Source organism: Notamacropus eugenii, chromosome 6, assembly GCF_028372415.1.
Source record: "Notamacropus eugenii isolate mMacEug1 chromosome 6, mMacEug1.pri_v2, whole genome shotgun sequence".
Taxonomy (NCBI): domain Eukaryota; kingdom Metazoa; phylum Chordata; class Mammalia; order Diprotodontia; family Macropodidae; genus Notamacropus; species Notamacropus eugenii.
The window spans coordinates 279,494,472-279,638,650 of record NC_092877.1 but is presented as its reverse complement, the minus strand read 5'-3'; the positions used below and the strand labels follow the sequence as shown (position 1 = coordinate 279,638,650).

Sequence of the window (144,179 nt, the reverse complement as noted above, 5' to 3'; positions counted from 1 at the left end):
CTTACTACTTGCTAGTACATATAAGAATTTAATGGAGGTTAGATTAGGACTAACCTAAAATCGTGGGATTTGACAGCAATTTGTTATAGATTAGAGGATTACTAATTTATTTACTTGTTATTTGCCTTAAGATTCAGTTTAATTACAACTTTTTATTCCAAAATCATTTGTTTATCATCATCTGTTTTATAAATGGGGATTAATGTCTATACGAAGCTTGAATACTTGAATTGATGATGCTGAAAGCAGTTTTTGTACCTGGAGAGGGGAAATCTCTAACAGAGACAGATTTCTAAGGTTTGCCACATTGTAGTCCAATCTATCTCTGCAAACTTATTCCATAATGCTTGATTAATTATATATATATATAATGTATTATATTATATATAACATATATTATATATTATTATGTTATATATTATTATATATCAATATATTATATTATATATGTATATATTACATTAATTTATCATATTAATATATAATATATAATAATGCATTATTATATAATGCATATGTATTATATTATATCATATTATATTATATATCATTATATAATTACATTATATATAATATATGTTATATATTATATATAATATGATATATAACAATATATAATAATATATCATATATCATATTATAATTACAACACAATGTAATATAATATATTGTATTATATATTAGTATATTATGTATTAATGTAATATATATTATATATTGATACAATATATTATGTATTATATATTAGTATATTAATATAATATATTGTTATGTTATATATAATTATATATACATTATATAATATATTATACATATATTACAACAATATATTATGTATTATATATTAGTATATTAATATAATATATTGTTATGTTATATATAATTATATATACATTATATAATATATTATACATATATTACTATGTACTATATATATATATATATATACTATAATATAAATACTAGAATATTGCATTGCCTCTATTGATTTGCAAATATAAACTATTTTTTTTAACAAAGAGACAATGTTCCTCCTCCTATCTTTAGATAAAATGATGTAGCAATAGAATAGATTATTACATTGTGAGAATTTCCAAGTGATAACAAGATGTGACACTTAGAATAATTTTAGTTAGTGTTATCACTTCTGCTTGAATGTGGAAGAGTAAGTTCAATTGAATGATCAAAAAAAATCATTCAACATTTACCGTGTGTTAAGGATGGGGAAAGATTATCTAGTAAAAATATGAGTGAATTTCAGCATTTCAAAAATTAGAGAATTTGTGATTTGATCTGAAAATCAATTTTTATTTAGTTGTCAGTGTTTATTCTCATACAAAATGTTTTGTTGTCCCTCAAGGTTTTCCTGACTCTAGGGCTGGTATTTTATCTACTTCACTATATAGCTCCAGTGATAACTACATACTTATCATTTCTTTTCTATTGTTTGGTATCTAACACCGTATTTATTTATTTATTTATACTATTTTTATACCTTTTCCCTATTTACAATAACAAACATTTTTGTAATAAAACATAAGCCAAGTTATTTTTTTCTTTTCATTAGTATTACCATCACTCTTTTAATCTTGAGCAGAGGTCTATCCTTTTGTTTACTCACTCTTTTCTCACAGGCAGTACAACTTCAAAAAGCTTTTTTAGCATTTATCATTTGCCTAAGCTCACTGTGCTTTTTACTGCTTCTAATAATATTTAATTTTTAAATGATTTTCTATATCCAATATATAATAGCAAGATTAAATTTCCTTGGCAACTATTTAAAATCTAATAAAAGACATTCAAAGGATAGCATTTTAAGACATCATTTAGTTTCCATAGCTTTGTCTCCAAAAAGCTTCTTTATTGGTCCATTTATTGTTATTAATTATTCCTTTACATAGTCTTAATCATACATTCTTTATGTATTTATTTTCTGTTCTATACTATTTTAAAAATTATTTCCACATTTTAAAAATAATTCCTCATGCATATCAATTAGCTATATTGAATCATTCTATTACACAAATATACTACAATTTATCCGGTCATGTTTTTCCTACTGGATAATTAAAATTGTTATCATTCTTTATTTTTCAACTCCCTGCAATTCTAATAAATGTTGCTATCAACATCTTTAAGCAGAATGCTCATTTAATAGCTGGTTTTGACAATATTTTCAGGTTCTTTCCAACAATGGATTTAATGTATCTGGTGTTTCTAACTCTCACTGTGTAGTTTTTATTACTGTATTTATTATTTTATTGCATATTACATATATTACAAATTTTATGTTATATATGATTATATTATATATAATCAAAATTTTGTTTGTTAATTATATATTTAATATGTGATATAAATCTATATAATATATATTAATACTATTAAATATGTTACAAATAATAAAAATATTATTTTATTACTATATTTATTACTTTTTTACAAAAAAGATACATTCTATAAATCTATAATTGTACAAGCAATGAATTAGTGTGTTGGTTTTTCCATAACCTCTCCTGTATTGATTTATGTTATTTTAAATTTAATTTGCCAATTTCATGGTTATAATTGGTATGACAAAGTTTTAATTTGCTTTCTTTTGATTATAAGTGAGCATTTTTTTCAGATGAAATTTTGAAATTTATATACTTTTGGAACATAATTTACACATTTTGCCCATTTATCCATTATTGACCTTTAACTACCCTTTTATAGTTTAATAAGTTCATTATATATTTTATATGACATTATGCATTAATATTTACTGTAATTGCTCAATTGGTTAGTTTTCTTTATATACACGTTTATACAGGTATGTATGTATGTCCATGTACAATTTATATGTATGTGTGTAAATATGCACACACACATATATGCATACTATGTATGTATATAGTATAGATAGATAGAGAGATAGATAGATGATAGATAGATAGATAGATAGATAGATAGATAGATAGATAGATAGATAGATAAAATGGCAAAATGATTTAAAAAATGAGAAACAGTGAAGTCATAAGCACAATAATTTTAGACCATACATAAACTACAGCTGGCCTTTTGTTTTCTAAATGTGAGAATCTTGTCTGATGGGGGAAAAAGTGGATATATATGACATAAATAGCTAAATACTATCAATCTTACTCTTTTTATTCATAAAATGAAAGGAATAATTTATTACAATATGGTTCACTGTTTCTTTTTCAGGAGACAAATGAAGTCATTGACAGAATGATTTTATCATGTATAAAATAACCATCATTTTCATATTAAGATCATTTCATATTTAATTTACTCATTTAATATTTAAAAACTCATGACAAATATCTGCAAAAAATCATTATAAAAATAATTGCATTTTATGTGCCAACAATATTTTTTAAAACTAAGTACAAAAATTCTATAAATAATTTGATGAAAGTCTTCAAACTCAATTCATATTTATTTAACATATTGATAATAAAATGAAGGACTAAGAATAGATGATACAATATACTGGATATATATATATATATAAGAAATATATTGGAATACATTATTTAGGAATAAAGATTGGGAGATGTCAAAGACTCTTGTACCACACAACTGCTATATCTTGAATAATTTTAAAAGTTTTCTAATATATATATATATATCATATGGAGAAATGCAGCCATGTATATTTTATATTTGTGTATATACACATATATACACAAATACATATACACACACATTCTCTCTTACACCCTTAAAAGAAAGTGAGTATATTATAGTACACAGATAATAATTTTTATTGCTATTGGAGTCATTCCTACATTATGTGTTTTTGTACTGTCACATCATACTAATTAAAGCAAAGACAAAAAAATGTGGAAAGCTAGAAAGCATAAAAGTGAAAAATGTAACTGTCATGTGGTAGAAATACCTTAATGTGGATCTATTCAAACAAATTGAGGACAATGAAAAATAATAATTTCAGAAAGAAAAAACTTTAATGATTTCACACCAGTTTAACAATTTAATCAAATTAACATGTAAAGATCAATAGAATATAGAAAGCCCTTGTTCATGAAATACTATATTTACTAGACAAGTACAAATGGCAGCTACATGAATGTAGAGCATCAATACATTTGTAAACACTTAGAAAAAATGTGTAAAATCTTGTGTAGTATAAAATTATTTGCAATAGCTGTACAAAAAGCCAAAAGAGACAGTAGAGGCAAAGTCAGTTAAAGAAAGATTGCTGAGAAACCCAACTGCTCAATTTATTCCCCAGGGCATTTGAAAATGAAAATGACATATAAATAATAGGAGAAAAATTTCTCCAAACAAATTTATAATAATTTATAAAACATATTTATAGGTATCAATTTATACATTGATAATATATGTGTTCACTATGCATTTAAGCATTAATTTTAAATATGTTATTTCCTTTCCCTTTGCCTATCCAGAGAGTTATCCTTTTTTATCTAAATCAGGATATGCAGATGTAGATTGGTGGTGATATGTATTAAAACAGAGAACATACAAATTGATGATCTCAGATTCGAGTATTTAATAAAATGGAAGACCGAAAAGAGAAATAGTTTTATCTACTGTAGATCAGTTTTCCTTTAATGGTAATCATCAGAGTTTACAGTCTCAGAAAACTGAAACATATGTTTCTACTCTCTTTAAAGGAAAATTTTACTTTACATTTGACTTTTCAGAAATTCAGATATTTCACATGTTAAGGGATTTCAATCTTCCCATTCACATTTGTAATGCACTTGTAATGCATTTGTAATGTATGTAAGCACACTAAATTACAATGCTAAATATACTTCATCTTTCCCTTAGTGTTCCATTCAGATCCAGAAATAAATTTGGCAGGGCAAAATAGTCAAGATAGAGGAGTCTCTTCATGTGAATGTTGCATACATATAGTAAGTATGCATACTATATATGTAGAGTACACTATGATTGCTGTGGGGTAGAAGGAACTGGATATGGTGTTTAATAGGATTAATAATACCTGGAAAAATTAATTGAATCAGACCAAGTACAAATAGATAGAATCCTTGCTTGATATGAAATAATTTATAGAGAATGAAGGAAATTTTTTTCAAGATATCTGAAATAGGCGACCATTCAAAATATTTTAAGTCATCGATGGTACTATAATTTATTAGTGCGCATTAATAGAATGCAAGATCCTTGCATTCATATTTTTACACTGGAAGGTTTTAGCAAATAGTATGGTACTTAATAAATTCTTGTTGAAATTAAAATTGAGTCAAAATTGGTACCTTCCCACTCCTATTGCTTTTTAATTTCCAAGAAATAATAATGGGGAGGGGATTCTGTCTAGATGATGTAGTAGTTCACAAAACTTCCAGCTCTTCAAATTTCCTCCACAAAACAAAAAAAAAACAAAACAAAAAAACAAAAACAAAAAACCAGAACATCACTGCAGAGGGAATGTAGAGCGACAGAAATAAAGAAAAGTCAGAGTAAAGCAGTTCTAAGACAACTTGAGAACCCCCCCCCCCCAGAAAGACCCAACCTGTAGAAGTGGATTTTCAGTCTGAATAAAGATTAAACACTTCTAGACCTACTCTATGGAATCAATAAACAAGTTGTGGGGGCCACTGGGGTTGAAAGGCAGCCTCAGACAAGGACAGTGTGACAGCTGAGTAGGAGAAGATTCAAAGACCTTCCATGGTTAAAGAATGCCCCGTTTTCAACTCCAGAGGAGATAGGAAGGTTGTTTGCAGTCTTGAGTGGTACTACAGGGAGGAAAACCAGTTGTGGTGCAGCCTGACTGGGGGCCCTGTCTGTGGCTTAGGAGTGGAGAGGACAGCCTAAGGTTGAACCCTTGGACAGACCTCAGAAAATAACAATGAGAAAGACCTGAGACTTGGGACATAATTCCCCATACCTTGGAACTATAACTTAATTATACTAATAACTGTTAAAAACAAAGTAATGAAAAAAATAAGTAAGCAAAGGAGAAAGAACCCAACCATAGATAGTAACTATGGCAATAGAGAAGATCTGGTTTCATCTTCATAGGAAGAAAATAGAGTTGAAAATAGCCACTCTTTTTTCAGTGAGAAACATCAAAAGATCACAAGCACAGAAAATTCTCAGAAGAACTTTAAAAGGACTTTAAACTTCAAATAAGTCAAGGAAAAATTAGAAAAAATGAATAAACCAAGAAAATCAGGAAAATTATGAAAAGAAAGTCAACCAACTTGAAATAGAGAATGAAGTACTTAAGAAAGAAAATAATTCCTTAAAAACTAGAATTTGTCAAAGGGAAGATAATGTCATTTTAAGACACCAAGAAAAGAAGAAAATCAAAAGAATAAAAAAAATGGAAGAGGTGGAATATGTCATCAGAAAAACAACTAATCTGGAGAACAGTTCAAGGAAAAATAATATAAGAATAGTTGGATTACTTGAAAATTATGATAAAAAAGGATGTTGAAGCAATATTACAAGGAATTATCAAGGAAAACTGTCCTCAAGTTCTAAAACAAGAAGATAAAGCAGAGATAGAGAAAAAAAAAAAACCTACAATAGTGATTACCAACTGAAAGAGATCCCAGGAGGAAAACTTACAGGAATGGCATAGTCAACTTTCAAATCTAAAGGGGAAAATTTTGGAAGCAACAAGAAAATATAAAAAAAAAATAAATACCATGTAGCTACAATAAGGATTGCACAAGACCTTGCAGCTGCTTTGCTGACAGACCATAGGTCTTGGAACACTGTACTTCACAGAGCAAAAGAGCTGCAGTTAGTACCAAAAAAAATTATACAGAAGAAGCTAGTAAGCTAGTGGGCGTGACAGGTAGTGTTGCTAACCATTCTCTCATAGGGAATGGGTTAAGGAAGTGTATAATGTATCTAGAAAGGTATAATGTCTTCTAAATTGAGAAAGAAATAAGAGGCCAAAGAGATAAGGCAGGGGGAGAGGATAAGGAAAGGACTTTTGAAGAAATAAAACTACAAAATCAGTCCTCACACACTGTGGCTGTTACTGTGAATAATCTTCTCCTGGTTCTGCTCACTTCACTCAGCATCAGTTCATATAAGTTTTTCCAGGTTTTTCTGAAGTCTGCCTTTCAGTCATTTCTTATAGCACAATAGTATTCTATTATATTCCATTCAGTCACAGCAAGAGAGACCTTTCCCATTAATCTCCCCAGCCTCCCAAGCTAAAAGATTACTATATACCTTCTTCTGGCTCCAGTATTCCAGGATTTTTCCTGGGACAGTATTTTGTGGGTTTTTCAAGGTCAACAAAGGAGGGTGAGAGCACTTACAGTTTATGCTGCCATCTTGGTTCCCAGAAGTTTAAGCAGGTGACTTTCAAACATTCAGTCTGTGGGTTGATAGCTCCAGGAGTAGCCACTGTTACTGCCACAAGCCCTACACTTCTCTCTCAAAGATTTCTGCCCGACTCCTGTCCTGTGCTAAGTAGTTTGTGAATTAGCACTACCATTTGGTAACTCAGACCACCCAGGACTGTTCCCACTCCACTATAGCTGAGCCTGCACTGGTGTCAGGATTTTCTTCTTTTAAATAAAAAACTGAATCTGACTGCAACGTGCTCTAAAGCTGCAGAAAAAATTCATGTAATTATGCTTTTGTTTTTAAAAATATATACTTTCCAAGTAATTGTCATTTGCCAATGAACTTGTAATTAAAGAAAGATACTTCTTCAATCCTTACACACATTGACAATGCCTAATTTCACTCTTGGAATTATTTCTTCCATGGAAGTAGTTCACAATTCAATCCATGCCTTAGGTGGTTAGTCTTTATAAGTTCTTGTGACTGTAACTGTTTATAATCTGGTGTCCTTTCTTTTACTGAAGAACTTCTATAAATATAAGTAGGATGGTATTCTTGTTGTTTACCATACTCAGACTCCATTTCCCATCTCTGCTTAACACAGATCGTCCTCTTTGGCTTTATTTTCCTCCTCACATAGAACTCTTAGGATCTTTAAGTGCCTTAAATACTCAGATCATCTGTATGCACCTAAATGAGACCTTTCCTGATTACCCAGCTGCAAAAAGCTTTTCCACAAACATTACTACACATAAATATGTGTATATTTATATACACACACATAGAGTATATGTATATAACCTCAACTATACATATGTGTACATGTTTTCTCTTCTACTATAATGTGACATCATTGAGAAGAATTATTTCCATTTTTTTCTTCCAAAACCTCAGTTCTTAGCAGAATGCCTATTACCTAGTAGGTCCTTCATTGATTCTTATTGATTTACTGATGAAAAATATCAGATCATCAAGTCTGTCCTCAAAATATTTTTATAGCTTATGAGGATATGACAGAGGTTTTGTTTTCCTGAATTAATAATCAAGAACCCAGAGAAATCTCTAATCTACAGTGAAAAGTTTGAGCAGGATTTTAGCAAAAGCTAAAGAGGAAAATTTCATTTATACTAACTTTTCAGAAAATGTGTACACACATACATGTATATATGTATGCATGTACATATATATGTCCTGTATAAATATGAAGTTCAACACTGACAAAGAGGGACAGGTAATATGTCACTCATGTATTCTGGAGTATCATTAGATAACCTATAGAGATATCATTCATGAAACAGTAGAGTAAAAAATCAAGGAATAGATAGAAATATTGTCAGTTCCAAAAATTCATATTGCAAACATAGGTTAATAGCAAGATTACTAACATGGGTTAGTAGTAAGATTTACTAATATAGGCTAGTAATAGGCAGTAGAAATTCATATATTAAATCAATCTTAAAGTGGTGTCTTGGGATAGAATTTCAGCGGTAAGTCAGAACATTTTTCTGCTTTCATCAGTGCATATTACCATATTGGTGCCAGAAGGAAAGGGGAAAATATATTAAGGAGCAAAAGGAAAATAAGTACAAGTAAATACGTCAGTATTGGGAGTAAAGTTGTTGAGAAATGTGATGATTATGGGAATCAGAGTAATTTTCTTGTGAAAGTATCACTGCCACAATTAAAAGCAAAATCTTTAAGGTTATAGCAGGTTTTAATAACATTGAATTAGAATAACACTGAATATGCTAAGATATTGGCCAGATACACTTCCTAATAATAATAGTAATAGGTTACAAAGCGATAAATGCAAAGCTGTGTTTTTTAGTGTGTATGAGCTTTCAATAAGAACCAGAGAGGATTATTCTGAATAAGTAGCACCCATCAAAGACAGAGAGACAAGTTTGTCTAGAAATCACAGACTGTGAAAACAAGTAATTCTAAAATTGGAAAAAACAAATGGAGATAGATGAGGATTGATGCAGATGATGACATCTGTGTCTTTAAGAATGAAAACTAGACTATCTCAGTGTTTATAGTTTATTCAAGTTCAAATATTATTTCCTCTAGATCATATCATATCAACTGAAGTTGCAGTTCCAATGACCGTGTTCTTTTCTTAGACTCATACCTAGAGAACTGTACTGTTTCAAAGCAGATTGACCTATGAGAATTTTCTTCAGCATGGGTTGCATGAATAACATTTCTTCTTGTCATTGCCAACCTCCACCTCTCCATGTGTATGTCATTTGAACCTAACGACTAGGTATTTAGGAATCACATTCATGCAACAAAAGAGTCACCTATAACTTAACTCAAAATAAGAGACTATCAATTGTCAATGGTACTGAAAGAACATTTTTTTCCCTCCCATAAGCATAAATGTTCCATCTTATAATAGGATGAGGGCTGCCTATTTTCCCATAGCATGGATTTTCTCTAAAAAGCAACAAAACCATAAGCCAGACTTAATTGACTCCTACTGAAACTTCCTGGTCACATATGGGGAAAAAAAATCCCACCCACATTAATCCATCAAACTTGGTGGCTATCTAAAGACCATTTAAATTATGACATTCTGTCCTACTGTTTCCACTAAGGGTTCTGCATGTTATGGGAGCTAAATGCCACTGTATCCTTATTTCATATCCTTCTTATATCAGAGGAAAATAAACTTCTTTTGTTAACTATTCAGTCAGTTAAAAGTACTTCATTTCATCCTAAAATAAGATAGGGCATAAATGTTTGTAACCTGCAACTTTGCCAAAGTTCTTTATTATTTCAAGTAGATTTTTACTTGAATCTCTAGAATTTTCTAAGTATATCATCATATCTTCTGCAAACAGTGATAACTTAATTTCTTCTTTGCCTCTTCTAATTCCTTCAATTTCTTTATCTTGTCTAATTGCTACAGCTAATGTTTCTAGTACCATATTGAATAATAGTGGTGATAATGGACATCCTTGTTTCACCCCTGATCTTATTGGAAATGCATCTAACTCATCTCCATTGAATATATTGCTTGCTGAAGGTTTTAGGTAGATACTGATTTTTATTTTATGGCAAGTTCCATTTATTCCTATGCTTTCCAGTGTTTTCAACAGGAATGGGTGTTGTATTTTGTCAACAGCTTTTTGTGCATCTATTGAGATAATCATGTGGTTTCTGTTAGTTTTGTTGTTGGTATGATCAATAATGCTAATAGTTTTCCTAATGTTTAACTAGCCCTGCATTCCTGGTATAAATCCTTCCTGATCATAATATAATATTCTAGTGATAAGCTGCTGTAGTCATTTTGCTAATATCTGATTTAAAATTTTTACATCTATATTCATTAGAGAAACTGGTCTATAAATTTCTTTCTCTGTTTTGACTCTTCCTGGTATAGGTATCAGAACCATATTTGCATGACAAAACATATTTGGGAGGACTACTTCCCCAATTTTCCCAAATAGTCTATATAGTATTGGAATTAAGTCTTCTTTAAATGTTTGTAAACTTGTAAATCCATCCGGCCTTGGAGATTATTTTTTAGGGAATTCATTGATGGCTTGTTCAATTTCTTTTTCTGAGATGGCATTATTTAATTATTCAACTTTCTCTTCTCTTAATCTGGGCAATTTATATTTTTTAAAGTAATCATCCATCTCATTTAGATTGTAGAATTTATGAGCATACAGTTGGATCAAGTAATTTCTAACAATTATTTTAATTTCCTCTTCATTGGAGGGAAATTAACACTTTTCATTTTTGATATTGGTAATTTGGCTTTCTTCTTTCTTTTTTAAACCAAATTGACCAAAGTTTTATCAATTTTATTGTTTTTTTTCATTATACCTACTCTTAGTTTTATATATTATTTCAATAGTTTTCTTAATTTCAGTTTTATTAGTCTCTCTTTTGGTTTTCAGTGTTTCTAATTTGGTATGTACTTGGTGATTTTCAATTTGTTCTTTTTTCTGGCTTATTCAGCTGAATGTCCAATTCACTGATCTCCTCTTTCTCCATTTTATTGATGTAGAAATGCAAAGATATAAAGCTTCCCCTAAAAAGTGCTTTTGCAGTATCCCATATGTTTAAGTAGGTTGTCTAATTATTGTCATTCTCTTGAATGATGTTGGTGATTGTTTCTATGCTTTGTTGTTTAATCCACTGATTCTTTAGGGTTAGATTATTTAGTTTCCAATTAATGTTTGGTCTATCTTTCCAAGGTCTTTTATTACATATAATTTTTATTCCATTATGATCTGAGAAGGATGTATTGAGTATCTCTGCCTTTCTGTACTGAATTGTGAGGTTTTTCATGGTCTAGTACATGGTCAATTTTTGTACATGTGCCATGTACTGCTGAGAAAAAGGTATATTCATTTTTATTCCCATTCTATTTCTTTCAGAATTCTCTCATATCTACCTTATCCAGAAAGATAACTGAAATCTTCAGGGTCATATAGCAAGAAGAAGCATTCCCAGAGGAATTCAAAAATGCCTCTATTGTCCATCTCTATTAAGAAAAGTGAAATAATTAACCAAATGGAAAAGGAGATTCAAAAACTCAGTGAAGAAAATAGCTCTTTAAAAATTTGAATGGAGCAGATGGCAGCTAATGACATCATGAGAGACCAAGAAATAAGAAACAAAACCAAAAGAATGAAAAAATGGAAGATAATATGAAATATCTCATTGGAAAAACAACACATCTGAAAAATAGAGCCAGGAGAGACAATTTAAAAATTATGGGACTACTTGAAAGCCACAATCAAAAAAAGAGCCTAGGCATCATCTTTCATGAAATTATCAAGGAAAAGTGCCCTGATATTCTGGACCCAGAGGGCAAAATAAATATTGAAAGAATTCCCCAGTCACCTCTTGAAAGAGATCCAAAAAGAGAAACTCCTAGGAATTTTGTAGCCAAATTCCAGAGTTCCCAGGTCAAGTAGAAAATATTGCAAGCAGCTAGAAAGAAACAATTTGAGTATTGTGGAAATACAGTCTGAATAACACAAGATCTAGCAGATTATACATTAAGGGATCAGAGGGTTTGACATGTGATATTCCAGAAGTTAAAGGAACTAGGATTAAAACCAAGAATCACTTACCCAGCAAAATTGAGTATAATACTTTAGGGGAAAAATGGTCATTTAATGAAATAGATGACTTTCAGGCATTCTTGATGAAAGGACCAGAGCTGAATAGAAAATTTGACGTTCAAACACAGGAATCAAGAGAAGCATGAGTAGGTAAAGAGAAAAGAGAAATCTTAAGGGACTTGCTAAAGCTGAACTGGTTACATTCATACACACACACACACACACACACACACACACACACATATGTAGAAAGAGAGATGGGAAGGCAGAGAGCACAGAGTGAGTTGAATAGGAAGGGATGATATCTAAAATAAAATTAAAGGGTGAGAGAGAAATACATTGGGAGGAGAAAGGGAGAAATGGAATGGGGCAAATTATCTCTCATAAATGAGGCAAGAAAAGGCTTTTTTCAATGAAGGAGAAAAGGGATGAAATGAGAGGGAAAAGTGAAGCTTACTGTCATCACATTTGGCTTAAGGAGGGAATAACATGCTCACTCAATTTGGTATGAAAATCTGTCTTACACTATAGGAAAGCAGGGGAGAAGAGGATAAGAGGAGTGTGAGGATGATAGAAGGGAGGGCAACTGGGAGGAGGGAGTAATTAAAAGTAAACACTTTTGGGGAGGGACAAGGTCAAAAGAGAGAATAGAATAAATGAGGGGCAGGATAGCATGGAGAGAAATAAAGTTATTCTTACATAGCATGACTTTTATGGAAGTCTTTTGAAAAATACATTTATAACCTATATTCAATTGCTTGCCTTCTTGGTGGAGATGTGTGGGAAGGGAGGAAAGGGGAGAAGTTGGAACTCAAAATCTTAGGAACAAATGTTGAGAATTGTTTTTGTGAACAACTGGGAAATAAGAAATACAGGTAATGGGGTATAGAAACTTATCCTGCCCTACAGGACAAAAGAGAAGATGTGGATAAGGGAAGGGAGGGATGTTAGAACGGAGGGCTGATTGGTGATAGGGGAGAATGCTTGGACTTTTGGGATTGGGGGAGGGGAGAGATGGGGAGAAAATTTGGAACTCAGAATTTTGTGGAAATGAATGTTGAAAACTTAAATTAAAAAAGAGGCAAATGAAGAGCATCCTTATAAGGTATGTAATTAAAAAAAAAATCAAAGCAGGTTTCAGGGCATATCCTGGGGGTCAGAACAAATTAGACCAATCTCTTCCATTATCTAAATTAGCAAACCTGTGGAATGAGAATTGATGTCCTGAGTACTGTAAGAGCCTAGATCACCAAAGGATGACTACTGTATTGTTCCATGTTGGACTTGGAGTCAAGAAGACCTGAATTTTTAATTCAACCTTTGATGCTTACTAGCTATGTGATCCTGGAAAAGTCATTTAACCTCTGTCAGTCTCCGTTTCCTCACTTTTAAAATTGGGATTATAATAGCATCTATCTCATAGGATTGTTGTGAGGATCAAGGTACATGAAGACCTTTGCAAGCCATAAAGTGTAAGTGATTATCATTAGGAAAGTGGACATGTACATTTTTAGTAAAATTTTCCTCTAATGTGTTTGGGGGGGAGGGAGTGTTTTCTGTTTAGAATTTGGTTAAATTTTACCAGAATATCCCGTTAATAGAGGTTTAGTTTTATTGCAAATGTAAAAATTATCACTGATATATATCAATTAGACCCTTCATGTATACTTTTATTGGCTTTGTAAATTACATGTGTAAATTTGCACGTAATGTCCTAGAGTTTCCATTTCACAAGCGGTGAAATTAAATAAAATGCAATCAACCCATTAAAGATTTGTTTTATTAAAAAAAACACAACAGAATTTGAAAAATGGAAAAGGAGGTCCAAAAGCTCACTGAAGAAAATAATTCCTTCGAAATTAGAATGAAGCAAATAGAAGCTAATGACTGTACGAGAAATCAAGAAATTATAACACAAAATCAAAAGAATGAAAAAATAGAAGACAATATGAAATATCTCATTAGGAAAACAAACTGACCTGGAAAATAGATCCAGTAGAGATAATTTAAAACTTTGCTGGCCTACCTGAAAACCATGATTAAAAAAGAGCCTAGACATCATCTTTCAAGAAATTATCAAGGAAAACTGCCCTGATATTCTAGAATGAGAGGGTAAAATAGAAATGACAAGAATACACCAAATACCTCCTGAAAGAGATGCCAAAATGAAAACTCCTAGAAATATTACAGCCAGATTCAAAAGTTCCCAGGTCAAGCAGAAAATATAACAAGCTGCAAGAAGGAAATAAATAAAGTATTGTGAAAACACAATCAAGACAACACAGGATTTAGCAGCTTCTATACTAAGGGTTTGGCATATGATATTCCAGAGGACAAAGGAGCTGGATTAAAACAAAGAATCACCTACCCTGAAAAAGCTAAGTATAATTCTTTAGGGCAAAAAAAAAAGGCATTTCAATGAAATAGAGGACTTCTAAGCATTCTTGTTGAAAAGAGCAGAGTGTAACATAAAGATCTTCCCCAGCTATTCATAAGCCACAGGTAGAGCCCATTAAGGGAAGCTTGATTAAGGGAGGCTTGTTTTGTAGGAAGGCCCACACCTCTTTTTACTTGCTATTGAGGTACTGGGTCAAGATGGTCATTATGAGCTAGTTCTGAAAAGTATTTATGTGTTTTTAGGTGAAGTTTTGCTTTGAAAGAAGGTTTGTATGCCAGATGAGACTTTGCGTAGCCATTAGGGAGCCCCCAGCTTTAAAAACCCAAATGTTGGTGCTTCTCTCTCTGGTAACTATGTAAGTATATAATGGTCAGACAGTTGGATCTGTCTATTTATCTGTGATGTATGTATTGCTTAGGGTCAGACAATTAGAAGCCCTATCTCTTGGTCTTTATTTCTCTGCTTGTATTTTCTCTGTTGGTGGAAGTAATTAAAGGAGATGGCTGATCCCTCTTTAAAGTTGTTTTCCTTTTACAAAAACAAATTTACAACCTGTGTGAGCACGTCATCCTCGACATGTCAGGGTGCTTGCTGCTACACAGAGCTCAATAGAAAATTTGACTTTCAAATTCAAGAATTAAGATAAACATGAAAAGGTAAACAGGAAAGAGAAACCAAAAGGGACTCATCAAACTTGAACTGTTTACATTCTTACATGGAAAGATGATATTTTTAACTCATGAGACCTTTCTCAGTATTAGGATAGTTAGAGGGAATATATATTTACATACATACATATATATATGTATATATATATATATATATATATATATATATATACCCATACATACATATATATGTGTATATTTCCTCTATATTTATGCATGCTTGCATGCATGTGCACATATGTGTGGATATGTATACTTGTGGATATGTATGTGCATGTATATGTGGATATGTGTGGATATGTGTGTGTGCATATGTGTATATGTGTATATATGTGTGTACCTATGTATGTGTGAATATACCTATGCTTACACAAACATACACAGGACGCAGGGTGAGGTGAATATGAAGGGAGGATACTTAAAACATGTAATTAACTGTTGAGAGGCATGTATTGGGATAAAGAGAAAGAGAAAGGTAGAATGTAGTAAATCATCTCACATAAAAGAGGCAAGAAAAAGCTTTTATAATGGAGGGATGAGGGGGGAGGTGAGAGGGAATAAGTAAGTCTCATTCTCATCTGATTTGGCTTTCAGAGGGAATAACACACACTCAATTGGCTATGAAAATTTATCTTACCCTCTAGGAAGGTAGGGGGTAAGAGGATACAAGAGGGAGTATAATAGAAGGATGGCAAATTGGGGGAAGGGTAATCGGAGCCAAACACTAGGATGTATAGGCAATGTGGCACAGAAATCTATGTGGCCCTACAGGAAAACAGAGGGCAGAGTGATGGGAGAAGGTGGGAGTGGTGATAGAAGGGAGGACAGGTTGGGAGAAGGGGTGGTTTCAGTACACACTGTCATGGTTTGGGGAGGGGAGAGATGGGGAGAAAATTTGGAATTCAAAATCTTGTGGAAGTAAATGTTAAAAACTGAAAATATATAACTTTTAATAAAAGATGCTCCAAATCTGTAACATTTAGAGAGGTACAAATTGAAGCAATCATGCATATTATGTCACCCTAAAACCATCAGGTTGATAAAATTGCCAAAATAATTTTTGAAAATATTGGTGATACCATAGAAAAGCAGACACATTATCTCACTGTTGGTGGGGCTATTACTTGCTATAGCTGTTCTTGAGGGGAAAATGGAATTTTCTCCCAAAATTTACTAATATGTACACAACATTCAATACATTCATATCCCTTTGTGCTTATATTCCAATGAGATCAAAGAAGAGGGACAATCATATTCATGTACAAACGTAATTTTATAACAATGTATATAAAACATAGCATCCAGAAAGAAACATTTTAGTTGGGGAAATTGTAGGAATTAAGAGAGGTATCACAGAGAAACTCATCAAAGATCCCCCTTCCAAGGATGTTAGTATTGATTTGATTAATATTGACAATGGTAAAGTTAAGAGAGGAAGAAGGAGAAACATATATGCTTTTCTTGTCTTGCTTGGGTTGGAAATAGTGTAGACTCATCATCCACAAGCACTTAGAGGTGGTATATAAAGTGGAGGACAATGATTGGAAGTTAGCTGGCAATAACCAAAGGAAACAGTCTCCTCAGTGTTAGCAGACACCTATGAAATTATCCCAGTCACCCAGAAACATCAGCTTGACAGAAAAATTGGAGAAACATTTTTCAATGTCTAAATTGTCTTTTCTTCTCTAAAGAATTAAGAAAAACGTATTTTACTCCAGTAAAATCATTGTTACAAACTAGAGAACTCTATTTACTGTTGTCATCAGTGTTTTGAAGTGGTTACAGGCAGGACAAAATCAAAACGATACTTCATTTTTTTTTAGTTTGCAAATCCTTGCCTCATAAAATCTTATTAAAAATGGAGTCTACTGATTTGAAAAAGTTAATGCAACTAGTGAGTTTATTCATTTCTCCCTTCAACTCTTTTGTTAAGAATAATTTCCATTGTACTTTGAGGACAAATTCGTTTTCACCAAGGATTTAAGCTCTGTTCCATTTATTCATGGATAGGTATGCAGGTAGCTAGAGAGACTGATACATAATATGCTTTTCATGTATTTTTTTTTTTACCCCTGAAATTTGGAGTCATAGAAGAATGAGGCTGCAATGATCTCTGACAGTGGAGAAAAGGTTATACAGTTCTTTCTGGTCTATGCTTTGAAATTCAACTTGACAAATGGGATGTGAACTAAGATTTTTTTTTTTTCATGAATAAGTCCACAAAAGAGATCCTGTTAAAGCAAGGAAAGCATAATAAGATGGAAATAAAGGGGGAAAACAACCATAATACAAAATCAGTTTTGTAGTGTGATTCCTAAGGGAATTTAACGCCTTTTACTCAATTCAAATCTTAAGCCTCTTATAAATTCTTTTAATTCCAGTTTCCTAAGAAGAGATTAACTGAGCTACTGGGAATTCCTTTTCTAAATTCTTACTTATGTGCTTAATTAGTGTGAAAAAGTATATCATGTTTCCAGTTTGCAATTGAGTAGAGCTTATTTGCCAATTCTTTGTCTTCATAAAACCTTGACCAAGTTAAAATTACTTTTATAATCACATTTTCTGAGCATTGATCTTGGTAATCTTTGACTATTTAAATTTAAATGATGGTAAACATTTATGACACAATGTGGTTACTTTATCTTATCATTAGTATGTCATTAATTTTTGCAATCTATTTGCATAATCTTCAGTTTAGTTTTCTTTGCTGTTATAAAACTCACTAATCTATAATTTGATGGTGCAATTCTAATGAGAGTTAAAGATATTCCCTACACATTAATGGGCCTAACCATTAAGGGAAAGTTGATTAGGGGAGATTTTTGTTGTTGTTTTTGGAAGACCCATACTTTTTGATAATTTCTAATGAAGCACTGTTTCTCAAGGGTTGTGATGCCCTCTCTCTCTGAAAGTGTATAAATACTCTGAGATGAGGCTTTGCTTTGGGGGCTTACTCATTGAAAGTGTTTGCTTGGCCAGACGGGACTCTGGGCAGCTGCTAAGGAGCCCCACAACTTTGAAATCCCAGGTGTTGGTGCTTCTCTCTCTGGTAACTATGTATGTATGTGATGGTCAGACATTTGGATCTGTGTGTTGATCTGTGATGTGTATATTGCTTATGGTCAGACAGTTTGAAGTCTTGCCTGTTGATTTTCACTTCTCTGTATTTTCTCTGAAGTTCAGGATGATGATTTTTCCCTCTGAAATAAGTGAATAAACCATGTGCTTGATTAAAGTGATTGTCCACCCCTCAAAAATTGCTTTCCTTTTATAAAAGCAGATCTAAGAACATGCACAGCAGGCCCTCCATATATGCCAGGGTTCTTGCTGTTACATATAGGTACGCATTTATCAATATAATGGTGAAATATAAGTATAAACATTAAACACTATTGGAATAATCTTATGTAATCTATTAATCACTTTTGATAATAAAGTCATAGGAAGGGAAAAGTTGGATTATGTATACAATTATCAGGGTCAGTAAGGTAAAGTACAAGTTTTCTTTAATACCTCACTCTTAGCCTGGGCTCCTAAATGCTTAAAATATGTCATCCTTTTTTGATAGCACAAGCTTTTGCTTTATCTACATTATTCTATGTATCTACATCACTCATATGAATATGTGTGTGTACATGGGTATACATATTGCTGTCCAGAATGAACCAAAGGACAGACTAGTTGACTATCTAAAAAATTATTTTATGATAAAAGAAAAGAATGGACATTTTTCTTTTCAGTGTGTAATGATCTACTCCTCTGATAAATGTTTAATCTTCTATTTTATATTATAACTTATGACCCAGTACATCAACGCTGTAATTTAATTCATGCTGTGTTCAATGTGAGATTTGACAACAATCAGATCCTTGAGTTTGATATGCCTCCTCTCAGGTTTTCCTATTGTCCTATCTAGATTCATAGAAATATGGATAAAAATACTAAGGTATACAGGTATTAATAGCCACAACACACATTGAATCACAACAATCTTCTTTCCACAATGTGAAAACAATGCAGAAAACAAAAAGGACATAGAGGAGCCCAAAAATAATGGAGAAACAAACAATGGATGCACAGAAATTCCCAAATAATTACTAGACTCTTTTTTGCTTCCTGAGAATATGCTTTCAACCCCCAAGAATCAGTACTGGCCTTGAGATAAATTGTGTTACTCTAAAAGATTTGGACCTTATCCATTTTTCATCCTCTGAAAAGGAATAAACTCACAGACCTATAGAGTCAAATTAAAATAGCTTTGGGAAATAGTCAGGTATAGTGGACAGAGTGTTTAATTTGACATTAGGAATCTTCATATTTAAACCCCACTTCAAATAATTACTAGTTTTAAGCTGATGGACATTCATAAAACATTCCTGAACCCAAATTTCCTCAAAAATTTTGTAGGATGAAAACAATATCTAATTAGGAGTGTTTTGAGGCTATAAAGAGAAAAATGTAAAGAGATTTAGAACCTTAAAAAAAGGTAAAGTTATAGCTGATGTTATTTTATTGTTCTTATAGTTATTACTTACATTGTTAACCTTAAATCACCAGGCCTTCAATCTGGTGATAACTTCATTCACTGAACCTACTTGTGCACTCCTGCTAAGCTCAAAGAGAATGTATAAAAGATAAAATTTTGTACTGGTAAATGATGAACAGCTAGATTTTTGAAGAAAAATAAGTACAAACACTTTTTTTTAAAATTTGAGCCTGTATTATTAACACTTTCTTACAGTTAGACTTTCAAAAGAAGCTCAATATATGAAGCCATGATTTGTAGTGATTACCAATTTCTAAGGTGTAAAAAAATTGAAATTTTAACATGAGTCAAAAGTTGGTTAGAGCTGGCTTCAACATATTCCTATATCTGACTCATGGGCTTGTTTTGAGGACTAAATACCGTAATGAATGAAAGGCAATATTCACTAAATAAGATATAACAGAAATATGAGTTGTAGCTGTTAGTGTTATCTGTTGAAATTATCTCTTTCGATCGCATTCAAATGGAAATGCCCCAGGATCAAGTTGTTGTAACGATTCTATTCTTTTATATTTAGTGTGTGATGAACTATTATACAAGTAGATAAAATAGGTGATTCTAACATCTGAATTAAAGCATTAAAGTGTAAACACATTCTCTGTAGGCTCATTGAAAGCATCTTTTTAAATGATGCAATAGAAGGTAAATCAACAAGGACGACATGTATCTTATCCTATTCTCACCACCTGGTTTTTATCACTTCTTGCTTTCTATATTTGAAAACTTATTTTTTATCCATGGCACTTGGAGATTGTAAATGTTTGTAGCAGAGGAATATTTTTTAAACATCTCATGTTGTAATGAATCAGTGATATATTGGGGTGATTGTGGAAAACTGTCTAGTTGGTGATAATGATTTAATCTCAGTAAATTTCATTATTTTTATTCTTCAGATATTTTGAAGTCCATATTTATAGTATGGAGATCTGTTTTTAAAATTACTTTTCAATTCAGTTTGATTTGATGATGCCATAAGTCCCTTTACTATTTGGTCACAACTTTCTGCTTGTTATTTCTGTACTCAGTATATGTAATCTGTAGGCACAAAAGTAATTTTAAATATAGCTTTCATTCAGTTGTTCAATATGATGTCAAGATAAAAGCTTTCAATATGTATAGTGCCTTTATATTTATTAATTCTAAATAATATTTTGGAATCATTAGAGAAAATTGAAGAGACAAGGGGGTTTTTGAATGTATTTTTAGTGGAGTTGTATAGCTTGATCAAATACAAATTCATGAAATGATTATATCTGCCTGTCTATCTACTTCATCTCTAATTTGAAAAAAAATGTAGTTAGGTCTTTGTTGGAGATAAGAGAGTTAAGACCAGACAGAACCCCAATAGGGATACTCTCCCTCAAACCTGACCTCTGGAAAAAGTATTACATTTTTATTGATTATTGTTCACCTTATTGCCTTAAAAGACAAACAAACAAGGAAATCTTTTTCTTACCCTTTGTGGACATCAAAAAAGTGTAGCAACCTCATTATACTTGGAGACATTTTCTGTATATTTGTGGTATGTGAATAATTTATGACCGAGGAATTGTCAAAGACTCTGTGATAATTAATGAAGGCAGTTAAAAAAGTTAAAGTGATTAGGAGAAGCTTACTCAAATATTACCATTTTATAATGGGTTGTTCTTTTTATCCCTGGGACTTTTGGGTATGCCCTTTTTCTTGTCAATATATTATTTTCTTATAAATATATATCTTTTTAAAGTGATATGTCATCAACACTTTTTACAGTGTTCCTAAACTAATAGGTATTGGAAGGGCTCACTAAGAGAAGAAAGTGAGATTGGTCACCTTGCACAGCCCTCTCTTACTCAAATCAAAGTCAACTGCAAATCATGTCATCATCTTGATGTCATGGTCCTCTTAAAGAATGAAGGACAGACAACCTATGAGTGACTAGCAGCTCCTCTCCTCTCCTCTCCTCTCCCCTCCCCTCCCCTCCCCTTCCCTTCCCTTCCCTCCCCTTACCTCCTCTCCTCTCCTCTCTTCTCCAGACCCAGATGGCTCTGGAGGAGATAGTGAGGTTGGTGACCTTGCACAGCCCTCCCTGACTCAAATCAAAGTCAACTGCAAGTCATATCATCATCTTGATGTCATGGTCTTCCTCAAGAACGAAGTACAAACACAATACAAGAAGGGCTCACCATTGTTCTTATCTTTTGGAAATGATGACTTCTGCTAAGAAAAATTGTTTTTTTCTGTGAGGAATCTACATAAATATTTTACTAGCAATTCATCTGTAATCATAGAGTATCTGAATCAATTATTATGCATCTTATCAGGTCCCCCCACTCTCTATTTTTAAAATAAGTTAGGCATAGTCACTTAATAGTTATAGAACTATTCTGTCTTGCATTATATAAATGTTGTGAAAGGTTTTATTTGTTTGTTTCTTATCTAATACAACTCACATTGTCATTTTGCTAGACTTGACGTGTTGATGTGTAGACCCTTGGAGTTGCATTTCTTCCTAGCTTTGAAAAAAGAAGAAGCTAACTCAAAATCATCACTGGAGGATGGGTTTTTCTCTAAGGACAATGAGGGTTTTAAAAGATCTCTCTTGGGAAGGAGACAAAAGTGGGGTATTGGAAACTGTGCTGCCCGCCCCTTAGACACACAGAATAACTACTTAACTGAAGTGGTTGGTGACAGAGGTATCTTCAGTCCCATTTTTCAAACTTAAGGCTATATTGGAATATATGGGCAGTTTACTCTAAATGGACATGAAGCAACTGAGAAGTAGGGAAGTAAATGTATATGTTTTATCTCAGGCCTTAATTCAGTTAGTAAGAGCTCTAAAGGGGAGAAAAAGATGAGAAATTTGCAGTCCTTATTCCATAGTAATGTCTTACTTCAACACTCATGTATAATTTTATCCTTTCCAAAAATTATTCTCTTGATGAAAATATGTGAAAAATTTAATAGTGATTTTCATGCCCACTCTGTGTTTGACACTTCCCTTCTGGAATAGATTTATTCCCATGATGGCCTTGGAAAGCTCTACAAACCATAAAGGGAAAAGTGCCTTCCAGTGCATGGCTATCATTCTAATTCCTCAGTTTATTGTTCTAGAGTTGTTTTCATCATTGGTTTTGAAGGGTGTTTTGTTTGTTTTGTTTTTTCTTACTGACTAGGGCATCATCAGAAGTCAAGTCATAGGTACACTTCCCAAAGCAGAATTGCCACATACATGGTCTAACAAAAACATTCCGGAAGAGATGATTCTGAGAAGATGACAAAGTAGGTGGGAAAATTCTAAGCTCTCAAGACTTTCCCCTAGAAAAGAAAAAAATAGCACCTCTGGCTGAACAAAGTGTGGGGGAAAATAAATAAATAGGGACCCAACACGAGTCCTCCTGGAGCAATCTGAGAAGATCAAAAGAAAAATCCCTGGACTAGGTTTGGTCCTTGAGAGCAGTAAGCACCTTCAGGCTAGGGTCCATGTTAACCACCAACTTCAAGTCACTTGAAAGACTTGAAGACAGAAAGACCTGGGGTTAGCTGCTTTGGGAGGCTGCCTCAGACTGTGCACCATAACTTTTACCCTTGGGATAGTGAGGGCAGTTAGATGTATGAGTCTGGGAATATCAAGGGGATCTCTTTTGCCAAGGATCTCCAGATCCAGCTCTGCTGCAGAGAAAAGTGGGGTCAGAAGTAACCGGCACAAACCCAGTGAGTGCAGAAGCAGAGGGGCAAAACATCCCTGGCTGTGGACACTTACAGGAAGCTGGTTGTTTGACTTTGAGTCCAGGCCAGAGGGAAGAACTGAAGATTTGGGTCAAGAGGCACCATTCCCCATACCCTAGGACTCAAGGTGATTACAAAAAATAAACTATTACTGCAAAATAATGCACAGGCAAAATTATGAGAATAGAGAAGACTGAGGTTCATCTTCAGAGGAAGATATTGAAGCAAAGAACCTCTTTTCTGCACCAAAGAGTAACATCAAATGGTCACCTACCCACAAAGAAATCCTAAAAAAACTTAAAACAAAACTTTAAAAATTAAATGAGAGAGATTGAAAAAAATGAAGAGCAATCCAAGAAAAACAAGATTATCAAAAGAAAGTCAACCAATAAGAAAAGGAGATCCAGAATCTTAAGGAAGAAAATGACACTTTGAAAATTAGCATTGGGCAAGCTGAAGCCAGTGAAGTTGTAAGAGATCAAGAAATAAATAAAGAAAATATAAAGAATGAAGAAAGTAGAAGAGAAATTGAAACATCTTGTAAGAAAAACAACTGATTTTGAAAACTGATCAAGAAGAGAAAATGTAAGACTAATTGGATTACATGAAAGTTATGATCAAAAAAGAACCTTGATACATTTAAAACATCCCCATCATTCACCAGTAATGTCTAACCTAACAACTGATGGTAGCTGTTGTAACCATGAAAACAATTAGAAATTTTCTACATCTTCTTCATCTCTCATTTACTTCTCAAACCTCTAAAGTTTATTTTATTTTATTTTTTGTTTACTTTTGTTTTTGAGCTTTAATGACTCCATGTATAACATTAATCTTTTGAAATTTGCTTTAAATTTCAATTTTGACTAAAGGAATCTAGATTTTCAGAAATATTTAATTTTTCTCCTTCTTTTCCACATTTTCCATTTAGTTGTCAAATTAATTTTTCTGAAGCACAGATCTAATCATTCATAAACACCAGTGATCTGTATCAACCCCAGAAACAATATAAAATCCTCTTTTTGGCATTCAAAGCCCTGTAGACACTCATGCTCATGGCTTGTTTCCTGTTTGTCAAATGAGATAGTTCATCTCCAGATTCCAGTCATTTTCACTAGCTGTTCCCCATGCCCTGCAATACACTACCTCTACATCACCTATGTTGCTTCAAGCCACAGCTGTAGACATCTAATTTCTATAGCTATCTTTTCTTATCCCTCTCAATGCTAATGCACTCCCACAATTGATTATCTTTAATTTATCCTGTATAAATCATGAGTGTTCATAATTGTTTTTCATCTCTCCACCATTCAACTGAGATTGCTTTGAGTGCAGGGACTATCGTTTGCCATTCTTCATATCCTCAGTGCTTAGGACAATGATTGCCATATTCTAGGAGCTGAATAAAGATGTATTGACAATTTATTATTTTCTTCTTGTGATTTTTTATTGGGCAGTATGACACTCAAGTGATCTGCTGAATAAACCAGCTAGTTATTGATGTAGCCTTTCCCCTAAAGCAAAAGACATTCAATATCTTTGAAATAATATAGTAATATAGCAAGTGAATGCTCCCACATAAATTTGTTTTATTTTTTCTAAATTTTTAGTGGAGAGGATGAATAAACATAAAGGTTGGGCATGAAACTTAAACATGTAAGGAACATGTGAAGCAGTAGGGAATGGGGATACAGGGGTATAAGTAAGCAAGGGAACAGTGTGGAGAGATAGTGTATTTCTTTGATTCCACAGAGACTCCCTCAGTTGGACCTACTCCCTGTAAGGTATTTCTTTGTTATTCATGGTGTTCTTCACCTGTATAGTTATGTTTAAGATTACTATAATGGCAAGCCAAGTAGGATCTTTTGCTGTTTTTGTTTTAGTGTTATTAAGTGTCTCTGATTGAAAAAATGTGATTAAAAAAGATCTTCCCCAGCCATTAATGGGCCTGGGAAGATTTGGAGAAAGGTCTATATCTTTTGTTAATGAGGCACTGGTTCTCAAGGGTTGTGATTCCCTCTAGCTCTAAAAAGTGTATAAAGACTCTGAGGTATGGTTTTACTTTGGGGTTTAGTTTTGGAAGAAGGTTTGTGTGCAAGATGAGATTTTGGGAAGCCACTAAGCAGGCCCCTGGCTTTGAAAACCCACATGTTGGTGCTTCCCTTTCTGGTAACTATGTATGCATGCAGTAATCATCAGACAGTTTGATCTCTCCATTGATCGATGATGTATGTATTGCTTATGTGAGACAATTGGAATTATGTCTGTTGATTTTGATTTCTCTGAAGTTCAGAGTGCTGACTTTTTTCTGCTGAACTAAGTAAATGATACATGTGCTTGATTAAAGTGATTGTTGACCCTCTGAAACTTGTTATCCTTTTAGAAATGCAGATCTAGGAACCTGTGATAGCAGGCCCTCCTGTGTATGTCAGGGTGCATGTTTTTACAGTTACCTATTATTTTGGCAGAGCAGATAGACTACCAGGTCTGAAATCAGGAAAACCTGAGTTCAAATTTGTCCTCCAATACTTACTAGCTGTATGACCCTGAATCACCTCCAAGAGGTAGCTTGGTTCAGTGAATAGAGAGCACTTGACCTGTACTAATGAAAGTCTATATTCAAATTCAGCCTCAAACTCTGTGTGACACTGTGTGATCTCCATTCACTCAATTTCTTCAATTCTAAAATGGGGGCACTAGTAGCACTGACCTTGCAGGGTTCTTGTGAAATTAAAAGAGATAATATTTGAAAAAAATGCCTTTACACAGTGTTTGGTACATGATTGTTGCTATATAAAAATGTTCAGTCTCTTGCTTTCCACCTTCAAACTAGTATAGTTGGACTAAATAGTCTTCAATGAAAGTAATATTATCAGGGCTAGCTGCTTCTCAGTTCAAAATCAAAAGGAAAGTATTATAGTTAGAATCCTTTCTTTTATAAGGGAAGGCTTAAAGCTCTTTTTGCTGCTCTCCTTAAACTACCTCCCACCTATGCATTACCATATTTTATTTATCTTTGTAAGCTCAAATTTTTGTGATACCATACAGATAAGAGAAACTGAAACTGCTCTAGAACTATAAAAACCTAATGAATGAATTCAACTGAAAAATAGGTGTGCACAAGTGTCAATAATGTGGGTACCAAGGCTTGTAGTAATTAAGGAAGATATCAAATTTTGATGAATACAAGACATTCCCCAATTGATAGATGATCAAGGGATATGAAGAGGCAGCTTTCAGAGAATGAAATTAAAGTTATCTATAGTCATATGAAAAAATGTTCCAGATCACTATTGATTACAGAGATGTAAATCAAAACAACTCTGAGGTACCACGTCTCACCTATCAGATTGACTAACATGACAATATGGGAAGATGACACATCTTGCAGAACAGGTGGGAGAGTTGGAATGCTAATTCATTGTTGGTGGAGCTGTAAACTGATCTAACAATTTTGGAGAGCAATTTGGAAGTATGACCAGAGGATTATAAAAATGTGCGTACCGTTTGACTCAGTAATACCACTTCTAGGGCTATATCTCAGAGTTCATAAAAATAGTAAAAGGACCAACATGTACAAAAATATTTATAGAAGTTCTTTTTGTGGTGGCCAAGAACCTCAAATACTCTTTTTGGAAAAATATATAACATGGAAAATAGATTGAGGAAAGTTAGGCAAAGTCGTTCACTCAGAAAGAGCAGAGAAGAGGTATAGGTTTAGGAGGTGATTGTAAAATGAAAACAAATTTTGGAAGAACTTTTGTAAGGTGTAAGATGAAGACTGAGTGGTCAGTAGAAGCTAAATAATAGGAATTTGTAGTGCACACTCAGCATAATAGGAAATCTTCTACCTCCTTCCTTTGACAGTTTATGTGTTGAAATGGAGAGGGCTTATTGTGGAAGTAGTATAACTCTGATGTTTGACAAATAGGTGATAAAAGATTGCAAGTTACTGCAACTCCAAGGACACTATGTTATTTAAATGGCTAAGTATACATATGAAGGTAGAAAAAGAAGAGAGTGAAGTCAGAAAATTTAATGGACTAAAAAGTGTTTAGTGATGGAGATTTCAATGGGGGTGAGGATCATGTATAGGAAAGATAAAATATATTGGAAGGAAGAGTAATAGGAGGTTATGGCTAGGTAGGGGAATAAGAAAGCTTCTAATTAGAGAAATGGAAGAGATGACTAGGTTGGCAAGATCTAGCAGTTTCCATTACTATGTGTAACTAAATTGGAGTGAAAGTATAGGTCCTAGGATATAGTGAAGTTGAAAAAATATGGGTTTGGGTGGTGATTTTCATTAAGATACATTAGTGTTAAAAATGTGTTGATATACACAAAGCTTCAATTGTGTGAACTTCAAAAGAGGAGAGAATACTTAGTAGAGAAGACAAAGAAAGGTTCTGGAAGAAACAATGAAGCGTGTGCAAGGAATATTTTACTTTTCCTCTGGGTTTGGTGTGACTATGGGTATGAGTGAAGGTACAGAGAGTGCCAGAGAGAATGATTAAAAATGAAGTGTTATTTTAGGAAAGTCATCTAAAAGTAATATGGTACAGATGGAATAAGTGTGGGAGAAAGTGGTAAAGGATTAAAGGAAATTTGTTTGCTAGCAGATAGCACAATGAATGGTTCATGGTGTGCATTTAAAAAACGATTATTGACTGATTGGCTGACTGCAATGGAACCAAAGTTCCAGAAACTCCTATGGGAGGACAGGGAATGGTTGGTATAGGACATGGTTAGTAGCATTGATGAAGGATGAGGATGGAAGAGCATGAAGAAAGTCCAGGGAGAAGTTTTCTCTGAATGGTTGTTGATTCATTATTGCTGAAATAGGTAAGAAACAGAAGGCGTAAGTTTAATTATGAGTAGCAGATTCGAGAATAATGATTACCCATTCTATGAAGTATTACAAAGAGTTCTGGGTTATACCTAGGTCTTTTCTTTACCACAGGGGCTAGTGTCAGTTAAACAACACGGAGAAAAGGGTGTTCAGGTAGCAGGCATTGGTTGTTTGGTAACCAAATTTAATTCTGCACTCATGCCAGGACTTGCCAGGTTGATGATTCCTTTTCTCATAATGATTAATTAAGGGTACAAGGAGTACATAGTCTGCAGAAAGGAAAACACATTGGAGTGTATACAAGGCTGTTGTGGTAAATGTTTAATGACCAACGAACCAAAAATAAAAGTATGACAGGCACACTATAAGTTTCATCTCTATCATTATTTTCTCTGTCACTCTCTTAAATATAGACAATAAAACTTTAAAAATCAAGCTATAGTCATAGTGTTTTTCTAATTTTTGAGAAGTAAATGATCATACTGAAAATTTGCAATCTCTTCTTATGAGCCAGTTCAAGATGACTCCATCATACCTCTGGCTAATATAATAACTATCATCAAATATTTGAATGGTTGTGATAAGTAAAAGTAATTACGCTTGACCCTAGCAATAAGAATGATGGACAAATGTTGTATAAAAGTTAATTTTAGGTTCAATGTGAAGAAAACCTCCCAACCATTATATACATACCTATGTAGATACATATCTGAATATATGTTTGTATGTATGTATATTTGTATATAACAAACACGTCTATGAATGTTTCCTCAATAACTAGATTTCAAATGCATACATCATGAATTAGTCAATTACTTTAGATCTCACTTTATTTTTTGAATTGTGCTTACTGGAAATCATAATTTCCTGAAAGAATTGCCCTTATCACTCTTCATATAAAAACTCTACTATCTTGGGCATAAACTAGTATTAAAATTACTGTATATATTCTATTAACTGTGTAATAAAAATACCATAGATTCAATGATTATTTGCAATATTTAACTTTCAAAATTATTACAGTCAAACTGACCTCTAAGTTTCACTGTAACTAAAACTGGCCTCTCTTTACTTCTGAAAATGTAGTTTCGATATTCAATTTCTTCAAGGTACCAAGCAAAGTTTTTCCTCAAGAATCGTCATCTTCTTCACTAGAGAAAAGTTAAAATACTGTAATTAAAATATCAATCCATCCTCTTTTTTCTGTCTTTTCCAACTTTTTTTCAGGCATGATAAGAAAATAGTCACTTCAACTTCTTTCAAGGCATTACTCTTAGCAGTGACTAGCCAGTCACATTTGTCACAGACTTATTTTTATATTTATCCTCAAAACAACATTTAATTAGATTGTTCCAAGAAATAAATTGTTCCTTCTTTTCTATCTTGTTTTTCTTCTCAGATTATATCCACTAACTCTCTCTTCTCAATTTCTCAAAAACTTCCAGTCACAGTTGTTAAATTTTAAATATTCTTTTTGGCCCAAAAAGCTACAGCAATTGTTAACTACAGTCTCTGTTGAATAGGTTTTTATAACAGGAGTTAGACTTCCAAATTTTCAATAACTTTCATTTTATGTACTTATATTAAGAGACTTGCTCAACCAAAAAAAATGATATATCAATGTGGTAGGGAAAAGACTCAGGTACTCAAAGGTCATTCTTGTAGAATACAAATTCTGGCTGATTCAGACACATAATAAAGACTTTGAGTGCAAGTCAAAAAATAGAATATATCTTGTCAGTCATTCAACTAATTAGTCAACTACTCCATCAATAATGGAGTATAATCATCTATCTATAATTAGTAGATAGTCATATCATAATCAATAATCATCTATCAAGTGTCAATTACTGCTCTAGGCACTGTATCTAGGATACAGATACAAGGAATGAAAGGATCACTGCCCAAAATGTTGCCACATTCTAATGTGGGAGCCTTCAAGTACATAAATAGTAGTATACAAAAACATACACAGCAGAAATCTTTTTAAAAATTAATAAATTCAGACTAATTAATTAATTCAAATTAATAAATTCAAACATGCACGCTGTAGTACAAGTGGTGAAAGAAGCATAGTTCTGTATCAGGTGATGTCTAACAATGAGACCAGGATATTTTGAAGACAAGAAATATGAGAACTGCACTTTGAAACATAGTTAATATTGTCTATTTCAATTTAAGTAGATTCCCATAACTATTTAAAAGATGGATAAATCTCAGCATCATAGCTAAAATACTGTAGTAAAATACAAATTAGTTTTAATTATTAGTTTGTCACTTCAGAATTTTTGCAACCCTGTTTGACTTTTCTTGGCAAAGTTACTGGAGTTGTTTGCCACCTCTTCTCCAGCTTATTTTACAGATGAGAAAATGGAGGCAAATAGGATGAAATGACTTCCAGGATCACACAGCTAGTAAATGTTTGAGATCAAATCTGAACTCAGATTCTCTTGACTGTAGACCTAGAATTCTATCTGCACCACCTAGCCTCCATTGTTAGTTTGAGATCATTAGTGGGAATTTATGGAGTATCTAAATAGCTCAATGGATAGAGCACTGGGCTTGAAATCATGAGGACTCATCTTCCTGAGTTCCAATCTGACCTTAGACATTTAATAACTGTGTGTCCCTGGGCAAAGAACTCAACCCTGATTTTCTCAGTTCCTAATCTGTAAAATAGGCTGGAGAAAGAAGTGCAAACCACTCTAGTATCTTTGTCAGTGAAACTCAAAATCAGGTCATAAAGAGTCAGGCATGGCTGAAAAATAACTGAATAGAAAAACACTCATAGAGGGCATCAAGGCTTCATGAATAAAGTGGAGGCTGAGTTTCATCTTCAAGGAAGAGGACTCTATGAGGTGGGGATAAGGAAGGGGTTGAATTTCAGGTCTTAGGTGGGTTATAGTCAGTGCAAAAGCACAGAGATGGGAAATGGAGTTTTGTGAGTGAGTGAGAAACAGAGAAATAAATTATAATGGGAGGATGAAGTGCTGGCCATTGAGGGCTCAAGTCTTAGAGCATGAAATTCATCCTGTGCCTGTCATCAATCCATGTGTAGACTTGGCGAACTGATCCCATAAATATGTGATAGAGAGGGTAAGGTCTTTGGTGACAAACAACTATTTTATAAGACCTCATTAGCTGTGGTTACTGAGAAGACAGTGTTTCAAGCACCTGCAGAAGTAATTTCTTTGCCACATATTCAACATGAATTGGCTGTCTTGATTAGGAAAGTGACTTCATTGTGATTCTCACTTTCCCATGATTGGCTACACTCCCAGTAAATTATAGATTTCTTTTGTACTCACATATACGTGTGTGTGTGTGTGTGTGTGTGTGTGTGTGTGTGTGGCTGGAAGGTTTTTTTTTTCTTCATTAAAAGAAAGTCAAACTTCTACTTTCCTTGATAGTTTCCTGAATTCCTACATTTTTCTTTTTTCTCCATTTTTCAACTTATAAATCTCATTTACCTTCCTTCCTTTCTTGAGCTCTTTATTTAAATCAAATACCTCTTTCTACTATTGTTTAATATGTTCTTAACTATAATTAAAATTATTTTTTCCATCACTGAATGTTCTTTGGAAAGGTTAAATAGAATATTTAATTTGATCTTCATGCTGAGATGGATCTATCTTTTAAATTGTAATATGATTCTACTTAAACTGAAATAGACACTATGCATTGTTAGAAGCAGAGAAAGTCCTCACCTTTTATGTCTTCAAAAGTTCTCTGATGTGGCTCTACAGATCTCTTTTGCCATTTGCACCCATGATGACACAATTTTACCAAACCGCAATTAACAAAAGACTGAAAGAAACTAGGGATTATTTTTATAAAAAAATAGCAATGAATTCTAATCACATTAAGGACAAATACAAGATGAGTTTGAATGTTTTTGCTAGATATAATTCAATCTGTTCAGAGAAAAAGTTTTAATTAGCTCAGATTTCTATGTACACCTTTTATAGAGAGAGATGGACCACCTAAGTTTGGAGCATCATTAATTATAAAGTTAGGAGAAAATTTGGTAAATAGGTCTGGTCCACTCATTTTATAGATGTGAAAACTGAAATCCAAAGAACGTATTAGCTTGGAAAATGTCACCCAATCTGTAAATAAGATGGATGGATTTCACCCCCAAAATCTTCCCTCTGTACCATGGACTACAAAATAACTAAGGTGGTATTATTGATGAAATATTAATGATTGTTATCACTTTGGCATTTTAGGTGAAATTTATCAAATATTTGTGTTTTATCTTAATGATTTTTGTGGCATTTGTAGTACATTTGTGTCCTTCATAATCAATTAAAATTAATTTTTGTTTGATAGGCATTGAAGGACATATTTGCTACTTTTAATTATTATGAAGGACCATGATTTTATTACAAATTTTGCTTATAGCTGTGATTTCTTTGATGTCAGGTTCTCACTACTTCAATTAGGAAAAGAACCTCTAATTACTTCCAATGTTTTAAAGAAAGTTCAATTCCTTTATGATACAGTTTGTCAGATAAACAATATAGCCAAGACAGTTTAAAAGAATAGACTGTTAGTTAGGCAATCTTTGACATATAATGGGGTATTATTTTGAGAGCCCACATGCAAATTATTTTAACTAAAAATAAGTAAACAGTGATTGAGAAATTTTTATGAGCAAAACTGAAATTTGGAGGAAAGATCACTTTTTCCCCTGACAAAATGAACATGTTACAAATGGTTCTTTGTTCTCTAAAGTAAGCCACAAACATTTTCTGAAACTTGATAGATTTAAAATGCTCTTACTTTATAAAGAAAAAACATGGAATAAAAGATACCTTGTTCAATTATTAAGATAAAAAATCAGAAAGATATTAAACTGGGATGATGAAAAAATATTTATATTGAACATAGGTGTTCATTAACACAACATCTTTAATTAGAGGAGAAGGAAGAAGTGTAGATTCTGAAGGAAATTCCTGAACACTCAAAAGGGCATTAGAGGTTGATAGCTCTAATTCTTTATAATATGTAATTTCACTTGCAAAATTATGGTTTATCTTTTCAAATATTTCATTTACACTATACTCACCGCTGTTATCTATGACTAGGATCAGTTTGGTAGCCATAAATGAAGCAAAAAAAGAAAGAGAGATTTTTTCAGAGACAACTGCGAAAGTGTTCAAAGACTGGAGTAAGATTAAAAGGGCAAAGATGAGTTGTATGAGAGTAACAAACACATGGGCAGCTACAGTTGGTAGAATGCTGGGCTTGTAGTCAGGAAGACTCATATTCCTGAGTTCAAATCTGGTCTCACTAGCTGTGTGACCCTGGGCAAGTCATTTAACCATGTTTGCCTCAGTTTTCTCATCTGTAATATGATCTGGAGAAGGAAATACCAAATTGCCATATTATCTTTGCAAAGTAAATCCCAAATGTGATCACAAAGAGTAGGATACAACTAAAACCATAGACATCTAGATATAAATGTTTTATTTTAAATAAAGTCAACACATCCATTTATTTTTGTGAAATGTTCAGTGTACATCCAATGGATATTTCAAATAAAAATATAACAGCTTTAGGAAAGCTAATGCTTTAGGCTTAGCATTATATCAGGAAAAATCCTAAGGACTATGAGTGGCAAGGTGACAGAAAGAAATAATAGGTTATAAGGCTATGAAAATATACCATTGGTTAAAATTGTTACTTGGTTATTATTTTTTTCCTTCTTCTTTTGTGTATGGAGCATTTTTTCCATATGAAGAGGTTTTTGCTTTTGTAGTACAAGTCAGTGATATATGTATTTTTTTATTTTCCTTGATAGCTTAAGTTAATGGAATACATTTATGCTTTTGTCAGCTCCTGTGATCTATCTATTATCTACTATAATGCTGTGGCCAAGTGTTTTCCAGAAGAATATATATTTAATCTTTTAAAAGGCAGCTTACTAAAGTGATTTGTCCCTTTGGTGATGGTAGTACAGATAAAATAAACTCAATATATTCTGGTTTTGCTTGCATGCATGTGTGTCTGTGTGTGTGTGTCTAGTAAAAAGGAGCAGACATGTTTATATATTAATACATATACTAATGTCAATATATGTGTGTGATTTTATTATATTTTTCACTGAATTTAATCAATTATGTCCTACTTACTTTAACTCACACACAAAAATTTTCAGTGCCTTTTTTCAAAGAAAATTAAATAGTTAAGTGAAACCATTGCAGAATGTTCCATCTTCTCATGGCAGCCAAATTATCCCACAGAATGTTAGCAAATACACTTTTTAAAAGGTGAGTATTAAGTTATTTCCTGAGTCATTAAATATTTATGCTGAAAGAAGACCTGAAGGGAATAACAAAAATCAGTATCGTAGGCTCACAGTGTTCTAGAACAAATATGAACATGACTTAAAATTCATTGGGCTGGAGTGATCTCATGGCAACTGCTTTATTAATTATAGTTTTATTTCATTTTTCTCTTTTTATGGCATATGATATTGGACTTGAAATTGCTAATTTTTAGTTTGTTCATTTGTTTTGTAATGTGTCATCATATTACATTTCCCTAAAGCTTTAAGATAGCAAAATATTAACAGGTCATATTTAATTTACAACTCACAATTTTACAGTTAGTCAAAGGATCAAAATTGAAGCTGTGGAACTTGTAAAAGTTCATCTAGTCCAATCATCCAAAATACTGGAAGCCACCAGAGTAGAGGGGTTTAGACTCATGAGAATTTTGTTTAGCTTTATGTGAATTATTTTGAAAATATTAATTAAATTTCAGAAAAATCAGAAGTGTATTTTTACAAAGGAAAATAAATGATTCCAAAAAGGTGAAGAGGTTTTCCCCATATCACATAAGTAGAAAGCAGAGCAAGAAATTAAATGCATGTACTTTTTTAATCCAGTAATCTTTCTGCCACATAATAAATCCATCAATAAGCAGTTTTCACCTACCTAGTAAATTCTATGCATTGTTCTAGACAGTGAGCATGCTAAGACAAAAATGGAATGTCTCTCTCCTCAAAGAGCTTACATTCTATCTGATGCTTAAAATAATAATTTTAATTCAAATTAAATATGACACTTTAACGAATGGACGAAAACTTATAGTGTATCATCTAAAAGAGAAAAATCAAATTGTACAAATATTCCCATGAAAAGATAAAATAAAATACTTGAAGTATCAGGTTTAATTTACATATGATCCTTTAGTATTTACTATATTAATGAACTGAAATAAAAACATCCATCCATGCATATGTATATTAGTAACAGTAAGAGAAAACTCCCTGTTATAATTATCTAATTTTTGCCCACAAGTTATTCCTTTAAAGGTAAGATATTCTTCAGCTCTATCTTATTATCACAGATTGATTCCCCCACCCCTGTTCCTAGATGTGATGGATAGCCTTCACAAATCCCTGGAGGCAATAGAAAGCAAGTTAAAAATGAGAAACAACTTGAAGTGAAATCTGGTGTAAATTCATGATGTATTAAGAAGAATATTGTGAAAATTTTCCTAAAAAGGAAAAATGGAATGAAATTCTGGAAATTATTCAACAGCAAACTGAATGATTTGCATTTCAAATGCTGTAAGCAATAAGGAACAATTTAAAGTTTTTCAGAAGACAAGATTAAGACTGTGGGTCAGGAAGATTATTTTAGCAACTACGTAAAGAATAGTTGGAGAAAGTAGAATCAAGAGGCAGAAAAAGCAAAATACAGGAAAGTTTCCTGGTTCCTGTTGTTATTTTTTTATATTAATATTCCAAGAAGGAGCTACTCTCTACTACAGTGACAACTGTGAGTTTAGGGAGGAGAATGAATTGGAAGATATTTTGGAGGTAAATATTCTTGGACTTGAAAAAGTACTGATTGTTTGTGGAGTTGAGAAAAAGAATTACCTTTGGTTGATTCCAAAATTTCATGCCTCCATTTCTGGGAGCATTGTGCAAATAACATATACATGTAAGTTCTATTCAATGTAATTATTTATTGTTTTCATGCCAGGCATGGTGCTAGATACTTGATTTATTGTTTTTTAATTAAAGAAAGAAATGCCTTCTTGTCCCAAATCAATCATATTGTACAATTGTTGAGAGAAATGACATTTTTATGGAAAATGATGAGTTTGATTTTGCATGTACTGAGTTTGAAATGTCAGCTGGATATATATCTAAGGGAAGATTATCAGTAGGCAGCTGGACAAGACAGGCTGAAACTAAAGTCTAAGATAGATATAGAGATCTATAAAGTATCTCAAATGTTGATATATGAACTCAAAATGTAATTTAAAAGAATTACTTTATTAAATAAAATAACACTATGTGATACATAGTGCATAGGTTTTATATATAAGAACTTATAAGAAACTGAGGAATTTATGAATAATGCAACACTAAGCATTCATTAAACCAACTATATTTGTAGTTGGTAGTGTTTTGAATTTTAAAAAAAATGTGTATATACATGGTGAAAAGTTAAAAGTGTTACAGAATATCAAGTTTTAAAAATAAAATGACAATATAACTACCCATTGTCATTTCATTTCCGTTACAGTGACTAAAAATGTGAGAGAGTAGAATCTTCTATGAGGAGTGCATGTGAAACATTGAAGCGAGTTACATAAGTGACAAGAACTGCTCACCAGAAATCAAATTGAATAAAATGTCCAGAATAAGATTGGCAAATTAGAGGCGATGGAGTCATGGATATTTCACTTCCAATTTTGCTGTCCTGGTGTTGGAAAAGTCAGAGTGAGACAGTTATTAAATGTTTATCTGAAGAAAAAGTCATAAATGGAAAAAGCAGAGGAAATATTTCAAGGGCACATTGATGACAATTTTGAGTGAGTAGAACATTTGATTTCAAAAGTTGTTAATGGACAATTGCTTGCTTCAGTTTCCAGTTTTAAAACCTAGAATGTCAGGGCAAAAATGTCCTGTCAACTAGGAAAATGAAAAGTTGAAAACAGCACGAGTTTTGGTCAATGATTAATGAAGAAACTATATTCAATCTATATGTCTAGAATTGACTAAAGATCTATTTATTAATCTTTATTCCTGTGCATGAGAAGGAAGATGATTGCAAACAGCTTTCTCAAACCAGGTAAATCAGTCTTTGTGGGTTAAGTGACCAATGATTCAGTCAAATGACAGGTATTGCTGATTCTCCCAGTGCAAATAATCTGTTATTAGACTAAGTTTTCTCAGTTGACCATCTGTTTTGTCACATGCAATCTGTAGATTTGCTCTTTATTTAGTGTAAGTGAAATGTGGAATATTTTTCTTTGACACTAACATATGGCTCACTTCATTTTAACATCTAGTTTTATTTGCAGGATACAGAGGGGCAACAGTTTCAGAAATTATCTACTACCACTAAATTACTTGATGGATAGCTGAGTTTCAGAAAGTTGAAACGATTTGTCTTAGATTCACTAGTAAAGTAGAGTTTTGTACCCAGTTTCTGCGAATCCAAACCACATTTTCTAATGGTAGAGCATCATTAGCATTTAGCACTTTAAAGAATTAGTATGATTTAAGAAAGCTCTCTGTTGTGCAGGTGTGTAGAAATTATTTGTACTTGAATATATATGTTATTTTTGTACACTTTCCCTTTTTCTCACAAAATAGTCCTACGGTTTTAAAGTTTTCTTTGTGCTTTTATGTAAATTGTACTAGTAACAGTCATGTAAGATAGGTGGTAACATTATACTTGAGGAAACTGAGGGAGAGAGAGTTTAAGTCACTTGTTCAGGGTACACAGTAATTGTCTGAGATAGCATTTGAACTCAGATCTTTCTGTCACCTGATTCAGAACTCTGGGTCTCTGGGCTGCCTAGCTGCACTCAAACATTGAAGAATGATAAAAATATTATGAATTATTAGTTATTATTTGAAGGGTTAATGCACAACAGTGGGATTTTTGGGTGAAAAGATACAGATTTTTTTTTTTGGTGTAATTACAAATTACTTCCCAAGATGGTTAGACTTTTTCACAGCTCTGCCAATAGTGCATTATTAGCATTTCTGTTTCTTCATAACATTTCCAACATAGACAATTTCCATTCTTACCTTCTCACCAGCTTGATGATTATGAAGAAATACCTAGTTGGCTATTAAAGGAGAATGGTATACATTCTATAATGATTTTTACTCAAGAAAGCATAATTTTACTGGCCCTTCATAATAACTATATTTTCAATTCTTATTGAGAAAATATATTAAAATACTAGAAATAATTTTTAAAAATAGTCAAACAGAGAAATATCACATCTTCAGAGATTATTTTCAGTAAGGGACATTTTACTGAAGATAGCTACTTGTCTACAGTTATCAAGCTTACAGGTTACTCAGTGAATAGAGGGCTAGACCTGGAATCAAGAAGACTTGAGTTCAGATTGAAACTCAGATACTTACTAGCAGTGTGACCTTGGGCAAGTCACTTAACTTTGTCTCCATTCATCATGGATAAAATGAGCTAGAGAAGGAAATGGCAAACCATTTCATTGTATTTGCCAAGAAAACCCCTAATAAGTTCAAGAATAGTTGGACATAACTGAAATGACTGAACAATAACAAAAAACACAGTTGTCACCTTCACCATGATTAAATCAATCTCCTTTAACTTTTAAAGATGCTGTCAGGAATGACTAATTTAATCAAATAAGATAAAGATATCAAAATCAGTAGCCAGTGAATTGAGTACCAAGGATTAGAACAGCACATATATATAACCTGTCTGATCTTTATGAAGGATAGTCATGGTCTGTGGGAAATTAAATTATTAATTTCACCATTTGCAATTATAAGGATATTAATTGAGTTAAATGTCACTACCAAGTCAAGAAGTGGAAAAGAGCTTATATAAAGTATTTGTACTAGGTACATAGAACATAGGAATGGAGGAATGCTGTGTCTGATAGCATACACAGAACTGCTGAGGGAGCAACAATAATAAACTATTAGTAATCTCTAAATTAGGTTCAAGGATAATTAACAAGGTAACATTCTTTGTCTCTTGAAGTTACTGATAGTGGCATTTAATTGAAAATTTGATAATATATGGTAAAATAGCATAGCAATCTAATTTTGAAAGCCATGAGGGTTATTTAAACAAGACCTTATAATTCCCTATCCTTTGTATAGAGTGAGAAAACTCTCAGTTGCAAAATCAATCAACAGAGCAGAATTTATAAGCTCAGAGATAATGTAATGAAATAATTGTTTTTAATTCACAAAGAAAAGTTAACATAGCAGAGTTATTTTCCTACCATGAAAAGTACTGCCATTGGGTTTTTTTTTCAAACGTATTATTTCACATTCACATCAAGTTTTCAGTCACACAGACTGACCTGACAGTTGAAAGGCAAAGGATATAAATATCTCATGCTCAGGCAAACTCTTCTCTACTTAGGAAAGGAACTGCCATTGAACTTATAATACCAAGTAAACAGCTCATTGTTTGCTTTGTGTCTAAGCAGCTGAGATCCAAACCCAATGGGAGGGTTACTAAACAGTTTGTTCTGAGAAAGCTTCCTTTGCATGCACTTGGCGTGGGCTTTGTAAGAAGTGAAAACATGACAAGGTACTTATAGGATTAGAGGCTATCACTCAAAAGACAAATATTAGGCTGGTAGATTTTAAGTCTGCTAGTGAGGGATAGTGAGGGACCTTATTCTGGATGTTCATTTGAAATCCTTTAGGAACTGAACTAGGTGTATTTTGATACCTCAAATGTTTACCATTATCTCAGAAACAGACATTAAAAAATTGATTCAGTTTACTCTTCCTGTATACAAAATTTTCCCCATGAAGAAAAAAGTCACCAGTGGTTCCAACATTCAAAAGAATCTATTTAGCTGAGTTATGAGAAAGAATTAAAATAAAATTAATGGCCACCACATTAGATTATTGAATTATGACTGAGGGACAATTTTGTCTTGATTACTACAAATGCCTCCTCCTTGGTCTTCTTAATTTGTCTTTTACTTCTCCATTCTAACATTCATAGAGTTAACAAACTGATATTCTTAAAGTACAGGTCTGACTGTACTTCACAGAACACTGCCTTACTCAGAAAGCTTCAGTATCTCTAAATTGCCTCTGAGATCAAATATCAACATGTTTGTTTAACATATAGAGCTTTTCCAAGGCCTTATCCAATTTACCTTTCTAGCCTTCTTATTTCTGCGACTCTCACACTTTCTAATCTGGCCAACATGGGTTTATTGCTCTTTCTTCCCCCATCAGTATTCCATCTGAAAACCTTTCTACCTTTGTCCAGGCATTGTCCCATGTCTGAAATGCTCTTCCTTCTCACCTCAGCCTTATAGGATATTATTTTTTTTACTTCAAATCTCAGCTCAAGAAACAACTCCTACAATGTTTTCTTTTCCCTTCAATCACGTTACCCTTTCAAAAATTTATTTGTTTTTATTTTTCTAGTGTTCAGAAGAAAAGTAGCATTGTGTTTGGAAAGAGAAAGATGTATATGCCAGATTTTGCAGAGGTGAACTTAATAGAACTTGATGGTTGAGTGGAAGTATGGAATTAAAGAAGACAGCTAAGTAGTGCAGTGGATAGACTTCTGGACCTAGCTCAGGAACATTCATCCTCATGAGTTCAAATCCAGCCTCAGAAACTTGCTGTTTGTGTAACCCTAAGCAAGTCACTTAACCCTGTTTGCCTGTTTCCTTATGTATAAAATAATCTGGGGAAGGAAAGGGCAAAACACTCCAGTATCTTAGCCAAGAAAACCCTTAAGTGGGATCATGAAGAGTTGAACATTACTGAAATGACACAATAACAGCAAGTGAGATTAAAGAGAGGCAATTATTAAAGATAAACCTCAAGTTGTAAATATGAGACCAGGTGAAAGAGTTCACCAAAGACACAAAGAGTGCAGTCAGAAGAAGATTTACTTGAATTAAATAACATTTGCATTCTAACATGTCTTCTTGAAGGGAATTTTAAATTGATCTCACCCTAAAAAAGATGTTATTTTTTAAAAGGACCCACAAATACAGACATTTTTATATGTGATTCAAAACTGTGACTTGTTACTGTTGCAGATATGTTTGAATAGAAACCAAACTCAATTGATGGATTTAGTCTTCCCAAAGAAAACTCATCTCTTGTGATCTTGAAATTCCTATGAAAAATTTGTAGTTTTCAAATTTAGAATTAATAATCCAATACCATTATGTTCAATGTAACTTTAAAAGGTGGCTTTAGTGTTAGCACTGGCACTACTTAGCGACTGCTGACTTTTATTATGAAAACTGTAATTGCTCCAGTGTGCATTGTTACTGGGCAATAGCCATCTTGAGTCAAGTTCTGTGGATTCAGTGATTACATTTGACTATCAGTTTCAGGGGTCACCAATGGAATGAATCCAATAACAATGGTAAACATGGTCTTTTAACTCTGTTATTCTTAGTAGCTAAAATGATATATAATGTTATTTCAACCCTTAGAAGGACAAAATACAAAGTCTGAAAGTTATCATGGTCTTTGGTATTTTAGTTCATTCCAGAGTTAGTAATTTTTTGAACTAGACTTCTCAAAGACAATCAAGAATTGTTAGGAGAAAGTCAGATTTTTTAAAAGAGGGGAGAAAAAGAATTCCTAAAGAGAACTTCTTATAACCATTTTAGAATGCTGCTCTCTGTACCAGATAATTGTCCTGTTCAAAAAAATATAAGACCTTTAAAAGAGTAAAATAGACACACTAAAACTTGAAATATGTTCAGGTCTTTCCTTATAGATGGAAATTCCTTAAGAATTGAATAGTTTATAATTATCATTTTATGGTTTCAGAGCTAGAGAAACTTCACAATATGCAAGAGAGAAAAAGTTTCATTGGAGAGCCTACTAGATAAAAATGAATACAGATGTGCCAAAAGTATAAATGAAAAAAAAAATTCCTGCTCCACATTTCAGGAATCTCAACTATGTATCTGCTCTAGAAGTTACTGGTCTTCTGGCAAGTAGTTCTACTTGGTTGCCAAAAGAACAAAGAAAAACAAAATCTTTCTACCCTTTTTAGAATAATAGAAGAATGCCTTTCATTATTGCCCACCAAGTAAAATCTTCATCCACTTTAAAATATAGTTTATCCCCCAAAATTTTTTACCATTTTTATATTTTCATATTTATTGTTTTCTGAGTAATAGAAAAACTTTTAGGCTTGCTGATTGATTGATGGATTTATTGATTGTCTAGTTAGAATGGCAATGCAAAATCATTCTAGTCCTCCATTTATTCTACTCTTTGTAATTATATAACCCACCTAGAAGCAAGTTTCGTGAAGCTCTATCATAACAATAAGACATTAATAAATATTCCTATATTTGATGTATAAGAATTTGTGTATATGGCATTACACACATAGTCACCTTTGTACCATTAATATTGGCATTTTTTCACTTTTCACATCACAAATACCTAAAGTAATGAAGTTATAATAATTTTTTAAAAGTATTATAGATTTAGATCTAAAATGGACCTAGAAAGTCATTGAGTACAACCTCCTCATTTTACATATAAAAAAAATGAAGAACAGAAAGGGAAAGTGACTTGCCCATAGTCACCCAGTTTCTAGATGTTTGGCGAAGAATTTGACCTCGGATCTCTACTGACACACAAGCCAATTAGAGTGTTGCCTTGCACACACTAGGCACTCTGTACATGTGTATCAAATTCATTGTTGTTTTCAAGTTTTACTAATGATGAATCAAAAGCAAAACAGACAAGATAATATTTATGACCATGGTATTGACAGTTTTAGAAATAAATTTGAAGTGTAGGGTTGTGGGCACCCTTGCATATTGTCAAAACTTCCATTATCCCCTAACATGGTTTGACTCAGGAGGTATTTTTCATTAGTGTGTCCAAATATTGGGTTTCTGCTTTTTGCCAACATATTCAGCCAATGCTTTCAAAAGGCTTAAAATTTGTCCTTAACAAAGTAGAGACTCTAGGAATGCTGATAGGTTCCAAGAACACTGTAGAGGGCTGAGCTCTGGACCATGGCCCCCTGGTGAGCCTGGAGACGCCCGGGGTTGAGAACCCGCCTTCGGGTGCTGGGAACGCCCCTTATGGAGCTGAGCTCTGCCTCCAGGGCGGAACATGGGAGGAGCTACGGCAGGGTATATAAGGGAGAACACAGGAAGGTCGGGAGGACTGGGGTAAGCAATAAAGTGCAGTAAGCAGCCTCCTCGGGTGTACTGTTTGGTCATTCCCCTCCCCCACAGGAGGGGGCCGGAACCACTGGAAGACTGGTATAGCGGGTGGCTTACAGGAGAGGTAAGCTTCTAGGCGACGGTCGGGGCAGGCCCGGTGCAGAACACCAAGGCAGCTATGTCTACCTCAGTGGCAAGTTTATTCACTTTGCTACCTCACCTCTACTAGGATGTCAAAGTAGATATTAAAATAAGTAGATTCAATATTTTAGCTATGTAAAGAGAATTAAACATTTAAATTTATCCACCACTGAACTGCTGTTCCTAGATCATACCATAACAATAAGTTGATAGTGAGTTCTTATAGACTAGGTTAATGGAGTCCATGCTCCTGTCTAGCAGGCAGGGGAAAAAAAAAACAAAAAACAAAAAACTTTAATTAAAGGAATGCCCAAATGCCCAGTGATAAATCCATTGCAGTATTTCTGGACATTGAAGAGTAATTCATCTAAATATGAAGGAGCGCTACACCAGACAGCTGACCAAAAGGAGAAGAGTTTCTCTATTTCCCCTTTTCTTTTTAGCCAACCTAAATCAAGGGTTAACTGGGAAACATGATAAATTTATATGCCCAGTTAAAAACATAACTTTTCAACAGTTCTTTTAATTTTTTTTAACGTAAAACATGGCTAGCTATATAAAATGAGTGGTCATGATGTTAGCTGTCATTGGAGCTTGATGATACTCCAGTATGTTTTCATTTTATCAGATCACTGTGGATATAGATAACAGAGGAAAGCTAAGATCTGAGGTAATGACACAGGTGCCATTGGCTTAGGTTTAAGTTAGTTGTCTATATTCTGGGATTCTTTTTTGTGTTCTGATAATTACATTTAAATGTTTTAATACTTATTTGATTATTCTACATTTTAAAAATTTGTTGAAAAGCAGTTTTCTTATTTGGCTGGTGATATTTTATTGGAATATACTAAATAGATTCACTTCACAGGAGGGAAATATTTTCTGTGCAGGCTGTCAGGATTGTGCCAGGAAGTGAATCACAAGTTGATGATTATATTTAAAAGGAAAAATAACAGGATGCAGTCAAACATGATCTAGAAGGCAGCGTCTATATTCAGTTTCAATGTGATGGAGATATACGTAGGATTGGGGATTTGAGAATTTCAGAAAGCAATCATGACAAAGGGGATTACTAATGATTAAATCAAATAAATATTTTGATACTAATACAAAAGTTTGGATTGATGTTATCAACTTACTGGAGACAAGGAGAGTAGGGACTAGAAAAGTCCTTATTTGCATGAGGAAATATTAAACCCATTTGAAAGCATGAAAAGCAAAGTAGCAAAGAAAATATACATTGAACACAAGCTAAACAATAATTACTAGAAGAGTTAAAACAAAAAATAAAAAAAGAATTTTAAAAATCATCTAATAATGGAGAGGGGAAAACAAATGAAAAAATGGAAGTAATGAAAGAAAGTTTAGAAAAGAGAATTAATAGCTTGGTTTAAAAATTATACCAAAAATACTCCTTAAATGTCAAATTGGTAATTTTATAAAAGAGGCTTAAAATTTCAGTGAAGAAAGTAATGTTTTAAAAATTAGAGTTGGTCAATTGGTAGCTAATAATTCTGTGAAGCATCAAGAAACAATGCAAAACTTAAAACTCTAAACAAATGGAAGAAAATGTGAGATATCTAAAACCAAAAAAAAGGAGCTGACCTAGCAAATAGATTGAGAAGAGATAATTTGGAAGTATTTTTTTAACAAAAAAGACATTCAGGAGAAAAAGAGAACCTTGAGGTCATATTTTAAGAAATTATAAAAGGAATCTGTTCTGATATCATAGAATCAAAAGACAAAGAAAAAAAGTGATAAAAATCTACTGATCAGCTTCTGAAAGAAATGCCCAAGTGAAAACTCACAGGTGCAAATATGTATTTGTGTAAATATATAATATACATTATAAAATATATACTATATATGATAAATAACATGGTTAATAGATTACACACAGACCTATTTGTGCCTAATGGAAGTCATCTCTTGGGTGAAGGAGGGAAGAAAAGAAAAAACTTGCTTAAAATTTTGTTGTTTATTTGAAAGGAATAGCAAGTTGTACACCAAAGATTTATGATTTCATATGCAATCATATTTTTATTATTTTATGTAATAGAGATACTTATTTTATTCTCTAAATTAAAATAAAATAACTGAAGAAATATCATGTTTCAGCTTTTATTTTAGTTATGGCTTTCAGGTAGTCCAACAGTTGTTAAATGATTTCTCCTTGATCTGTTTTCCACTTCAGTTGCAGTTCCAGTTATACATTTTACATTTTTATATGTTTTTATTTTTTTCACTTTATTTTATTGTTTCTTGATGTCTCATGGAATTATTAGATTCCACTTTCTCTATTCTAATTTTTAAGGAATTATTTTTTTAATGAGCTTTTATACTGCTGTTTTTCCCATTTGTCCAGTTCTACTTTTTAAGGAGTTATCTTCTTCAGTAAATTTGTGTACATTTTTTTTTAATGTGGTCAATTTTGCTTAACACATTCTTCTCTTCATTGAATTTTTATATCTTTTTTGGGGGTGAGGTATTTTACCCATTCTGTTTTTTAAGGTGTTATTTTGTTCAATATTTTTGCGATCTGAGATCAATTCATCTTTTTTTTTTTTTGAGACTTGTGGATATATCAGTTTTATCTTTGTTATCTTGTTTTGAACTTGTGGTTTGATCCTGCCTGTAAGCATAGTAACTTTCTAGGGTCAGATTCTTCTTGTTTGTTTCTCTTTTGCACATTTTCTCCCTCTGTTTCTTGACTTTTAGTTAAATTTGGACTTTGCTTCCAGGCTACATGGGTCACTATTCAAAGATCCACAATTTTCATTCAATCATTTTCAAAACTGGTACTAGGTGTCTGTAACTTTTCAGTTCTTCTAAGGTGGCATGCCCAAGGAGAGTTGTATTTACTACTCTCCTGGTCTATGCTCTGGTCTGTGAGTTATCACAAATATTCTTGTCTACTCTGTAACTGTGACCTAGATTTTCTTCTGGATTTTCAATCTCTGGTATGCTAGTGCTTCTCCTCACCCAGGAAATGAAACTGTACATGGGCATGTAACATCAATCACAGCAGCACACCTGAGGACTGCTGCTGCGAAGGATTTCAAGGGTCTACCCACATAGTATAATGGACTCTCTATTCAATAACAAACTAAACATTGTTCAATAAAGTAAAACATAACATTCATAGCAACATCCATAGTCAATACCAAGTGTTCAAGTAAAATCTTTTTTTTCAAAATATCACACATAGGTCCTAGAAAGAGCAATCTTCTTAATGAATATGCAGTGTCCAAGTGAAATATTCTCTCCTCTTAACTCAAGGCTGACTTCCAAGCCCCATGGTTCCTCCTCTGTGGGCTGACCATTCCCAGCTCTTGCCTGGGTTCACACACAGGCAGCTCTCTGATCTTACTCTTTTTCTCAGCTCATGCGGACTGTTGCATTCCAAACTTCCCTCTGTTTCTAGAAAAACAAAGCTTAAGAGGATGTAACAATGTTCATACACATTACCAGTGCCATCATCTTAACCCACTCATAAAGACGAACATACATGGCTTCTGTCTGAGAAATCAACACAAAGAAACAGACTAGATTTTTTTCTGAGAAATTACCACAGATCAACAGATAGGGCTTCTGTCTGAGGAATGAATACCGATCAAGAGAGTGCCAACCTTACAAGCATTCTTTCCAGTCTACTATTTCAAATCAAAGACTCTTGATTGGTTCAATCAAAGGCAAGACTCAGTCTAAGGCACTTGATTTGCTAAGGTTCAATCCAGAACAGCAGCAAAAAATCCTACTTTCCTAGCTGTTACAGGACAGTGCAACATAGTCTTGTACCCAGTGCCAGCACTCATGTAGTCTCCTAAAAAGTTGTCCAACTCCTTTACTATATATGAAGGTGAGAGGTGTGGAAGCTGCTGCTGTTGCTGCTGGTTTAGTTGCCTCCAAAGGTTTTGTGCTGGTGTGTGGTCTGCTTATGTCTCCCTGGTGCCTAAGTAGAAACTCAGTTAATTTGATGAATATAATCAATGAGTTAAGCACTCTGAAAATCTATCAGTTGTTATCATTATTTTTATTTCCAATGGATTTTTTTTAGAATAGTAAGCATCTCCTGTTCTGAAAATAATGTGAAAAAAATTGTAACAAGAGGAAAGAACACTGTAAACTAAAATTTCCCTGGATGGTGCTGTAATTAAAATAAAGGAAAAATTGGAAATATAGAACCATTGTAAACCATCTCTAGGTTTGAGAAGGGAGGATCCACGCTAGAATGAATGTATGGAAAGAGTCCAGGAAAGAAAAAGAAGAACTTTGGCTTAGTACATTTGGCTTAGCACACACAAACTCAGAAATATACACTAAACATAAATTACTTAATTTGTTATTTTTATGGGAGTATCTGTCTTGTGATTTCATCAGTACAGGGAACTTTTTTTTCGTTGAAAATTCCTCCATGCATGCAGAAAAGCAAATGTCTGTACAACTCAATATTAGAGATGTTTCCGACCTATCCATGATCATATAGATAGTTATAGAGGTAGGAAATTTAGCAATTTCCACTGACTCCAATGCTGGCCCCTTAATTAATACATTATTCTGCCTCTCTATTTTGTTTATTTTTTTTAATTTAACATTACTGATTTTAGAAGATATAGGTTCTGTATCAGATAACAGCATTCCTGATATGACAAGATATTCATGGTGGCATGACATATGGAAACACTATTGAGTTGTGCACTGATAAGCAATGCATTGCAGTCAACAGAAGGCTAAACTTGAGGTCAGGAAGGCTAGGATTCACATTCTGCTTTTGCTACTTGTGAGATGTAGGACTAGAGGCAAGTCATGTCACCTTTCTGTGCCTCTGTTTCCTCATCTGTAAAAAAAAACATGCATAAGGTGGTTAGATGACTTTAAAATGTACATGACATTCTTTGAAAATGCTTTAATGATTTTAATGTCAGCTATTATTGAATAAGGTATATCAAATTAATAATTTACTTTCATATTTCAAAGGGTACATTGTTAATACGTCTCCCTTCCATTTTTCATCTTACTGTATAACTAGAGAACATTTTCCCATAAAGTTTAGACAAAGGATCTATCCAATATTATATACATCTCTTTTCTTATCATTTCAATATCCTAAGGCTATTCTGAAACCACTTAGGTGATGCTTGTGTTGTCTCTTATTCCATTCTAATCCCCCATATATATTCTAGATTCCTTTATTCCACTTCTATGTCAACCATAGCAGATAACAGACATGAAGGTACTTTAATTAATCTGGCTGCAGATGTCCAGAAATGCTAATTACTACATGTGTAAAGTATTGCCAACAATAGTTTTTATTTAAATACAACAAAAACCTAGATTAAGTGAGCTTTGTTGTATTTTAGAAGCCCCCATATCTTATATAATGGATGAATTTTCTTCTTTTTTTCACTAGACACAACTATAATTCCCTGAACATTTCTAAATTAATACCAGGAGTCACAGTCCTCTGCATTTTATCAGTGTACATATTTTATTCCTTTACTGAAAAATTGTCTCTCTTTGAGCTTTCCTGCAGATAGAACAACACATACCAGTTAGGCTAAGGTAACTGCTTAAATCAACCGTATTCCACTAACTGGATCAAAGTAAACAAATCTTATATAACCCTTCAGCTAAACTGCTTTTATAGCAGCCATTACAGGCCTGAGTAACTAAACATATTAATAATAATTTAAGCCAGCAAAGCAACACACCAAATGATGCCCAATTAAGTAGGTCAAAACAAACACACACAAAATAACAGTACTTTCCCATTGTAAGTAAGTCAGATATTGGGTAAATTGTTGGTTTGAAAATTTGCATTAAGCCTTACCAAAGTAATTTTAATGTTTTCTATGGTAGCCTGAGATTCAAATTAATTATATGGGATGGTAGATTTAGAGTTTCAAGGGCATTTACTCTTACCTTCTAATTTTTATATGATTTGGGAAAATAAGACTCAAATTGATTAAATGCATTTCCCAAGGTTGCATGTGCAGTAAATAGAACCAGGATTATAACTCATGTCCGTTGCTTTAATTCAAGTACTTCTGCTTTATTATTTGTAATTTATCTTGGATATAGGGTGTTTGCATGTACTTGTTTGCATGTTTTCTCCCCCGTGAGACTGACAGTTTCTTGAAAACTAATATTATCTCTTACCTTTCTTTACATATCTTACACTTATCTCAGCACCTGGCACATAGTGGCTGTTTAATAAATGTTTACTGACTGACAACAAATTTAGTACTTTTTCCACATTCAATTTCAATTTGCTCTCTACTGGATAGGGTTGAGTGTGGAGGAAAGCAAAGCAGCATCACACATGTGATTTTGTTGGTTTGGGGAAATTTCTGTTCAAAAACTCCCTCGATGGTGTATATTTGTCATTCCTTTATAATGTATTTTCTTAGGAAATTGCCATGGGGTACTGAAAGCTTGCTACTTTTTGATTATTCAAAACTAGTATATGTCAGGGGGAGGGTGTGGTCTTCTAGACACCCTCTAGACACCCATAGACATCTATGCCCTATGTCATGCTTTCTCTCTAGCTTAATATAACAATTTCAAAATGTATAAAGGTATCTAATTTTTCAGTTAGAAGGAAAATAAAGGATCATCTACTCAAACAGTTTCACTTTACAGATGAGGAAATTGAGGTGCTGAAAGTTTGAGTAATTTGTCCAGTTTCCTAAAATCACATTAGTTATTGGTAGAGATGGTGGTGGAATTCCAGCCTTCTGATTCCCAAGACTCTCCAGTAGTTTTGCTGTTTAATAATCTTCATCCTAAATAAAAATGCTTTTATTCTTCTTAAGATAGATTTAGAATATATTGTAGAATTTAAATAGGTATTGCTCTTTGGAGAGCATAACATAATTTGTTAACAGTCATCATGAGGTAATTCTATCATAGTCAATTCTATTCAGTGGTCTTGAAAATTAATAAATACCCTCTTATTTGTAGACAAACCATTTGAAAAAAACCTTGTGTGTGTTTTTAAATGTCTTTTTTATGACACTAAAGATCCTTTATGTCTCTTGATAATTAGCCTTTGGGAAGACCAGATATACTGAGGACCAGATGGGGTGAAAAGTAATATTTGTTTAAATGTGCCCACTGATAAATATCACTATGAGCAGTATATTATCAATAAATTTTATTTTATGCCATGAACTCTTTTCATGTCTGATGCTAGTATCACTGAAGCAGAATCTAAACACATGCATTTCTTATTATTTCCATTAAACTATGCCATATATAGATAAGATCACATGCCTCTAAGTCCATTGAAATATTGATAAATAAAATCTTCCACTGGTTTTAGCTGCCAGCTTTTCCTCTATAAGTGTTGCCAAGAATAAAGGAATTCTGACCATAAATATACTTACAAGGAATTTTAAACAAGTCTCTTAAGAATAGACTATGACACAAAAATTTTATAAAATCATCTAATTGATTATTGTTTGAATTTAACACTTAATTTAGAGGATATATTGTGGGTCTACTTGGCTATATGCTACAACTCTTAATACTTTCTGAAACAAGATATGTATAGAGTGTCCTGAGTTGTACATTTAAATACTTATATTTCATTATGCATCCTTGTATGTCCTATAATGTGAGTTACAAAAAGTTGATATTGAATATTAAAAAAAAAAAACAGAATGGCAAATAATGGAGATGACAAGTGGGATTTGCAACATGTCAGAGCCTGGGTACAAAGAGGATCGACATCCAAAATTTTAGAATGTCAATTTTAGATTATTAAAAAATATATAGCTTATATCATATATTTAAAGAGTAATTTAATATCTAAAGTGCTGCATTTATTTTTGTAAAGATTACAATCTAAGTCCTTATTGAAAAGAATTATTTAAGATAATGAAAACAAAATGTATTCCATTCATGGTTTCTCATGTAAATCTCTGACAAAGAGATATGAATGAGTAATTTCTGTGAAGTCTAAATATCTAAGAAGTTAAATGAAAGTGTAAGAATATCATTGTATAATTTATCTTTGTATTACTCTTAATATGAGGGAGACTGAGGCATGGATTGTAAGGGAAATGAACACTATTATTAAAACACAATTCATTCAACTAAGTTTATTTTTTACTAAACATTATGATTTGAGTTGATAGTCATGGAACTGAGCTCTTAAGAGGTAATGCAATTGAGCTGTGCATCTTTTAGGCAAAATTATTGATCCTAGTAGCCCAACATAGTCTCCAAATAGCCCAGTATCTATTTGAAAAATCAAGTATAGGAAGCTCTGTCATCTCACATGGCAATATATTCTACAATTCCATAACACTTTCTTCTGAATTAAAGATACAAGGGATTCTAAATCCAGGACTCACATAATCCTAGTTCTAGATTATATAATTGTAAGAGCAACCAAAGTGGATTTTTGTTGTTATCTTTTTGGAGTTCAATTTCCCAGGCTAGTTGAAAACATCTGAAAACTCAATCTCCTTTGAACCCTTACAGTTCAGAGCTGTGCTGAGTCATGTGGGTTGTGATGCCTTCTGGCTCAGAGCCTATTAGTTGAAAACTATATATATTGGGAGGTTGGTATTTTGTTTGGGGAGTTTCACTTTTGAGAAGGACATTTTGATTCCCTGGATGGGACTGTGAGTAGCCATTTGTTAAGAGTGCTCTGACTACTCAGATGTTGTTGGTGCTCCCCTATATGGTGGTGTATGTAGGTGATTATATTCCTCTGTCAGGCAGTTACAGCCCTGTCTATTGATCTTTGTGTTAATTTCTTGGCTTGTATTTTCTCCATATTCAGGGTATTAACCTTTTCCTTGAAGTAGTGAGTGACTTATATATGTTTAATGAACGAATGACTGTTAACCCCTTTAAAGATAAAATAATCTGTACTAGCTGGCAATCCTGGGTGGTCAATATAATAATCTAGAAAACATTGTCAAATATAGGGAATAGCAGAACAGCCTGAACAAATCAGAATCTAGAAAAGAATCATATCTCATCGAAAGGATGGCAGAATTCTGAGGAAGCATATCTTCATCATAGCATAGTGTTAGAATCTTACTCCCTTCTCTGTTCCCCAAGCCACAGACAAACACACACACACACACACACACACACACACACACACACACACACACACATACACATACACACACATTCTTAGTCAGCTTAACAAAATGAAAGTATTTATGGAGTAGAAGTGTATGTATATATACAAATAAACATGCATAATTTGTATTAATATGGGAAAGGGGTGATACAAAGGCTTATAGAGATCACCACATTTGAACATCATTAGACTAATACTCATTGATAGAGTCAATCAGTAAAAAAGAGGTTATCAATTACCATTTAATTAATGAAATCATCTTTTCAAAGACAATCTTGAGCCTAACTCTCAGCATTTCAAACTCATCTTCACATGGGGTTTTATTTCCTTGGCACTGAAATACAGGCTTATCTTTAAACTGTCTTTACCTATCTTTATTTTTAAACCTTTAAAAGAAAGGAAAAATTACTGTTAACAATTGATTTATTACTTGGACTTTCTACAAAAGGCTGGTTTACTTGTGCATAGGTATATGTGGCTATGACAAAAGTGTGTCATAATGTAAAATATATGGAATATATTTGAACCATTCACATAGATGTGTAAATAAACTTAATGCAATGGAAATAAATGTGGGAAATAATTAAAATGAAACAACACAGATTTCCCTCTGTGTATAACTAGATATTTTACTACACACACACACACACACACACACACACACACACCCATGCAAAAAGAGAGAGAGAAAGAAAGAGAGAGAGAGAGAAATGTATAGCAGAAACTCTAAGAAGTTCAGATGATAAAGTAGATACAACAGGGTCTAAATTCTGGTAATTTAGATGACACCTAAGAATCTACATGGATGATCAAGTATTGATTGTTCGATTAAGTGTTCCTTCCAGATTCCAAGACCATTCTGTCCTGCTCCCATAATTAAGTATATATTAGGGTATTCTTCAGTGATAACCTATTCCATTTTATTAATTTTTTGCCTTAATAGTAGCCAGAAATTCTATCTAGAAAAGATTAATGCTTCCACGAAAGCATGTATTTGCCTTGTGCCTGAATATTTGCAGTAGTTCCCAAATTCAGTGATGTCAAATTCAAATAGTAATAGTGGCTCTTCCATAAATAAAGAACCCTACATGCTGCGTATTAACATGACATTTAAAAGTAATGTTGTTTACTTCTGGAAGCCAAAATTATGGAGTAAGCTGTCGCTCTTCCATATTCACCTCTTATAAAACAGAAAGTAACACCCCAGGGAAAATCCTGGAACAGTGAAGTCAGTAAAAAGATGAGGTAGAACAATCTTTTGGCCCAGGAAACTTGGAGGATCAATAAGAAAAGCCCATTTCACTTGGGTAAAGGGGAATGCATTATAGAACAGAAAGCATCCCAGCAAGACAGCAGCAAGCCCCATTTCAGTAAACCAATTTCTGAACCCCAGTATAGTGTAACAGGTCAATATCAACACCATTAGGCTCTATATGTCTTAGCATAGCCAGGAGAACTGGCAGATTCTAGCTCAGAGAATCACCATGTCCTTCAGCACAGCCCAAATTGGCCAGGCATCTTCCAGCAGCTGGACCTCCATGTGCTTTTGAGCAATCCAGTGCAGAAAGGCATCGTTCAATGCCCAGACATCTACCCACATTAGTGGAGCCCTGGGGAAATGTAGAAAAACATGACCAATAGCACCCCAACTTAGCACCATATAAGCTGCCAGACTAGTCTACAATCTTGCTGCCAGCAGGTGAGGCCCCACCACACAAAGTCAGTCACCAGGCCCCTGACCTACAGCATAAGAAGCTTGGGACAGTATTCCCTATGCTCGAGCAGAAGAGCTAAATTTTAAAAGCCAGGAAATAGGCAAACTAGATGAGGAAAAAAAGCAAAAAGAAATATTGACTATAAAGCATTACTATAGTAACAGGGAAGAACAAAACACAAACCCAGGAGAAGACACACATTGTAAATGTATCTACATCTAAAACCTCAAGGAGGAGTATGATTGGTCCCAAGTCCATAGTAACTTCTTGGGAGAGCTCAAGAAGTATTTTAAAAGTCACACAAGAGTGTCAAAAGAAAAATTGGGAAAAGAAATGAGAGATATTCAAGAGATAGTCAACAATTTAATAAAAGTAGGATAAAAATTGACTGAAGAAAACAATTTCTCAAAAAATAAAATTGACTGAATAGAAAAAATGCGCTCAAAAAAACAACAACTCCCCTTTAAAAGTAGAATTGGCAAATGGAAAAGGAGACACAAAAGCTAACTCAATAAAACAATTCCTTGAAAATTAGAATTGGGCAAGTGGAAGCTGATGACTTTATGAGAAATCAAGAATCAATCAGATGAAATCAAATGAAAGGAAAAACAGAAGAAAATGTAAAATACCTTATTAAAAATAGACCTGGAAAATAGATCTTGGAGAGATAATTTAAGAAAATCATCATGATAAAAAGGAGGGGTTAGTGGGCTGGACAGCATCTTTGAAGAAATTATCAAGGAAAACTACCCTGAGGTTTTAGAGGCAGAGGGCAAAATAATCATTAAAAGAATCAAGCTGTCATATCCTGAAAGAGATCCCCAAATGAAAATTCTAAGGAATATCAAAACCAAATTCCAGAATTATCAGGTGGAAGAGGAAATACTGCAACAAACCAGAAAGAAACCATTTGAATGTTGTGGAACCACAGTCAAGATTACAGAGGACCTAACAACTTCTAATTTAAAACATGAGAGGTCTTGGAATATTATATTCTGGAATTCAATGGAGCTTGAATATGAATGAAAAATCAACTGCCCAGCAAAACTGAGTATAATAGGGGACTACCAAACTTTTCCCAATGAAAATTCCATAGCTAAACGGAAAATTCATTCACCAAATATAAGACTCAAGAAAAACATCAAAGGGAAACAAGAAAGGGAAAAAATATTATTCAATAAGGTTAAACTGTTTACGTATCTACATGGGAAGATGATGCCTGTAGTGTTTGAGAATTGTATCTTTATTAAAACATTTAGAAAGTGTACACATAGAGAGAGGGTGTGGATATAAGTTCACTTTGATGTGATGAAAAATAACTAAATAAAGACTAAAAATGTACTGGGAGAAGAGGAAAGAAAGAGGCAAAAAGGGTAAATTTAATCATATGAAGATACACAAAGATATATTACAGTAGAGGGAAAGAAGGGAGGGAGGCTAGCATTATTTGAATCTTACTCTCATCAGATTTATCTCAAAGAGGGAGTAACATAACATTGGTGAAAGAAATCTATTCTACCAATAGGCAGTCATAGGGGAAAGAAGGAAGAAAATAGAGGGGTGTCAATAGAAGGGAAAGCAGATTGATGGAGGTGGTGGTCAGAAGCAAAATACTGGTGAGGAGGAAAAGGGACACAGAAGATAGAAAAGCATAAATGGGGAAAAATAGGGTGGAGAGAAAGAACAGTTACTAATCGTTAACCGTGATTGTGAATAGAACAAACTCTCCTAGAACATAGAAGTGGATAGTAGAATGGATTAAAAACCGTAATCCCACAATATGTTAAAAGAAACATATTTGAATCAGAAATACACACAGTGTAAAGTTAAAGGACTAGAGAACAATGTATTATTCTTCACTTGAAGTTAAAAAAAAAGGGGGGTTAGCAATTCTAATCTCAGAAAAAAAAAAGCAAAAATCGTTTAGTTAAAAGAGATAATAAGGAAGAAACCTACATCCTGCTAAAAGGTACCAAAACAATGAAGCAATATTGATACTAAGCATATATGCACCAAATGGTATATCATCCAAATTCTTAGAGGAGAATTTAAGTCAGTTACGGGATGAAAAAGGCAGTACTAGTGGGGGTGGGGGTCTTCAGTGTCCCCTTGCAGAAGTAGATAAATCTAACCATGAAATAAATAAGAAAGAAGTTAAGGAGATAAGTAGAATTTTAGAAAAGCTAGATATGGAGAAAAGTGAATGGGGATAGAAAGGAATATACCTTTATCTTAGTGGTATATGGCACCTACACAATAATTGATCATGCATTAGTGCATACAAACTTCTCAATCCAGTGCAGAAAGGCAGAAATATTAAATACATCCTTTTCAGATTATGATACAATAAAAATTTCATGAAAACGCCATGGAATGATTGACTAAATATTAAGTTGAAATGAAATTATGTAATCTTCAAGAATTAGTGGGTCAAAAACAAATCATAGAAACAATCAATAAAAACATCTAAGAGAATGACAATAATGAGACAGAATACCAAAAGTTATGGGATGCAGCCAAATAAGTCCTTTAAAGGTTTACATTAATAAAATAGAGAAAGAGGAGATCAATTAAAGAAAAGTCAATTAAATAGCAAATTAGAAATTTTGAAAAAAACAAATGAGGGACTAATAAAATGGAAAATAAGAAAACTATTAAAGGAATAAATAAAACTAAAAGCTGGTTTTCAAAATGGAAACAAACAATGAAATAGGAAAAAAAAAAAACCTTTGTCTAATTTGATTCTTTTTAAGAAAGAAGAAAACCAAATTACCAGTAGCAAAAATGAATATGGTGAATTCAGTGCCGATGAAGAGGAAATCAAAACAATAATTAGGAGCTTCTTGCCCAAATGTATGCCAGTAAATCTTACTATTTAAATGAAATAAATGAATATTTACAAAAAAGATATAAATTGCACAGATCAACAGAAGAGGAAATAAAATACTTATGTAGCTCCATTTTAGAAAGTGAAATTGAATAAGCCTCAATGAACTCCCTAAGATAATATTTATGAGAACTGATGGATTTACAAGTGAATTCTATCAAATATTTAAAGAAGAGTTAATTTAAATACTATATAAACTATTTGGAAAACAGGTATCTCATCAAATTCTTTTTGTAATACAAAGATGGTGCTGATTCCTAAACCATGAAAAATCAAAACAGAGAAAGAAAATTATAAACCAATTTCCCTAATGAATGCAGATGTAAAATTTAAATAAATAGTAAGAAAGAGATTGCAGTAACTTATCTTGAGGATAATACAGTAATACCAGGTGTGATTTTTACCAGGCATGCAGAGCTGGTTCAATGTTAGTAAAACTATTAGCATAACTGACAATATCAATAACAAAATTAAGAGAAATCTTATAATTCTCTCAACAGATGCAGAAAAAAAAAACTTTTGACACAATTACAAACACTAGAGAGCAAAGGAATAAATTAAATTTTCCTTAAAATTCTAAGTAGCATGTTTCTAAAACCATCAACAAGCATTGCATGTTATGGGGAAAAGCTAGAAGCATTTCTAATAACAGAGTTGAAACAAGGATATCCATTATCACTATTGTTATTCTATATTGTACTAGAAATATTACCTTTAGCAAAATGAGAAGAAAAAGAAATTAAAGGAATTAGAATAGTCAAAGAAGGAACAAAGCTATCTCTTTTTGTAGATGATATGATCATGTACTTATAGAATCCTATAGAATCAAGTAAAAAATGCCTGAAATAATAAACAACTTAAGCAAATTTGAAGAATATAAAATAAACCCACATATATCCTTGGCATTTTTGTGTATTACTAACAAATAAGAGACATAAGGAGAAATTCCATTTAAAGTAACTGTAGGCAACATAAAATATTTGGGAGTCTATCTGCCAAGATAAACCCAGGAACTACATGAACACAATTACAAAACATCTTTCATGCAAATAAAGTCATATATAAATAATTGGAAAAAATACTGGTTGCAAATTTGTAGACTAAGGCATTATAATCAAAGTGACACTTCTACCTAAATTAATTTAATTGTTCAGTGACATACCAAACTACCAAAAATTTATTTTATAGAGCTACAAAAACCAATAAAATTGATAAACCTTTGGTCAATTTGATTTAGAAAAAGAAAAAAGAAAACCAAATAACCAATATAAAAAATGAAAAGGGTGAACTCACATTCAATGAGGAGGAAATTAAAACAATAATTAGAAATTACTTTGCTCAACTTTATGCCCATAAATTTGACAATATAAATGAGTTGGAAGATTATTTTAAAAATATATAAATTGCCCAGATTAACAGAAGTGGAAGTTGAGTATTTAAACAATTTCATCTCAGAAAAAGAAACTGAACAAGCCATCAACGAACTCCATAGGAAAAAATTTCCAGGGACAGATGGATTCACAAGTGAATTCTATCAAATATATAAAGAACAGTTAATTCCAATACTATATAGACCATTTGAGAAAATTGTTGAAGAAAGAGTCCTACCAAATTCTTTTTATGATACAATTATGGTTCTGATACTCAAACCAGGAAGAGTCAAAACAGAGAATGTAATGGAATACTACTGTGCTATGATAATCGATGAACAGGAAGACTTCAGAGAAGCCTAGAAAGTCTTATATAACCTGATGCTGAGTGAAAAGAGCAGAACCAGGAGAACTTTGTACACAGCAACAACCACAGTGTGCAAAGAATTTTTCTGGTTCACTTAGTATTTCATTGAAATGCATGGACTTAATAATTTCCAATGGACTCGAGGCAAAACACCTTTCACCTCCAGAGAAAGAACTATGGAATTGGATCACAGATAGAAACAGACCATTTTCTTTTTTATTATGTTTTGTTTTGTTTTGTTTTATTGTATGGTTTATCCCATTCATTTTAATTCTTCTATGCAACATGTACTTAATAGGAAAGTATGTATAGAACCTATATAAGATTGTACGCTGTCTCAGGGAGAGAGTGGGAAGGGAGAAGGAAATAAGGGGGAGGGAGGGGGAAAAATCTAATATAAATGGAAGTGTTTGTTGAACACTGAAAACAAATAAAATAATTTAATTTAGAAAACAGAATGCTAAAAAAAATGATGAGCAAGGGGTTTCAGATAAACCTCGACATACTTACATGAACTGAGGCTGAGTAAAATGAGAGCCAGGAGAACATTGTACACAGCAACAGAAATATTTTGCAATGACTAACTATGAGACTTAGCTCTCCTCAGCAATATAATGGTCAAAGACAATTCCAAAAGACTCAAGATGGAAATTGTGATCACATCCAGAGAAAGAACTGGAGTCTGAATACAGATCAAAGCATATTATTTTCTCTCTTTTTTTGTTTTGTTTTTCTTTCTCACATTTTTCTCTTTTGTTCTGATTATTCTTTTATACCACAACTCATTTGAAAACATGTAAAATATGATTGGACATACATAACCTATACTGGATTGCTTGCCATCTCCAGAAGGGGGGAGGGCAGGAATGGGACAAAATTTAGAACTCAAAACCTTGCAAAAGTGAATATTGAAAAGTAAAAGGAAATAAATAAATAAAAATTTTAAATGATTTTTTTTAAAAAAAGTAATGTTACCTGTGTTTTTAATCATTCTCCTGGCATATCTATCATTCATGTTGCCAATCAATTACTTATCCTAAGATACCACCTGGATTTTCAATGTCCTATTCAGATATTCCCTTCTCTATTCAAATACTTTCAATGGTTTCCATTTACTAAAGGATGGCTTGTTATCATGACAATCAAGAGTTTACAGAACCACTACCAAACCTATCTGTTAAGCTTTATATCCTTCTGCTTGCTGAGTGTTAAGGAGATGCACACAGATGGGAAGCTGTTAGGTTCCAAAAATGGAAGCAACTTCCCGTGCATTTATCTCTATGACCCAGGGCAGGTCACCTCTCTGCAGACTCAACCTTCAAATGAGAGGGTCAATTAGGTGAATATGTAAGAGTGTATACATACACTGGTCTATTTTATTCTCCACTATAAATCCAATCTTTTGTCCAAAGATAGATTGGAGTTGCCTTGATTTCTCACAGTATAGTAGGAGCTAAGTTCAGGCAAATTCCACTGATGCTGGAAGGGCTTTAAATGTAATTAGGGATAACCTGTACTTAGAAGACCAATTAAGGCAAGAAAGTCCTTAGCAGATAATCAAATGATGACTATTTTTCAAGTAACACAAGAAGCTTATCTACTTATTTGTTCTTATAGTCAGTGGCCATACTAATGTAATCATTAATATAATTACCATTCCTTGAACTATTGAAGTATTTTACCTGCCCATTCAGATATAAGCCTATTAATGACAGTTACTTTCTTTTTTTATCTATGCTCACCATAGAGTTTGTATCTGTGTCTTGAGCAATAACAGATGATGATGTTGATGATAATGAGGATGATGATGGTGATGGTGATGATGATGATGATGATGGTGATGATGATGATGATGATGCCAATGATTGATGGTGAAGCCAATTATTTTAAACTTAGGTTTCTAACAATATTTTACAGTGAGAAAAGTATACTGGATTCAATTTAAAGATGTGGTAATCCCTAAAATTCTCATCTAAACAATGCACAGAACTATTAGATTATCAATAATAATAGAAGTAGACAAAGCATCAGACACTAGAAAATGTTGGTGGATATATGATTCATATGAATACATAAAGTAATGTTAATATAAGGTTAATGATGGGAGGGGAACCCACTAATAGGCCTCAATACCTTTTGTTAATTTCTATTGAGGCCCTGGTTCAGAGGGTCCTGCCCTAGCGCTCTGAACAGTGTATAAATACACTGAGTTGAGGTTTTGCTTTGGGACTTACTCATTGGAAGTGGCTTTTTTTTTGGCCAGACAAGACTCTAGGTAGCCCCCAGGCTTTGAAAACCCAGATATTGATGCTTCCCTCTCTGGTACCTATGTACATATGTAATTTTCAGACAGTTGGATCTGTGTATTGATCTGTGTTGCATGTATTACTTATGGTCAGAAAGTTGGAAGCCCTATCTATTGGACTTTACTTCTCTGTTTGTGTTTTCTCAGTTGGTATATATGTTTGATTAAAGTGATTGTTGACACCTCAAATGTTGCTTCCTTTTAGAGAAGGAGATCTAAGAACTTGTATAGCAAGCCCTCCTGTGTATGTCAGGGTCCTTGCTGTTATACCAGGTTAGGAGCAGTTAGTGGTACAGTAGATAGAAAATCGAACTTAAATCAGGAAGACTCATCTTCATGAGTTCAAATCTTGGTTTAGGCACTTACTAGCTATGGTCAAGAAAATCCCCAAATGGGGTCATAGGAATCAGACAAGACTGAAATGTCTCAACAACAATACCAGCAGCAGCAGCAATGTTGGTTCACATGGTTAATGAGTACCTGAGGTGATATTTGAACTCAGACATTCCCGACTCTAGATAGGTACCACCTAGCTACCTATATGTAAATAGGTTTGTGGACATATTGTACTAATTAAATTAAATTATTTTATATTCATATATACACACATTTATGTGTGTGTATACATACTTAGATAACTGTGTATATTCAATCCTATACACATACAATTATAAAATACCTAAGAAAAATGATTTTGGTGGTTGTAGTTTACATGCATGTTGCTACATGCTTACTGCTTAGAGAGATAGAAAACATATTCATTAATTATTTTTAAGCATTTAAATTTAAGCATTTTTAATCACTTCAGCATTGGGATGATAATAGCACCTATCCAATCAAGTGGTAGTGAGGATCTAATGGTATAATATTTTAACACACTGTGAAAATCAGAAAGCACTATACAAACGCAAGCTATTATACACAGAGACACACACACGCAAAATATGTGTGTGTGTGTGTATATAGACATATTCCATACATATGTGGGTATGTACACACACACAAACACAGGCACATATCCCCCTGCTTTTTATTTTAATAATGGGAAAAATTATTCTAAGAACATGGTATATCTTTTTTGATAAGAAAAAAATTGTATATCAAAAATAGATGAATGTGACTATTTAAAAAATGTAAATACACTAAAATAATGTGATGCTTTCCCTGCACATACACAAATATGTACACATACATACATATATACCCTTAATGATAACTTCCAACATATGTGAGAGTGAGAAAAAAACAAAGGAAAGAAGAAATACAGGAAGGAAATTCATCCTCAGTTATTCCAATTGTGACATGTATGCCACATGTTAGTCTTTGCTTCTTTGGTTCCTCAATCATTTCCAAAAAGGTTTGCATTAACATTTCTTTCACAGTATATTAGGCAATCAAAGTTAGTCAAAACATATAACGTATTATGGATACAGCTGTATATTTCTTTTCATCATATCTTTTTAAAGGATATAAGACAATAATTATTTAATTGGTTATGATATCACTAAATAAGGTCTAACCTTTCATGAAAACCATAGGGTTACTCTGTGAGTGAGGCTTTGCTTCACCTCTGCATTTATTGCCTGTGTTTACTTTCTACAAAACAATTATCCATTTTATGCCTCAGGCAATTCTCTAAAATTATCAATGATCAAAGAATTTCTGACCTGCTTCTGTCACTTCTAAAGCCAGAATTGCCTAACACTAATGAAATCACAAGACTGCTCATCATTGTCATCACTATCATTATCAAAAAAGTGCCATAGTGAATTAGAAATAGTGTTAGATCCTATTAAATTTCTAGTGTTTTTGAAGAAAACAATAGACAGATGTCATGAATTATCTTTCTCTTGCATATCACATCAGTATATAATATTTTATTTTATAAAGTACAGTTAATATTTCAAACTCAAAAATAAATGGTATAAATATGATCTAATTGGTAAGCATACTATAGTTTAGATACAAAATTTCATGGTCAACTATTCAGTTTGGAGAAATGTTTTTCATTTATACAACTTTTAAATATGTGCTCAAAAAATATGTGCTTAAAAGTATTAGCTGGTTTTAGTTTAAAATTTTTATCCTTACTTAAATATGTTGATTTTTCTTATATTAAATTTAGTAGATTTAAAAGATCAATAATTCATAATTGCATAGAAAAAATTATTTAAGTTATTTAAGAACTGGCAACAAAGGTAAGTGTAGAACTATTGGGCTTTATCCATTCTCTCAACTTTACTGATTCAACAGAGGAGATAAATTTATTAGATGACAAGTAGATGAAAGAATGTGTCAAAGGGCAGAAAATTTCTTTTTAATTGTTACAGGAATGAAACTGCATTTTCATTTATTTTATGTGTCATAAAAACTAAAGAAGAACTTGTATTCTTATGCAGAACATATGTTACAGAAACATATTCATCTATATAAGAGCATTTGCAATTCTATTTTGAACTCTAATCATTTACTGTTATCATTTACATTCCCTAAACTTGATTAGACATTTGGTCTTGCTAGCAAATTAAAGATGAATAAGTAAGTGAAGTATTGGTTTCAACTGCACAACTTGTTATTTCAAATATTTCTATGGGATTGTTCTATGATACCTGTCAAAAGGGTTTCTTCATCTTGGAAAAATTTCATATTTTGGGGGCACTAAATTAAAATAAACAGACTGTAAGACAAATTTGTAGTATATTCTACCATCTTGGGATCAAGTCACTATGATATTTTTTTAATCAGGGGTTATATCTATCATAATTTGATTATTTAGAGCTCTTGGGGCCTGCTGCCTTATGACAGGATAAAAATACTCAAGTATTCTTATTATTTAATAGATTCAAAGGAAAATTAAGTGTAGGTAAAAGGAACTTCAAAATGATCACTAAAAATCATTAAAAATAAAGTACAGGAGGAAATATAAGCAAAAACAGAAGGAAGAGAAAAGAAAAAAGAAATCAAAAAATGGAAAATATTTTTAAAGTGTTGTAATGCTAAAGTATAATTATTACATGTTTTAAATTGAGACCTCAGACTTTGATACTTCATTTATGATTCACATTTTGGTGACAAAACATAATCCATAGGAAAGCTGTTAGTGTTCCCTAAACACCCTGTACAACCCATTTCATTGATGTAGATAACTCCCAGGTGAAAAAAGTCCTTCAATCAATGCAGGTTGCCTCCAGCACTATTAAGAGGTAAACTTACTTGTTTAACTCTATTGCATTCTAGCCTATCTCTAATTATCCTGATGAATATCTGGTCACTGGATTCAGATGTGTGTGTGTGTGTGTTTTGTCCTTTGTTGCCGAAGAAAACCATGCCATCAGAGAAATAATGACATGACTGGCACTTGACTTTGTGTTTTGAGTGAGGGAAGGCTGTGCAGGTTACCAACCTCACTTCTCCTCCAGAGCCATCTGAATCCAGTGACCAGATATTCATCAGTATCACTGGAGATGACCCAGGATGAGACAATTGGGGTTAAGTGACTTGCCCAAGGTCACACAGCTAGTGAGTGTCAAGCGTGTGAGGTGAGATTTGAATTCAGGTCCTCTTGACTCCTGCACTAGTGCTCTATCCACTGCAACACCTATCTGCCCCACTGGATCCAGATGGCTCAGGAAGAGAAAGTGAGGCTGGTGACCTTACTCAGCACTTCCTCACTCAAAATGAAGTCAAGTGCAAGTCATGTTATCATTTCTCTGATGTCATGGTCTTCTTCAAAAACAAAGGAGAAATACAACACCTTATTTAGCACAATATAACAAGGATGTTCCAGAGATTCAACTTGAATTTAGCTCTTCCTGATATTAAGGCTAGTTCTGTATTCAACTGCATTCCTCCTCCCTGAATAAATGAGTTCCTGTTTATTTTTTGATGAATACTACTTTTTAAAATTATGTTTTTACAAGCCACATTGTTAGTACATTTTACATTCTTGAACTCCATGAGGAGCATCATTACCATCCTCACCATCATCACTCTCATCATAGTAATTATGACAGCTAAGATTTATATCACAAAGTACTGTACCAATATTATTTCATTTAGTTCTTCTGATACCTCCATGAGGTAAGTGCTGGCATTATCTTAACTTTACACCTGAGAAAACTAAAGCACAGTTTAAGTGAACTGTCCGATGTCACATCATCAAATAACTCATTTTATCATTTTCTTAACAACAGTAAAAGGAACTATTATCATTTTCCTGACAACAACAAATGAAACTTTTTGTATTATTTTCAACAAAATTAATTCTGTATTTAAAGGATGACGAGACTTTTGGACTACTTGTTTTTGCACTGTGTATAATAAGGTAAAATGTTAATTTCATTCAACATGAACTTATGAAGTGCACTGAGGTAGCAATGATAGAGCACTGGGCTTAAAGCAAGAAGATCTGAATTCAAATATGGTCCTATATACCAGCTCAGTGACCCTGGACAAGTCACTTAACCTCTGTTTGCTTCAGTTTATTCCCTGGAAAATGGGAATAACTTCCAGGTGGTTATGAGTATCAAATGAGTAAATAGTTTTGAAGTGCTTTGTAAAATTTTAAATACTTAACACACTAGTTAGTATTATTATAAATCACCTGCTATATGTAACGCTTTATATTAGTAACTTGGTACAAAAAATAGTCCTACCACTCAAGGCACTAAAATTCAGTTTATTTAATTGATGATTTATTTATTGCAGGCTATTGAATAAATTATATTAAATATGATTATAAAGTGATTATTTAAATGATTTAGTCAATCAACCAGTCAATTCACAAGTGCCTTCTATATTTCAGGTACAGCATCTGTGAATCAATAGAATTTCTTTTTTAAATTATATTAATTTATTTACAGTTTTCAACATTCATTTACATAAAATTTTGAATTTCAAATTTTCTCCCCATATCTCCCCTCCCTTTACCCCAGGACAGCATGTATTCTGATTGCCCTTTCCTCCAATTTGCCCTCCCTTCTATCACAATCTTCCCATTCTTATCCCCTTCCCTTCCATTTTCCTGTAGGGCAAGATAAAATTATAAACTCTATTGTCTATGTATCTTGTTTACCGGTTACCTGTAAAAACAATTTTTAGCATTCATTTTTAAAGCTTTGAGTTCCACGTTCTCTCCCCTTAGTTATATAAAGGATATATATGTGTAGTGATTCAAAACACTTCCATAATAGCCATGTTGTGAAAAACTATAATTCCCTCTATCATGTCCCACTCTCCATTTATTCTAGTCTCTCCTTTGGCCTATCCCTCCTCAAAAGTGTGTGCCTCTGATTACCCCTTTCCCCGATCTACCGTACATTCTATTATCATCCCTCTCTTACCCCCTTCCCACCTACTTTCCTCTAGGTTAAAATAGATTTCCATTTCATTTCCAATTGACTGTGTATGCTATTCCCGCCTGAAAATAAATCTGATGAAAGTAAGGCTTACTTATTCCCTTTCACCTTCCTCCTTCTTCTTCTCCATTGTAAAAGCTCCATTGTCTCTTTCATGTAAGATGATCTGCTACATTCCACCTCTCCCTTTCTCTTACTCCCAGTACATTCCTCTGAACACTTAATTTATTTTTAGATATAGTTCCTTCATAATGAACTCACCTTGAGCCTTCTGTCTACACACATAGGTATATGTATATGTATACATATATATGTATATATGTATATGCATGTGAATATATACACACATGTATGTATGTATGTATATTCCCTCCAAGTATCCTAATACTGAGAAAGGCCTCATGAGGTTACAAGTATCGTCTTTCCATGTAGGAATGTGAACAGTTCAACTTTACTAAGTCCCTTATGGTTTCTCTTTCCTGCTTACTTTTTTAAATTTTTAATAGGAACTTTTATTCTGAAAAATAATAATAAACCAAAAAATACCTAAGCCAAACTAAAGACACTGTCACTCACTTCTTCAGCTGTTACTCCCACAGCTGCTGCTTCTTAGAAGAGTCCTAAACTTTAGTGAAAACAGGGATTTCTGAACAGCTTGGTCTATCATTTGCTCCTTACATCCAACCACACAGTCACTCTGGAAGGTTCTCTCTTGGTATCAGTTCAACCCATGGCTCTGCTCATCCTCACGGGGACAAAGACACCAGGAAGAATTTCCTGGAATACCAGGTCCCACAGTAATTGGCTGAGCCATCATGTTGTAGTCATTGCCCGATGATCCAGCTGCTACATAGGAGTATGATCCCCGTGACTAGGGATCAATGAGCCATCGGGACACCACTGTCTCTTTAGGCTGAGGCACAGCACTGCTTCCAAAGATGACTTTGAGGATGGCCAGGCAGCAATGGATGATCACGTCTTCACTGATGTTCTTCATGATTCTAGGTACTTCTCCTGTCATAAGGGCCAAAACAATCGCAGCTTTATAGAGGTTCCAAAAAAGGAAAAGTCCTTCCCAGCTGGCAGTAGTGCTGCTGATGTGACTGAACAAATTGACACTTGGGTCCCAGAACAAGCAATCAAAGCACAAAACCACATTGTTCAGGTCACCAAATCCCATTCTTTGTACCACAGATATTTTCCACTCAGGAAGAGGTGGCACAAATTGAATAGCTAGGGGCTGTTGTTTCAATCCACCCAAGGGAAGAGTACAGAGAACAGTATCACATTTATAAATAGAGGTCTGGCTGGTAGAGCAAGTATTCACAGCTATCACTTCACATCCAGAAGCTATATAACAGACCTGGCAAACCACTGTATTCAACTTAATGTCTAGCCCTTCACCACTGGTTCACATGAGTAGCCATTCCTCATGTCAAGTGATTTTCAGTAAACTCAAATCATCATCCTGATCACAGTGTTTAAGGGAGAGTGTAGAGAGAGGTGTGGCATAAGCAAATTCTAGATTTGCAAAATGCCAATCAAGGATCTGCCTATCTCTTGAGGACAGTCAGATGTTACTGGTGGGATTGACCTCCAGCTCTTGTAGCTTCTTTTCGAGTTTTACTTGTGTTTCTGCCAATTCATCTCATTCCTTGCACAATGCTGTGAGATCCTGGTGTTTACTTTTCACAAGGAATTCTGCAGTAATATCTCGAGGTGGCTTTACTTCAGATGCTTCTTTATACTGCTGATGAAATTCTTTAATCTTCTCTTTCAAATTCACCATCTTATTAAGAAGTTCTTTCAATTCCTCCTGAGTTTTTACTATCTTCTTCCAATGTTCAATCTGCTCATCTTTCACATGCTTTTCCTATAATTGCATGACAACCTCCAGAGCTTGACCAAGTGCCACAGACTTGTGACATCGTCAATTAAGTTCTTTTTCTAACATTTCATCTTTTTCTTTTGGAATAGCTTGTCTGTTGGCTTCATGAAATGGGCATTTTTACTTGATCTTGGCCAGTTCCATATTTGCTTGTTTGCTGACCACAGTCATTGGATTCCCTCTAAGACCTGTACCATCATGGCTTCAAGATCAGCTACATAAATTCTTTTGCAAAAGGAAGCTACTTTTCTACCCACATGATCCCAGGCTTCCAGAAGGGTGACATCCATTCAAAACTCTGCAAGTGATGAGCTGCTGCCAAGCCTGAGCCCCCTGAACCAATAATGATAGTTTTTCCTGTTTCGTTTTTTAGCTAGTAGGGGTTTTATTCTCTTGTAGATGTCAAAGTTGATATACCATGACATTCTAAATAACTATCAGTTAACCAGGATCACTGTTATAAGGTATTTCTAACTGCTGGAGAGTGGCTTCAAATATCAACTGAATGTTTGGATTGTCCAACCACAATTGCAACATGCGGTTCCTGATGAACAGAAAAACCTTCTGGGTTTGCTGTGGCCACTCATAATATCATGGAAACACTCATCTTCTCAATATGTCATCCAATCATGAGGGATTCTGCTCTGGAATTCTGCACACCAGGAGGTTCTTCTGGTTTACTTTCATTCTCCTCCTCTGGGGGGTCTGCAGGAGGGGGGGAAGGAAGCTTCTTCTCCTTCTCTGCTTTGACAGAGAGTAGTACTCTCTTCAGAATAGTACTCATCCTCAGAGAGGTTGGCTAAGCTCTCATTCATTTCTTTGTACTCTACCTTAGCCTGCTTGTGGCCAGCTAGTTCGACTGCCCATCTCCATGGGCAACCTGGCAGGGCCCGGCTTTCTGCAGGTTGGGGAAAGGCCCACAGTGGCTTCTTCTTGTGGCTTCTTCTTAGCTCTCAGCTCCAACCCACTGCCAGCTCCAACCTGAGCGCCCCAGTCCTGCCTCAGATGAGATTGCCAGGTCAGCAGCCCTGTTTACCTTTTCATGCTTCTTTTGATTTTTTGCATTTAAAAGTCAAATTTTCTATTCAGCTCTGGTCTTTTCAACAAGAATGTTTGGAAGCGTCTTTTTGAGTGAAATCCCATTTACCATGCTGAAGTATTATATTCAGTTTTGCTGGGTAACTAATTCTTGGTTTTAATCCCATGTCCTTTGACCTCTGGAATATCACACTCCAAGCCCTCTGATCCTTCAAGTTAGAAGCTGCAAAATCGTGTATTTACCTGATTGTGTTTCCACAATACTTGAATTGTTTCTTTCAACTGGTTGCAATATTTTCTCCTTGATCTGGGAACTTTGGAATTTGACTGCAACATTCCTAGGAGTTTTCCTTTTGGGATCTCTTTCTGGAGGTGATTGGGTATTTCTTTCCATTTCTATTTTGCCCTCTGCTTCTAGTATATCAAGGCACTTTTCCTTGATAAATTCTTGAAAGACAATGTTTAGTCACTTTTTTTGATCATGGCTTTCAGGTAGGCCAATAATTTTTAAATTATCTCTCCTGGATCCATTTTTCAGGTCAGTTGTTTTTCCAAAAAAAATATTTCACACTGTCTTCTATTTTTTCATTCTCTTGGTTCTGTTTTGCAATTTCTTGATTTTTCATAAAGTCATTAGCTTCTATTTGCTCCATTTTAATTTTTAAGCAATTATTTTCTTCAGTGAGCTTTTCAATTTTCTTTCCATTCCTGTTAGTGTTCTGGGACTTGATACAATTGTCATGATGTCATCTGCAAATATAGTTACTTGAAAGAACTCACCATGTCTACAGTATTCCTTTTCTATTTGAACTCTGAGCTAATCATTCCCCAGATACTGACAAATATTTAGCAGAAAAATGTCTGATGAATGTTGATTTCTCTGCTATATCTAAGAAGGAACTTTACATTGTTTCAATAAGAATGTGATAACTCATTGATAGATACTAATTTTACCCTAATTTAGTAAACATTAGCACCTACGATGTGTAAGGCACTGTGATGACTAGAGATAAAGGAAAAGAAAAGGAAGCCTCTCAGAAAGTTTAGAATTTAAGTTGAATCATGTGCATATATCTCTAGTGCAAATAGGGAAAAGGTTATGCTCACAAGGGAAGTCAAATAATTGATCTGAAAAAAAAAAAACAAAAAACTAAAGGAAGTAACATTTTTACCTAGGGGAATTTCAAAGATGTCTTCATTGGAATGGTGACATCTAGGCTAGGTTTTGTAGGAGGGCATAAATACAAATACAACAAGAGGAGAGGTCATTGTAATTAAAGGAGATAGACTTTCTAAAAGAACCAGAGTGAAAGAGAATAAAATAAGATTAAGGAGTGCCTCATACTGAATGGGTTATACATGATTTGAAATGAAGTGATGCAAAATAAAGCTAGGAATATAGGTTGGAGACATAGTGTAGAGTGGTGATTATAACTCTAAAGTCTTTACATTTTATTATTGTTAGGTCCCATGGAAGGTTTCTGACCAGGTTGATCTTACTTGAGTGATAAAAAAGATATTGTTGACATCAGTATTAAGAAGAATAAACTAAACTAGCTAGAATATTTTTTAAAATAATAATCAAGTTTAGAGTTGACAAAACCTGAGCAAGAAAAGTTATATTTGGCCCACATAAAAGAGAATAGATACAAACCAGAGATAGGATTTTATAGAAAATAGAAACTTGAATTTGGTAAATAAGAGAGAAAGAGTAGTCAACAATGACTCATGTCTTGAAACTGAATATACCGTAGAATACTGGTACAATCAATGAAAATGAGAAATTTTAGAGGGAGAGGAAGATTTGGTTGAAAGAGGGAAATTACAAATACCTAGGTTCAAATTCTAGCTTTTTCTTTTCTTTTATTTCTGTGTGACCTGAGACAAATCATTTTATCCCTCTGGGGTTCTAATTCCTTAACAATAAAATGAGAACATTATACTAGATTACTTCACAAGATCTCTTACAGATTTAGCATTACATGACTCTATGATGCTTTGAGATTTGAATTTGTTGAATTTAAGATATCCTCAGACTATCCAGTCCAATATCCAACTGGAAATGCAACACCAGAGCTTAGGAAAGAGTTGGAGACAGATATAAAAATCACAGGATCATAGAATCAGACACAAAATGTGACTGTCTAGGGAGAAAACATAGAAAAAAGAGAGGGTTAAACCTTGAGTGAAGGACTCACATGAAGACATTGGAAGGAAAAAGAGGATATAGTGCAGAACAAATATGCAGGAAAATCAGAAGCAAACAGTATCATGGATATCTAATATGGATGAAGCAGGGAATAGTCAAAATGTCAAATGCTAGGCAGAGACGGATGAGGATTTGTTAATGGACGCTAGCTTCTGTAATTATGAAGTCACTGGTGACATAAGGAAAGAACAGTTTTAAAGAGTAGTGACGTAAAAAAAAAGACAATGACCGAGAGGGAAGTCAATGAATCTAGTTTTATCTTTGTAGATGTTTAGTCATAAAGGGAAGAATAATATCTTTAGGGAGCAGTACAGTCAATGGGAGTTTTTGTTTGTTTAATTTTTTCAGGAGGCAGGAATGAAAATGAAGAGGGTGGCATCAAATGAAGCAGTTCAGAAAGAGACTTTAAAAATGCAAATCAGATCATAATAGATTCAGCAAGACCTAAAAAGAAAAGACTTGAGAAAGAGCTTCAGTAGAATATTTTGAAGGAAGAATTTCACCCTCAAACAGTATGGGTAGGGAAGAAAAGATAAGCCAAGACAAACAGAGGGACCTTCAACTTGCCCTCTCAACATGTCTTGTGAATTCCAATTTCTGGATTTTGTTCAACTCACCATTAACCTCCTCTTCCTGTCCAAATCCATTTTTTTCTTCAGATTATAAATTTTCTGTACTGCCTCTATTAACTACTGAAGCAAAAACTCCAGACTCCAATAACTTTCACTGACTCCTTTAGACTTGTTAACTTCCTTTTATTGTTGGTTATCTTTGAAATTTATGAACTTATTGCCTATCCATCTATAAATGTAAGTTTCTTCAGAGAAACATCCTTGTCTCATTATATAGAATTTTTTCATAACATAAAGTCTAATGGAAAAATGCATATAATAAGTTCTCAGTCACCCTTAATCAATTTTTTTAACTTGATATTCCATATAGACTATAAAAACATGACCTGTCTTGCCTGATGTTGTGCTAAGTGTATTTTTCTGCTACTACTTGTGGTTCATAGGCACCATATATGTCTGGAAAGAGGCATTGGGAATAAGGAAGTAATTATAAATCAGTTTCTGTAGTACTTTACATTTTTTTTCAAAGCATCTTCCTTTTAACCACATGAATGATAATCTATGCTCTTCTTCTCTTGAGTATATTATTTTAGCAAAAGTAGTTTGTTACTCATAGCCACAGTGACTAAACTCTTCCTATGACCTAGTTAGACTAGATTTGGGGAATCAAAGAAAGAAATCAATTAATATACTGTCTAATTTAGACATTTACTTTAAAATCTTTCATTTTTATTTGTTGAAAGTAGAATACCATTATTCTATTTTAAAAGATTATGGCTATATCCTTGCATTCATAACTTGATACATTTTCTTAACAAACCTAATTGGTCATGTTTCCATTTGAATAACCAATTTAATATAGGTATTCACATTCTTTGAGATGAGAATAATGATAAACAAAGATGTATGATTCATTATTAGTATTATTATTACTACTGACACTAAAAAATACATCTTTTAGTTTGCCTATATTTAAGGAAGAATAAACTTATCAAGAGTGAACATGTACTTTTTTCATCTTTTAATGTGGACTAATAAATGCATTTAATATCTATGATTAAAATGCATGAGTTCCCTTATGATTAAATCATTCCTGGTAATAGCTAGGTTCAAATTCTAATTATTTTAACTACTTGCTTAAAATGTTGGGTTTGTATTCTATTCTCATATGCCTCTTCATCAGAGTTCACCAGAAAAAAAAAAAAACACCATTATTTGATCTACAAGGGATTTTCTGAAGGGACTTTGGCTCCATCTTGTGGTTCTCCTAATTTCTAATAAATTTCCTCCACATGTATGCCTGGTTGAAAAACATTTTGCTAAAATATAAAGTCAAAACATGTATGATAAGGTCTTTTTATGTTTATTCAGTTTTTAATAGAGATAAACGTTGTCATATTATATGAAGAGTGCATAAATTAAATTGTATATACTTTAATGGAATTGTTAACATTGAAATATTGACATTCATCAAAAATTTTCTAGATACATGGCCACACAAGGAGTGTTAATGATTATTGACCATTCAGAAGTAATGATTCCTACCGTCATGGAGCTTATATTCTAGCCAAACATAATTGCGGGACAAACTCACTAGCCAATTTGAATAATCTTTGTACTGTCAGTCTTAATTGATTAAATGTGTTAGCTTTTCAATTGGAATAAGATGCTATAAAATTGCTATACTAAGGCAAGCAATTTCAGTTCTTTTCCCTATTTTAATGGAACCTAAAAAGTAATGTAGCATAGTGGATTAGAGGAACTCAGAGGCAGGACTATTTGATTTCAATTCCTGCTTTAAGCATTTTCTAGCAAAGTGAGATTCAGCAATTAATTGAACCACTTCCAGGCTTAGTTAGAAATGGAGAATAACATCGACCTGACACTCTTACGGCATCAAGGTTGTACTGTGGATAGAATGCCTGACCTGAATTTAGGAAGGCTCATCTTCCTGAGTTCAAATCTGGCCTTAGACTCTTTATTATCTGTGTAATCCTGGGCAAGTCATTTAAGCCTGTTCTCCTCAGTGTCTTCATCTGTACAATGAGCTGGAGAAGGAAATGGCAAACTACTCCAGTATCTTTGTGAAGAAAATCCCAAAATGATTTACAAAGGGCCAGACTTGACTGAAATAACTCACTAACAACAAAAACATGAAATTGTTACTGTAAGATTCAAATGACACAACTTTATTTAAGGTGTTTTACAAGCCTTGTTCAGTAACATTCATTATATAGATGCCTGCATAGGGAATATATAATCTATAGGTATGGATTTAGATTAAATTCAAAATATTAGTTTCTTAATGATCACATTTCCTCAACTGAAATGAACAGAATAATCAGTTTCTTCTACATTTTGATACTTCATTAAAGTGTGATCTCATTATTTTCAGGATTCTGTCTACTGTAGCAAGCAGATTGGAACCCAAACCAGGCTTACTGTTTTGTGTCATATCCTTCTATATATCCCCTAAGAGAGCTTATTCATAGTACCTGAGGCTTTGCACTGGGACAAAAGTTCTTAAGCTGTTTGTTGTTGTTGCTGTTTGTTTCATTAGTCACTTTGGCAATCTAGTAGCCTTTGGAACTCTTCTCAGGCTAGTATTTTAAATGAATAAAACAAAACCCCCTGATATGAAAAAGACAACAATCATTTCAAAATATTGTTATTTACCTATCATCTATCAATCTATCTTTAAATCCCAGATACCAATCTAAGAACCCTTAAAAATTTCTATCCTTTAATATTTCACAAAACTCAGGGACCATATAAGCTATCTATTGATTGTATCTCGAATTTTAGAAATAACCAGACCCCCTCTTTTTTAATCAACCATGTTCTTCAAAATCCCTTTTTTGGCACCTTCTAAATGCAAGCCTTCCTACACCCACCACATGTCTTTCTATTGCCTTATTGTTCAGCTACATTTTAAATTATTCTAAAATTGTGGTGTTCTGTATCTTATGTCCATATTGGATCACTTAGATAATAGTGATCAATCCTTTTCCTATTTAAAATTTCTTCATGGGGACTATGGTACAAACCCATTTCTAATGTAAATATCTCTCTGTCTTATACTTTATTTAATTATAATAATCAGAATTTCATTGAACAAAGTTAATTCCTGGTCAGATCTGAAGATCAGTTGTACAATTCTAAAATTTGCTTGGACTTTAGATTAGAGGAATGACTTTATATTTTACTCTAGAGAGTGATTTAAAAAAAAATAAATACAGTAATGATAGTTCAATTTTATATCTTCCTCACCTCTTAACCAATAATGTGACTGTGAAGATGTTATAAATATTGTTTATTAATTTACTCCTTTTTTGCCTTGTAAAATTTTCATAAGTTATCGTCAACATTTTTGTTGATAATTCCATGAAGAATATATAGAAGAGACCTAAGTAGATATTTGGATTGATTGATGATAATCTTTATTTGACTCTTTTTTTCAAAGAAAATATGAGTATTTCCAAACATTTGCATTCATTTTTAGTCTTACTTCTTTGAGATATCTTGAAAATTCATACCTGAGTTAAAATACTTTTACTTTCAAGGAGAATTTCTTCTATATGTATTGTTCCTGTTCAGGTATATTTCCCAACTTCATATTAGGTATCAAATGTGAGATGTGAGGTACCAAATGTCATGGTTTCACTCTGATCATTGTGGAAAATGAAATGTCTCAGAAGTAATGGAAGTCTGTGCAACTGGAGAGTTAAACATAGAACTAAGGTATAAAATCATAAAAAAAAAAAAAAAAACTTCATAACTACCAGGAATTTCATTAATATTAAAAAAGTTTGAGTTAGGGTAAACCAATCAATTTCCTAGGGAAAAAAAGCATAGCATAAGAACTAACTAAATAATTCTTAATATACTTGTTTTATTAAAGTAAAATATGAAAATTCTCAAATGTTTTATATGATTTATGACAATTCCAAAAAAATCTGATTTGTTTTACTCCTGCTTGGCTCTTCTTTTTCCCATTTAACTTTTTCATCATTTTGTTTTGTTTTTGGCAAAGATGTTAGAGTGTTTTACCATTTCCTTCTACATTTCATTTTACAGATGAAGAAACAGGCAAGTAGGATTAGATGACTTGCCCAGTGTTGCACAAGCTAGTAAGTATCTGAAGCCAGATTTGAACTCAGGAAGATGAGTCTTCCTGACTCCAGGCCTGGCACTTTATCTACTATGAGACTTATAAATTGTTATAGAATAAAATTCAACCCACAAACAAAAACAGGGGAATTGAGACTTCTGGGAGCCGAGACAAGAAGACATAGTAAGCAGTAAATTGCTATAACTCTCCAATACTCACCCCCAAACCATAAAATAGAGAACCCCCAAATATGATAGAACAGCAAAACCAACAAAAAGATAGGGTGAAACAAGAATTTAATCCAAGAAATGTGGAAGATAGGCAAGAAAGACCCATCTCATTAGAGTGAAAGGGGAGTACAGTCTAATCACTACAGAAAGCCCGCAGTCAGGCCCACCTCACTAAACCAGAGGGTATTCCTGAGCCCCAGTGTGATAGAGCAGGCAAACATGAATCCCCATGTGTCTTAGAATTGCCAGGGGAACTGACAGAATCCACCTCTGAGAACTACTAAATGCTACAGCACAGCCCCAGGCAAACAGGTATCCTACAGTGGCCAGAAATCCACGTGCTTCAGCACAGCTCTGGAGAAACAGGCATCCTCCAGAAACCAGTCCTCCATGTGCTTCATTGCAGCCCCTGGCAAACAGGTAGAGACCAATCTTATGGGTGCATAAGCAAATAGGCTGCCACCAGATAATACTGGCCTCATTAGACTGCAGTGTAGCCCTGGGCAAATAGACAACCTCGAGAGGCCAAGCTCACATGTGCATCAGTGTACTCTTGGGAAATGCAGAACCACCCCATTGGGCTTCTGCACATGCCAGACCCCACTACTAGGACCTCAGCTCAGTAGCAGTTACATTGTCAGAATCCCATGACCTCCAGTAGTACCAGCCTACCCCATTCCTAACCCTCAGCGCAGCACCAGACATGAGGGTGTCCTGTGGGCCTCAGGGCAACATCAGTGCAGTACCAGACAAACAGACAGAGCTTATACCAACAAGCAAAAGAAGCCTGAGGGCACCCTTTTACCCTGGTAGCATAGTTCAAATTAGAAAGAAAGGAAAAAGGCAAAAAAATGAGCAAAAAACAATAACAATAAAATCTGAACATGGAGAGTTATTAGGGTGATGGAAGATCAAGACACAAGCTTAGAAGAGGACAACAATGTCAAAACAACTATGAGCAAAACTGTAAAGAAAAATGGGAAGTGGTTTCATTCCTAGAAAGAGCTCATAGAAAAGCTCAAAAGGGAACTTAAAAATCATTTAAGAGAGATAGAAGGAAAAGTGGGAAGATGAATGAGAATGATTCAAGAGGACTGTGAAAAAAAAGAATAAATTGCTTGGAAAATTCTTTTAAAATTAGAATTGACCAAATGCATAGGAAGACACAAATATCTCCTGAACAAAACAACTCCACAAAGAGTGCAATTGGCCAAATGGAAAAGAAAGAACAAAAGGTAATTGAGGATATCAATAACTTAAAAGTTATAATTGGGCAAGTGGAATCTAATGACTCTGAGAGATTAAGAATCAATCAAACAAATTCAAAAGAGTGGGAAAAAAGAAGAAAATGTAAAATACCTCAAGGGAAAAACAGCTGACCTAGAAAATAGATCCAGAAGAGAAAATATGAGAATCATTGGACCATCAGAAAGTCATAATCTAAAGGATGACCTGAATAGCATACTTCAAGAAATTATCAAGGATAACTGCCATTATGTCCTGGAACCAGGTGGCAAAATAGGCATTGAAAGAATCTACCAATCACCTCAAAAAAGAGATCCAAAAATAAAAACCCCAAGTAATATTACCCAAAAATAAAAACATATTTCAGAATAATCAGTTGAAGGAAAGGTAAAAGTGGCCCAAAAGAAACATTTCAAATATTAGGGAGCCACAATCAGGATCACATGAGATATGGAAGCTGAAACATTAAAGTATCTGAGGTCATGAAACATGTTATTCTAGAAGGCAAAGAAGCCAGGACTATAACCGAAAATCACTTACCCAGGAAAATTAAACATAATACACCAAGAAGAAAATGGTCATTTAATGGAAGAGAAGGATTTTAAGTCTTCCTAAGAAAACCAGAACTAAACAGGAAATTTGACCTCCAATATCAAATCTCAAGAGAAGGATAAAAATGTAAAAGAAAACAGAAGGGATTCAATAGAGCTAAATTATTTACATCCTTTATGGGAAGATGGTACTTGTAACTCTTAAAAATTGTATCAGTAATGGTACAGATAAAAGGAATATACATAGATAGAGGGTATGGGTATAAGGTGAATTTGAAGAAATGGCATAAAACAATAAGAGATGAGAACAGAGGAATACAATGGGTACAAAAGGAAGGGAAGTTAGAAAGGGGTAAGTTATCCCACAGGAAGAGGAAAGGAAGACTTATTATAGTTGAGGGGAAGATGGGAGGGGGTTGATGGACATTACTTGAACCTTAATTTCATCAGTATTGACTCAAAGAGAGAATAATATGCATACCTTTTTGAATATAGAAATCTATCATACCTGACAGGAAAATAGGACGGAAGCAGATTAATTAATGGGGGATTGGGAACTAAAAGAAGGGAGGATAGAGCAGAGGAGGTGGTAGACTGAAACAAAATACTGGTGAGGAGGGAAAGGGTGAATGGAGAGGAATTACAGGAGGAAGAATAGGATGGAAGGAAATGTGAATGGGATTAACTCTCCCTACTCATTGCTACAGCTAGCATTTCTAATACAATATTGAATAACAGTGATGATAATAGACATCCTTATTTCACCCCTGATCTTACTGAAAATGCATCTAGCTTGTCCTCATTGCATATAATGCTTCCTGATGGTTTTAGGTAGATACTGCTTATCATTTTATGGAAAGTTCCATTTATTCCTATGCTTTCCAGTGTTTTCAGTAGGAATGTGTGTTGTATTTTGTCAAAGGCTTTTTCTGAATCTATTGAGATCATCATGTGATTTCTGTTAGTTTTGTTGTTGATATGAACAGTAATGCTAATAGCTTTTCTAATATTGAACCAACCCTGCTTTCATGGAATAAATTGTACCTGGTCATAATATATTGTTCTTGTGATCAGTTGCTATATTTTTTTTTTGATAAAATCTTATTTAAATTTTGGTCTATAATTGTCTTTCTCTGTTTAGGCACTTTCTGGTTTAGGTATCAGAACTATATTTGTATCATAAAAAGAATTTGGTAGTAATCCTTCTTTAGCAATTTTCCGAAACAGTCTATATTGTATTGGAATTAATTGTTCTTTAAATGTTTGATAGAATTCACTTGTAAATCCAACTGGCCCTGGAGATTTTTTCCTAAGGAGTTCATTTAGGGTTTGTTCAATTTCCTTTTCTGAGATGGGGTTGTTTAAGTACTCAAATTCTTCTTCTGTTAATCTGGGCAATTTATATTTTTTAAAGTAATCATCCATTTCATTTAGATTATTGAATTATGGGGATGCAGTTGGTCAAAATAACTTCTAATTACTGTTATAATTTCCTCATCATTGGTGGTTAGTTCACCCTTTTCATTTTTGATATTGGTAATTTAGTTTTCTTCTTTCTTCTTTTTAATCAAATTGACTGAAAGTTTACCAATTTTATTGTTTTTTTTCATAAAAATAACTTTTAGTTTTAGTTATTAGTTCAAAAGTTTTCTTAATTTCAATTTTATTAGTTTATACTTTGGTTTTCAGTATTTCTAATTTTAGTACTTTCTTGGGGATTTTCAATTTGCTCTTTTTCTAGCTTTTTCAGCTGCCTGCCCAAGTCATTGATCTCCTCTTTCTCCATTTTGTTCATGTAGGTATTCAAAGATGTAAAACTTCCCCTAAGAACTGCTTTTGCAGTGTCCTATAAGATTTGGTAGGTTGTCTCATTATTGTCATTCTGTTGAATGAAGTTGTTGATTGCTTCTATAATTTGTTGTTTAACCCACTCCTTCGTTAGGATTAGATTATTTAGTTTCCAATTAGTTTTTGGTTTATGTTTTGATGGTCTTTGATTACATATAAGTTTTATTGCATTATGAACTGAGAAGGATGCATTGACTGTCTCTGCCTTTCTGCACGGGATTGTGAAGATTTTACAGCCTAGTACATGGTCAGTTTTTGTATATGTACCTGGTACCACTTAGAAAAAGGTATATTCCTTTCTATCCCCATTCAATTTTCTCCAGAGATCTATCATACCTACCTTATCCAGAGTTATATTCACCTCCTTACCTTCTTTCCTGTTTGTGTTGAGGTTGTATTTATCAAGTTTAGAGAGGGGGAGGTTGAGGTTCCCCACTAGTATAGTTTTGCTGCCCATTTCTTCCTGTAACTCCCTTAACTTCTCCTTTAAGAATGCTATACCACTTGGAGTATATATGTTTAGTAATGAAATTGCTTCGTTGTCTGTGGTGCCTTTTAGGAGGATATAGTTTCCTTCATTATCTCTTTTGATTAGTTTTGTTTCTGCTTTTTCTTTGACTGAAATTAGGATTACTACCTCTGATTTTTTTTTACATCAGCTGATGCACAAAATATTCTGCTCCAACCTTTTACCTTTACCCTGAGTGTATCCTCCTGTAAAATGTGTTTCTTGTAAACAGCATATGGTTGGATTATGGCTTTTAATTCATTCTGCTATCTGTCTCCATCTTATGGGAGAGTTCATCCCAATCACATTCACACTTATTGTTACTATGTCTTTCCCACCATTCCCTTTCCCTCGTTTATGCTTTTAGTTCTCCCTTCTCCCTTCCCCTCCACAATAAAGTTTTAATTTTTGACCACAACCTCCCTCAGTCTTCCCTCCCTTCCTTCAGCTTCCTTCCCTTTTAATCCCCTTTTCCCTTACTACTTCTTCCCTCCCTTTTAGTCTCCCCTCCTTTTTCTTTCCCCCTTTCCCTTCTACTGCCTATAGAGCTAATTATATTTCTATACTTAACTGAGTTTGTTGTACCCTCCTTGAATCCAATCATATGAGAGTACCTCTCAAACAATACTCATCTCACTCCCCCACTTCCCTCTACTATAATATATGTTTGTGCCTCTTTCCGTGATGGGAATTCATTTTTGTCTGACTCCTCCTTTCCACATATCCCATTACCAGTCCTTTGCACCCTTAAATCACATTTGTTATCATCACTCATTTAATTTATACCCACTCCCTCTATCTATCTATCTATCTATCTATCTATCTATCTATCTATCTATCTATCTATCTATCTATCCATCCATCTATCCATCTATCTATCTATCTATCTATCTATCTATCTATCTATCTATCTATCTATCTATCATCTATTTATCTATCATCTCTCTATCTATATGTATCCCTTTTACATTTCATAATAAATATATAATATATAATTCTCAAGACTAACAAATATCATCTTCCTTTATAGAGATGTAAACAGTTTGCACATATTGTGTAACAAGTTGTTTTTTTTTTTCCCCATTTACCCTGAGACCTGCTACTGAGTTCTGGTCTTTTTATCAGAAAGATCTGGAAATCCCTTATTTCATTGAATATCCATCTTCTTGTCTGAAATATTATGCTTAACTTTTCGGGGTAATTAATCCTTCTTTGTAGTCTCAGCTCCTTTGCCTTACAGAATATTGTATTCCAATTCCTTTGGTCTATTAATATAGAAGTTGTAAGGTCCTGTGTGATCCTGACTGTAGCTCTTCAATATCTGAATTGTTTGCTTCTGGCTGCCTACAGTATTTTCTCCTTCCTTTGATAGTTCTGGAATTTGGCAGCAATATTCTTTAGTGTTTTTAGTTTGGGGTTCCTCTCAGGAGGTGAATGGTGAATTCTTTCAATGACTATTTTGCCCTCTGCATCTAGGCCTTCTGGGCAATTTTACCCCTTCTGCTGCTCCCACTCTTCCAGGTTTTTTCCTGGGGAGATATTCTCTGGTCTCGTCAAGGTCAACAAGGGGAGGGAGATAGCAATTACTGATCACTCTGCCATCTTGTCTCCTGGAACCAGAAACTGCCTAACATTTTCAAAAGAGGGGATGGAAGTAAAAGAGACAAAATTGGAACTCAAAATCTTCTAAAAGTGAATGCTAAAATTTTTCTTGATATGTACTTCGGGAAAAAATAAAATATTATCTTAAACAATTGTTTATAAACAGACTGTAACATGTAAGAAGCATATACTGAGTTATGAATCTTTTAATATATTTAATTCCCCTAATTATTTATTATGATGGCAATCAAATTAGGATGTTTCACTGTTTTTGTTTTATTAAAGTGCCTCTGATTGACTAATGTGAATAAAGAAGATCTTTCCCACCCACTGATGGGCCTGTTCTTGTGGGAAGCTTGATTAGGGAAGTTATTTTGTAGGAGTGTCCCAAGTACCTTTTGCTTTTTCTATTGAGACACTGGGTCAGAGCTTTATGCCCTTTGGCTCTAAAAAATTTGTAAATACTCACTGGGGCTTTGTTTTTGTAAGAAGGTTTGAATGCCAGACAAGAACTCTGGTAAGTCACTTTAAGGAGCTCCTCAGCTTTGAAAACCTAGATGTCAGTGCTTCCCTCTCTGGTAACCATGATCAGACAGTTGTACCTGTCTGTTGAATTTTGTTCAGGCAGAGGAAGCCATATCTGTTTATTACTTTGGTGCTTACCAACTGGAAGTATTTTTTTGGCCAGATAAGGAATCTGGGAAGTTACTAAAGGAGCTCCCTGGTCTTGAAAACCCAGATCTTGGTGCTTCTGTCTCTGGAAACTATGGTCAGAAAATTGGGTTTCATCTGTCTGTTGAATTCATGCAGAGGAAGCCATATCTGTTGATTTTTAATGTCTCTGTATTTTCTTTGAGGTTCAGGGTGCTGACTTCCCTGAATAGGTGAATATTATATGTGCTTGGTTAAAGAAATGATACATGTGCTTGATTAAAGTAAATGTTAGCCCTCAAAAGCTGTCTTTCCTTTTATGAATGCAGATGTAATAACCAGTGATAGCAGGCTCCCTGTGTATGTTGGGGTGCTTACTGTTGCATTTGTTAAAACAATTTTTATCATTTTTTAAAGTTTTGAGTATCAAATTATATCCCTCCCTCTTCCTGTCTCCCCCCACCTCAAAACAGTAAGCAATCAGATATGGTTTACACATGTGCAGTCAAGTAAAATACTTTCATATTATTAACTTTGCTCTGCAAAGTGATTGTTTCACTTCACAAGATTATGGATCTTTTGAATAAAAAAAAATCAGCAGCTTGCAGAGGTATAGCATGCATTACCTCTATCTCTACAAGGAAGGCCTTAAGGAATGGCCTGTCATTGTCCTATAAGATCCTTGAAAAATTACTAGTTCCTTATTTCTGTTGCCCTCCAGACCCTTGACACTATCATCTGACTTATTGATTTAACCTTAGGACCTTGTCATCAATACCATAAATGCATCCTTTGGACTTGACCTGTAAAGGTGAAATTGCTATATTGTTCATCAGAGTGTGAACTTCTTAAAAACAAAAACTATCTTATTTTTCTATTTGACTTGTGTCCCCAGAATTATCACAGTGCTTAGCACATATTAAATGTTTAGTAATTTTGTGTAATTCATTCATTCATTCATTCACTTAGTGCATGATCTTAGGAAATTTTTTTCCCCAAGGTGCTGTTTCCTCATCTGTTAAATAAATATAATGATGTTTTATCTTTCTCTTTGTTCTCACAGTATGAGTAACTCCCACTCAAAAAACAATACTCTATAAAGTCTTTTCTGTTAACCCCTTGAAGTTAAAAATGTTTTATTTTCTGGAATTCAGATAGAAGTTTGTGCATACCACTCATCTACTACTTTTACATAATTTTGTATTATTGTTAATCTGAATATGTGTCATTACCACAAATGACTGAAAAGACAGAAAATAAAATCAATGGGATTCATGAGCGAAGGTTAGCTTCACTATGACTGTTTTGTTACCAACTTGATATTGTGAGAAACTGTTTTTGAGAAAAGGATTATATTTATGTTACCCAGATGGGAAAGACAAAAAAAGAAAAGACATCCTTGTTGTTTGAGAATATAGCTCCATTCTTAAAATAAATGAACAGATATAACACAGAACAATGATATGAACCAAGAAAATTTAATCTTTTCTTCCTAATCATTTATTTGAGCATTTATAATACAAAGATAATAGAAGAGATAGATTGAATTCGCTGCTTTTTTTAAAATTGATAAGTTTCTGGAATATGTGGCAAGACTAATTTGACTTTGATATGAAAGAAACTTTTCCCAGCTTTCAATTAAATATGACAGAGCAAATATTACTTTCATCTTAGTTTGGATCAGTGTTGTTCATGTTTCACAGCACATATTACTTCTTGAGAAAATTAATTCTACTAGGTGTAAGTTTTAAGGATGAACACAATTCCATTAATTTTTGCCATTATTCTTTCTCTGCCTTAAATTTTGGGGTAACTGAACAGTGTCACATATTTCTTTTTTAGCACTTTATTTTAAACTTAAACACTAAAACTTAAATATTCAATAAGAAAAGAAAAAGAAACTTATTATAAGCAACTACCTAAATTTAAATACAAAATAAGAAAATAAAAAAAAATTGCCATGAGTAGAGCAGAATATGAGAGGATACAAAATATGCAGCAGCAAATTTCCATTTCAATAAAGCCTATATAATAAATATTACCCGTTACGCTCAGATCTGTCCATCTTTGCTTCCTTGTTAGCTTTCTTTTGTTCTTTGCTGAGTACATTTTACATTTTTCTTTTTTCTCTCTTTCTCCTCCCTCCCCCAAGAAGGCTACAATTGGACATTTGTATATATTTATATCGATCTGTATACATATGTGTATGTATATATGTATGAATATGTATATGTACACACAAAATATACATAAATATGTAAACATATATATGTATATCACTTAGATATACATACATTTAGATATCTATAATCATACTCATGTATAAACATTTACATTCATACACATCTATGTAAGACCATACTATATATTTTTGTCCTCTGTTTCTCTGAGTTTGGATAACATCTTCCTTTGTAAGTCCAAGACTGTCTATATTTTTCTAAGTTGAACAGCTCTTCATTTCCTACACCACAACAATGTTCCAATATACCAACCTTATGCTGTGTAGTTATTTTAAATAGTTAAAAACAATATTGATTAATATGGCTGACACATAGGGTAATTTCCCTATTTTTGTCTTTTGATTACATCTATTTTAGTTTTAACTTTGTCTGAGATTATGGCTACTACTCATGTTTTTTTCTAATAAATTCTACTCCTGATCTTTATTTTGTGTTTATATGTATCCCTTTTGTCTTATCCCTTCTGACTCTTCTACTTTACTTCTACCTGCTACCTTGCTCTCCTATTACTTATCCTGCCCTCTCTACAAAGATCCCTCCCTTATCCTCTCTCTCCACTCTTTCCCCTTACCCTATTGTATCAATCTGAATTAAGAAGACTTCCATAGACTTCAAATATACATGTCTTTCCCTCTTTACTCCATTCCCATTAGTCTAGACACACTTTTATGGCACCCTCCCCTCATATTCTATTCCCTTACCCTCTTATGTCTTTATAAATTTTAGACTTTTATTCCCTTCTGAATGTATAGTGTGATCTATCTTTAACCCAGATCTATTAACAGTAGGGTTCTCTCCAAAAATCCCTCCCCTATCCTCTCCCCCTTCCCTATTGCTTTACCCTTTTATTTCTTTCTGAATTTAGAAGACTTATATCCTTGTAGATATTGTTCCCTCTTTAACCCATTTCTGATGAGACTAGTATTCCAGAACTATCAGCCCTCCTTCCCTATATAATTCCTCTGGTCAGCTCTTCCTTTTGCACCTCATTTGTATAACAGAATTATTCTTTACTTTAATCTTTTCCTAAATGGTGTTATTTTTTAGAATCACATCATACACAGGTCTAACCCAAATCTTTCTTTCAAACTACACAATTTCTAATAACAATTTTTGTCATACATTTTACATTTAGTGATACAAACAAGTAAAGTCTGTCCTTTATGGAGTCCCTCATAATTAGTCTTTGATGTGTCCCTCATATTTCTCTTAGATCTTTATGTCAAATTTTCTATTAAGTTCAGTTTTTGTTTTTAAAAAATCTTGCAAATCTGGAAATTCATTGAATTTCCTGTTTTTCCCCATTCAAAATTATGTTTAGCTTTGCTGGGTAATGTATTTTTTACCACAACTCCAGTTCTTTTGATTTTCAATACACAGAATTCAAAGACATGTGGTCTTCTTTTGCTGCTACTGCTAGGTTTTGTGTCATTCTAACTATGGTTCCATCATATCTGAATTGCTTTTTTCTTGTTACTTATGGTATTTTTTTTTCCTTGAGCTGAGGTCTCAGAATTTGATTATAATATTCTTGTAGATTTTCCTCATAGGATCTCTCTCAGGTGATCACTAGGGTTTTTTGTTTGTTTTTCTATTTCTACTTTCCCCTCTTGTTCTAACACTTCAGGACATTTTTCTTTAACTGTTTCTTGTATTATTGTATCAATTCTTTTTTGTCATAGCTTTCAGGCAATCCAATTATTTTCATGTTTTCTCTTCTTGATCTGTTCTCTAGATCAGTTATTTTTTTCTTATGATATGTTTCACATTCTCTTCTAATTTTTCATTCTTTATATTTTCTTTTATTATTTCTTGGTCTCTTACAACTGCTGGCTTCCACTTCCCCAATTCTAATTTTCAAACAGTTATTTTCCTCCCTAAGAGTCTGGATTTCCTTTTCTAGTTGGTTGACTTTCTTTTCATAATCTTCTTGTTTTTGTTGGATTGTTCTTATTTTTATAATTTTTTTCATCAATCTCTCTTACTTGTTTTTTAGTCTTTTAAAAATTCTTCTATGAATTCTTTTTGGATAGGTGGCCATTTGATGTTACTTTGTGGGGAAGAAGAATGTCTTTTTTTCATTTCAATATCATCCTCTGAGTATTAACCCCAGTTTTCCCTATTCCTATAGTAACTTTCAATAGTTACATTCTTTCTCCTTTGCACAATCTCTCTCTCTCTCTCTCTCTCTCTCTCTCTCTCTCTCTCTCTCTCTCTCTCTCTCTCTGCCTCCCTCTCTGTCTATCTCTCTGTCTCTATCTCTCTCTCCCTCTCTGTCTCTCTTTGTCTTTCTTTATCTAACTGCTTAATTGTAATCACCACTAGTTCTATGTATGAGGCATAGTGCCTCTGGTCCCACATCCTCCTTTAGTTTTTGCCACTGGCCTGAAAATAAAACCAAGAACTCTGTCCTCCTGCCCACAGACAGCAGTATCCCTGCCCCACTGCTTCTGCACTCCATGGGAATGTGATAGTTCTTTCTTACTCAAGGCTGTCTTGACAGCACAGCTGGGCCTGCTGACCCTGAAAAGCTTACCTCAATCTTCCCCTGCTCAGACACCCCAATCCCTACCTTGTTTTGGGAGTCAAAATTCCTGTGACTGGGGCTGAGGATATCTCCCAACCCAGTAAGTCCTAAAGCTTTCTTCTTAATATTCCAGAGGAGCTAGCCTGGAGGAATTTATACTTCAGAGGGACCAAATTTCAGTCTTGGAATTTAATAAATATTTCAGGGGCTATGGAGAAAAAGAAACAGTAGTAGACCTACAAATTTATTCAATTATTCTATAAACAAGTTGTAATTATGCCAACAAAGTCACTGAAGTATCTATATTTTTTCACCTAACTATACTCTTTATAGTCACATTCTAGAAGGAAATTAAACAAATAAATGAAGGTCCCAGATACATCAAAATAATAGGCTTTGGTAGCAATTTGAAATAAGAAAACAAATAAGTATCAAATGAGAGATGTTTAAGGAATAGCAGTGGTTTGAATGCAATAGAAATGGCAATTACAATGAATTCAGAGTTGCCTGTAAAGACATATGAAATTATTCAAAGTGAAAAAAAAATTTAATCAAAAGACAATACGCATGATTTCAACAGCGAAAAGGAGAGGGCGGAACATTGAAACTGAAAACTGTGTAATTATTATGACCAAGCTTGATCCCAGACAAGAGTTCAGAAAAAAAAATGCACCAATTCTTCTTTGCAGAATAATATGGAATATTGTATTTTCTATCTGAGACAATTGATGTGTTAGTTGTCATTCCCCAACTAATAAATGGTAAAAGGATATGAACAGACTGTTTTGGGAAGAAGAAATCAAAGCTATCAATAGTCACATGAAAAATGTTTTAAATCGTTATTGATTAGATAAATGCAGAAGCAAATAATGGTAAGTACCACTTCATGCCTGTAAGATCGTCTAACATGACAGAAAAGGAAAATGGCAAATGGTGGAGGGTATGGGGAAAATGGAGACAATCATAAACTGGTGGTAGAATTGTGAACTAATCCAACCATTGTGAAGAATAAAATAGAACTAAGTCCAAAAGATGATAAAATTATATAAAAAAAATCTTTTGACCCAGCAATACCAGTGCTATGTCAGTATACCAAAGAGATAAAAGGGAAAAAGACCTATTTGTACAAAAATACTTACAGCAATTCTTTTTGTGGTGACCAAGAATTGAAAATTGAGGGGATGTCCATCAATTAGGATATGACTCACCTTGTGGCATATGATTGTGATGGAATGTTATTGTTCTACAAGAAATGATGAGTAGACTAGTTTCAGGAAAAAAAAAAACTGGGAAAACTTGTATGAACTGAAGCAAAAGAAAGTAAGCAGAACCAAGAGAATATTTGACATAAGAACAGCAATATCGTAAAAATGATGAATTAGGAAAGACTGTTATTCTGACAAAACCAATGATCCAAGATAATTCCCAAGGACCCATAATGAAAAATGTTACTCCTTTTAAGGAAGAGAATTGATGAACTCTGAGTTCAGACTGAAGAATACTTTTAAATTTTACTTTATTTTTTGTGTCTGTTTTTTTTTTTAATGGGGGATACGGAAATATGTGTTGCATGACTTTACACATATAATCAATTTATTGCATGTTTTCCAAAATGATAATAGAGGGCTAAGAGGAAGGCAGAGAATTTGAAATTCAAAATTTAAAAAAATAATAATTTTAAGATTTTTGTATATGTAAAAATGAAATATGTAATGAAGTAATTTAAAAATACAATGAAAGGCAAAAAGAATAAAGCTCTTTCAATCTTTCAGTCAACAGATGTTCATTATGGAATTATAATATGTCAGAATAAAAAGAATGTTCGAAAAAATTGTCATGGGCATCCATTTTGGTTTTTGGTTCAAAAATTTCTTAAACATGAACACCTTCCCCTGATGAAACTTCTGAAAGAGAAAATTCCCTTTAACCATGAAGATTTATACTTTTTTCCTGTAATTTTACTATTAGAGTATTTGCTATAGCATAGAGAGGGTAAGTGACTTTCCTAAGCTCAAACAGCAACTATATGTCAAAAAAGGGAAATTTGAATGTACACCTGCCTTTTTTAGAGGGTGAAAGTCTACTGTAGCAGTCTTTCAACAATTTGAATACTTAATCATTCAAAATATGCATGTTAATTGAAAGTGACAACTTAAGATCAAAACTAAATTTTATGAACGTATTGGTAGAAAACAGTACGCCAAGTAATTTTAAAATAACTTTTCATCTGGTTTGCTTACTTTTCCTTTCACATTTAATTGGATTCATTTAAAGTAACACCTTTAAGTTTATAGATTTCAGAGAAGACACCAACCTTCATTGTTAAAGGGAATTTCTTATTCCAGAAATTCACAATACCTAGGAAATCATACATTCAATTCTGAAATAAAACAATAAAATTAAATTAAATTTTGAAAACTTGAATGAAATATTTCGTTTCATCTTTTCCTGAATATGTTTTCCACTTTAAATATTTTGCTATTACATTCAGATTCCTCAGTTTTACTAATAGAGAAATATACTAGGTCTTGGACAACTTTGGGATTTATGTTTTGCAATATACCTTCCATATTATTATAGATGATACTGAAGTTTTTAAAATGTATATGATCAGTATTTAAGAGGATCCTTAATTATATTCAATAATATAGAATACATCACCATGCAACAAAATCTTCAAAGTTCATTTCAGAACCATTAGTTCATAAGAATCAAGCAATTTTCCTTGACACATCAATGAGCACAACATCTAGTTAAAATGACTTTCTCATTATTTGTGGTACAAATTTCCCCCTTTCTGGCTAATGATGTCTATCACTGACACTCTGTGTGAGGGCAGATTTATTTTTAATAATGTAAACTCCATCCTTATTAAGAAATGATCTATCATTTCATATTCTTTCTATTAAAAAACACGTTTCTTAACTCTTAAGTACATAAATGATGTTATCACATTAAACTACATACACACATATTTACTATATTCTTTTTGATACCCAGCATTCACATAATGTTCACAGGACTCCAGTCATCTCTTATTTAATAAATACTTTTCAATTCTTATACCATGCAGCTAATAATATACGCTTTTCCCCACAGCTTAGAAATGCAACTTGCATTTATTGTTGAGGAAAAGTATATTGATGTTGATGATAATTAAGATGATTCAACAATTTTGTAAGGAAAAAAGGTATAGAAAGTTTAATATAAACATTAATGAGAATTTCAAAGCATGTGAAAGAAACATTTAGTAGTCAATAATCAAATCACTGAACTTAGAAATTCACACACACATTTTTTGGTTTAATTGGAAAAATTCTTTACATAAACTTTTTCTGATTAGAGAAATATACAAAAATATAGATGATGCCATAAGTCTTTTAACTCTAGGTTCTCCAGAAATTCATTTAGCTTCTATTGCTTATCTATCTGTTAGATTTATTCAGAACTGGTAGAAGAATATTGATTCATCAGCCTATGTCTTCGGGCCAACTCTCCTTTGAGAAGCTAAAAATCAACTTACCTCACTTGAGTGCTATGCAGCTACACAAACACACACACACACACACACACACACACACACATATTGTCTGGTACTGGTGACTGTCCTACTTCTTCTGTTCCTTAATTCTCTGGGCTTTTTCAGGGTGTGCAAAACTTGCCTTTCCCAGCACCAGAAATTCAGATCTTTCTAGAGCTAGTATTTCTGTGTTCTGCTCCAGGCAGACTTTTGTTCCAGAATAGTCATGGTCAAACGTATTTTTCAGGACTGAGCATCTTCCATAGGCTGGGGCTGGGATCTCTATGATGCTCTAAAGAAGAAGTAGGTGCAGCGTATAGGGATGGGTTTTCATGTAAGCCTGATTTGTGTCCTTGGGTCTTTTAGTGTAGCCTATCATGTAGCATGGGAGTTGAGGGTATCTAAGTGAGATCAGGGATAGTGAACATTTGTTCTTGGAGTTATTATTATTTTTTTATTGTAGGTGACATAAACAGCTGCCATTATGTTATCTTTGATATATAATTTCTGTTTTTGAGAGATTTGAGTAGCAATAGGGATTAGAGAAAAATATACATTAAAACATCCTTTCCATGTGACTCAGAATCTTACTTTAAGTATTTACAAAAATCTCATATTTTGCCAGAAGTTTTCCCTTATGTTTCTAATTCTAGTGCTGTCCCAGTGTTAATTATTTACATTCAACTGTTTATATTTCTTCTTTTCTATTTATTTTTTGCATGTTGTCTCCTCCACTAGATCTTAAGCTCATTGAGGGCAGTGAATTTGGAGTTATATTTTGCATCTTTTTGGTAAATCTCCAGAATGAAGCACTGTATCTGGCAAATAGTATGTGACTAATAAATGTTTATTGATTGATCAAACAATTATGTGCATATTTGTGTTTTAGCTAAAATCTACCTGAAAAAATCAATGTATATTTCAAATACATAAGTTTCATAAATATGCACAATGACTTTCAAAGTAAGATCTGGAGAATTGTGAACTTTTGGATTTAACCTCCAATACACATTACTGTCAAAGACAGATAACCTTAAATTCAGGAAAAAATGTGGAATATGTACAAAGAGAGCCTTAGAACCCTCAAAGAGGCTCATTAATGTATTTCAAGATGCTACTTGGTCAAAGTATGTGTTCCACGTGGTTACAAGGATCTGTAAATCTTTTATCTCTCTCTTTGCAGGAAAACAGTCATTCCAAATGAATAAATTCCTCTGATGCCACATAAAGCTTTACATGATTTAAAATGTGAAAATATCATGTAAAATACAAAAGGAACAACATACAAATGAACAATCAGTTTAGCTGTTTACACACATCTCTCAAATGACCATTTGATAGGCAAGTGATAGGCAAGATGCCAATCTGCAAGAATAGTCCCTAGCAAAAACTTCGTTCTTATTATTGTGCTAACAAATGCAAATCAAAAGGGGGAGTCAGGAAAAGCTTTTTCTATCCCCCCCCCAGGCATTTATATTATCAGCATGAGAAGTATCCTATCCTTCATATATGCTACTTCACTACAATACTGACTTAAAAACAAAGACTTGCATATATTATGAAATGCAAAATGGATAATTTTGATTACTCTTCATTAGAAAGTTTTTGCATAAACAAAGTCAATGTAACAAAGATTAAAAGGAAAGCAGAAATCTGGGGGGGGGACTTAAGAGACGATGTTTCTGGTAAAGACCTCATTTCTAAAATATATATAGAATTGAGTCAAATTTATAAGAATACAACTCATTCTCCAATTGGTAAATGGTTAGAGGATATAAACAGGAAATTTTCATGTGAAGAAATTAAGGCTATTGATATTAATATAAAAAATGCACTAACTCTGAGATGCTGCATCACACCTATCAGATTGGCTAACATGACAAACCAGGAAAATGATCAATTATTTCAAACATGTGGGACAATTGGAACATCAATGCATTATTGTTGGTGGATTTGTAAGCTGATCTAACTATTCTGGAGAGCAATTTAGAACTATGCCTAAAAGCTCTAAGACTGTGCATACACTTTGATCCAAAAATGCCACTATGAGATCTGTGTCCAAAAGAGAACATGAGAAAGGGAAAAGGAGCCACATGTATAAAAATATTTATAGCAGCACTTCTATGGTGACAAAGAATTAGAAATCAAGGGGATGCTCATCAATTGGGGAATGGCTGAACAAGTTCTGGTATATGAAAGTAATGGAACATTATTTTGCTGCACAAAATCATCAGCAGGCAGACTTCACAAAAACCTGGAAAGTCATATATATCAGATTGCTTGCTATTTTGAGGAAGGACAAAGAAAAAAAATGCAATGAAAAATTTACAAAAAATGTATGTTGAAAACTATCTTTACATGTAATTAGAAAAACAAATACTATTAAGAAAAAAACAAAACAAAACACAATCTTCACTTTTTTCCTTTATGAGAAGATATGGCCGATTAACAGATTTGTTCTGAAAACAAGCTTGCTTCTCTAAATCATTTGTTGCAATATTAAGACGACATCTTCTAGTGTTCAATAATGCTTGACAGATGAAGTAGAAAAATTATTTGGTTCATGAAGTTTTCAGTATAGTAATCAATTTCTAATGTTGGTAAAGACAAAAAAGTACAAGTTGTAAGTTTTTCTCTATTAAGTGATAAATTATTTAGGTGGGAATGGATAGACTAAAATTCATCTTGATTCATTTTGATAGAGAAATTTAAAATAATAAATTAGGTTTTGTTTCTAATTAACAAGAAAAAGCCAATACGAGTAAAATAAATTTTAGAACACTAAGAGCAAAATAAGTAATAACATATATTTATACTTCTGTTAATACACAACTTATTAGAAACTGTTAGGAAGATACACAAAACAGAGGAAATAACTAGATATGGTGAAAAAAGAAAAAAGAATATGCAGAGAAAGAGGTTCAGAAACATGGGAAAATGCATACACTCTTAAAAAGTCAAGTGAGAGGAAAGATAGGAGACAGGAGCAAGAAAATTATATTCTGATGTGAGCATATTCATTGAAGGTAAAATATTCATGACTTGATACTCACCTAGACTTGTCAAACTTTACTTCTTTCTTCTAAATATCCATTGAAACTCTGAGTAGGCATCCAACCGTTTTAATTTTTTCTTCTTGAATTGTCTTTGCTAAGCCCAAATTTTTATACTATTGTAAAGTAATTATTTATTTTCAATTTTTAAAGTTCATTTATTTTTAGTTTTCAACATTCACTTCCATAAATTTTAAATTTTCATTCCATTCCTTGTCCTCCCCCTCCCAAAGGTGGCATGCAGTCTGATATAGACTCTACATATACATCTCTATTAAACATATTTTCACATTAGTCATGTGGTAAAGAAGAAAGAAAACCAATGGGAGGAACCATGAGAAAAGAAGAACAAAACAAAAGAAAACAAAACAAGAAAATAGTCTGCTTCACTCTGTATTCAGACTCCATAGTTCATTCTCTGAATGTGGGTGGCATTTTCTATCATGAGTTCTTTGGAATTGTTCAAGCCCTTGTATTACTGAAAAAGGCTAAGTCTATCACAGTTAATCTTCATACACTGTGGTTGTTACTGTTTACAATGTTCTCCTGGTTCTGCTCATTTCACTCAGCATCAGTTCATATAAGTCTATCCAGTTGTTTCTGAAGTCCACCAGATCGTCATTGCTTATAGCAAAATATATTCCATGACATTGATATGTTGCAACCTATTCAGCCATTCCTCAATTGATGGGCATCCTCTCAATTTCTCAGTCGTGGCCATTCCAAAAAGAGTTGCTATAAATATTTTTGTACATGAGGGTCCTTTTCTCATTTTTATTATCTCTTGGGGATACAGCCCTAGAAATGGTATTTCTGGGTCAAAGGGTAGGCACATTTTTGTAACTCTTTGGTCATAGTTCCAAATTGTTTTCCAGAATGGTTAGATCAGTTCACAACTCCATCAACAATGAATGAGTGTTTCAACTTTCCCACATCTCCTCCAGTTTTTATGATTTTCCAGTTTTGTTATGTTAGCTGATCTGATAGATGTGATGTGGTACCTGCGATTTGTTTTGATTTGCATGTTTCTAATCAACAGTAATCTAGAACGTTTTTTCATATGACTATAGATAACTTAATTTCTTCTACTGAAAACTTCTAGTTCACATGCTTTTACCATTTATCAGTTGGGGAATGACTTGTATTCTTGTAAATTTCACACAGTTCACTATATATAGTTAAGAAATGAGGCCTTAATGAGAGACATTAGTTGTAAAAATTCTTTTCCAGGTTTCTGCTTCCCTCCTAATTTGGTTGCATTGGCTTTTTTTGTGTAAAATCTTTTCAATTTAATGTTATCAAAATTATGCAACTTGCATTTCATAATGTTCTTTATTGTTTGGTTATAAATTCCCCCATTCTCCATAAATCTGAAAGACAAACTATTCCTTGCTACCCTAATTTGTTTATAGTATTTGGATTTTATTTTGGCATGTGTTGTTAGACGTTGGTCTATGCTCAGTTTCTTCCATGCTATTTTCCAGTTTTCTTAGCAGTTTTTGTCAAATAATGAGTTCTTATCCCAGAAGCTGTGGTACTTGAGTGTATCAAACAGTAGATTGCTACAATCATTGACTACTGTATCTTGTGTACCTGAACTCTTCTACTTATCTACTCCTCTATTTCTCAGCCAGCAACAAGTAATTTTGATTACTGATACTTTATAATACAATTTAAGATTTGGTATGGCTAGCCCACCTTCCATAGCATTTCTTTGCATTGATTACCTTGATATTTTGGATCTTATTTTTTCAGATGAAATTTAGTATTATTTTTTCTAAGGATATAATTTTTTTGGTAGCATGATTGATATGGCACTGAATAAGTAAATTACTTTAGATAGAATTGTCATTTTTATTATGTTGGCTCAGTCTATGCATGAACAACAGATGTTTTTCCATTTATTTAGATTTGACTTTATTTGTGCTAAAAATATTTTGTAATTGTATTCGTATAGTTACTGGGTATCTTTTGGTAAGTAAACTCCTAAATATTTTATAATATTTACAGTAACTTTAAATGGAATTTCCCTTTTATTTTGCTGTTGGATTTTGTTAGTAATATATTAAAATGCTAATGATTAATGTGGATTTATTTCATATTCTGAAACTGCTAGAGTTGTTTATTATTGCAAGCAGTTTTTTTACTTGATTCTCTAGGATTCTCCAAGTATATCATCATATAGTCTTCAAAGCATGATGAGTTAGTTTCTTCTTTGCCTATTCTAATTCTTCCCATTTGTCTTTCTTATTTCTAAAGCTAGTTTCTAGTACCATGTTGAATAACAGTGGTCATAATGGAAATCCTTGTTTTGCCACCAGTCTTATTGGAAATGCACCTAGATTATCTCCATTAAAGATAATGTTTGCTAATGGTTTTAGGTAGATATACCTATCATTGAGGAAAGCTCCATTTATTTCTATTCTTTCTATTTTTTTTAATAAGAATAGATTTTCTATTTTGTCAAAATCTTTTTCTGCATCTATTGAGATAATCATATGATTTCTGTTAGTTTTGTTGTGGATCATATATATTGCTCATATGTTTAGTAGTGATATTTCTTTATTGTCTCTGGTCCTTTTGAGCAGGATATAGTTTCCTTCCATATGTCTTTTCTTTGGATCTATTTTTGCTTTTGCTTTGTCTGAGATTAGGATTGCTACCACTGCTTTATTTTTTAAATTTTGGCTGAAGCCAAATATATTGTGCTCTGGCCTTTTACCTTTACTCTGTGTGTATCCTCTTGTTTCAAATGTTTCTTGTAAACAACATGTGCCAGGATTGTTGTTTTTTTTTTCAAATCCATACTGCTCTCCACTTCCCTTTTAAGGGAGAATTCATGCCATTCACATTCACAGTTATAATTCTATCTGCATTTTTTCTCCATCCTACTCTCCTATTTATACTTTTATTTCTCTCTTTTCCCTTTCTCCCCTTCAAAAGAGGTTTTTGACCACCACCTCTCTCAATCTTCCCCTTTCCCTTTTCCCTTATTACTTCATCCCTTCCTTCTAGCCACCTCCTCCCTTTTCATTCCCCTTTCTCTTCCTACTGCATGTAGGGCAAGCTAGATTTCTATACTTACCTGAACTTGTTATTCCCTCCTTAAAGCAAATCCAATGAGAGTAATATCTGAACAATGCTCATCTCCCCCTCCCTTCTTTCCCTCTAATGTTTTTGTGCCTCTTCATGTGCTTTAATTTACCCTTTTCTGCCTCCTCCTTTACTCTTCTCCCATTACAATCTCTTTTCACCTCTTGATTAATTTTTTAAAGCATCACTTCAGGTAATTTATACCTACAACCTCTATCTGTGTATATCCCTTTTAAATGTCATAATAAAATGCAGTTCTCAAGGTTTACAGGCATATCATCTTCCCATGTACGGATGTAAACCGTTTGCCCATATTGAACAACATAGGTTTTTTTTTTTCTTTTTTTTCCCTTTTACCTTTTTATGCCTCTCTTGAGCCTTGTATATAAAGATCAAATTTTCTGTTGAGTTCTGTTCTTTTCATTGGGAAGGTCTGGAAGTCCCTTATTTCATTGAATTTTCATATCCTTGCCTGAAAGATCATGCTCAATTTTTCTGGGTAGTTGATCTTTGGTTGTGATCCAAGCTCCTTTGCCTTAAGGAATATCATATTTGTTGCCCTCTGATTTTTAAATGTAGAAGCTGCTAGGTCCTGTGTGATCCTGACTGTAGTTCCACAATACTTGAATTATTTATTTCTGTCTGCTAGCAGTATTTTTTCCTTGACCTCTTAATTCTCGAATTTAGCCACAGTTCTCCTTTGCATTTTCATTTAATATTTATTAAGCTCCTACTCTCTGCTGAATATTTTGCTAAATGAGTTCCTACGCTAAGTGCTAAGGTTAAATGACTTGCCCTGGACAACATAGCAAGAAGGATGTGAGATAAAATTCAAACTAAGTCTTTCTTACTCCAAGTCCAGTGCTCAATTTAATAAATTACCTAGTTTTGTCTTTTATCTTGATTGTTAGGCAAATCAATCAGAGGAATACTATAAAAATTAATGGAATTATATCATCTCAGTATTGAAAGGGGCCTCAGATGCCATTTATTCTGCATTTATAACATCCCTAACAAAAGTTCATCAAAGTTGAACTTTCAGAGTATCAGTTGCTTTCCAAAGTGTTCTAGTGATTGGTAATGAAAAAGCCCTAAGAACTTTAGTGAAGGGAATTTTCAATGTCAGTTTTGGCTGATTGTATATTTATTCCTTGTTCCTCTCTATTAGATCCATTATTTTGTTGATGTGGGTCCTTCCTTCATTGATATAGGTTGCAACTTCTTTTTATCCTTCTATCCTATATAATCCTCACCTAAGTTTGTCCATATTTCATCTTTAGACAATCTATCCAACATCTTTGTAGCATTTTCCTTTATGTTTTAGTACCACAAGTTTACAAACATGTTACTCAGCATGCCTATATATTGTCTTTCAATTTCAGATATGGCCAATTCACTTTTCCCTCTTGCCATATGTGTCCTTGTTAATGTCTTTGATAACACCAGAAATGTGCTACACAGTACAGACACCCAATATCTCTCACCATTGCCCTTTGAATTATTTGTCTTTTTTTCTGATTTGCAGTCTTATAGCATCACCAAAGTCTGATAGGTGTTAAAGAAATGATTCTTTACAACAGCAAGCAATTCTAAATGCCATTTAACTTGATTATCTCCTATTGAAGATATTTATTTCAGGAAGCAGTTGATGAAAGCTTTCATTATATTCTTGTGAACATGTAAGAAAAATATGGGCTGGAAGAATGAAGTTTGTAGTGTGTTTTTAGGTGATAGATCAACCATAGTGAAAGCATGACATATTAGAATTTTGGATTTGCAATTAAGAAGACTGACAGTGAAAACTTTTATGACCATGTGCAAATCATCTAAATTCTCTTGACCTCTGTTTTCTCAGGTGAAATCAGGTAGGTTTACATTATAATCCTTAAAGTCCCATCCAGACTTAAATCTCAGATTCTATGATCTTAGTGTCTGTTTATTTATCAGTATAGTTGAGATAATTCTATTAATCTCAGATGGTTATTGTACTAGCTATATATTATATGTAAAGCATTTTTAAGTATTATATTTAAAATGTTATTGCTATATACATATTATTATTAACTTATGAATCAATAGTAACATTAGGAAAATGCTGTGTGCTATGCCCTAGGGCTCTCTTCCTGAACTTTTCCTTTTTAATAGTTTTTTCAGCAACTTTTATGGAATCATAGAAAACATGTATGTCAAATCTGGGGGTGATTAAAAATTGAAGATATCAGAGTCCTACTTTTCTTCTTTATATTTAATACTTAGTTGAATTTTAGCAGCATTTGATACCACTGACAACCTCGCCTTGTGAATATTCTCTTCTCCCAAGGTTTCCATAATGCTACTCCTGGTTCTCCTCCTAAGTGTATGTGCACTTACTTTCATTTAGTTCCAGGATTATTCTTCTAGAACCCAAATGTGTTTATTCCATGAGTCTATCCTTGACTTTCGCTTCTACTTCTAGGCTCTTGCCTGTGATTCTCATTTATTTCTATAGCTTCACTTCTCACCTTTATGTATGATTTGTGAAAGTTATGAATCTTGTGAAGTGATAGCATTATTTAAATTTATGTTACCTAATCCCATTGTTCTGGAATAAATTACCATATTTTCCATAATTATAACTTCAAATAGTAAGGAATCAAATCTATCCAACCAATTCATGAGATTCACATGATTCATTGCTTGCGCTAATTGGAATCTAGTTTCATAGAACTGCTAAATCTATATTTCCAGTCCCAATCTCTCTTCTGATGCCCATTACACATCTTTATTTTCCTGTTGATAATCTCAAATGTATTGTTACACTGAGTACTTCAAATTTCATAGCTGAAAAACAAAATGCTACATCTTCAGTACATATTTGGTCTGCAGTATCCTCCTTCGAGTTGTCACATTTCGATTCATGGCATCATAGTCTTTCCCATCACCTAGGCTTAAAACTTTAGAGTTTGATGTTTGACATATTTTTTCCCTTTGCTTTAGTCACCACATGCAACTATTTGCTAAGTTCATTTAGTTTTACTTCTGCAATATTTCTCATACCTGAACCCTTCCTTTATCTATTTCTATAATTCATGTTCCAATTACTTCATTATTTGACCTTTGAGTAGCCTTCCAACTGATCTTCATGATGCCATAGTAATCTTCCTAATATTTAGGTCTGACCATATCACTCCTCTACTCAAAAGCCATCAAGGGTTTCTTAATGACCACTACCTCAAAGTGGCAAGAAGTCTCTAGTGGTTTGGTCAAGGGGCTTATTATTGGCCCTAGGCTAGTTATCATGGTTATGAAAGATAAGAAAATGTGATTTCCTCAAAAGCAGGGACCATTATTTTCCTTTCCTTGTCTTCTTACTTCTTAGCATAGTACTTGGTACCTGGTAAGTGCTGAATAAATATTTCTTGAGTGACATGAATAAAGATTCGGATAACTTATTCATCAAATTTGCAAAAAGATGGAAAGTTTATCTGACAACCTCATTTACAATCATCATCCCCAAAGGTCTCAGAATTCTGCAGTAGTATGCTGAGTCTAATAATAAAACATCACAGTAAAGATAAATGTAACTCACGTATTTAGATTTAACAAATAAACACTGAAACTAGAATGTAAAGGCGATGATATTAGTTACACCTCATTGGGCACAAAAGATCTAGTGGATTTAGTAGACTACAAACATAAATTGTAAGCCAGAAAGGTGATGTAACAAGCAAAGAAGGTAATGAGAATTTGGGTTAAACTAAGACAAGTATAGCTCCCAAAAGTAGGGATGTGATAGGTCCTCTGTTCTCTGTTCCTGTCAAACCACATCTGGAATATTGTGTTCTGTCCCAGGTCCCCCAGTTTAAGAAGAACACTGATAAGTTGGTGTTTTCAGAGGACAGCAATCAGAATGTTAAAGACCATGGGAACTGTGCCACACAGGGAACAATGGAAAGAATTGCTTTATTTATTTTTATTTGTATATTTATTAATCCTGGAGATGACTCAACAGGGACATTGTAGGGTTTTTTTGTTAAGTATTTAAAGGGCAGTAATGTGAAAGAAGGATTAGGTTTGTTGTTTGATCCAGAGAGAAGAGCCATAATTAGTAGGTGGATATTTCAAAGAGGCAAATTTGTTTGACTTAAGGAAAAACTTCCTAGAAATGTAGAATTCTGGAAAAGCAGAATGTCCTATCTCAAGATATTTTGTAATCCCTCTACTTAGATGTCTTCAAGCTGAAGCTGTATGAACACTTGCAAGGTGAGTTACAGTCGTGACTCCATTAGGGTAAGACTTTGACTAGATGGCTGCTAAGGTTCCTTCCAAATCAAAATCTGTGATTCTGAGGCTAAGCAAAAATATAAACTTTTTGGCCTAGCCTTTATAGTATCAGGACAATCACCTTCTACCCTTCTCATAAGGTTCATTCTAGGCAAACTACATGCTACAGAAGCTATAACCTGGCTTTGGCCTGATGTGGTCTATCCTTATGTATTTATTTATTTATTTATTTATTTATTTATTTATTTATTTATTTATTTATTTATTTAACTTTTAACATTCATTTTCACAAAATTTTGGGTTACAAATTTTCTCCCCTTTTGTCCCCTCCCCCCCCCCAAACACCAAGCATTCTAATTGCCCCTATGACCAATCTGCTCTCTCTTCTATCATCCCTCTCTGCCCTTGTCTCCATCTTCTCTTTTGTCCTGTAGGGCCAGATAGCTTTCTATACCCCTTTACCTGTTTTTCTTATTTCCTAGTGGCAAGAACATTACTCGACAGTTGATCCTAACACTTTGAGTTCCAACTTCTCTTCCTCCCTCCCTCCCCACCCCTTCCCTTTGGAAGGCAAGCAATTCAATATAGGCCATATCTGTGTAGTTTTGCAAATGACCTCCATAATAGTTGTTGTATAGGACTAACTATATTTCCCTCCATCCTATCCTGTCCCCCATTACTTCTATTCTCTTTTGATCCTATCCCTCCCCATGAGTGTCGACCTCGAATTGCACTCTCCTCCTCATGCCCTCCCTTCTATCATCCCCCCCACCCTGCTTGTCCCCTTAACCCCCACTTTCCTGTATTGTGAGATAGGTTTTCCTACCACAATGAGTGTGCACTTTATTCTTTTCTTTAGTGGAATGTGATGAGAGTAGACTTCATGTTTTTCTCTCACCTCCCCTCTTTATCCCTCCACTAATGAGTCTTTTGATTGCCTCTTTTATGAGAGATAATTTGCCCCATTCAATTTCTCCCTTTCTCTTCCCAATATATTTCTCTCTCACTGCTTGATTTCATTTTGTTTTAAAGATATGATCCCATCCTATTCAATTCACTCTGTGCACTCTGTCTCTATGTATGGGAGCGTGTGTGCATGTGTAATCCCACCCAGTACCCAGATACTGAAATGTTTCAAGAGTTACAAATATTGTCTTTCCATGTAGGAATGTAAACAGTTCAGCTTTAGTAAGTCCCTTATGACTTCACTTTGCTGTTCACCTTTTCATGGTTCTCTTCATTCTTGTGTTTGAAAGTCAAATTTTCTTTTCAGCTCTGGTCTTTTCATCAAGAATACTTGAAAATCCTCTATTTCATTGAAAGACCATTTTTTCCCCTGAAGTATTATAGTCAGTTTTGCTGGGTAGGTGATTCTTGGTTTTAGTCCTAGTTCCTTTGACTTCTGGAATATACTGTTCCATGCCCTTCGATCCCTTAATGTAGAGGCTGCTAGATCTTGTGTTATCCTGATTGTATTTCCACAATACTTGAATTGTTTCTTTCTAGCTTCCTGCAGTATTTTCTCCTTGACCTGGGAACTCTGGAATTTGGCCACAATGTTCCTAGGAGTTTCTCTTTTTGGATCTCTTTCAGGCGGTGTTCTGTGGATTCCTTGAATATTTATTTTGCCCTCTGGTTCTAGAATCTCAGGGCAGTTTTCCTTGATAATTTCATGAAAGATGGTGTCTAGGCTCTTCTTTTGATCATGGCTTTCAGGTAGTCCCATAATTTTTAAATTGTCTCTCCTGGATCTATTTTCCAGGTCTGTTGTTTTTCCAATGAGATATTTCACATTATCTTCCATTTTTCCATTCTTCTCTCTTTGTTCTGTGATTTCTTGGTTTTGCGTAAAGTCATTAGCCTCCATCTGTGCCATTCTAATTTTGAAAGAACTATTTTCTTCAGTGAGCTTTTGAATCTCCTTTTCCATCTGGCTAATTCTGCTTTTGAAAGCATTCTTCTCCTCATTGGCTTTTTGAACCTCTTTTGCCAATTGAGTTAGGCTAGTTTTCAAGGTGTTAATTTCTTCAACATTTTTTTGGGTCTCCCTTAGCAGGGAGCTGATCTGCTGTTCTTGCTTTGACTTCATGTCTCTCATTTCTCTTCCCAGCTTTTCCTCCACCTCTCTAACTTGATTTTCAAAATTCTTTTTGAGCTCTTCCATGGCCTGAGCCCATTGGGTGGGCTGGGACACAGAAGCCTTGATTTCTGTGTCTTTGCCTGATGGTAAGCATTGTTCTTCCTCATCAGAAAGGAAGGGAGGAAATGCCTGTTCGCCAAGAAAGTAACCTTCTATAGTCTTATTTCTTTTCCCCTTTCTGGGCATTTTCCCAGCCAGTGACTTGACCTCTGAGTATTTTCCTCACACCCACCTCACCTCCTGATCCTCCCAGCTCGTGTTTGTGGTCTGAGATTCAAATGCTGCTTCCAGCCTCAGGGCTTTTGGCGGGGGCAGGGCTGCTATTCAGTATGAGATTATGTTCTGGTGCTGAGGTCGGGGCAGGGCCCCCTCTCAGGCTCAGTTCCCTCAGGGGGTTTATGCACAGACCTTCCGCAATGGATTCAGGCTCCCGCCCGCTTGGGGAGCCCCTGTCTGCAGCCGCCTCTCAGCTTCTACCTCCCGGGGGGGGGCCTGAATTATGGGGGCACCCCACTCCCCTCTCGACCCGCCAAAGATACTCTCTCACCCACCCCGGTCACCTGTGGGTGGAGGGACTTGTGCGGCCCCTGGAGATCCCGTCCCTGAAGCCTGCTCGGATCTGTTTCTCTCGGTGCCGCAGCTGTGGCCGCAGCAGGTCTGGGCTGGGTTTTGTGTCTGCAGCGCGACGGACCTTTTGCGAGAGGTTTGCAGATCCCTCTGTGGGTGGAGGGACTTGTGCGGCCGCTGGAGATCCCGTCCCTGAAGCCTGCTCGGATCTTTTCCTCTCGGTGCCGCGGCCGCGGCAGGGCTGCACTCAGCTCCCAGTCTTGGCGCCCAGTCCGCAGCGCAAAGGACCCCCCCGCGAGAGGTTTGCAGGTCTCTCTGGAACAGAAATCTCCCACGCTCCAATGTTCCGTGGCCTCTGGGTGCAGAATTCGCCGTGAGTTACTTCCCTGTAGCCATTCTATGGGTTGTGGGTTCAGAGCTATGTGTATGTGGGTCTTTCTACTCCGCCATCTTGGCTCCGCCCCCCTATCCTTATGTATTTAAAACAAATCATTTTGAAATTATTTTCCTTCAGTTCTACCTCCACCATGACTCATTCCTTAGTCCACCTGAAAGTAAGCTCACTGTTCTCAAATTTTCCTGATAATTGGTGTTGTATATATCCCTTTGCCTAGTTGTGTTATACATACATATATGTTCAACTTCCTGCTTTTAAATTGTGGGACTTTAGGGCACTAATTGGTTATCACTTAGGTTTACCCATCAGAGTATATTGAACATAAAAGACAAATTGTATGTTTTCAGAATGAATGAATTACAGGATGGATGAATAAATGGATTAAAAATGTTCAGAAAAGATCACATATGGTAAGTTGGTACTAAGGAATGTTTCCTATAAAAACTGCAATTTTTGAGCTGAGAAGACTCATACAGATTGTATTTGGGTAGGAAGACATTGTGGGGTGAGTAGAGAGAAAGCCATATTCCTGTTGAAGTAAAATACCTTAGTAAATGAACAAAAGGTGGGGATTATTTAGAAAATTTTAAATAGCTTGATTTGGCTTGAACAAAGGGTATATAAATTGTAGTAATGTGTGATTGTTAATAATACTGGTTGATAACAGAAAACTGAGGGCCTTCCATCATTAGTTGAGTTTGGAATAAATTTGTAGTGAAAGAAGGAACATTATAATCAGACCAGAAGCAAAAAGATTGCATATAAAGAAGAGGCCTGAGGGCTACCCGAGTCTTCCCTTACCTCTATCGGAGGTCTTCAGTTGGCCAAACCGGATGCTCGTATGAGAGAAAGGACGTTCCAGAGTCGAACAAGGGTTGAGCTTTATTTCAGGGTCTAGTTACAAGTGCAGGGGAATTCTTCCTTAGGAGGGAGCGAAGAATCTCCCAAGGAGGCAAAGATCTTACAATAAGAGATTGGAAGTAGAAGCGTAAGTGGGGAGAGAGGGGGAGGGGAGAGAAGAGAGAGGAAAAGCGGAACCTTGTTGTCCTGTCCGCTCCGCGCCCCTCCGCCCAAGAGCACTTTCAGGCTTTCCTGATCCTACTTAAACTCTCCAGCAGCATAGTTTGCATCTGAATACCGTGCTGTTAGATAACAATAGTGTGCCCAGATCCGGCACAATCTCGAGGGCGGGGAGAGCTCTCTCCCATCACGTTTCTCACGGGAAGAGGCGGAAATACACAAGATAGCTCGGTTCACCTCGATTCCCAGTCGTTTCCTGGGGGGTCTCGTGAGAACTCTAAGATTTAGAAGTTCCCACCTTTACCCGCCTGAGACTGTCCACCTGGAATTGAGCTTCCATCCCCAGCAAGTAAGACTTTTTGGTTAGAGTACATGAGACCCATCTTATACTGAACTCTGCGCTAAGGAGTGTTTACATAATACATTGAGATTTGCAAAGCACTGTCATGTTTTCTAATTTCATAAGATCATGAAATAACAGAATGTGAGAGTTGGAAGGGATGTCAGCCACCATCTAAAGCAACTTATGCACATAAACCACTTACCCAATATGTTAAGATAGCTAACTGCCCAGTCTCTCCTTTATGATCTCTAAGAAGGACGTCATCCATCATTTTGTAAAGAGTATTTTATTTTTCCCAATTACATGCAAAAATAGTTCTTAACATTCATTTTGATGAGATTTTGAGTTTCATTTCCTACACCTTCTTCCATCTTCCCTCCTCAAGATGGTAAGCAATCTGATATAGGTTATAATGCACAATCATGTGAACATATTTTCATATTAATCATATTGTGAAAGAAGAAACAGAAGAACATAAGATAAAAACAACAGGACAAAAGAGAAAAACCACAAAAAGGAAAAGAAAATGAAAATATTATATTTCAATCTGCATTCAGACTACATCAGTTCTTTCTCTGGATATGGATGGCATTTTCCATCATGAGTCTTTTGGAATTGTCTTGGATCACTTTGTTCCTGAGAAGAGCTAAGTCAATTACAATTGATCATCACACGGTGGTGCTGTTATTGTACTCAATGTTCTCCTTGTTCTCCTCATTTCACTCAGCATCAGTTCATATACGTCTTTCCAGGTTTTTCTGAAATCGGTTCATTATTTCTTATAGCAAAATTGCATTCCATTACATTCATATACCGCATCCTTTTCAGTCCATTCACCAAATGATGGAAATTCCCTCAATTTCCAATATTTTGCCACCACAAAAAAGAGATACTATAAATATTTTTGTACATGTGGCTCCTTTTCCCTTTTTTATGATCTCTTTGGGATAGAGTCTAAAAGTGGTATTGGCAGATCAAAGGGTATGCACTGTTTGATTGCCTTTTGGGCATAAGAACTCAATATTTCTTGAAGCATTCCATTTCACTTTTTACCAGATGAAATACAAGGAGAGCTTTAATTATTATTTTTCTTTTTTCCTGATATCAAAGTTAAATTTGCCTTTTGAATATGCCTTTGTTCTATCATCTGTGGCAAAATGAACCACATAAATCCCTCTTCCTTTAGTTTTTTCAAATAGTTGAAGACAACTATAATGCTCTTCCGGAGTCTTCTCTTCTCCATGCTAAACATGCTTAGTTCCTTTTAGTTTTATACATATGCCATGAACTCAAAGGCTACTTTACCCTCTTTTGGCCTTTTGTCCTCTTTTGGACATTTTCTAGCTTATCAATGTCTTTCTTAAATTGCGGTGCCTAGAATTGAACGAGATACTCAAGATGAGGCCTGATAAGAACAAAGGTTTGGGTAACTATTACCTCTCTATTGCTGGAAGATATGGCCCTCTTATTAAAACCCCAAGATTGCTCAAATTTTTTGTTGTTATTTTCATTGTCATTTACTGAAATATCACAATGCTGACTCATATAAAGTTCCCCAAAAGCTAAACATCCACATCTCTTTCAGAACAGTTGTTATCTTTATAAGCCTTCTCCACTGCATATTCATAAAGATTTTGGGAGGTTCCTAGGTGAAAAACTCACATCGATCCTTATTCAAATTTATCTTAATAGATTCAGCCCAGTGTTAAAGTCTGTCAAAATACTTCTGAATTCTGACTGTTTTCCAGTATGATGTGTCCTTCCCAACTCTGTGTTATCTTCATGAGTATACTATCTGTGCATTTATCCAATTTATGGATAAAATAATATTAAATAGCATAGAGCCTTGGAGTTTTACACCTCCATCGATGTTCTCATGGAACCATTAATAGCTACTCTTTGAATCTGCTCATCCAACCAGATTCAAATTCTTATTTGAATCCATCTGCTTGTATTATCATCTAATCTATATCTCTCCATTTTCTTTCAAAGATACTTTACCATCATCTTCATTAAATCCATTCTTAATTTAAAAGTTTAGAATCTTATCAAATAAATTACTGAATTTAGTCTAGTTCAACCCATTATTTTTGTTGTTATTTTTTCAACCCATTCTTGAAGTCATAATGGCTGTTTTGTAAAAATTACTGTTTTTCCTTTGTAGTTGTTTTAAAACTACACCTTTAATAACCTGTCCCAGCAGTTTCATATAATTTGAACCAGTCTCACTGGACTATATTTTACAAATGCTGTTTTCCTCTGTATGTCTTTTTCATTGTATGTCCACCCAACTCCCATCTTGTGGCACCATTCTATTTTCCATTATCTTTCAAATATCACTCACAAGTCCTCACTATTCACATTTACCAGTTTTCTCAGGACCTGAGATGTAGTACATATAAGTCAATTTCATTGCATTAATCAAATAAATAACTCGAAGTATTCTCTTAACTGTGTCGGGGACAAACTCTCTCCTTTTCTTTTTTTTTCAATTTATCCACACCAAAACCCTATGAAATGTATGTAATAATTATATAGATTTTACAGATGAGGACTGGGACTGACAGTAGTTAAATTACTTACAGTGTCATGCATCAAGGTCACACATAGGACTTGAACTTGAATGTTCCTAAATACAGTTTCAATAATCCATCTACCATGAATAGCTGACTCTTCTCTATAGAGCAATGAAGTTATATTTCTCTACACATTTGAAGAAAGTCATGAATATCTCCCCAAAACTACAGAATTATGTGAACCATAATGGAGTGACTTAAAAAGCTTTATGTCTCTTATTCCTTACTTTTTTAAATTAGCAATTTACATGGTGCTATATTTCATCAATTTTCTAACAGGGTTTTTTTTTGGGGGGGTGTTGGAAAAATGTTCTTTTGATCAAGCAAGCATAAAAGGATTAATTGCATTAATTACATCAAGGTGCCAAAAAATTACTCTTAGGAATGGGTACACGTGAATTAGCGAAGTATATTGTTTGAAACACATAAATATCACAATGTACTTCCTTTCTATTCATAAACTTCCATTACCATCTGGTGTTATAAATTCTGAAAATCAGTAGCAATAAGAATGATTTATATAGTCACACCTAGAAAACTATCCTTAATATCTTGACAATGTTCTGCCTTCAATGCTTCTTCATAATTATCCAATTTTATGTACTAAAGACAAAGCTTCATCATGCTGTCTGCTCCAAGGTCTCCTTGTCTATCCAACGATTTCACAGGGTCTGGGTTGTTAAATACCAAAGTAATCAGTCCATTAAACTGTAGATTCATTTATCAGATTTTTAATCCCATAAATTTTCTAATGCTCTCACATTGTTGGTAGGGTACAAAAACAACTATTATTCTTTAAATAAGGCTTTAATTCAAACAATTTGATTACTAACAAGAAACTATAAAAGAAAGAGAGAAACAAAATGTTAAGAATTCAAGTCTTCTCCCCCAAGACAAAAGTAATTGCCTATTTAAGCAATAATACAAAAATCAAAAAGAGAAACTGGCTACCCAAACCAGACATACTGGTCACATAAGTATTAGTTATGGTAATCTCTATGTGCTCTGAATGGATTCCATCCCAAACACTTTTAAAATATCATATTTTCTCTTTGCCATTGTGACAGAGAAACTTTTTCATAATGTTATGCCAACCCATATTGTGCTGAGTCCTGTCCTTTCAAACTACAAGATAGAAAAAGAGACCTTTACATATAATCACACTGAGGTAGTCTACCTAAAGGAATTGGTCGCTCAAGACTCTATTGTACTTGGTTGATACTAGTAGGATTATCATATATCATCAGATACCTGCTACCAACATAGGCAATGTGTTTTCTTGGCTTGCCTTTTCTGTCCTGTCCTATCTGTTATCCACTTATAAAAATAAATCTATCAGCTTATTGGGTATTGTGGCTATGAATGAGTATAGGACTTTAGAATTAAAACCAAACTTCACAATGCATTTAACACAGGGGCTTATATTAGAGTTCAAATATGGCTTACTCTTGGATTAAAATGAATTCATTAGACCTCTCCTACTAGTATATATCATAACCATAATCAAAGATGTAGAGTTTGTAGGGACCTTAGAAGATGGAGATTCTGTTGAAGCCAATTTATGTTAAAGAGAGCTGAGTGTTAAATTTTCAGTGTGAGTAGTTACATCCAGGAATCATTAAGCCCTACAAATTGAGACTTAGTTGACTCTTTTATTGATCATTTAGGCTAAGAACATGTTCAGGAAAACTATCCAAAATGTTCATAATGTCCAAGTTAAAAGTATTTTTGTACATACATTGTTGAAGAGATAATTGTTCAATATTTAGCAGTACCTGTCTTCTTAGAAGTCAGACAGTCTACTTCTAAACTGAGATTACAGGTAAGGAAACAGATCATAAATACCCTGAGAGATGAGTACTCTATATGGCTCACTATATCTAGCCAGCCCCAGCCACACTCTCCTGGAAATTTTGGACATATTTTGACACATTCAACTCTGCTAGCTCTGGAAGAATAATCAAATCAAAACAGCCATTGTTATTCAAAAATGTACTCTGGTCTCCTATAGCTTCAAAGGATAGTCCTGTGATTTTCAAAATTAAAAAAAAGAAACAAACACACCATTCCTGGTCACCACTCATTCTTCCATATGTGTCATGTATATTTGTTTTTTCTTTGCTTAATCAGGATATAAACTCCTTGAAGTCAGAGATTATCTGACTTTTGTATTTGTATCACAATAGCAAAAATTTGGCACATAGAAAGTGTTTAATAAATGCTTTTTCAATATTTTAGGCAGCAAAATTCCTCCTAAATCCTTTGGAAAGACTTTTATTAATAAGGCAAAACAAGCTTGGTCTGAGCAGGCTTTCCTTCCTAGAACCATATTACTCATGCAGGTGCTGAAGTCCTCCAAATTCCACCAATTAGTCTGATCTGTTTTTTTAAATCTCTCATTCCTCCTGAATAAAGTAATGAAATGCTATCTGGAGATGCTTAGAGAGGGAGGAAAAAAGAGCTGAAAGGGAAGAAAAGGATCCAGAAAAGCAGAGGATTACCAAATAAAACTCTCACTTCCTTAACAATTTCTCCAAATCTGGTCCTGATTTACGTGACATTATAAACCTCTACTTTTTACATAATCACTAAATGAATAGTTGCTAATACGACTTTAGGGAGAGAAGAAATGTGTTCACCTAACACCAGCAGTTGCACCTGCTTAAATGATGTTGCCAAAATTTGTATCCCCAGAATTTTGCTCCCTTCTTGGTGTGGACTATGTGCTTAATTAATGACTATTCATTGCTTTACTGAGACACAAAGATACTAAGACTCAAGATACTAAGAAGAAACACCAGGTAGAAAAGCATCTTTTACAACTATTACAATTTAACATCATATATCAACAAAAATTTATATGAATTTGATGACAAGGTTCTTGATAAAACAAACAAAATAAGATAATAGAGGGATATTCATTGCCCATTGTTGAGCTAAGACAATATAACTAAAATGATAATTGTACATGAATTGATTGAAGTCTATGCCAATCAAACTATCAAGCTTCTCCAAATAGCAATAACCTTGATTTGAAGTAACAAAAGATGTAAGCTTAAGGAAAATAATAACATCTGGTGGTGGAGGAGAAAAAACCAATAGTGAAGAAAGAGGAAATAGAATTTCAGGACAACATACTGTATTATAAAACTGAAATTGGTTAAAAAAAACTACACAGAAAAGTAGAACAAGAAGGAAAGAAAGAATTAAACTCTTCAAGAAATTCAAAATATAAAATATGGGAAGGGATACATCACAATCCAGCAAGAACTAATGAGAAAACTGAAAGACAGTTTTACACACACACACATTGCCATAGGTTTAAACAAGTACTTATTCACATAAAATTAAAAACAGACACGCAAAATTAATATTTAAATGACACTATTTTTAATGAAGGAAAGTAGAATACAATACCGTTCACAATGTTGGCCAGTTGAGAATTTTTAAGCAAAAAAATGGATGAAGATCATCTCAAAGGATTAAATAAAAGCATTCATATTACATTCAATTACTAGGTTTTTCAGGAAAAAAATCAATATATCCAAAATATAGAAAATTGCTAATTAAATGTTGGACACAAATTTTATTAATAAAAATCTAGTGTAGTGTAAATATCCTATTCCATTCATCTACCAAAAATTTCTATATGCATTCCCGAGTGGAAAAGTATCTGCTGTTTCAGTTCTTTCCTACTAAAGCTTCTGAAGCCAGAAATCATACATTCCACTGTACCCCTACTCTACTTTGGCCATGTTCCTTCATAGTTTATCCTACTTTTGAAAATGATTCAAGTGCCAACAGGTAGCCCAAATTATTCTGGTGTGAATTAAAATTAAGATTCAATACATATTTATTGAACACTCTGCTTTGTGTACAGTATTAGCCTAGATGTTTGGGGATTTTAAGAGAAATCTGAAACACAATAATTTCCTTTAAGGAATTTCTGATCTTGTTTAAAATGGCTCTTGTCAAAAAAACTGAAAACCATGGTCCTTTAGTCTGATCTACTAAATCTCTTCCCAAGCCCATGGTTTAGCCTATTATTATTCAAATTAGAGTTTTCAGTTCAGAGTGATAACTTGATGTTTTTTTTTTATTTTTTTTTATTTTGTAATGTTTAACAATCACTGCCATACAATTGTGATTTTATCCCCCCCACCTACCTACCACTCCCCCCCTCCCTCCCCACGACTGCATACAATTCTGTATAGATTCTACATATACTTTCCTATTGAGTATATTTTCACTATAGTCATGCTATGTAGTCAGACTAAGATAAATGAAAGAAATCATATAACAAATCAGAACATGATACACAAACACATACACATACACAAACATGATCTGCTACAATATGTGAGTGACTTCCATATTTCTCTCTCTGAGTGTGGCAGGCTTTTTTGCCTTGAGATCCTCCATTGGGATTTTTTTTTTTTTTTTTTGGTAAGAAGTTCTTGCGTTATTACAAAAATCTAAGTCTACCAGAAAAAACTCTCACACACTGTGGTTGTTGCTGTGCATAAAGTTCTCCTGGTTCTGCTCCTTTCACTCAGCATCAGGTCATATAAGTCCTTCCAGGCCTCTCTGAAGTCTTCTTGTTCATCATTTCTTATGGCACAATAGTACTCCATTACATTCATATACCATAATTTATTCAGCCATTCCCCAATTGATGGACATCCCCTTGACTTCCAGTTTTTGGCAACTACATAGAGTGCTGCTATAAATATTTTTGTACATGTGGGACCCTTTCCCATTTTTATGATCTCTTGGGGATATAGTCCTAGTAGCGATATTGCTGGGTCAAAGGGTATGCACATTTTTGTAGCCCTTTGGGCATAGTTCCAAATTGCTCTCCAGAATGGTTGGATGCGCTCGCAGCTCCACCAACAATGAATTAGTGTTCCAACTTTCCCACATCCTCTCCAGCATTTATCATTTTCTTGTTCTGTCATGTTTGCCAATCTTATAGGTGTGATGTGGTACCTCAGAGTTGTTTTGATTTGCATCTCTCTAACCAATAGTGATTTAGAGCATTTTTTCATATGATTATAGATAGCCTTAACCTCTTCCTCTGAAAATTGCCTGTTCATATCCTTTGACCATTTATCAATTGGGGAATGACTTGTATGATTATACATTTGGATCAGTTCTCTATATATTCTAGAAATGAGGCCTTTATCCCCGAGCTTAGCTGTAAAAATTCTTTCCCAATTTACTACATCCCTCCGGATTTTGGTTGCATTGGGTTTGGTTGTGCAAAAACTTCTCAGTTTAATGTAATCAAAGTTATCCATTTTGCATTTCATAATGCATTCTATCTCTCCTTTAGTAAAGAATTCTTCCCTTCTCCATAGATCTGATAAATACACTATTCCTTGCTTCTCCAGTTTATTCATGGTATCAATCTTTATACCTAAATCATGTACCCATTTGGACTTTATTCTTGTGTATGGTGTCAGGTATGGGTCTATGCCTAATTTCCGCCACACTGTTATCCAGTTTTCCCAGCAATTTTTGTCAAAGAATGAGTTCTTATCCCAGAAGCTGGGGTCCTTGGGTTTATCAAACAGAAGGTTGCTATATTCCTTGCCTACTGCATCTTGAGTGCCAAGTCTATTCCACTTGTCTACCTCTCTGTTTCTTAGCCAATACCAAGTGGTTTTGATAATTGCTGCTTTATAGTACAGTTTGAGGTCTGGTAGCGTTGGCCACCTTCCCAAGCATTTCTTTTCATTAGTCCCTTTGATATTCTGGACCTTTTGTTTTTCCAAATGAATTTTGATATTATTTTGTCCAGCTCTAGAAAGTAATTGTCTGATAGTTTAATTGGTATGGCACTAAATAAGTATATTAATTTGGGAAGAATTGTCATTTTTATTATATTAGCATGGCCTATCCATGAGCAACTAATGTTTTTCCACTTACTTAAATCTGACTTTATTTGTGCAAAAAGTGTCTTGTAATTGCGTTCATATAATCCCTGGGTTTGTTTTGGCAGGTAGACTCCTAAGTATTTTATACTGTCTACCCTAACTTTAAATGGGATTTCTCTTTCTATCTCTTGCTGTTGGACTTTGTTGCTAATATATAGGAATGCAGAAGATTTGTGTGGGTTTATTTTGTACCCTGCAACTTTGCCAAAGTTGTTTATTAATTCTAGTAATTTTTTACTTGAATCTCTGGGATTCTCTAGGTAAATCATCATATCATCTGCAAAGAGTGATAACTTAGTTTCTTCTTTGGCTATTTTAATTCCTTGGATATCTTTATCTTGTCTAATTGCTACAGCTAACATTTCTAGTACCATATTAAATAATAGTGGTGATAATGGACAACCTTGTTTCACCCCTGATCTTATTGGGAATGCATCTAGCTTATCCCCATTGCATATAATGCTTGCTGAAGGTTTTAGATAGATACTGCTTATTATTTTATGGAAAGTTCCCTTTATTCCTACATTCTCCAATGTTTTTAGTAGGAATGGATGTTGTAATTTGTCAAAAGCTTTTTCTGCATCTATTGAGATAATCATATGGTTTTTGTTAGCTTTGTTGTTGATGTGATCGATAATGCTAATAGTTTTCCTAATATTGAACCAGCCCTGTAGTCCTGGTATGAATCCTACCTGATCATAATGTATTAATCTCGTGATAAGATGCTGTATTCGTTTTGCTAGAATCTTATTTAAAATTTTTGCATCTATATTCATTAGGGAAATTGGTCTATAATTTTCTTTCTCTGTTTTGTCTCTTCCTGGTTTGGGTATCAAAACCATATTTGTATCATAGAAAGAATTTGGGAGGACTCCTTCTTCCCCAATTTTCAAGAATAGTGTATGTAGTATTGGAATTAACTGTTCTTTAAATGTTTGATAGAATTCACTTGTGAATCCATCTGGCCCTGGAGATTTTTTCCTAGGGAGTTCATTGATGGCTTGTTCAATTTCTTTTTCTGAGATGGGGTTGTTTAAGTATTCAACTTCCTCTTCTGTTAATCTGGGTAATTTGTATTTTTTAAAATATTCATCCATCTCGTTTAAATTATCGAATTTGTGGGCATAAAGTTGGGCAAAGTAGTTTCTAATTATTGTTTTAATTTCCTCCTCATTGGAGGTGAGTTCACCCCTTTAATTTTTAATATTAGTAATTTGGTTTTCTTCTTTTTTTTAATCAGATTGACCAAAGGTTTATCAATTTTATTAGTTTTTTCATAAAACCAACTATTGGTTTTATTTATTAATTCAATAGTTTCCTTAATTTCAATTTTATTAATCTCTTCTTTGGTTTTCAGTATTTCTAATTTGGTATTTACTTGGGGATTTTCAATTTGTTCTTTTTCTAGCTTTTTCAAATGCAAGCCTAAGTCATTGACCTCCTCTTTCTCTATTTTATTTATGTAAACATTCAGAGATATAAAACTTCCCCTAATAACTGCTTTTGCAGTATCCCATAAGTTTTGGTATGTTGTCTCACTATTGTCATTCTCTCAAATGAAATTGTTGATTGTTTCTATGATTTCTTCTTTAACCCAACCCTTCTTTAGAATTAGATTATTTAGTTTCCAATTGATTTTTGGTTTCTCTTTCCATGGCCTTTTATTACATGTAATTTTTAATGCATTATGATCTGAAAAGGATGCATTGATTATCTCTACCTTTCTGCACTGGATTGTGAGATTTTTATGTCCTAGTACATGGTCAATTTTTGTAAATGTTCCATGTACCGCTGAGAAAAAAGTATATTTCTTTCTATTCCCATTTAATTTTCTCCAAAGATCTATCATATCTACCTTATCCAGAGTTTTATTTACCTCCTTAACCTCTTTCTTGTTTATTTTGAGGTTGGATTTATCGAGTTCAGAGAGGGGGAGGTTGAGGTCCCCCACTAGTATAGTTTTGCTATCAATTTCTTCCTTCAACTCCCCCAACCTCTCCTCTAAGAATCTGGATGCTATACCACTTGGAGCATACATGTTTAGTAATGATATTGCTTCATTGTCTATGGTGCCTTTTAGCAGGATATAGTTTCCATCCCTATCCCTTTTGATTAGATCTATTTCTGCTTTTGCTTTGTCTGAGATTAGGATTGCTACTCCTGCCTTTCTTACATGAGCTGAAGCACAATATATTCTGCTCCATCCTTTGACCTTTATCCAATGTGTATCCCCCCGTTTCAAATGTGTTTCTTGTAAGCAGCATATTGTTGGATTATGGCTTTTAATCCATTCTGCTATCCATCTCCGTTTTATGGGAGAGTTCATTCCATTCACATTCACAGTTATGATTACAATCTGTGCATTTCCCTCCAATCTCTTTCCCACCATTTGTGCTTTTAGCTCTCCCGTCTCCCTTCCCCTCCTCAATAGTATTCACTTTTCTCCCCCTCCTCCTGCAGCCTTCCCCTCCTTCTTTTGACCCCCCTCCCTTTTAGTCCCCTTTACTCTTATTGCTTCTTTCCTCCCTTTTAGCCGCCCTCCCCTTTCTTCCCCCTTCCCCTCCTACTACCTATAGAGCTAGTTAGGATTATCTACTTAAGATTATTGTTCCCTCCTTTGAACAAATCAGATGAGAGTACCTCTCAAACAATGCTCATCTCCCTCCCCTCCTTCCCTCTACTATAGTTTTGTACTTCTTCTTGTGATATAATTTGCCATTTTCTGCTTCCCCCTTTCCACACCTCCTATTACATTCCCTTCTCATACTTAAATCATATTTTTTTTATTAATTTTTTTATTTTTTTTAATGTTTAACAATCACTGCCATACAATTGCGATTTTATCCCTCCCCACCCACCCCCCACTACCTCCCTCCCTCCCCACGACTGCATACAATTCTGTATAGATTCTACATATACTTTCCTATTGAGTATATTTTCACTATAGTCATGCTATGTAGTCAGACTAAGATAAATGAAAGAAATCATATAACAAATCAGAACATGATACACAAACACATACACATACACAAACATGATCTGCTACAATATGTGAGTGACTTCCATAATTCTCTCTCTGAGTGTGGCAGGCTTTTTTGCCTTGAGATCCTCCATTGGGATTTTTTTTTTTTTTTTTTGGTAAGAAGTTCTTGCGTTATTACAAAAATCTAAGTCTACCAGAAAAAACTCTCACACACTGTGGTTGTTGCTGTGCATAAAGTTCTCCTGGTTCTGCTCCTTTCACTCAGCATCAGGTCATATAAGTCCTTCCAGGCCTCTCTGAAGTCTTCTTGTTCATCATTTCTTATGGCACAATAGTACTCCATTACATTCATATACCATAATTTATTCAGCCATTCCCCAATTGATGGACATCCCCTTGACTTCCAGTTTTTGGCAACTACATAGAGTGCTGCTATAAATATTTTTGTACATGTGGGACCCTTTCCCATTTTTATGATCTCTTGGGGATATAGTCCTAGTAGCGATATTGCTGGGTCAAAGGGTATGCACATTTTTGTAGCCCTTTGGGCATAGTTCCAAATTGCTCTCCAGAATGGTTGGATGCGCTCACAGCTCCACCAACAATGAATTAGTGTTCCAACTCTCCCACATCCTCTCCAGCATTTATCATTTTCTTGTTCTGTCATGTTTGCCAATCTTATAGGTGTGATGTGGTACCTCAGAGTTGTTTTGATTTGCATCTCTCTAACCAATAGTGATTTAGAGCATTTTTTCATATGATTATAGATAGCTTTAATTTCTTCCTCTGAAAATTGCCTGTTCATATCCTTTGACCATTTATCAATTGCTTAAATCATATTTTTGACATGACATCATTTACTTTATGCCCGTTCCCTCTACATATATCCCTTTTATCATAATAGCTGCACAGTTGTCAAGATTAACAGGTATCATCTTCCCTTATAGGGAGGTAAACAGTTTGCCCTAATTGAGTAGCAAGTTTTTGTTTTTGTTTTTTCCCCTCTGTTTACCTTTTTATGATTCTCTGGAGACCTGCATTTGAAGATCAAATTGTCTATTGAGTTCTGGTGTTTTGATCAGGAAGCTCTGGAAATCCCTTATTTCGTTGAATGACTTTCTCCTTGCCTGAAATGTTATGCTGAACTTTGCTGGGTAGTTGATCCTTGGTTGGAGTCCCAACTCCTTTGCCTTACGGAATATTGGGTTCCAATTCTTTCGATCTTTTAATGTAGAAGCTGCAAGGTCCTGTGTGATCCTGACTGTGTGTCCTTGATATTTGAATTGTTTCTTTCTGGCTGCTTGTAGTATTTTCTCCTTCACTTGATAGCTCTGGAATTTGGCAACTATATTTCTTTGGGTTCTGAGTTTGGGATCCCTTTCGGGAGGGGAACGGTGGATTCTTTCGATGACTATTTTGCCCTCTGAGTCTAGTACTTCTGGACGGTTTTCCTTGATGATATCCTGGAAGATATTGTCCAGACTCTTTTCTTCATCATGGGTTTCTGGCAGGCCAATAATTCTTAGATTTTCTCTCCTGGATCTATTTTCCAGGTCAGTTGTTTTTCCAATTAAATATTTTACATTTTCTTCTATCTTTTCATTCTTTAGATTTTGTTTGACTGATTCTTGTTGCCTCATTGAGTCATTAGTTTCTACTTGCCGAATTCTAATCTTCATCGTAGTGTTTTCTTCAGTTAGCTTTTCCTTCTCCTTTTCCATTTGGCCAATTTTTCCCTTTAAGGAGCTATTTTCTCCATTTAATTTTTGTACTTCTTTTTCCATTCGACCAATTTTCCCAGTTAGGATTTGGGTTTCCTTTTCCATCTGATCAATTTTCCCAATTAGGTTTTGGGTTTCCTTTTCCATTTGATTAGCTCTTCCTTTTAGGGAATTATTCTCTCCAGTTAGTTTTTGAACTTACTTTTCCATTTCTTCAATTTTCTTTTTCAGGGTGATGTTCTCATCAGTGAATTCTTTTTTTATAGTTTTAAAATCATTGGCCAGTTTTTCTTTTATATCCTTCAGACGTTCCAGGTAATCTAGTTGTGCTTGTGAGAAATTCATAGTCCCATCTGAGGTTTCAGATGGAAGTACAGTCTCAGCTCTAACCTCTTTGGTGTTTGTGTTTTGGTCCTTATCCCCATAGAAAGATTCTATGTTTTTTTCACTTTTCGTCTGCTTTTTCCGATTCATGATGTTGTCTGAGTGTTGTAGCTTTTGGTTCTTTCAGTCAGAAGGTACAGATCTTTAAGTTGAGCTGATGTGTGTCTAGGCTAAAAGCAGGCTTTTGTTTTTTGTTTCCCAGATCAGCCCTGGGGTTAGCTTGTTAGGTATGTGGGAGGGGTGGTCTGTCCTCAGGATATCTCCTCAACTGACTTGAGGCAAAGGCAAGGTCAGGGGATGGTGATCCCAGCTTCCCTATTGTCTTCCCTTTTCCCCTGGAGGGCTGGGGCACGCCTAGAAGCTAACGCGTGTTCCCACCCCTCCTGGGGCTCGTCTCCCGGCTCTGAGGCTTGCCTGGGTCTCAGTGCGAATTTTCTCTGCCCTGGGTCGTCTGTCCCTCCAGCCGTCTCCGCTACCATAGGAAGAATACCCCTTTGCCACTTTTCCAGCCTCTGGTGTTATGAGACCACCCGCCCCCTTCTGCTGTTCCCTCTGATCCAGGATTAATCTGGGGAAGAATTTTATGGTTCCCTCACGGTCATCAGGGGGGAGGAGAGAGCACTTACTGATCACTCTGCCATCCCAGTTCCTGGAAGTTCAAGTAGTGACCCACCGAAGTCCGTCTTCAGGCTGAAGATTTCAAGGGCTGCTGCGCTGATGTCTGGCACTCAGCGGCTCTCACTGGCTCGGCCTGGCTTATCTCCTGCTCCGCTGGTCTCGCCCGCTACTCTTGGGCTCCTCTGGTCCCCTCCACCCTGTCGCGCCGACCTTGCTGCGCTGTGCGCCGGGGTCTTACCCCCGCGGTACAGATCCCTCCCGTGGACCCTCCGGTCCAGCCTGGTCTCCGAATCCGTCAAAGTCCGTCACCCACTGGATTCTACACCTCCAAAGTCTGGTCAGACTCTCCCCCCCGAGATATCCAGAGGAGTTTTTCCAGGAGCTTAGGTGAGTCGTTGCTTTCACTCCGCCATCTTGGCTCCGCCCCCCATAACTTGATGTTAATCTAAAATAATTTTATTCTGAATAAGAAATTGAGAAAACAAATTCAGACTTTAAATTGCCTAGAGTTTCCTAATTTGCATTCAAAGATACTGTACCATTTTAAGTACTTAGTATAATTCAATAAAATGTTTGACTTTATTCAATAATAATAACTATTCAATTAAGCAAATGAATCTTCCTTCATTGGAATGGGCTGTTTTGTCATTATGAATGCATAGCAAGTACAATGTCTATATTTATTAACAAACAATGCTGAGTTAATTGCCATTTATTTAAATTATAGTTTAATAGAAACATTTTAAAAGAGGTGAGGTAAACAGAATTTGCAAAAATTATGTTCCATACAAATTTTTCTTAGAGTTTAGTATACAATCACGCAATTTATAGTGTCTACATTGATACCATAGCCTCACAACAGTGATTAAAATATAAGGAAAGGAGTTATGTAGTTATTATTTAATTTCATTGATCATTCTCATAGTCATGTTAGGTATGCTTCATCTTTCATGATTGACCTATAAAGAATTGCGGTTCTAATCCAGTTATAGAAAGATTACCTGATGTCATTAAGGAGCATATATTTATTATTTTTTATTATTAGATAAGTCTTGCAATTTCGTTAACATGAGGAATTCCTATTGAAGAAATTTTATATACCAACACTGGAAAAGATATGCAAAAAAAAAAAAAAAACCAAACCAAAAACTCAGCAAAATTATCCTAAAAACCCATGGAAATTTATTTTGCTGAGTGTCCATCTAGCAACTGAAATGATTTAACTACTGTTCTGAGACTGCAGTCATATGATTTTTAAGTATAGTAAGACCTTGTCTTTGCTTCATCAAAAAGCCATGTGTGACTCAGAGAAGCAGATGTTGGGCATATGGCTGTAATCCACTCAAGAGCTGATCTGTGGTTCCTAAAAAAGAAGCATTCCTGTGATAATAAAATTCTGACTGTCTTTATAATTTACAAAAGTAATATTTCACCCCATCCCTATCCATTCTACCAAATCTCATCACCAGGTAGACCTCGTGTAAAACTGTTCCCTAACTCTCTCCTTCCCTCTGCCCTCCCTCTCTCACTCTCTCTTTGTTATATCTCTCTCTCTGTCACTATTTGTTTGTCTCTCTCTTTTTCTTTGTTTCTGATTGCTATGTTATATATGTTATGTGTATATACATACACAGGTATATATAGAGAGAGCTTGTGAGATGATAGATAGATGGATAGATGCATAGATTGATGATAGATTTGCCAGTTGTTAAAACTTTGAATCAAAGCCCAGTTTAAGTGAAGGAAGTTTAGGGAAGTTTAAGGAAGCAATAGCAAAAATATTCTTATGTTGGGACTATCAAATCTATGCATTTTCACTAGGAGTCTTGGCCATGAAAGAAAATAGTTTTTCTGACTATTCTTGAGCAATATTTTTCCATTTGTGCTAAAGTGTTCCTTTGTAGCATTGGGGTGTGGATTAAAAAAATATACTCCATATTTACATAATGCTTTAGGCTTTAGAAGATCTTTCTGTAAAAAAAGAACGCAACAAAGAAATATGGGTAAAGGGGTATGGAAAGTTATCTGGCCCTACAGGACAAAAGAGAAGGTGGGGACAAGGGAAGGGAGGGATGATAGAAGAGAGGGCCGTTTGGTGATAGGGGCAATCAGAATGCTCGGTGTTTTGGGGTAGGGGGAGGGGACAAATGGGGAGAAAATTTGGAACCAAAAATTTTGTGAAAATGAATGTTAAAAGTTAAATAAATTAATTTAAAATAAGAACACAACAATATTGGAGGTTAGGTAGAACAAATTTTACTATTATCATTTTAAGGTTCCTAGAATCATACATTCTGAGGCAGTATGGGACTTTGACACCATCTTCTCCAACCCCATAATTTAATCATTGAAAAAACTGAGACTCAAAATAGTTAAATTAATTACCAACAGTCAAGAAACTAGTAAATTAATAATTAGTCTTTATGTACACTCTTCTAGTTCAAAATAACGCACACACATACATGTGTGCATGTATGCATGCATGTGTGTATATATTTCTTATGTATATATAATATGTACATGTGTATATATGTATGTGTTGTTATATTTACTAAAACAGATTATACATTAACATATTTGTGTGTGTGCATGCATGTGTGTGTGCTTAGTGGGAATAATGTATGTGTCAATGTTTTTCAAAGTACTCTATCTAGAAAATGTTAAAAATATATGGATATTTTGACGTAGAAAGGTGTAGCCAATGGAATGACTGCTGGACTTAGAAATAGCCGAACTTGAATTTCAGTATTACTAAAGCCTTTTAATGTGATCCTAGGAATGCAACTTAATGAAATCTCAGTTACATCATTTCTTAAATGGATGATAGTTTACATATTGCCAGTCTCATAGAATGGCTGTGAGAGTAAAAAAAGAAAAAAAAAAACACAACACTTATTAAACACCTAGCCTGTGCTAGATATTATATATTATAATGAGAATACAAGGACAATAAAGGAATAATTTATTAAATCAAGGAGATTATATTCTACTAGGGGGATACTGTTCTACCCAAATAGGAACAATACAAGGTAAATTGAAGGAGAGAGTACTAGTGAATCAATTAGTAAGTGGTTATTAAGTGGTCACTTTGTGCATAACACTTTACTAGATCCTGGGGAATAAAAATATAGATCTGATACATGTGTCATTTGGATTAAATAAAATATTTTGAAGAATTATGAATATGATACAAATGTCAACTATCACAATTGACATGCACAGAAAAACGTCATGAGCACAGAAACAGGAAGTATTAGAGATTTTAGATGTTAGAGATAAATGATACAGATAATTTTTTTCTCAAATTTAAAATATTTTATAGTGATGATAAATACATTTCAATAAGTAGTGCAAATACAATAACAGGAAATATCCTCTACTTCTCTCAATCAGTACCTCCCACCCCAGTCCAACCCTGGGGTTTCTATAATGTTACTGAGTAAGAATTTTCTAACATTGAAATCATCTTGCCATTTTCTGTTTTTTAATTGAGCAAACACACTTCTTATGTACTTATCCAAGTAAAATAAGTAAACAAAATAACTTTTGGTAGGATTTCTTTCTTGTCTCTGGATATCTGGAGATTTTTCTCCTGTGTAGAAATCTTAGCCCTCACTCACTTAAGTAAATCTTATCAATATTGTCTCATAAAGCAGAATTTTCTTTCAAATTATATGGAACTTAAAATTTAAAATCTTCTGGGACTATATCATAATCCTTTGGTGCTATATATTGATTGCTTTCTGATTGCAAATATGATTTGTTTCAGACTATAGGAGGGATCGTTAGCATTCAAAGTCTAATGCATTTTAAACTTCTTGACATCTAAAGACAGTAGCAGTTCTGCTGTCTTTTGTTCAAGCTCATTTAATTTATCAGAGCTTAGAATTTCAATCAGAAATTTGCAAATTAAGCAGTGGTTACCAATTACTTGTGTTAAGCGAGAACTGGGAATGGATCATTTACTCTTTGGCCTCCATTAGGCCTTAGCCTTCTGTTTCTAACACGGGGGAAGAGTATTTGCTAAATATTAAAGATCGAGGAGGAGGGCAATTTGCTGCAATTATTAGATGGATCAGCCTTTTACATCCTGAAAGACAGAGCAAATGTTCAGGTCTTTTGCTCATGCTAATCCTGAGCTCATCTCAAAATATCCCCAAAACCTTCTCTAAAAGGACCAATCATTAAATATTCATATTCCTAATTGAGAAAGAGGCAGAAATGGTGGCAACAAGAATAATAAAGGAAAGATTTTTCAATATCACTTCTTAATCAGAATTTCTCAAAACCATTTCCAACAGCATCCCTTCTCATACTCCTCACAGTCCTCCTCACTCTACCAAAAGTCAACTATCCACCTGATAAATCATAGATTTAAAAAAAAATGTGTTCGAATGCCAATTTTTCAGACTGGTTAAGTTCCAAAAAGAGCAAAATAAGTTAAATAATAATAAACTGTAGATTTAGAGTTAAAGAAGAACTTAGAGACCATAGATTCCATACTCCTCATTTTAGAGATAAGGAAACTAAGGCTGAGAGTTATATGACTTACCCAGAGCCACATAACTTACAGTATCTGAAGAAAGATTTGAACTTTGACTTTGAATTTCATTCTTCCTGTCTCCAGGCTGAGAATCCCATCCACTCCACTGCCTCACTGCTTAACAAGATATGGAAAATTAAAGTAAAGTGAAAGAGGTCATTAAACATACAAAATAGTATTACAGTATTGAAGCAAGTCCCACAACAACCTTTGCTTAAGTGATAAGTGGTACGGATACTAAGCATGGCAAATTCAGTGACCCTCACTTTGGGCTGGAGTGATCTGGTCAAAAGGCAGAAATAGAAAAAAGCCTTTAAAGTTGGATAGAAAAGTTTAACTCTGTTTTTCAGCTCTAGCTACTGGTTGCGAGAATTGCATAAAATGCTGGGTCATGAATGTAGGGGTAAGAAACTTACAGGTCATGTAGTCCAGCCCCTTTGATTTTATAGATAACGAGGCCAAATCTTTAAGGCTGGTTGAATGACTTCCTCAAGGTCACATAATAACATATCTAAATTAGAATTTGAACCCAATTCACCAAATAACAAATATAAATTTCTTTCTATGATATCAGAAATGTATTCACAGGCAAATTTGCATGTGGGGTCATTTATTCAGCTTTCTTATTATTGTTACACATATACATGTGTATATATATATATATATACACACATGTGTGCATATATGTTTGTGTTATACATATGAAAGTGTGTAAGTATATGTATTGAAATAGATCATTTTAATTGGATATGTATTTTATCCCAATCAGTATTAATCAGCTTGTGATTTCATAGAAGTAGTGATTGTTAATAATTATTAACATTATAGGCTTTATCAATATACATTGATCAATTTACAATTAGTTAATCAACTCATGCACACTAAGGGATAATTAAATACAATTTGTTCTTTCTTATTAAAAATCTCCATTCTCCTGTAAAAGTCCCCAAATTGCAAATTGCATAATTGTAAATTCACTACAAATTCATTTGCTTGTTATGAAGTTCACTTAATCATAGGAAGCTAATTAGAGGACCTCCACGCTTTATTCCTACTGAATAGGAGGCCAACCCCAGAATTACAGAGGTGACTCATTGATATGGAAAGTCCTCCAGCTATTTCATTACCTCTCTACTCTTGATCACTCTTCCTCATGTCCAGCATGGATACATGGCTATGAGCATTTGGCCAATGAGTGACACTGTTTGGTAGCCTGTGGCCCGCCTTTCTACTGACCCATCAGCCCAGGTAGATATTTTGACATCCGCCCAGTTTATCAGCCCAGTCCATGGATCTGCTCACTGCCTTGGTAGGACTTCCTTAAAGGTCAAGATAGTTCTGTCAAGTTCTGCCCAATGGCTCAGTTGTCTGCAAATGTGATTGAGTATTTTGTGTAGACCCTCTCAGAAGGGTAAGGGCAAGGTCTATCAACCAATGAGATTCTGTAGTTTTAGTTTGCTTCATCTGTATTGTCTGGGCATCAAGCACTATAAAGCTAAAGTCCTGGAGGAAGGAGACATCTCAGAATGTGAGAAAGATCTGGAATCCTATTCAATAAAGGGGGCCAGGTTCATTTAATAAATGGTTATTGGTTCAGAGCTCTGCCTTGGTGGCTTTTCTTGAAGATTAGACATTTTAGGGACTCACATTTTGTGTGTGTGTGTGTGTGTGTGTGTGTGTGTGTGTGTGTGTGTGTGTGTGTAAAGAACATTGAACTAAAAGGTGGGAGACTTAGTTTCAAGTCTTGGTTCCATACATCATAATTAGAAGCCTGGGGAGAATCACTTAATATATCTGCATCTTGCTTGATGACCTAATGAGAAAATATACATGCTGTAAGTACTCTAAAGAAGAATACCATGTAAGTTAAAATACTGATATTTTCTATATTCTTATAAAAGCTTCATTTCTTTCATGATCATGTATCATTTTGTGAAGTCAATCTTACAATCTATCTCTTTTCATTTTATCCAGGAGTAGGTCCTTTGATGGATCTGTGATAGTATAGAGGCAGATAATTAATTCATTGCTGCAAATTACATCCCATGTGAGATTTTTCATTCTATGTGGTTCTCATCCTAGTCATATGATGTAGAATATCTGTTCAGCACATTATATCATTTATTCTGGATCTTTTAATATCATGTGTATGTAGAAGAGTAGAAGTTGGGTAAAGAGATAATGAATATTTAACAACCAGTTGTCCACACACGTGAAACACATATATTCAACTGAATAAGCATTATTAACATTTTCTCCATGTTTCTTTTTCTGTCTTGACAACCAAGAAAACAGTTTAAGTACGAATTTATAGTATTTATTAATTTCTAAATTAAAGATACTCAAAGTTTAACAATCAGCTTTTGCCAGCCGATTCAAGCTAACTGCAACACTGCATCAGTACAGTTACCCAAAGTTTGCTTTTCCTAGATGACTGTAATACCTTCTTTCCAGATTAAATATTCCTTTGATATATTTTGCCCCATTTCTTACACATATAATTGATATGGTAGCTATGTGCTGCAGTGGATAAAGAACTAGTTCTATAGTCAGGAAGACAACTTTGAACCCAGACACCCACTGACTTTCTGAGGCTAGAAGAGTAACTTAAATCAATTTGCTTCAGTTTAGTCATGTGTAAAATTGGGATAAAAATTGCTCCTATACCTCAGAATATTTGTGACTATCAAATGAGATATTATTTATCAAGTGCTTAGCAAATTACCTGGTACAGAGTGGGCACTATATCCATGTTAGTTATTATTGATACTATGCAGCAATCTAACTACCATCCAATTATTATCAGTCTTATGTTATTCTTTTCTTACATCCTAAATGATGTGGCAAAAATGGGGATAAAACTGGGAAGTATCTCAGCTTTTAGACCATAATGATTAATGCAACTTTTAAGTGGCATTTCATGTGTCAGATATAATCTAAACATAAATGAACTTTGTATTTCAAGAATCAATGAACCAGATCAATATGGGTACTATCAATATGTATGAAAGCAAAAGACATAAAATTGTATTTTAATGGAAGGAGAATTCATATGTTCTCCATGGAGAACCCAATAGAAAACCAATTATGCTATTGATATCATGCACTCAAAGAAACCAGAAACAAGTATTCCATAGGATGCTCAGAAATTTTTATGAGTACTCATAATGGCCATACACCAAAAGGCTACTATGAAGAAAACTGAAGCTTATGTGCTGGCGTTGTATAGGATGATATAAATTTAAAAAAAAATAGTTATTTTCTAAAATAAATGTTATATATTACACATACATATGTCTGCATACATATGCATATGTGTATGTATGTATGCATGCATGCATACATACATACATAGAAGAACACTTAAGAAAGAGGACAAATCCTCCATAGTCCCATTCCTGAGTGTAGCAGATAAATGCTGCCTTCTAAAAGAGAGCTAAGGAGGCAGAGCCAAAATAGCAGACTAAAAGCAGAGGCTTCCCTGAGCTCTTCCCCAAAGCCCTCCAAATACTGGTAAAAATGACTGTAAACAAGTTCTAGAGCTACAGAACCCACAAAATGACAAAGTGAAACATCCCCAGCTGAAGACAGCCTGGAAAGTCAATAAGAAGGGTCTATTGCAGCTGGCATAGAGCAGAACACATTCTGGTGTGGGTCACACCAGCACAGACTTGCCAGGGCAGACCTCAGGGGGTTGAATTATTGCCAGTTGTGGTAGTTTGTAGACTTCTTAACCCACAAACTCCAAAAGGTCAGTGGGAAAACTCTATGGGACCTGGGTGAAAGAGAAGCAGCCAGACCGAATGGGTCTGGGCTCAGCCCCAGGGCAGTGGGGGTGGTGGTGATGGAAGTAGCAACAACAGCAGAGGCTGCTTATGGAGATCTAGACCCACAGATGGTGGGGGAATTGAGCAGATGATAAAAAATCCCTGAAGCCTGGGACAGTACACCAACCCCCACTCCCACTCCCACTGGAAGCAGAGTGCTGCCTTGACAAAGAGTTAGAAAGTCAAGAATTTGGCTTGGAAGAAAAGTAAATACTGTAAAAGAACTCAGACTATAGAATCTTACTTTGGTAACAAAGAAGATCAAAACATACAACCAGAAGAAGACAGCAAAGTCACATCTTCCACATCAAAAGCCTCCAAGAAAAATATAAATTAGTCACATAACTTGGGAGAGTTTAAGAAGGATTTTGAAAATCAAATAAGAGAACTAGAGGAAAAATTGGGAAGAGAACTGAGAATGATGAAAGAAAATCATGAAAATCAATCAACAATGTGCTGAAGGAGACCCCAAAGTATATCAAAGAAAATAAAACCTTAAAAATAGATTAACCCAAATTGCAAATGAAGTCCAAAAATCCAGTGAGTAAAAGAGTGCCCTAAAAAAGCAGAATTGCTGAAATGGTAAAGGGCGTCCAAAAGCTCACTGAAGAAAATAATTCCTTCAAAATTAGAAGGGAGCAAATGGAAGCTAATGAGAAATCAAGAAATTATGAAACCAAATGAAAAGAAAGAAAAAAGAAGACAATGTGAAATATCTCATTAGAAAAACCACTGACCTGGAAAATAGGTCCATGAGATAGAATTTAAAAATTATTTAACCATATGAAAGTCATGATCAAAAAAAATAGAAATGGAAAGAAATTGTCTCTGTAAAGAAATTCTAACAGGAAAACTCCTAGGAATATTGGAGCCAAATTCCATTGTTGCCAGGTCAAGGAGAAAATATTGCAGGCAGCCAGAAAGAAACAACTCAAGTATTGTGGAAACACCACCAACATAACACAAGATCTAGTAGATTCTATATTAACGGATCAAAGGACTTGGAATATGATATTCCAGACATCAGAGAAGCTAGGATTAAAACTAAAAATCACCTACTCAGCAAAACTGAGTATAATCCTTCAGGAGAAAAACAGACTTTTTAAAAAATTTTTACATGAATTTTATTGAGAGGATACACTTAGTTTTTTAAATTTCATTTTTAAATTTTGGCTTTGACTACCAAAAAAAAGTGTACCCAAATAGGAAACAGAACATAAAAAGAGGATTATTTGTGAAACCATGAATCTACATTTCATAATGGTTACATAAAAAGTATATATTAAATTCTATACATGACTTTCAAAAGCATTCTGCCTGTCTGTCTGTACTTCCTTTTAGACTTCCATCCTGATTCCCTTTTCTTCTGGACCTCAGAACTGTGGAATTTGGCTACAATATTCCTAGGAGTTTTCCCTTTGGAATCTGTTTCAAGAGGCTATCAGTGGATTCTTTGAATTTCTATTTTACCCTCTCATTCTAGACTATCAGGGTAGCAGGCAGAGCCAAGATGGTAGAGTGAGAGTAATTACTAACCTATGCTCTAAGACAAACTCCTTCAGATACCTTTGAAAAGAGAATTTGAACAGATTTTGGAGTGGAACAATCCAAAAGGAGTCAGACTGTGGCAGATTTCCAGCTCAGGACAGACTTGAAGGTCAATGGGAAGGATCTGTTTCATGGGGCTGGAGGAGCTCACAGCACACAGCACACAGGCTGTGCCAGCATGGTCCCTGTTATGGCAGGACCGAGCAGGAAGCCCTGGGTGGTGTGAGGTAGTGGACATACTGTGGAATCTCGGGCATATCACCCCATGACAGGAGTCCAGTGGACCAAGAAAGAGAGACTGGAGCCTCAGGTAACCGCAGCAGCTGCTCCTGAGACTATCACCCCGCAGATTAAATGTCTGTAAGTCACCTACTTAAGCTTCCAGGAGCCAAGATGGTGGAGTGATCTGTAAATACTCTACTCCTCCCCTTGTTGACCTTGAAAAACCCATAAAATATTTTCCCAGGAATAATCCTGGAACAGTGGGAAACAGTCTCTTAGTGTATGAGGCTAGGAAAATTGCAAAAGAGGGAGGCGGGTCCCTCTTGCTGTGGTTTAAAGGGACCAATGCAGGACCAGAGCTGTCCCAGACAGCCTACCTCAGCTAACTGGGAGGAGATCCTGAACACCAGGGGGTGGAGCCCCACAATCACCAACACCAGGACCTCAGTTGTGCCTCAGCACCCCAGGGAAATTGGGAAGAACTAGTGCAGACAGGTTCAAAACTGCTGAACTTGCTTGTGATCTAGCTCAGCAGAGGAGACCTCTTGTGGTCAGATCACCCCTCCCCCACACTTAAAGCAGTTAGTTCCAGGATAACTCTGGGGAAACCCAGAAAAACCTGGCCTCTGCTTTTGAACACCAGCCTGCTCAGCACCAGGTAAGGTGCAGCATTTTAGCTTCTAGCTGAAAGAATCAGAGACCACAACACCCAAAGCCTCAAGTTCTAGGTGCAAGAACTGTGGAATAGAGCCCCCTGTGCCCCTGAAGCAGAGATCTACTTTAAAAGCCAGTAAAAGGGTTATCACAATGAGTAAGAAGCAAAACAGAAAAGAAAAGACCATAGAATCTTTCTATAGGAACAAGGACCAAAACACGAATACCAAAGAAGTCAGCATTGAGATTGTACTGTCATCTGAAACTTCAGAAGGGAATATGAATTTGTCTCAAGCCCAAAGAGCATTCTTGGAAGAGCTCAAGATGGATTTTAAAAGCCAAATAAGAGAAATAGAAGAAAAACTGGCCAATGATTTTAAAAATATGAAAGAAGAATTCACTGAAGAGATCAACTCCTTAAAAATGAAAATTGGACAAATGGACAAGGATGCACAAAACCTAACTAGAATATCAGGGCAGTTTGCCTTGATAATTTCTTGAAAGTTTATATCTAGCCTATTTTTTTTTTTTGATTATGGCTTTCAGGAAGTCTAATAATTTTTAAATTATCTCTCTTGGGTCCATTTTCTAGGTCAGTAATTTTTCCAAAGAGATATTTCACATTGTCTTCTATTTTTTTATTCTTTTAGTTCTGTTTTATAATTTCTTCATTTCTCATAAGGTCATTAGCTTCCATTTGTTCCATACTAATTTTTAAGGAATTATTTTCTTTAATGAGCTTTTGGACCTCCTTTTTCCATTTGGTCAATCGAGCTTTTTAGGACATTCTTCTCCTCGTTAGCTTTTTAGACTTCTTTTGCTATTTGGGTTAGGCTATTTTTTAAGCTTTTATTTTCATCACTATTTTTGAGGATCTCCTTTATCAAGCCTTTGACTTGCTTCTCATAATTTTATTGCATCACTCTTACTTCTCTTCCCAATTTTTCCTGTACTTCTCTTACTTGACTTTCAAAATCCTTTTTGAGCTCCTCCATGTTCTGCAAGCAATTCATACTTTTCTTAAAGGTTTTTGATGTAGGAGCTTTGACTTTGTTGTCTTCTTCTGGTATGTTTTGATCTTCTTTGTCACTAAAGAAAGATTCTATAGTCTGAGGTTGGTTTATTTTGAGTTGCTTGCTCACTTTCTCTGTGCCAAGGTAGGATTCTGTTTCCAGTGGAGGTGGGAGTGGATGCACTGTCCCAAGCTTCAAGGGTTTTGTATCAGTCACTTGATCCTCCAGGAGCTCCAGAAGCAGTTGCCCCCCACACTGCTGCTACTGTATAAGGTCTCCTCCTTCCCTACCCCAGGGCTGAGGATGTACCCCAGCCAGACCAGGCTCAACTGAGTTTTTCCACTGATCTTGTATGCTGTCTTTGGCCTTTGAGTTGAGAAGTCTGGAAACAGCAACAACTGCCCACGATTCAGTCCCCTGTGGCCTGCTCTAGCCCTGTTTGTTCAGGCATAACCCATACCAGACTACTCTCTATTCCATTCCCAATCTGCTATGATAAATGCCTCCTATCAACGTTCCAAGTTGTCTTGGGCTAGATATTTGGTTCACTCTGTCATTTTGTGGGTTCTGCAGCTTTAGAATTTATTCATAGTCATTTCTACAGGTATTTGGAGAGGTTTGAGGGACAGCTCTACCAAGTTCCTTCTTTTATTCTGCCATCTTGGTTCAGCCCCACTTTTAAGCATTCTTGATGAAAAGACCAGAGCCAAATAGAGAATTTGACTTTCAAATACAAGAACCCAGAGAAGCATGAAAAAGTAAATAGTAAGGAGAAATTCTAAGAGAACTATTAAAGTTGAACTGTTTACATTCCTACATAGAAAGATATTTGTAACTCATGAGGCCTTTCTCAGTATTAGAGAAGTTGAAGGAAATGGGTAAATAAATAGATAGATACATAAATACACATAGATAGAGGGCACAGGTGGAATTGAATATGAAGGGATGATATTTAAAAAAAATAAAATGAAGGGCTGAGAGAGGAATATATTGGGAGAAGGAGAAAGGGAGAGACAGAATGAGGTAAATTATCTCACATAAAAATGGCAAGAAAAAGGTGTCACAATGGAGGAGAAGAAAGGGGAGGTAAGAAGGAACAAGTGAATTTTACTCTTAGTGGATTTACCTTAAGGAGGGAATAAAATACACACTCATTTGGGAATCTTACCCTGTAGGAAATAGTGGGGAAGAGAATAAGGGGTAGGAATGAGGGGAGAGGAAACTGACAGAGTAGGTAGTCAGAAGCAAATACTTTTGAAAAGGGACAGGGCCAAAGTAGAATAATTGGGGCGTGGGATAGGATGGAGGAAAATATAATTAGTCTTTTACAATATGACTATTTCAGAAGGGTTTCACATAACTACACAAATATAACTTATATTGATTTGCTTGCCCTCTCATTGAGGATGGTTATGGAGGGAAGAAGGAGGAGAATTTGGAACTTAAAGCTTTAAAAACAAATGTTAAAAAAGTTGTTTATACATGCAACTGGGAAATAAGATATATAGGCAATGGGGTATAGAAATTTATCTTGCCCTTCAAGAAAATGAAGGCGAAGGGGATAAGAGCGTGGGAGGTGATAAAAAGGAGGACAAACTGGGGGAAGGGGTAATCACAATGCATGCCATATTGGGGTGGGGGAGGGGAAAGATGGGGAGAAAATTTGGAACTCAAAATCTTGTGGAAATGAATGTTGACAACTAAAAATTAATAAATAAATTTGAAACATAAAAGAGTGATGAAATATCGCAGTTCTAGCAAGTACTGAACTGCACCACAAAAAATTTAAAAAATGAAATTAATTAAAATAAAACATGTCAGAAATGCTTTCATTATAATATGGAAAATATTTTTGAATCAGCCACCTGTTTGAAGTCAAATCACTAATGAATGGGAACAAAGGTGAAATTCAAGGATGTATTAGAAGACTAAAGATAAGTAGAAATTACTCAATTCAATGAAAACAAAGAGAAAGGAAGGTATAATGGAAGTAATACTTAGTGGCAGGAACACCTGGGTTTGTCTTCTATCCTTAGATTGTGACAAAGGACAAATCAATTAACCACTCCTACCTCAGTTTTTTCATTTTTAAGTTGTAAAATAATGCTATGGTTCTCTTTATGGTATTCACTTCATAAGGTTTATGTAAAAATCAAATGAGATAATGAGTATACTATGCTACAAAAAACAGCTCTAAAGTTCAAAGATTTAGAGCTTTGAGATATCTCTGCTAATTTTTTTTGTTTTCTTTACCCCACCCCCATACCTCATCTTACAACGAAAAACCTGAAGCCTAGATCTTGCAGAAGTAGTAAAGTACTAGTTTTCTGATTCTATATCAAGTATTTGTCTCTTAGATTTTACTACCATAAAACAGAACAAAAAATGTACAAAGAAAACAGGCATGTCATGCTGATTCCATGTTACTTAGACCAGAAAATGTCAAAAGGACAAATTTAAGTCTTTGATTTTGAGCATCATTTCTTAACTAAAGTTGATCCCACTTGAAATAATCACCCCAAAACTTCCTCAGTCAGCAGACTTTACCCTGGTCAGAGAGACATGACAGGCAATGTAGGTTTGGAAAACAAATTGCTCTGGTTGGTCCTTAATATAAAAAAAAATCCCTAAGGGGGCAAATACATATATAGATATAGGCAGTACCTGCTTTCAAGGAATACGTAGTCAAATGTGAAAGCATATCTTCAATAAACTATATGCAAACAAGCTATATATTGAAAAAATTGCAAAATGCAAATGGAAAGCTTTTGAAATAAGGAAAAATGGGGAAATTTTCCTTTACAAGGTTTGATTTTTGTCTAGGACATGAGGAAATTCAGGATATCTAGGAGACAGAGATAAGGAGGGAGAGCATTCCAAGTATATGCAACAGTCAGAGAAAACATATAGAGCTGAGAAATAGACTGTCTTATTTGAGGACCAGCAAGGGAGATAGTTCTATTGAATGGCAGCTTATGCAGGGGAAAGGTTAGTGGAATAAGGTATATAAGTCAGGGACTGTGCTAAGTACTTCATGAACATTATTTCATCTGGAAAGTAGGTGCTGTCATGCCCCCCCCTCCTTTTAACAGTTGAGGAAATTGAGGCAAATGAGATAAATGACTTGCTGAAGGTCACAGAGCTAATAAGTTTGGACTCAGATTTCCTTGACTCCAGAACTCTAAACTAGCTGCATGTTGTGATGAGAAAATTGAGTGGAAAATAAAATAATTTGGAAGAGACCCTGTATGATTGGGATTGTGAATAAAGTATGGAGTTGTAATAGAATTGGATGTTGAATGGTGGTTCTGAATTACACAACGGAAATTATGAGTAACATAAGTAATGGTTTCAATTATTATGCTTTCATGATTTTCCCTACATGATTTTACCCTGCTACTGAATACAATAGTATGTGTGTAGGAGTAAGAGCAGTGAATGGTAGGAGTGATTTAAAGCTAATGCCTTTGAGGGCAAAATCAGCAATTCAATAAGAGAACACAAGATTCAAGATCAGAAAAAACTATAGAATTGAACTATTTCCTCAAGGGGTCAAGATGGCAAAAGAAGTGAAATACAGCTTGTTCAGAGAGGATGGCCTAGGAAAGTATGGAAGTGTCAGAGGATTGGAGGTCACAAAGGACATGAGTTAGGCTGCAATATAAAGGTGAAATAATGGTAAAATATATTTGAAAGACGAATTTAATAGTTTGATGTAATGGAAATGATGCACATAAGAGTAAAATCAAAATATGACCTCTATGTGACTGACGTGGGGTGGAGGATTAAGTCATGAGCAATCAGTAAGTTGAAATTAAGTTTTTTGAGCAGATAGTAATATGTACGTTAAATTATTTAATGTGAGGCCAGGAGTTAGAGGAGAGAAAAGTTTTCAATCATCCACCGAACTCACTAAGGAAAGAGGAGTGTTTTACAGGCCAGTAAACAACAGCTACCAAAATTGTGATTCAGTGGTAAATATGGATTGAATGAATCTCAGAGGAACAGAGGTTACAGAATGAGGATTAGAGGAAAACTTGGAAGTGGCAGTGAGGGGTAAAGGAGTTTTCCACCTCCTCCAACTTGACCAGTGAGCTGGAGTACAGTGAGTGAAAGTGTATTCATTGATGAAAGAAAAGCTAGGTAGGCTGTGTCATAAGAGGGAGCTAGGTCTCAGTGAGAGCCACAAGAGAAAGAAAAGGCATTAGGAAAAGAGCTCTTTAAGATGAAGTCACTTATTCACTCTTGAACTTTAGTCTCCATAACATGAGATTTTTCCAAAATCACTCGTGTTTTCATATTATTTATAAAGTACTTTGCAATCAAAGATTGTGTTACTTTCTTAAAGGAGAAAATGAGTCCCAAAGAGTCTGTTATTTTCAGAAGGTTATAAAGCTAGCAAACATCAGAGGTGAATTTGCACTTAGATATTGTTTCTTAGACTCACATTCTTTCCACTGTACTGCTGTTAAAAAAGGGAGTGTTAAAAAAAGGAAATATATATCAAACCTTAAAAGAAACCAAGAAAGACCTTGTGGGCTACTAATTCTAATAACACTAATTCTAAGAAAAATGAAAGTGGTAAACTTCTTGTAAAAGGTTTCATTCAGATTGCCCCTTTTCTCCTTACTTTTAGAATGGTGAAATCTTATAATCAAGAAAGTTCAGAGATCATCTAATTCAACCCCTTCATTTTTCAATTGGGAAAAAAGAAAAGGTAATTGATTTTTCCAAGAACATAGCCCATTACTCCATGAGCTAGGAGAAGTCAAGTCTCCTGACTCCTCTAGTATTGTTTCATAGTTTCTTGGGAAATAATATTTAGTAGAAGCTCTAAATATCTTTGACTAGTATTTAAGGTCTTCACAATTAGAACACTCTTTCCAAACTTTTCCATGACTACCCTGCTACATTAATATTCTACTTTAGTCAGTCATTGTTTCCTGAAAATGCTCTGAAGAAACTCGTATATTTTTCACTGGCCAAAATTCAGTAACAAGACAATAGGGTTTTACTGTTAATAGAAATGCGTAAGTAAAGGCCTCTGGTTTTCTGTGTGAACTCAGGCAAATCATTTGCCTCTCTCTACCTCAGCTCTTTCAGATACAGAAATAGAATTTTGGATATACAGATATCAGGATAAATAGAGGGGTAAAGGAGGGGTAGGGAGAAAGAGAGAGAGAGAGAGAGAGAGAGAGAGAGAGAGAGAGAGAGGAGAGGAGGGAGACGGAGAGAGAGATAATTCTATAGTTATAGATAAACATACCTGACATATCTACTTACATGACATATGTAAAATATGTGCTTGAAATATATTTAATGCACAAAAATGAGATGTCTGTAAAGTGTTTTGAACAACATCTGAGGCATAGTCAGTACCAGATGTTTATTTCCTTCCCTAGATGGAAAAAAAAAAGGAAAGACAGAGAGAAACAGAGAGAGAAAAGGAAAAAGGAAGGAAGGAAGGAAGGAAGGAAGGAAGGAAGGAAGGAAGGAAGGAAGGAAGGAAGGAAGGAAGGAAGGAAGGAAGGAAGGAAAAAAAGAAAACTGTCATCAAGTATTTAAAAAAACCTTTCTGGTGGAAATGGTAACAGACAATTCTGTTTAATCCCAGAAGAAAGAGATGGAAAATTAGAAGAAATTGCAAAGAGTTCACTTTGTGTATGAATATACTGACTAAAAATTGGTAGTGTAGCAAAATGATATTAGCTGCTACAGAATCCCTGGAGGTTTTTAATCAATACCTGAATGACCAATTATCACCGCTGTTATGAAAGGAATTTTTGTCCAAATAGGAGCTGTCATAATTAGGTTTCTGAGGTTCCTTCTAATACTGATATTCTGTAATTCTGTAAAATCACCTCATAGGTCCCATCAATCCCCATCAATCCCCAAGTAGATGCACATTTTATTTTTGTATATTTCCCCCGGTGGTTAGTAGTGTGTTGTAATAAAACAAAATGAGAAGTTATGTAAAACCTTGTTTTTCTGTCCCCTTTTCTGCCATTTGGGCTTTTTTAGATTTTATTATTGCACTTATAAATTGTGGAAGACAGATTACCCCCTTCCAGCTGTAACATTCTGTGTTTTGGTGATTAGATTTAAAGTCAATGTTGTTAAGTATTTCTTCCAGATAAAATAGCCAAATTAAATCACTTAATAGATTTAGAAAGCTCCCCTCCTAGGTTAATACCTGAAATGTACCAGAGAATGAAGAAAGCTCGTTTTGAAAACTAGAACATGGGCTCTTAGCTTTTTGTGTGTGTTATGTTCTTCTTTGGGAATCTGATTAGGTTTATGGACCCTTTGTATGATTAATGGTAAAATGTACATTTCAAAGGAAACCTATTATATTGAAATAGAGTTATCAAAATGCTACCCCTACCACTACTATTACTACTACTGCTACCCCCACCACTACCACCACCACCACCACTACCACCACATCTCAGCTTAAGGTCCCATGATCTAGAATGATCATTAGATTTATCTCTTATTGGACCATTGTGAAGTACTAGATGGAAAGGAGGAACAAAAGTTAAACTAACTCAGTGAATAACACACTTCAATAAGAAAAATCTACATTTGTCTCCTTTTTCATCTTCTACCATTTATGTAAAGAAAATTTAAGTAACTGATGAAAAGTTGAATAGAATCAGATCAAAGGTTCATTATCAAATGAAATACTGAAAGTTCAAAAGCACATAGTCTTACCAGCATAATTCAGTTTTCAGTAAGGAAATCCATATATTCAAATATCAATGGAATTTGCTAGAAATATTAAACTCTAGCAAAGTACTAAGTGTTTAAATAATTTATGGTAAAAATGCAAAAGTAAAAATTTTTCATAGTCAAGTAATAGTTAAAACTAGAATGATTTATCTGAAATACAAAGTTTGTTTTTTGTGTAATCAGTGTTAAAATGTATAGTTTGTGAATAGCTTTAGAAATTTTACAAAAAAAATCTTATTCTATGATGTCACATTTAAAATAACTACCTTATATTAATTGATTGACTTTCACACATACACACATATATACATATATATGTGTGTATGCATATACAATACTTCTTATGACCAGTTGAGTAAATATATGTGTATACTTATGTGCATATATGCATATATGTATACATATATTTACTCAATTGCTACTAAAGTTAATATATATCTTGTATATATATGTATATATACATATATATGTATGTATTATTGTAGTTCCTCATTCAACCATAAGTATGAATAGGAATTTTAGAACTTTTATCTATTCATGAAACTGTACTTTGTATTTCCAAATTATCCCAATTTTAGCTACAGCATCCTAATTCAGATTACATAAACACCATCAATACCCCCCAAAATAAATCTCCATAGGGAGACTTTCTTTTTTCAATTTCATAATCATAAGTTTTAGGTTGATATTTATTAGATTTCAAGTTCTGGTATTAGCAATTTTGAATAGCTAGGATGGATCAGACTTCAACTCTAAGCATTCTATTTACTAAGTGGCATCTACACTCAAATGAAAGGCTTGAAAATAAAAAAAAAAGATGTCACATTAAAGCTACTGAGTGGAAAATAAGTTTTTATTTTTCCTTGAGTTGAGACAAAATTGCTGTTTCCTTAACCTTTTATAACTAAATGTGGTTTTGTGTGAAGCAACGTAAGTAAAGAACAAAACAGATGGCAGTTTCAGGAGTAAAAATTAGCACTTAATCAATTACTGCATTCCAGGAAATAGGTCTTGTTCCTACAAAAAAATATTAAATCAGAGAATTTCAGCTTACAAAAGGAATTTTCTATCACAATAAGCATTAACTTAGTGGAGATGAACAGATTTTCTCATAGTACCATTTTATGAACATTACCATGATCTTGAATTTAACTCTTTTTTTTCTTTTTTTTATGGTGCTAATTTTAAATAATTTTTATCCTCCATGACAGGAATTGCATTTCCACTTGTTTATAGTACTGATAAAGTGCAATGTTGTTCACTTCTCTTTCTCTGCACACATTCAAGTATTCAGAATGCCCAGATTTATACAGGAGTTTCAGTGTTACTTTTAAACTGCTACTGCCTTGGCTACAAATTTTGAGTCCTTCAATTTTTGGAAAGCTGTGTGGAATGCTCTTTCTTCTGTTGTTTAGTCTACCTCTTCAATGGTGGGTCCAGAAGAGGCACCTCCAGATGGGGCTGTTCCACCCCCTGGGAATCCACCAGGTGTGCCTCCTGGCATGGCCCCTGAACTCTGGAACAGCTTGGTAATGATGGGGTTGCAGAACTTCTCCAACTCTTTCTGCTGATGCTCAAATTCTTCCTTCTCAGCAGTCTGGTTCTTATCCAGCCAGTTGATTATTTCATTACATTTGTCAAGGATCTTATGTTTCTCTTCATCACCAATTTTGCCTTGCAGATTTTCATCCTGCGCTGTAGCCTTTATATTAAAAGCATAAGATTCAAGAGAATTCTTGGAAGACACCTTCTCTCTCCGCTTCTCGTCCTCAGCCTTGTATTTCTCAGCCTCCTGGACCATACACTCAATGTCTTCCTTGCTCAGACGTCCTTTATCATTGGTGACAGTGATCTTGTTCTCCTTGCCTGTGCTCTTACCCACAGCAGAAACATTGAGAATGCCATTTGCATCAATGTCAAATGTTACTTCAATCTTAGGAACACCTTTGGGTGCTGAGGGGATTCCTGTGAGCTCAAATTTGCCAAGCAGGTTGTTATCCTTTGTCATTGCCCTCTCACCTTCATAAACCTGAATAAGCACACCAGGTTGGTTGTTCCAATAGGTGCTAAATGTCTGTGCCTGCTTTTGGAGGATGGTGGTATTACGTTTGATCAGAACAGTCATAACTCCACCAGCAGTTTCAATTCCAAGGGAAAGAGGAGTGACATCCAACAGCAAAAAGTGCTGCACATTCTCAGATTTATCTCCAGACAAAATAGCAGCCTGGACAGCTGCACCATAAGCAACAACCTCATCAGGACTGATAGTCTTGTTGAGTTACTTGCCACTGAAGAAGTCTTGCAGAAGCTTCTGAATTTTGAGAATTGGAGTGGAACCGCCCACCAGGACGATGTCACGAATCTGTGATTTATCTAGGTTGGTATCTCTTAAGGCCTGTTCCACAGGGTCCAGTGTGCCACGGAAGAGATCAGCATTCAGCTCTACGAAAAGGGCTTGAATGATTAATGTATAGAAGTTGATACCTTCGTAGCGGGAGTCAATCTCAATATTGGCCTGGGTACTGGAAGAGAGAGTGCATTTTGCACGTTCACAAGCCACACGAAGACACAAGCAGCTCTCTTGTTCTCACTGATGTCCTTCTTGTGCTTTCTCTTGCATATGATAATGAAATAGTTGACCATTCCATTGTTAAAGTCTTCGCCACTCAAGTGGATGTCCCCATCTGTGGACTTGACCTCAAAGATGCCATCTTCAATGGTAAGAATGGAGACATCGAAAGTACCACCTCCAGGGTCAAAGATCAACACATTTCCCTCGACACCAACCTTTGTGCGCAGGCCATAAGCCATAGCAGCAGCAGTAGGCTCACTGATGATTCGGAGCACATTAAGACCTGCCATGGTTCTAGCATCTTTAGTGGCCTGACGTTGGGAATCATTGAAATAGGCTGGTACTGTGATGACAGCATTTGTGACAGTCTTCCCAAGGTAAGCGTCAGCAATTTCTTTCATCTTGGTCAAGACCATAGAAGACATTTCTTCTGGATAGAAACTTTTGGTTTCCCCTTTGTACTCCACTGGGACCTTAGACTTGTCTGTATCATTTGCCACCATAAAAGTCCAGTGCTTCATGTCTGACTGTACGACTGCATCATCAAATCTGCGACCAATCAGATGTTTGGCATCAAAAACTGTGATGGTGGGGTTCATTGCAACTTGATTCTTTGCAGCATTGTGGATTAAATGTTCTGTGTTGGTGAAGGTGATGTAGCTGGGGGTGGTCCTGCTTTCTTGGTCATTAGCAATGATCTCCACTTTCCCATGTTGGAAAACTCCCATGGAAGAGTAAGTGATACCAAGATCAGTGGCAACTGTGGGTCCCTTCGACATGGTTGCTGGAGAGTCGGGGGTCATAGCTGACTGCTGTGGAGAAAGAAGGGCTGCTGCTGCGCAGAGTAGCAAATTTAACTTTCTTGAGAAACAAATATGCAATAGAGTTCAAAATATGACACAGAAATACTACTTAGTTACCACTGACTACTAGTTATGAAAGGTAATTTATACCTTTCAACATTCCAGGGCCCTTTTCTCAGCAATAAACATATAAGTAGGATAAATGTTGTTATTCTCCTTTTAATAATGAAAAAGCATAAATGTTGGGGAGTTGAAGAGACGTATCTATGGAAAATTAGGTAGTGAATCTGAATCAGAAGACCTGAATTCAAGTCTCATCTCTGTTGCTCTCTTCACTAAATTATTTTGCCTTTTATAATGTTGCTTTGACTTAAAGTTGACATTAACAAGAAAAAAACTGAAATGAGTGATTGTTTTTATCTAACCTGACCATATCCATTAACCACTACCTAAAGGGTGACCCATCTTCCTACCCATTAGGTTTCATCAATTAGAGAAAAAAATGACAGATACAGGTAGATGGAATTATATAGAAAAGTGAAGAGGGTACAAGGATGGGTGAGGGTGGGGGAAATAAAGAAATGTTCTAGAGTAAGTTTAAATATTCCCTTTTCAAATCTCACTATATGATTTGGGTGAATTTGGCTAATCACTTATCCTTTGTGTGTGTTCACTTACGAAACTGTTTCATTATGAAGTGAGGAAGTGCAATCAGATAGCTTTGGATGTCACTTACAGGTCTAGATTTATGATCTAATGGTCTACAATTTTTAATTAATGCATTTATTTCTAATATATTTGTATAGAGTATACTCAAATATAACATATGAAAAGTCAACACAGTGAAACAAAACAGCGAATACATGTGTGTATATATATATACATACACATACACACATACATATATAAATATACAATGTACGTAAATATAATTAGATATGAATGTGATAGTGAAGACTTCTCAGGGACATAAATAGATCTGACCTTAGGCCTGAGTTTCAGTTTCCTAGAAACCACATGATATGGGGGAACTCTAAAACTGTGAATCTGCCTCATCACCCCTCCTCACTTGCTCAACCCCACTTTCTTATTATACTTTAACAAGGGGAGTTTTGCTTTTGACTAGGTTTTTTTTTTTTTTTTTGATTCCCTATATCTGGAGAAATTTCTAAGAATAAGTTGTTTGCTCAAGATATTAACCAACAGAGGTAAAGGTAGGGGTTTTTGTGGTTTTAGCTATATAACCATGCATCTGCTTCTGTACTGGGCCTCCCTTCTCTAGGCTCCCTAGTAAAGGTGATGCCCACTTCTCGTGAGAACCAAATAAAGAACTTTCTGTTTATACTTTGAGATGCCTCTGAGTAGTCAGTGTGAATAGGGGTCTTGCGATCCCACACAATTTCAATATATATCTATAC

General features: G+C 34.4%; 1 pseudogene; it reads right to left on the bottom strand.

Moving 5' to 3' along the window:
- Positions 1-67,728: 67,728 nt before the first annotated feature.
- LOC140512358 (lysine-specific histone demethylase 1A-like) lies at positions 67,729-142,761 on the bottom strand (annotated as a pseudogene).
- Between the last annotated feature and the right edge of the window lie 1,418 nt (positions 142,762-144,179).